We start from the raw sequence: 144,179 nt of genomic DNA, 5'->3' as shown, positions 1-144,179 counted from the left end.
AGAGCCTTAGACAGTCAGCCTGATTGCCCTGGGATTTATCCATCCTGCCAAAAGGAGAATGAGAAAGACAACTCTGTCCTTACAAAAATGAGGGTTTACATAAGGAGGAAGAAAAAGATACCAGCAGAGCTCACAAAGACTACTAATTTCAAAAACAGCTGAAGCTGAAAGGTGGATGTGAAATTTACAATGATGCCACTAGCAGATGTGGTCATCTGCTTAGTCTAGGACTTCTCTAAATATTTAGTCATGTACTTGTGTGGCTATATTTCACTTGTTCTGTTTTATTTTTTGTAGTATTTTTGGTTTTTGTTTTGTTTTGGTGGTGAGGGTAGAAAGGAAGAGGAGATCAAAGGTTCATCCATGACAGTGAAAATAGAATGAAACAGAGATAAAATTACACCTCTTTACCCTCAAATTGTTCTTCATCTCAAAAGAAGGATTTTGCAAGTATGGAAAGTTTCCATAGATAGCTGGAGTTCTGACTTCAAAAAATCTAATTTTTGCTGTCACCAGGTAGGATGACTAACCAGAAGCTGAACTCCAGTTAATCTGCTTCATGCCCCAGGTTTGCCCTTTTCCAAAGGAAACTCAAGGATTCAAAGGACTTTGAATAATATATCCTTGGTAAAAAGAGAATGATTAAGATAAGAAGAAGAAAGTGAAGATGACTGAGGAGAGATGGAAGTAGAAGCACACATACACTCTAAAGAGATGATAATAGCTTGTTCTCAAAACTGCTAAAGCCAATGGGTTAGGGCAGTCACTATGAAGTTCACAGCCAATGCAGCAGTGAAAGTCTGAAGCCAGGTAGCTGGTCCTGGGACTTCTAAGAATCTCCAGGGTTAACCTGCAGCTATAAGTTTGCTGTATTGTTGTTATTTTAAATTTTTTTAAGTTATTTTGCTTCTTTGGGGTGGAACTATGAGAGAGAGAGGAGGAATGAGCAATAGCTAAAATGCTGTAGAATAGAAAAGATTAAAAAAAAAAAAGCATGAATGGCTAGAGAAGAAAACTTCCTGCTGGGCACAATTCCTCCAAAGTAAACTAGGTCATGTTCTTCAGTGCCACTGAATGGTACTCACTTCCCAATAGACACAGTGGCTATGGCCTAAGTCTGGACCATTTCCTCTATAAACCTACAGTGAGCCATCCTATTCCCCAGGAAGGCACAATGGGCAGCCACCTTCTGATAGTTCAAATTAAATGAGAAAGAAATATAAAAGAGAAAAATGTAATCACAGATCACCATTCACTCTGACTAGTACACATCCCACACAAACACCTATGGAGCAGGGCAGAGACCGCAAAGTTTAAATCCAGAGGCTGCATCTTCCCAGATCCCCAGGTTTCCACTAAGGGTGAGAGAAGTCTTAATTCTGAAGAGAAGATAAAAGAGAAATATGGGAGGGAATTGAGGAATAATAGCTAAAATTCAATGAGAAAGCAGTAATTTAAACTATGCATCAGAGTTCAAAGAAGTGAAGGATAAACAGATAGATAATGGAGGAGAAATGAAGAAAGAAGAAAGAATTAGAGGAGTGTTGCTGAAGAAGGAAGAGACTCAGGAGGAATGAGGAAGCTGGAGAAAGAAGAGGAGGGGTAATGAACAAGGAGAGGAGAAAAGGAAAGAAAGGAAGGGAAAAGGAATGAAGAAGAAAGGAGAAGACAAGATGCGTAGAAGTAGAGGAAGGAGGGATGGAGGGGAACAAAGGAGATATTGAAAGAGGGTGGGAGGAAGGAAGGAATTTGTGGGAGGAGGAAGAAGAGAAAGGTGGAACAGAGAAAGCTGAGGAGGAGAAGGTGCCTGGGAAAGGCGATAGGGGGAAGGAGAGGATAAATGAAGATAAAAAGGGTGAAGACAAGGGTATGAGGAAGGAAATCAAGAGGAGAAAAGAAAACTCACCCTCATCTTGGCATCTTCCTGACACACACAAGCTATACCCTTCAAAGAGCCTTAATAATATTGTCTCCACGTGAAAGGCAATGGCAGATAGTTACTTCCTCTTCATCTCTCTTGAGTTGAAATCCTCATAGGCTAGAGAGATGGAAACGAATCAACAGTGAACATATTACAAACTTTTTCTTTCTCCAGAAAAAAAAGGCAAGACTAGACAGCACAAGTTTACATGAGACAAGGTATGATGTTAAATGTAGGGTCAAGAAACTGGGAAAACTGGCCCTGGCTTGTCTGGCTCAGTGGATTGAGTGCCAGCCTGTGAACCAAAGGATCACCGGTTCGATTCCCAGTCAGGGCACGTGCCCGGGTTGCAGGTCAGGTCCCCAGTTGGGGGCATGCGAGAGGCAACCACACATTGATGCCTCTCTCCTTCCCTTTCTCCCTCCCTTCCCATCTCTGTAAAAATAAATAAATAAATGCATCTTTAAAAAAGAAACTGGGAGAATTGTTTAGATTTTGCAGTACTAACTTGAGCACTTAAATTGTCACTGCATTTACAAGAAAGCTAATATCGAATTATTGTATTTGCAATCTGGAGAAATAACCCAGGTAATGTGGAGTGAGCCATTTAACTGCCTTGTCTTTTTCTTTAAGATTTCTCATTCTCATTCTGCCATAAGGAGATAAGACTACTTGCATTTCTAGGGAGCTCTAAGTTCCCAAAGAACCCCATTAAATTTCAGGAACTCTACATTTCTCTTCTGTCATTTCTCTGGGAATATTTTGGACACAATATAGACATTGACCTCTTATCCATCTAAATAAAATATAAATAAGATTCTCTGGGGACTCTTGCAGCTCCTGAGATAATGTCTAAGATGTCAGAAGACAAGTGCCATGGCCAGGTGGGCACACAAAGAATGGAGAAGGGAACACTCCAGAATCAGAGATGAAATTCAGGAGATCCCAAGTCAGAGTGTAACTTCCATTTGAGTTATGTAAAAACATCTCTGATGAGCCTGGATGTTGAATATTTACTCACTGTTAGGAGAAGGAAGACTTAGGAAGGAAACAGGAGAAAAGACAGAAGAAAATGAAACAGCAAGTGAGACACATGGTTCTTCACATGGCCCCCACCCCTCAAGTTCCAACCCCTTCCTCCACTCCCCCTGCCATGAAAAATGAATGAAACTTAGTTATTTTGGTACCACCCTATCTGAGTTTTTGAGGATGGATAATCTATCGCGGTCTGGGCAGCTTAAACTCTAGGCACTGGTGGGTAGAGAAAGGAGGTTTCCACCTCTGGGGATGGAGGGGGACTGGGTAGCTCATCGAAATCTTTGAATCGTGGGAATTTGGGCACTCCAGGATTGGGATCCACCCAAGCAGGGCAGTGAGTGGGTGGGAGAGATCTCAGTTGGCGATGCTCCCCTCTCAGGCGGCTGATTCCATCTAGCAGCATCTTCTGGATTTCCATGATGACCTTCTGAACTTCAATATGGAAGCTATCGCTGAGCCAGCAATAGATGTAAGGATTGTAGCATGAACTGCTAATTGCTAGCCAGTGGAGGAAGTAGTAGAGACCATTGTGGCTTGAAATGGATTCACTGGAAAGCAGCACCAGATAGAGGTTGAGGGGAAGCCAGCAGATAGTGTAGACAAGCACCACTATCATCAGCATCTTCAGACTCTGCTTCTTCTTCCCACGCTGGCAGATGTAGGTGTGGATGTTGATGTCATCAACAGCATTATGGATCCACAGCTTCTTGGCCACATGACCGTAGACGACCGTCAGCACCATCAATGGTAAAATGAAGAAGAGCAAAAAGGTGCTTAGGTCAAGGTATTTCCACGTGGATTTTGAAGTATATGAGAAACTGGGAAGGCAGACATTTTCTTCAGTTATGTTTCTAGGTTATATGAGAGACAGAGAAAGAAAAACATTAAATTAATTTTCCTTTTCCCTATGCCTCACAACCAGGTGTTCTATGGCAGACAGGCCATAAGGAAGAGAATATTTGCTATTTAAACCTGTGCTAGGACTAAAGATTAGAGTTATAAATCAGGGAGCTTTAGGGTTCATTGACCCCCAAACAGAAAGTGATATACCTAACAACCCATTGCCATGAGACCTCTTGGGTACTCTTAATAAATTCCAGTTAAGAGAAATGTATTTGTGTATCCATGTTTTCAAATGTGCTATTCCAAACCCTATTCCATTCCCCTTATTCCATGAGGATTCCAAGGTTATGGGTTACTGGAATCCAGAAACTGGCCATCCTGTGTTCCTCTTACCCATTCTCCACTTGATAACGCTTTTGGTAAATAGCATGTGGCAAAGCAGCACAGGTGCTCACAATCCAGATGAGAATGATGCAAACATTGCCTTGCATTGGAGTAATTCGGGACTTCAGGGGATATAGCATCACCTGAAAGAAAAGACCCCAGCCCAATTCAAAAATTTAAATTAAGATTACTTATTAGTCATTCCTCAACTGAGATTCTTTTTCAAAAGTGCAAACACTTGGTAGGTGAGTGAGCAATGTGCTTTGGGTACTAGTTCTCTTGATAGATTAGTGATATTTTCTTTTATGAAAGAGCAAAATTACTTAGTGTAGAGAGGAACATTTCAATTGGAAGATAGGAATCCAAGTGGACTGATTTCAAAGTTTCTGTCTCCAAGTTGGGAGTTCAGTGGAGAAGAGGGATGGATGTCCAAGTGTAACTTATTTTTTCTTTATCATATACTGATGGTGAGCTCTCTACATCCATCCATCTTTTCTCCTACTTGGTTTCCTTCATAGCCCTTTCCCTTATTCCTCCATCCATTCCCATCTTGATCTCTCCATGGTCAATCTTTCCTCTGTCACTTCCTCTCCCTTCCTTCCTTCCTTCCTTTCCACTAGGCCCTCTCCCATCTTCCTTCATCTCTTATCACCTAGATTTCTCCATGCCCCCCCTCCATCTGGTTCCAGCCACAACTCCTTCCATCTCCCTCTATGTTCCTCCCACCTCACTTGTTTCCTGGCTCCCTCCCAACTAATTAACAATGTAGTCCCTCCCAGCTACTCACCCTGGCACCACCTCCTTCCTTTTAAGTCACTTCTATCCCTCCTCCCAACTCCTTCTTCCTCAATCTTCAGTTTCTTTCTACTTCATTTGCTCAGCTCTCACAGACTGCAAGCCCACCTCCCAGACTCAACCCACCACCAGCCCTGAAGCCACACCCTCCTCTGACTCATCTTTTTTCTGTTTTTTTTCCCCTTAGCTTGTTCTGCAATGCAGCAAATAAAAAATGTTTTTGAAAAGAGGACACTTTTTTTTATCTTTTGCTTATTGTCGCATCTCTGTTTCCATAGCAACATATCAAAGATGATGGTATTTTTATTACATAAGATGTGATATGGTTAAAATCTGTAACTCACATTTTGCAATCCTCCTAAATTAGGCAAAATTTTATTCACATAGATTGTCTCAAGGAACTCAAAGAACATTTTAAATTATTTGTGTTGTCACCTGCTTCCATCTATCGAGAAGAGAAACCTCCCCCTTTATAAGACCTGGAGAGCCCTGGGAAACACATACCCGATGTCGATCCAGGGAAATAGCAGCCATGGTCAACACAGTTACATAGGCACAAGAGTACTGAGCAAAACGACTGAGGTGGCATGTCATCTTCCCAAACACCAAGGAATTACACAGATAGCGCACCTGTGGGAGAAAGGACATAGTGAGGCACAAGAACTCAGCCCTGGGTACTCCTCTCTCATAAGCTCAAAAACACAGGAAGAGAAACCTCACTGCCTCATCAAGCTTCTGGCATTATTATCTCAGGAAGCAAATATTTTCACACTGCAGCTTTCATGCCCTTTCCATTTTTCCTCCCACAGAAACAGTCCAGATATAAGACGCAGATCCCAAATCACAAAAATTGCTAACCACCTTCTGTTCCAAGCACTGCATTTGAAAGATGAGGAAACTGAGACTAGGTGTCTGTGACAAAGCCCACCAGAAACAGGTCCCCCACCCACCCTGGCTGCTTCCTTGAACCACCTAAATCTCTCAGCCTCTGCTAAGGCAGGGGATTAATTCAGCAACGCAATCGCAATCATGCCTGTAGCTCCCCCCCCACCACCACCAAGTTCCAAACCGTTTACAACGTCTGTCAGCCATTCCTGTATCTACGCACTTTCCGAATCAACCCTACCAGCTTTAGCACTCCTTCCCACCACGCAGCTCTCTCTGTTGCAAGTGCAAAGTTGTGTTTCTGCTCTCACAGCCCGAGCCCCGGGTTGCCCTCCTCAGCATCCAGCTTACCATGGTGAATGGAGAGCTGAGAAAAGCCAGCATCATGTTGGTCACGGAGATGTTGACGACAAAGAGGCCGGTGGCAGTGTGCATCTTCTTGTACTTCATAATCACATGGTTTAAGACCCAATTGCCTAGTATGGCAGCAAATACCACTATGGTGTACCCTATTACTAGCCAGAACTGTACCGGCTCATCCTGGGACACCATCTCTGAAGCCATGGGACCTGACGTGTCAGCCAGGTTGCCCATGTTTGGGATATGGTCAGGTAGCTTATGGATCATGGAAAGCACGTTATCACGGCCTGAGCTACCAACAGCAGCTGCGGCATTAGAAATAGCCTGCAGCACCTGGGAGGTGGTGGAGGTGATCAGATCATCAAACCCACTTGGCACACTCAGAGCTTCAGGGGTCAGCTCGTCCCCATAGCTCATGGTGCTGGGGTTCGGGAAAGCCCCTTGGGGCGATTCGGTGGTTGGGGCCTCCAGCTTGACGCCCCTGGAAAACCTCAAAATCCTTAAGCTACTGGATGAGGGAGAGCAGGGGAAGAGGAGGGGGAGGTCTCCACAGAGCGCTGGGCTAATGCTGCTCAGCGTCCTGCAGCTGTGGGTGGGGGTGGGTGGGAGGACAGCGCAGAGGGGACAGGCAAGAAGGAAAGCAAAAAGATAACCGCTGGACCGGCTCCAAGTGGGCAAGTGCGCAGAGCTGAGCTGAGCTGGGCAGTCGAGCGCAGGGCTGGCGAATGCGGCTGGCTCCAAACGTTCAGCAGCTTGGGGTGCGCAGGCAGTACAGGTTCCGAATTCCGGACAGCAGCTCCAGGCGCCCCACCCCCCACCCCCCGCCCAACACCGTTCCTCCTTCTCTCAGTTGGTAGTCGTTCCACTAAATTTCTGTAGCTTTGAAGCAGTCGGTGAATCGGTCTAAGGCCGGCAGGCGCTATGCTCTGAGCCAGTGAGGGCAGTGCCTTCTGCAACCGCCCTTTATAGAAAGTCTAGGGGCTCACGAGAGAGCCAATGGAGAGCTGCGGCTGAACCCCCGCCCTGTCCATCCAGGCTGGGGAGCCCAAGGGGTTGCCAAAGTCTTTGATGCTACAGTCTCAGGCCCCCTCCTATTGCTGCTCTTTCCTGGCTCCCCCTCCTCCCTCTTGCTTCAGCTGGAAGCCCAGACTTAGAGGGTCTTTTTTTCAGTAGTTCCCATGATCTGCCTTCCCCTCTCTTTTCTCTATTCTCCTTTTCAAATTCTGCACCAGTGCCCAAAATACCACCTAGAAGCTGTGACACAGGGAACTGAGAGGGGGCTGTGGCGACTGCGGTGGAGACTGGACACACAACCCTGTGATCTGACTGACAACCTGGACACCTCATTCGGTACCAGCGACCTGGGTGGCCGTCGAGGGACAGTGGTTGCCAGGAAGGGCCTGCAAAAATTTGGGGGTTATGCAAGTACAATGAGGCAGGGGACAGTTGGAGAATCAAGAGGAGACACTGTAGAGTCTCTGATAACCCAGTTGAGGGTGTCTGGATTGGGGTGAACCCAGCATGATGCTGATGCTCTGCTTTCTCCAACGCCCAGCCATCAGCCTCAAAAACACATGCAATGACCTCGGGGTTCTGCATCCAGCCTCTTAGGGGACACTGTACTTTTGTCTAACACCCAGGGAGTACCAGTTTTGGAACTGGATGTGGCAGGTTAGTGGGGAAACTGACCATGGTGGCCAAAGTGGGTTTAGGATGAGGAAGCTTTTGTTAATTGATTAATTATCCCAGAGTCTGCTGCTGAAGGAATAAGGAGATGGAATTCAGTCTTTGGAGTTGCAGTGGAAAAGAGGCTGGAGAGCTGAGGGTTTCCAGACTGCCTTTTATCTTGGGAGTTTTAAGTTGCTTCTTGGAGAAGATATCTGGAGACATCTGAATCACAGCTACAGCAACTGAGCTGCTTCCCTAGAGATGCTTGAAGGAACACAACAGTGCCCTGAGACTTTCAGAGTTCCAGAGCATTTTTTATCTTACCATGTCCCACTCCTCACCCACTAATTTACAGGTAGAAAAGTGGACTCTTGGGATGGAAAGAATTTAAGGAAGGTCACAAAGATAATTATCTAAAGTACCAGGACTAGAAATGAGAAGTGTAGAGCCTGGCATTCCAGTGCATTTTACTCTGCAGTAAGCTGTCACTGAGAAATCCTGTTTTTTGTTTTAACCACAGTGTTAAGATTTCTTATCCAACCCCCCCACCTTGTGAAGGGGCTGTAGAGAGAGCCAGCAGCTGTATCCCTTTTGTCCTGGAGGAGTCAGTAAGGGAGCCACCCAATATCAATAACTATTTATTAAGGCATAAGCAGAAATTCATTATTACTATCATCATCATCATCAACATCATCCAGGCATCAAAGATCATCAATCAGCCACGAAGGAGGCAAGCAAACTTATGCTGTCTGTGTGTGTGTTTGTACGTCAGTCTGCCCTGGCCACATCTTGTTTATGGGTTAAAGAATGGTTAAGGAAGAGATCGGAGATTCTTTTAACCTTTCTGGGGTTATCCTCACTTGTGGAGAGAGGGTGGCTGACAGGTTAACATGGAATTGTTAATCAGAAAATCTAACTAAAGTTAGGTTTTGTGAATGGGAGCTAAGCCTTGTGATGATAGACCTAGGTTTAGACAAATTATATGGTTAACAGGCAACTTCTTAAAAAAGAAAGAAAGAAAAAAAGACAAAAAAAGAAAATGAAAAAAAAACTTTGTTTTATTTTGTGGTTCACAGAACAGAGACACACAAATAAACACATTGAAAGGAGTTTATAAATGTTGATTCTACCACATAGATCCATCCCAGAGTTGGGACTCATTGATCTCTAGTTTGATCCCTCTGTAGCAATTTCTAAAGTAAGACCACCAAGAAACATCAGCTGAGCATTCAGGAGGCATTTTCTCTATACCTGGCCCTCGGTTGGTTTCCCAAGGGTCTCAAAGGGCTCCAGATTTGGTGAGGAATGAAGTGCATGTTGACATGTAGTCAAATATAAGACTTTTCTGAAATCTAACTGGAGAAGTGCAGAGGTTCTGTGGCAGGGGCCAGAGTGGGAGGATCAAATGGGCAGAGACAGAACCCAAGGGCTGTGATACTGAGACATGTCTTGGTCTCCACTAGCCTCTTAACTATGGCCCATGCCACCTTTGGCTTCTCTGAGCCAGAATTCCTGCATCTCTCAAAAGGGGGTTACCTAACTTCCAGAGAAGTGAGGGTTCCATGCATCAGTATTGCTAGATTGGATGCAGCAAAGAGAAAAATGATACAGAATATGTCATACATCAAACTTTGACACAACTGCTGTCTTTCTTTCTGCATCCCAAGCATTAATGTGCATGTGAACTTCTTGACCTGAAGGTTCTCAACACCCATTAGCTACCCAAAACCTTGTATGGTATCTTTAGTTACTTGGGGGACAGATGGACAATGGAGCTAGTGAGTCCATCCATGAGCCCACTTCATCAGTGGGGGAGGGAGCTGCCTGGCCATCTTTCAGTGAGACACTGTGGAAAATTGGAAGAAGAGAATTCAGTACTGTCTCTCTTCTTGAGCAGCTTACAACTGCACAAAGGAAAAGAATCCACACCTGGGAAATAGTTAATTCCAGGCAGGCACAAACTATGGAGACAGTAATGTTAGAGGAGCAAACAGTGTACGTGTGGAGGGGAGTTAAAGAGGTTTTGCAGAAGAATTAGCATTTGAGCTGGGGTTTGAACCATTGGATGGACAGAAATGATTAGGGAGGAGGGAGACAGGGTGGTGAAACTTGAGCCCCTAAAAAGCAGGATCAAAGCCACAAAGAGGGGAAATTGCTGCCGTCTCATTCCAGAGACAGAGAGGAAAGACATTTTGAATGGAGAGTTTACTAGCTGCAGTTCCTATGCATTTCTCTAGTGTTACAGGCTTTTCTAGGTATTTTCCTTGAAGATGGAGTGGCTGAAAGCTGAGGAAACTAGTGTTACTGTGACCAATGGGAAGAGGAAGTCTCCTTGGCATAGTAAGAGCCAGAATATGCATATTAGTTCATATGCTCTTTTCATGTTATCTGTCCATCTAGCTTCTGATTTTGCCCAGGCGAAACAATTTCAGTTCTTACAACTGTGCCACTCTGGATATGTTTAGTCTTAGCCACTGCAGACCATTCATTTTCTGTACACCTACAGCTCACATTGAGTTTCCTCTTTTCTCTAAAATCACCACTACTTTCCTCCTCTAACTTCCAAGCTATAAAAATATGAAAACGTGCATTTAACCACATAAAAACCAAACACACACAAAGCAAAAATAATCTATGTCTTTCACCAGACCCCCAGTAACAGCTCCAACCTTGGTTTCCTGGCTTTCAGTCATCAGTTCTTCCCAGTGAACCTCTGAATATCCAGTTCCTGCTCAAATCCTGACAAAGATACACAAATGACATAGCTGCTTCAGTCAGCCTCACCATTCAGTGGAGATTGAGTAAAGTTTTCCTTCCAAATCTAGTGTCTGGGGAGCCAGGAAGAACTGCAATGGTCCTCATTAGTCCCAACACCTGCTTAACCTTACTCAGAAAAGAAATCCTGTGACATTAGGTTAAACCCTCTTGCAAACATAATCTCTAAGAGTCACCTTGCCCCTTACCATGTTTTTGCTGTCTTAATCTAACTGTGGTTTCAACTCCTTATCTTCTGTTGGCCACCCTATTATTGTCTCAGAATTGGTGCTTGCTTGGAGCCCTTACTTAATATCTAAGTTCTTCCCTGGCAATAGGGTTGCTTGTGATGGTCAGCCCCTTCTTACTTCTGCCAAGAACTCTGAACACTGGATTGTCCACCAGATTGGCCCCTAGGGTGCTGACAGATTGTGATGAACTCATGACAAAAAAGCATCTATGCCTTTGGGTATTGTGCCAGGCTCACCAGGCTGTGCTACCATAGCTAGCAACTGCTATTGGAGATAGTACTCTCAGCTGCTTGATCCATTCCCAGGCAGGAATCCCAAGCCAGATACTAATTTCATCCCAGTATCACATCCTTCCTGTTGTAGCCACAAGCAATCCATGATGCTTCACATTCAGTTTCACACATTTCAAAATCCAAAGGCTATCTTTGCAATACAATTACCTAACTGAAAAAAATAGCAAAATGTTCTCCTGTCCAGGAGGTCAGCGATGACTATGCCAAGTTGTAGTCAATGTTGTTATGGTCACAAGCAGCTCTTGAAGGTTATCCCTGCTGGAGGCTATGGATTAATGTACCAGAACCAGCTGCAAAACCTCTCTAGATAGAAGCATCCAGCTCCAGGAGAGGAACAGAAGCCTCACTACCAGGCAGAGGCAAACAATACAAGGAAAAGTCTATGGTGACATCATTCCAAATGAGGACAGAGATTACTCTGTTGTTGCCAACTGCTGGGGACTGAGCATAGCAGGACTCAATGGGACAATCAAAGGTGAATTCCTGAATTTAGGAGTTCTTTGGCTTTCAATTATACCATCTCCCAACCCAGTGAAGGTGTTCCATTTCCAAGAGGTTTCTCAGCCTCGGCTAGCAGCTCTCCAGGGAGAGGAGTTGGCATAACAAGGCTGCCTATTCTACTGCATATTTGAGATAGTTCAGCTCTGCACTGAGCCAAAACTTGCTTTCCAGTGACTTCATTCCTGTGGCCTAACTTCACCTCTTCAGGACCACACACAATTTGTGTAATCACTCTTCCTTATGCCAACTTTCCAGATACTTGAAGAGAGAGTTCATGTTTCCCCAGAGTCTCCTTTTGTTGTGGTTATGAGGTAGATGGAGCCTTGTAACTTAGAAAAAAAAAAAACAGTTCCTGAGAATTAAGAGAGGAAAGACTAAGGTAGGAAGAAAGCAAGGTAAGCAATACCACAGTGCCTGTTTGGAAAAGAAATGTATTTTGGAGGCCTTCTAGATGGCCTTTTCCTAGTGGCATATTGCACTATAATGAAGGCAGCAAGAAAGGCTGGAAGGAGAAAGAGAAGAGACCTACTCATTTCTTTTCTTTTTTCTTTTAAAATTGAAGTCGATGCGCAATATTATATTAATTTCAGGAGTATAACCCAGTAATTAGACATTTATATAACTTACAATGTGATCACACTGATAAATCCAGTACTCATGTGATACAATACAGTTATTACAATACTATTAACTATATTTCCAATGCTGTACTTTGCATCCCCATGACATTCTATAACTATTGGTTTGTACTTCTGAATCTCTTCACCTTTTTACCCATCCCCTTAATGCTCATTTATTTTGCTCCAGAGACCTGAGGCTCTCAAGCTCTGTCTTTTTATAGCTGCAATTTGGAACAGTAAATTCTGAATCCTGTTACACCTACAACTTGCCATTTAATGTTGCATAAGCATTTCTACTTTCTGGGCCTCAGTTTCTCTATCTGTATAATAAGGGGTTATAAAAACAACAAGAATAGGGTAAGGATCCTCTGAGACAACATCAAACATGCCAACATTTGCATCATAGGGGTGCCAGAAGAAGAGAAAGAGCAAGAAATTGAAGCTTATTTGAAAAAAATAATGATGGAGAACTTCCCTAATTTGGTGAAGGAAATAGACATACAAGTCCAGGAAGTACATAGAGTCCCAAACAAGATGGACACAAAGAGGACCACACCAAGGCACATCATAATTAAAATGCCAAAGGTTAAAGATAAACAGAGGATCTTAAAAGCAGCAAGAGAAAAGCAGAGAGTTACCTACAAAGGAGTTCCCATAACACTATCAGCTGATTTCTCAAAAGAAAGTTTGCAGGCTAGAAGGGACTGGCAAGAACTATTCAAAGTGATGGTAAGCAAGCACCTGCAACCTACATTACTCTATCCAACAAAGCTATCATTTAGAATGGAAGGGCAGATAAAGTGCTTCTCAGCCAAGATAAAGCTAAAGGAGTTCATCATCACCAAGCCATTATTATATGAAATGTTCAAGGGACTTATTTAAGAAAAAGATCAAAACTATGAACACCAAAATGGCAATAAATTCACAGCTATCAACAATTGAATATAAAAAACAAACAAAGCAAACCAGCAGAACAGAGACAGAATCATAGATATGGATTCATTTGGATGGTTACCACTTGGGAGGGGAAAATGGGGGCAAAGGTACAGGGAATAAGCAGCACAAATTGGTAGGTACAAAATAGACAGTGAGATGTTAAGAACAGTATAGAAAATGGAGAAGCCAAAGAATTTACATGTATGACCCATGGGCATGAACTAAGTGGGGGTTGCTGGAGGGAATGGGGGTTACCAGGTGGAGTAGGGAAAGGGAAAAAATTGGAACATCTGTAATAGCATAATCAATAAAATATATTTTTAAAAAGTGCCCGTAGATTGGAGAGCAGGTTCTTAGAGGCACCTTGTATTTAATAATACTCATAATAGTAACTGAAACAATAATCATAGCAGCTGGAAGTAGCACCCCCCATTCTTCTCTCTAATTAATCCCGAAACAAAGTTTCTGTGTAGGAGGCACTTTTTGGAGGGTGTATAGAAGGGCAGAAATATTAAAAAATGAAGGTGAGATCCAGGAACTTTGCAAACACATTATCTCCCTTTTGTCCTGAATGTGAGGGCCACATTATTTGCCAAATTTTCCATTAAACATGTATCCACTATGTTTCAGGCACAATTGAAGTTTCTTAGACCTAGCAATGAATAAGAGAGACAAAGGTCCTGTCTTTATGGAACTTATATTCCAGTGGGGGAAGACTGACAATAGATAAAAAGTAGATAAATATGATAATCATGACTAGTTTATTATGATGTGCCATCGTGGCAACTGCTATGAAGATAATACAATAGATTGAAGTGATAAAGAAAAAGAGGCCCTGGCTGGTGTGGCTCAATGGATTGGGCACTGGCTTGCGAAGCAAAAGGTCTCTGGTTCAAATCCCAGTCAGGGCACTTACCTCATTTCAGGCCAGGTCCCCAGTTACAGACTTACAAGAGGCAACTGATTGATGTCTTTCTCACACATCAATGTTTCTCTCCCTCTCTTTCTCCCTCCCTTCCTCTCTCTAAAAAAATAAATTTAAAAAATCATTTTAAAATTTTAAAAAGTATACTTTTAAAAAAGTAACAAGAGAAAGAGACAGGTGTGTGTAGCTCTTTAGATTAGATAAGCTAGGCTCTTCTTGGGAAGGTGATATTTAGGTTGAGACCTAAGGAAACAATCACATAAAAATCAGAGTTGAGGAGAGGTATACCAGGCCAAGGGAAGAGCAAGTGTAAATGCCATGAGAAACAAGTTTGGAGTGTTCAAGAAACAGAAACAGGATTAATATATAATATACTAGTATAGAATATAATAAGCAAGGAGAAAAGTGGTTTGAGATAGTACTTATTTTCAAAGAGAAAATATAATTGCAAAAATGGGCCCTTACCAGTGTAAAGAACCTTACCATCCTCTAAGTACCTTCTTTTCTTTTTTAAAAAACATTTTATTTATTTATTTATTAGAGGGGAAGGGAAGGAGAGAGGGGAAGAAAAACATCAATGTGTGGTTGCCTCTCATGCACCCCCTGCTGGGGACCTGGCCTGCAACCCAGGCATGTGCCTCGACTGGGAATCGAACGAGGAACCCCTTGTTTTGCAGGCTCTGCTTTCTTCTAAAAAAATATTTTTAAAGGTTTTATTTATTTATTTTTAGAGAGAGGGGAAGGGAGGGAGAAATAGAGGGAGAGATATGTCAATCTTTGGTTACCTCTTGCGCATCCCCTGCTGGAGACCTGGTCCGCAACCCAGGCATATGCCCTGACTGGGAATCAAACCAGCAACCCTTCGGTTCACAGGTCAGCACTCAATCCACTGAGCCACACTAGCCATGGCTCCAAGTGCTTTCTTAATCATTACTTCAAATTTTCATAGCAACCTTCCCAGGTACGTAGTTATTCTCATTTTACAGACAAAGTGAGGCTTAAAAATGACATGCTTTTGTTCAAACAGTCAGGATTTACCAAAATACAGAATTTTGTTTCATTTTGTTTCGCTTTGCCTTGTGGTTCCATATTCATTTTCACTATAGACTGCTCCGTGCCTCTACTCAGCTGCCTGTAATGTTGTATCATTTTTTCCCTAAGTCTGGCAAAGTAATAGGCAGATGGGGCTAGAGGTTTGAGGGGATCAGCATGGCATAAAGCATAGATATAATTTCTCCATTGGCTGAGTGGTCGTTTGTGTATACTAGGGTATCTAACCACTGTCGGTCTCAGTGGTTCTTAAAATTGCAAGTGGAACACTGGCTACCAAAACAGGTGAGGGAAATTGGCTGAAATATGTGCTTACAGATTCAGGCAGCATCCAGTTATGCTATCTGGAGAAGGCAGTGTGCTTGGCAGAAAGCCTCTCATCCAAAGCATGTAATTTCAAGTACCTTTAAAGACATAATTCATATTCTTTGCACAAGAAATCACCAAACAGCTATCTGCCCATCATCTTCCCTTAGCTGGTAAATGAAGATTTAAACAAGTTATTATTTTTTTATGTTTCTGTATTTTAAAAGGTAACATTTACAAAAATTATACTAGGAACATTCTCCCTCTCTGTCTCACACCACTGATCCATCTTTGTTTAATGAAAAGACATTAGTTTCTGCTGTCAGGAAACCAAGGATTTTGATTCCCTCTCTGCTCCTAATCGCTGTATAAGCTCAGACAGGTCACTGAGCTTTAAAATGAGCATAATAATTTCTGTCTGGCTTTTCCTCATTGGACAGATGTTAAGGCTCAAATATTTTTATACATAGGGAAACACTGTTTGATAATAAAGTATAGTTATTGTGCATTCACACCATTGCTTAGCATCTAATATTTGCACCCTCTCTCTCAGTTGCTTATCTTCTTGCCATAAACATTCCAATTTTGAATTCAGAAATTACTTCCTAAGTAATCATTAGGAGATGAGCAATGCTGATCATGAAGATGGTTCATCCATAAAATTAACTCAACTCTTTGCTCCTGATATCCAAATGAGGGACAGTAAAAGATAGATGACTGACCATGGCAAACAAATGTAGTGAATAATTCCTTCTTCCCACTCCCATTTTACCTCAGGGACCAGCGTTGCATATGATTACCAGACTTTTGCAACTTAGTGTGGTCCCTGGAGCAGTGGGATCCACATTACCTGGGGTCTCATTACAAATGCAGAATCTCAGGCCCCACAACAAACTTCTGAATCAGAATCTGCATTTTAACAAGATCTGGAGGTGATTGATATGCACATAAAGTTTGAGAAGCAACAATACTCTACAAGTCCGAATGTGGCACCCATGACTTTTATTTTTTTTTTAAGATTTTATTTATTTATCTTTAGAGAGAGGGCAAGGGAGAGAGAAAGAGAAGGGGACAAACATCGATGTGTGAGAGATCAGTTGCTTCTTGCATGCGTCCAACTGGGTACCTGGACCACAACCCAGGCATGTGCCCTGACTGGGAATCAAACCAGTGACCCTTTGGTTCTCAGACCAGTGCTCAGTCTACCGAACCACACCAGCCAGGGCCCAGGGATATTTTTAAAGCAAACACAAAACTATGTTACTTCCCTCTTCAGAATTCCCATTCTGTTTTTCTCATATTGTTTATTTATTTATTCATAGTTTGTAAAATCCCACTAGAATAGGAGCCCTACGAGAGCAGACACCTAGTGTATACTGTTGGAAGTTTGTCCCCTTCTCTTGGCACTATGCCAGGCACAAGGCATTCAATAAATATTTGGTAAATAAGTGAATGAAGAGACCTAGGGTAACCAAAGCAAAGGAAGAAGCTGGCACCCCCACTATAGATCAGTCTCAGTATTTTCAAATCCAGATAAGGGCCAGAAAGATAATTATCATCTCCTAAATGCTTAATATGTGTCAGATTCTATAATAGTAACGGGTACATATATACAATATGGTAACTCCTCTGAACAACCATTTTAAGTAGGTAAGCTTACATTTTACAGATGAAGAAACTGGGATGGCCATGAGAGTTTAAATCACTTGTCCAGAGTCATCCAGCTATATATGTGGTTAAGCCTGAATTTAAAACTTTATCTGTGTTATCACAAGATTAGTTTTCTTTTCCGTTCCCATCTGCTACCATCTACATGGTTCCTATTCCCCAGTCTCCAACACAAGAAGGTGCTTGCAAGCGCAGAGCTCAACATGACTGCCCCCATCTGATGTACCTGTGGGACTGTTTTGTTATGCAATTCGTGTTGGAAACCATCAGGCATCATTCTCTAGGGAAGGTACAGAAACCTGGCAGTCTGATTGGAGCTGCTTGTTCTCAAATTGTGCCAAGTGGAAACCCATGATTCTAAGTGATTACCAGTAAGTCATTATCTGCGAAGTCATCCTGGAACATTTTTATCTTGCTGCCTTGTAACATGGTAAGCCTTCTGTTGACACTCAGCACCATCTCATGACAGCATGAACATCACAATTATGGAGGTCATCATTTAACAAATATTAATTGAGCATCCACTCTTTACCAGGCATGATGCTAAAATATAAGGATGCAGACAGGTAAATTTCTTACTTGCATGGAGCTTATTGTCTTATGGTGCTTAACAGACAGTAAAGGAAGTCTATAAATAATAAAACTTTAGATAGTTATAATTGCTATGAATAAGATAAAGAGGGTAAGGGAGTAGAGAATAAGATAGGGCAATTTTAGATAGGATGGATGGTCTAGCAAGATCTCTGTGAAAAGGTATCATCACAGATTAAATCTGAATGATGAGAAAAAACTGGTAACAAGTGAACATGGCAGAACAATTTAGGCAAAAACATAGGAAGTGTAAAGACCCTGAACTAAAAATAAGCTTGATATATTTGTTGAACAGAAAAAAAAAATGTGGCTGGATGGAAAAAGAAACTGTTATGAGAGGAATATGGAGAATTGTCAGATGTGGGGTCAATGGATATGGCCCTTCCCCATCCTGTGACTGAGGGCTGTCAGACAGCCACTGGCCAGAAGGAATGTGTATTGTTTTGGGAATGGACTGTAACTCCCTCCTTATCTCATTTTGGGAGCACTTCTTGTCCTGTGACTGCTTCTTGACCCTTTTACACACTGAGGTAATATAGTTTAGAGTCACACGTAAGACATGTACCTCCTTTGTCAGGGATCCCTTATAACAAGCCTCAGACTAGAGGACGTGCGGTCTCTCTCCTACCCTGAACCATAAGTAATAAACAGCACGTCCATACATGCTAGTTCCCCTGGTGGCTCTTTTGGAATATCATGAACACTTGAGCAGCTTCCCAGTTTGAGTTTGGAGCTCCTGTGCTACAACAGGGTCCAAATGAATTTGATTCAAAGTCAAATGGAAAGTCATTAGAGGATTTTAGATCAGGGAATGACATAATTTAATTTACATTTTAGCAGAGTATAAAAAACTTATATTTGGATAATGGATTGTAAGGGGCAAGAATGGAAGCACAAAGACCAGTTATGAAACTACTACTATAATCCAGGTGACATATAATAGTGGCATAGATAACAATGGTACAGTGGAGGTTGACTGGATTCAGAATACGTGTTGGAGGTAGAGAGGACAGCAGCATAGTGGTTTGGGAGTATGCAGAGACCCAGGAGTTTTGGTTTAGCTCAGCCATTATCCAGTTGTGTGAATTGGGCCAAGTCTCCTCTCCTCCTTTGGTTTTAGTTTTCCCATGCCTACTTTATCTGATACAGTGAAATCTATATAAAAACAACACACATTTTGGATACTAATTTACAGAATATCCTTAAATTAATTTCCTAATTTTTTATTTTGAGCTTCATAACCTTATGAAATTGTAATGGCAGGGACAATTAGCCCCAATTCACTGGTGAGGGAATTGAGATTAAAAAAAAAAAAAAGGGTAGAATTCAGAAAGTAAAAGCCTCAAGGAAGCCATACAGACCTGTTGATTTGATGAAAACACCTGAGGCTTAGAGTCAGAATGCCTAAGTTTTAGTCATAGCATGGTCAAATTACTTTCTGATTTTAGCATTTTCACATGTCAAATATACCTCCCAACTATGGCTAGCAGCCTTATGTTAACACAAAGCTACCCTCACATCCAAGGACATTGTTATAAAGGTGTATGTCCCAAAACATTGAATTAATCTTAACAGATGAATTTGTTATAGCTCTGGAGTTTAAGGTCTCAAATTTGTCACTTATTCAATTGTGGTCTCTTGTTCTAGAGAATAAGGCCAAAAAGTCAAGCTTTACCTGATTTGTATACATGAGAATAAATGATACAGTCATATATTGGCTATCCACTCTGTGCCTTATCCTTTGTACACTTTCACTCATTTTTTCTCTATGGGAACTTTGTGAAGTAGTTTTTATTATTTCTACTTGCTACAAGTCACACAGTTAATCAATAATAGAGCCAAGCTGTCTGATTCCAAATTCCATGTTCTTTTCAGTCTGCCATATCCTTGCTAGCCAGTTGTTGCTTGGGTCTTTCTTTTTTTTTTTTTTTTTTTTATTATTGTTATTCAATTACAGTTGTATGCCTTTTCTCCCCATCCCTCCACCCCACCCCAGGTGAACCCACCTCCCTCCCCCCTCTCCACCCTCCCCCTTGGTTTTGTCCATGTGTCCTTTATAGTAGTTCCTGTAATCCCCTCTACCCACTGTCCCCACCCCCACCCCCCACCCCCGCCCTGGCTATTGTTAGATTGTTCTTAACTTCAATGTCTCTGGTTATATTTTGTTTGCTTTTTTCTTCTATTGCTTATGTTCCAGTTAAAGGTGAGATCATATGGTATTTGTCCCTCACTTCCTGGCTTATTTCACTTAGCATAATGCTCTCCAGTTTCATCCATGCTGTTGCAAAGGGTATAAGCTCCTTCTTTCTCTCTGCTGTGTAGAATTCCATTGTGTAAATATACCATAGTTTTTGGATCCACTCGTTTGCTGATGGGCACTTCGGTTGCTTCCAGTACTTGGCTATTGTAAATTGTGCTGCTATGAACATTGGGGTGCACAGATTCTTTTGGATTGGTATTTCAGGGTTCTTAGGGTATAATCCCAGCAGCGGAATTACTGGGTCAAAGGGCAGTTCCATTTTTAGTTTTCTGAGGAAATTCCATATTGTTTTCCACAGTGGCCTCACCAGTCTGCATTCCCACCAACAGTGCACGAGGGTTCCCTTTTCTCCACATCCTCTCCAACATTTGTTTGTGGATTTGTTTATGTTGGCCATTCTGACTGGTGTGAGATGATACCTCATTGTGGTTTTAATTTGCATCTCTCTGATGGCTAGTGATGCTGAGCATCTTTTCCTATGTCTCTGGGCCCTCTGTATGTCTTCCTTGGAGAAGTGTCTGTTCAAGTCCTTTGCCCCTTTTTTAATTGGGTTGTTTGTCTTCCTGGAGTGGAGTCGTGTGAGTTCTTTATATATTTTGGAGATCAGGCCCTTGTCTGAGGTATCATTGGCAAATATGTTTTCCCATATTGTTGGTTCTCTTTGTAATTTGGTGCTGTTTTCTTTAGCCATGCAGAAGCTTTTTATTTTGATGAGGTCGCTTGGGTCTTTCTTATTTCAGCCAGATCCATCACAGCTGACCTTTCCAACTCCAGGAAATCCCAGGGATCCTACAGAGCTGCTGGGTCAGTAATTAAATCTTGTTCACCTTGGCACGCCATAACTGGACTTGTGCCTGATATATAACAAATGTTCAGTAAAAGTTTATTGAATTAATCCATCTAATCATTTATACATTCACACTCATATACTTACCAAGCAAAATTTCAGAGTGTAGTGGTTAATAGCATGGCCTATTAAGTCGGATTATCTGAATTTGAATCTTGTTTATTAAATTTACTATTGAGGTGACCCAGAGTAAGTTTTTTTAACATCTCTGTATCTTGAATTTTTTTTCATATGTTAAATGCAGATAAGTTCTTAGCACAGTGCCAGGCATGTAGTAAATACTCAATGAATATCAGTTCATATTAATGATATGTGCCAGGGATTGTGCTAGACACACTGGTTGTACATTGATAAGTAAAGCAAACAAGACCCCCGCCTTCTTGGAGTTTAAAGTTTACTGAGAAAAAACATTAAAAATTAAACAAATAAATACCCAATTATAAGTTTTCATAAGTTGTAAGAACTATATAAACAGAACACAGTCCTATAGAGTAATGGGTGGATTATAGCATATGGGGGGAGTATAGAGGCTACAAGAGCAGGCATGAAAGGCCTCTTTGAGGAAATGACACCTAAGCCTAAAGGAGGAGAAGGACAAAACCATACAATGAGCTGGTGGTATAAGAGAGTTTGAGGCACAAGTAGATTTATCATATTTTCTGTTTTATTTTTGAGGCAGTCTCTGTTTATACCTGTTGACCCAACATACTTATTATAGCATCTAGTTTGGATAACAAACTATATAGTCCCTTTAGGTATAAGGAAGAGTGGATGTGTAAACACTGAAACAGGAAACAATTTTGTATGTTGAAAGACTGTAAAGAGACTAGTATAGCTAAGTGAATTTGAAGAGGTAGACAGAAACCAGAATTACGAGGGAGTGAAGGAAGGAAGGAAGGAAGGAAGGAAGGAAGGAAGGAAGGAAGGAAGGAAGAAGGGAGGTAGGGAAGGAAGGAAGGAAGGAAGGAAGGAAGGAAGGAAGGAAGGAAGGAAGGAAGGAAAGAAGGAAAGGAAAGGAAGAGGAAAGGGGACTAGCCACCCTTAGCAATGGGTCAGAGAGATGGAAACCAGGAGCAAGTAGATGATAACAGTGGAGTAAAAGCAAGGGGAGCTGCCATTTTTAAGATTAAACCTATAGATAGCCAAGCACAGCAGAAATTTAAGTGTCATTACAAAACGTTTGTTTTCCAGATTCACCAGACCTCAGCTGTGTTCATTGTGCTAGTTCAGAAAAATATCTGGTTTGGGTTTTTTTTCCTGTCATGTATTGAAACAAGCAAATGAGACAGAGACAGACTCCAAGTGAAGAATGACTCAGCCAATTAACTGCAAAAGGGCTCAGGCCTCAGTATTTATTAACAAGCACTGACTTTGTTTTCTGAGTGGGTGAAGATAGCAATGTATGCCCGGAGACCTCCTGGGCTGTTCTTTGCAAAAAGAACAGTGGCTCAGATGTATTATTTTGCCCACATATTGATGTGTTTACATGTCCTTGCACTGATCTACCTGGGAGAGGGTAGAGTTGAAAAGCAGAAACTGCTTTAAGGCAGCATGTGAGGTTCAAGGAAACCAACCAAGTACGTGCATCCTGTCTTCAGGTTAGGGTGACAAGTTCCAGCACTGACTTCCTGCTAGGCTATGTAATTTTAGAAATATCTCTCTACACATCTCTGATCCTCATTTTCCTCATCTGCAAAATGAAAAGAAGTCAGGTCCACCACCTTGCGAAAGTTCAAATGAAAATGACCTATGTGAAATATCTAGCATGGTTTTATATACATAGAAAATAATCAATTGTGGTCATTATTGGTGATAATAATGATGAGTTGCACTACCAAAAGCTACATGATACAGTTCCAGTATTGTGCTGTCAGTTTATAGCCTACTTGTATACTTCAGCCACAACATTGTGTAGCCTTTAACTATTTCTGCTGAGGTGGCCATCCCTTCTCTCTTGAATATCAACCCTCACCCTACCTTTCCAAAGTTTTATTTCTCTTTAGAGTCTGGCTAAAACCTCCTCTTTTCCAGGAAGCCCTTGTTACTACCCCAGCTAATACAATGCACACCCTCTCCAGAGTTCCCACAGGTTACAAAGTCTGTCAGCATCATTCACTTTGGTGTCTAATCCCATGTTTCCTAATATGATTTTATTATCATATATATTTTTTTCATCTTCTTAACTCACTGTAGATCCTTTGTACTTAATTTGAAAACAAGGACATACCCCTTTTGCCTCCTCTTAACTCTCACTGCAAAGCAACACTATCCTGAATTTCTGGCAAGACAGAGTAAGTAGACATCACCTGGCCTGCCTTCCGGCATCATTAAAAAAAATATTATAGATAAGTGACATATTTCCACACTGATTGTCTCAGCCCCCTCCATTCCCTTCATGCCTCTCACTATCTTTCTGTGCCACAAGAAACCCAGCAAGAAGTTATGCTGTGGTACATTTAATTTCAAAAATAAATATGACTATATAAAGCAGACATGTTTGACTGAGATGAGAGCAATATGAGGAAAAACAAGAAATGAAAGCTTACAGGAAAATAGTCCTCACTGGAAATGAGGAAGAAAAGGGATAAGGGAACATAACTCAGCAACACCCCACCATTTTACCCTAAACTCTTCTCCTGACATCTTCCAGCCTTCCATACCCCACCATCAACTGCATACATCTTTGCAAGCAGAGTCAGGTGGTTGGAGAAACACAGGGAAAGAAAGAAGGAAAACATAAATTAGAGACGAAACAGTACAAGAGAAACAGTTACCTACAATAAAAGTTTTCCAGTGCAGCCTGACTAACATTGTCATGGGAACATTTGCATGGCAAGTCCCGTAGCTGGGGTTGAGAACAATGAATGGAATGAAGAAAGAGTCAGAATCTAAAAATCGTTTTCAAAGTAACACCATCTTATTGGTCTGAGGTGCGAAACTTAGTCTAATGTCATTTATGAGAGATAAGCAATGTGTGAAATGAGCTAAGTTAGAAAACTTACAATTCACAAGAGGCTTTCAGCATACAATAATTTATATAAAAAGATACAAATAGTTTACAACAGAGAACATAATTGCTGAAGGAAGCAATTGAAGACATGTGTAATACATAAAGTTCCTCCATAGACTTCTCAGGATGTTGTGGTTAATCCTGTGATTTGCAAGCAAAATAAATAATAAAGTCTTTTAAAAAATAAAAAATGTTCTGATTCACATTTATGTCTGTTCTATTCATGAGTGAGATCATGAGACTTCACTTCTATACCATTATCTTCAGATGCTTGCCAATAGTAGCATCTCTCAGCAAGAAGTTCCCAGCCTTTAGGCAGTAAAATCTCAGACATTGTTTGTAGCAATATTTTACCTGATATATCCCTTAAGTCAAGGGAAACAAAAGGAAAAATAAACAAATGGAACTACCTCAAACTAGAAAGTGTTTGCACAGCAAAGGAGACCATCAACAAAATAAAAAGACAACCCCACAGACTGGGACAACATATTCCCTGATGCACCTGATAAGGGGTAATTATCCAAAATTTATCAAGAACTTATAAAATTCAACACAAAAAATCCCCAATCCAATTAAAAAAAGAGCAAAGTACCTGAGTAGACACTTGTCCAAAGAGGACATACAGATGGCCAATAGACATGTGAAAAGACGATCAACTAATCATCAGAGAAATGCAAATTAAAACTGTGGTGATATATCACCTTACATAGGCCAGAATGGTTATCATCAGTAAATCAACAAACAACAAATGCTGGTGAGGATGTGGGGCATGGGAAACCCTTTTGCACTGTTGGTGGGAATGCAGGTTGGTGCAGTCACTGTGGAAAGCAGTATGAGCAATGTGGAGATTCCTCAAAAAATTAAAAGTAGATCTACCTTTTGACCTAGTGACCCCACTTCTGGGAATGTATCCAAAGAAACTGAAACTACTAATTCAAAAAAACATAAGCACTCCCATGTTCATTGCAACGTTATTTACAATCACCAAGATTGGGAAGCAGCCCAAGTGTCTGTCAGTAGATGAGTGGATAAAACAGCTATGGGACGTTTACACAATGGAATACTACTCGGCCTTAAAAAAAGAAAATTTTACCCTTTGCAACAGCATGGGCGGACCTAGAGAACATTATGTTAAGTGAAATAAGTCAGCCAGAGAAAGACAGATGATTGCATTTATATGTGGAATCTAATTAAAAAACTGAACTAACAAGCAAAATAGAGAGAAACTCATAGAGAGGAGGCTGACAGCTATGGGTGAGGAGGTGGAGGGGTCAAGCAAAAAGGAAAAAGGACTCATGGATAAGGGCAATAGTGTGGAGATTTCAGGGCGGGGAGGGGGATATAAAAGGGGACTAAATGGTAATGGAAAAAATACAATGAAAAAGAAGCTCCTAGCCTCTTTCCTCTGTGGAAAAGTACAGAATTCTGAACAGATCACACAGTTCTGGGGTTTTTGTAAAATTGTGCCTTCCAGAAATAAAGAAAGGAAGATGGACTAGAAGAAAGATGAGAGAAGGACACTTCAGGTACCTGTCGTTGTTCTGAGACTTTAACAATCACATAATCCTGAGACAAATTATTTTCATTTTACTGATGGAGAACTGAGGTTCAGAGAGTTTAAGTAACTTGTCCATAATTACACTGATGGTAATCTAATTTAAAGTGAATTGTTTGAGTATGCACACACATTCTTCCATATCAATGTCTATATTGCTGGGGAAAAACTAGATGAAGAGAAAGGTATCTTTCTGGAAATCAACCAAGATGGAGAAATTGACAAGGATGGGTGGTGGTAAAGAACAATGTCTTGGCACCATAAGTTTACTTTTTGAGGGGCTGTGGAGAAAATAAAACTTTAAGCTTCTAAGCAAAAAAGACATCTTTCAAAGGCTTCCATTTACTTACATCAGCTTCAGGATGGCTCCAGGGACCCTAGACTTACTATTCTTCTGACAGGAAACCCAGCTTTCTCTCCTGCCCTTCCAAGCAGTGGAACATGAAGCCCTGAGTTCAATATCAGCATTCACTTCTGTATGACAGCTGTTGGCTTAAAGGGTGATTATGAGGGTTGAAATTAGGTAGGGCTGGGGAGAGGAGCAATCTGACCTTCTTTGTAACTTCACCTGCAGCTATCGTAGATGGTGATAATCCATGTAGCTTCGAGCTGTGGAGTATTATTAAGCTGCTAAGAAAATGTTCCGTAAAACTTCAGTATTAATATTGTATAAGGCACCTGCAGAGTTGAATCCATCAGTTATCCCTGCTGGTTGAGGAGGCTGGAATCACAGTAGTGTAATAATGATGACAACTGAGGTGATTAATAGGATCAATATCCAGTAAAAGAGGCTCCAGGATAATCCCCAGAGAAACAGGGCCACATAATTTATGCCACAGTCTCAGTGTTTCTGTAGAATTTCATGCCAAAAGTCATAGATGCTGAAAAAGAGCAGACAAGAACCCCAGGAAGCCACTACTTCCCCTCAGATTTAATGTTTTGGGGGTGGTAATAAATAATGAATTTACATCAGAACCATGCTCCTCTGACTGGTGAGGCTGTCCAGGCTAAGATCTGGTAATGCAGGTTTAGCAGTGGATTAAACATCTTGTCTTCCATAACTTCTATTTATTTCATTGAGAAGTTTTGAGGCTGAGTTTTTGGACATTTTTCCAGGAGGTCTTGCTGACGCAATGGTTTTATTCAAAGTTAGGACATTGTCTCAAGGCATTGTGGAAGCAGATTCTACCAATACATCCCCAAACAAGAATTGAGAGGGAAGGCCATTAAGAGGATTTTATGTTCACTCCTAAGGCCTTCAGCATTGGCTGAAGGCTGAATTCTTCAAGAGGTCTTTGGGAGCTATTTTTTGGCTCCATCAGAAAAATATAGGTGCAACCCCACTGTATGGAGGTGCTTTGGTAAAGAAGGCTTTGGGAGACATCAGTTGATCAATTTTGTTCCCTCAAAGACCACTGAGATTGGGCAGAACTCACAAAATAGCTCAAGTATCAAAATGCAATAAAAATATAAGGGGTTTGATTTCAAATCCTATCTATGCCATGTTATATTTAGGCCAACTCCAAGAATCAATTTCTTTACATGAAACATGAAGAACATGGGTCCTGTTTCACAAAGCCTTTGTGAAAATCAAATTTAATAATTTATATAAACTACCAGCACTGTGCCTGGCATACAGTAGGTTCTCAATAAACACATTTGCAAACTTCCCTCAAACACATACCCTTAGTAAACTCTGTCCTCATTTCCATTCTATATTAATTTTCTCTTTGTATATTCTAATTCTGATTATGTTATAATTCACCAAAGCAATACAACTTCAGGGAGGCCAAGAGATATACTCAAGGACATATAGTTAATAAATATTAGAGATGAACATGGGTTAAAGCGCAAGTCTGGCTATTGGCAGTTCTAGACTCTTTCCATTATGTTTGCTTTCTCTTTGTCAGCTGTAGCTGTTTCTCATAGAGATATGTAATTGCTGTTAATTCTGTCAGAAAATAGCAGGGTGCTCACCACACCGAGCAATTCCATTGACTGGACGGTATTCTCCAACCCACCTGCCTCTAAGAGCCAGGCAAAGAGGAGAAGCATTTCCAGAAGGCATTAATACTCAGTTCCATGATGAGTTGGGTACGGAAAGCTTTAGATCTCATCTTTTCCAAGCCAGGGACTGTGTTGCCAACAGCTATCTTCAGGAACACAATGGAGATTCATTTAGCTTATGTCCCTCCATACAGCCATGAGCAAACAGGTGCTGAATTGTGTAATTGCCTTCCACTTGTATAATGTGGGGAATTACAGAGAAACATCATGCCCCTTTAAAACTATTGATTTTTCAAAAGGATTTTGGGAGGTTGTTGCTAAGAGCTACCTGAAAATACCAATAAATGAGTTAATAGAACCTGTCTCAACTAACAAAATGAAAGAAAAGTTTTTAAAAGTTCCTTAAAAACAACTAAAAAAGAACAGAACTATATAGGAAAAAGAAAATAACTAGCTAGAAAAGCATGCTTAAATTATTTGGATGGCTAAGTAATGGGCAAACAGCTTCCCTTCTCCACCCCCAAAACCGCCAAGTACACACTTACATAATTCATATACATAAATATACATACAAAGACACATTTGTAGTCCTCTAAAAACCCACAACCCTTTTGCAAGCAAGAGAAAGCCTCTGTTAAAAGCAATGTTGCAGCCCTGGCTGGTGTAGCTCAGTGGACTGAGCAGGGGTCTGTGAACCAAAGGGTCGTTGGGTCAATTTCCAGTCAGGGCACATGCCTAGGTTGTGGGCCAGTTCCCCAAGAAGGGGTGTGTGCAAGGAACATCACGCACATTGATGTTTCTCTCCCCCTCTTTCTCTCTCCCTTCCCTTCTCTCTAAAAATAAATAAATAAAATCTTTAAAAGAAAGCAATGTTGCCATAGCAACTATGATTTGGGCCCCAGCTGCATCTCAGGCTGCCAATTTCCCCTGGAAATTCTAAGAAAACAGAAAAAAAAAGAAAAGCAATTCAAATATTAGCCTGGAAACAGAATCACTAATCTTTCAGCCCATAAAATAGTTCATTTGATTGTTTCATTAATTTAAAATGTATTAACTATCTACTCTGTATTAGGTACTATATGAGAAATAAGGAACACACCAAAATACAGCTTCTGTCCTTTAGGAGTACATAGGAGTACACAGTTTTAAAAGACAGACCCAGACCTGTAAATCCATTTAACAAGAAAGATTTAAAAAATGCTGATTAGAATTATGAGGAACATGTTGAGAGAACAAAAATATGAATCAATTTTACTTAGAAATCCTGAACAGCTTTTCTGTAGAGGTGACATGAACATGGACTTTAAAATGTAAGTTTTATAGACAGAGAAGACCATGGTAAAAATGCATTCTATGAAGAAGTAATAGCATAAGCAAGGTTGAGAGATGAAAGAGTAGTGGCATATTTCAGATATAGTTCATTATGGCTAGAAAAGAAGGTACACATGGACAGAAAAGTGGTTTAAGATCAAATTATAGAGGCCTGATATTCCACATTATAAAATACTCAAAATGCCCAAGTGACATGACCTGGTAAGTTTTGAAACATGACAGGTAATTTTGGGTAAGAGAGGTGAGAGACTGGAGATAGGAAAACAAGTTAGTATGCTATTGCTATTGTTCAAGGAAGAGATAAAAAACATTGGATAGAAATTTTTAAAAGGGTGACATAGAAAAAAATCCAGTACTAACATAGGGAAAAGATGCAATCAGGTGACTTTTGGAATGGCAGCATAAAGAGTTCCATGACCCCAGTTAAGCAAACATACTGGTGATAATTATTCAATAAAAAAATCACTTATGGTTTTCAGAAAGTTTCTCAAGGATATATCACCAATAAAGAAGCCTTTATTTAAGAAAATCCACTAAATCTTTGTAACAGTGAACTCTATAGCACTTAGAAGCCATGACCCATTCACTCCCATCTACCTCCCTACCAACTCAGGATGACAGAAGCTCCATTCTGAGGGGATGTGGCCAACAAGACATGGCTCCAGCTCCTGCCTAGCTCTCAGACAAGTATCATAGTATCTCCTTAGGAGTGGCAGGTCATAGGCATTTCTCTTTATCCTAATTGCTGTCTTGCAGTCTAAATATCAGGCAAGAGTTACTGGCATATCAAAGGCTGTCTTCCTCCACCCAGCCTCAACCTACGTGATGTATGTAGTCTTTACCTCAGGTATGGCAGGTTGAGAAAAACAAGGCTCAAATTGTATGAGTCCCAGCCCCCATGTAGGGCAGAGACTTCATGGTGTAAGGCAAGTAGAAAAGACCAGAGGCAACTACTACGCCATCCAGGACACTGTTCATAAATCAGAGATGTAACTCCAAGAGAAGTGGGTTAGTACCCCTGCCTCCAGTTCCAGAGCACTTGCTTTGAGATTTTTCAGGCTATTAGAATGGCCTAATAGCAGCAGTGAAATTCTTCTGAAAGAAAATGACTTTATTTGAAAAGGGATATAGAGAAGTTCAAATCTAAGTGTACATTAAAAATTAGGCAGAATTTGGTAGTAAGCAAGTAAGAGGAGGCTGGTAGCACTATGAAAGCAATGAGCTAAACCAAAGATCAGGTAGTTCACCAGAAAGAAAAAATTAGAAAAAGAGCCAACTAATAAGAGCTCTTGTGGGGCCAGAACAAAACTTAAAGGCTATACTCAATAGCCACCACTGCAATGGGGCCTGAATTAATTTTTGGACATGGGGACAAGCTGTAGTCTACTTTCATTCTTTTGCATGTGGCTTTACAATTTTCCCAGAAAAATTACTGAAGAGGCTTTGTTTTCCCCACTGAATGTATTTGGTTCCTTTGTCAAAAATTATTTGTCCATAAATATGAGGATTTAATTTTGGACTCTGACTTCTGTTCCATTGGTACGTGTGTCTCTTTTTCTGCCAATACCAATGCTGATTTTTTATCTTTATAAATGTCTTCAGCTCACTTTTTAATAATAGGGATATCCATTTCTAAGTCCTTGAATTTTACAGACATATTCAGTATAATATTTTTTATTTTTTAAATTTTGTTAATGTTCAAATACAGTTGTTTCCATAAGCCCTTGAATTTTACAGAAAAAAAATTAAATTAAATTTATTTGGGTGACATTGGTTAATAAAATTATGTAGCCTTTGAGTATACAATTCTATGATACATCGTCTGCATATTGCATTGTGCGCCCACCACCCAAAGTCAAGTCTTCATTGTTAGTATATAGAATGCACAGGATTTTTGTACATTGATTTTGTATTCTGCTACTTTACTGTATTTGTTTATTGTTTCTATGGTTTTTGGTGGAGTCTTTAAGGTTTTCTCTATTTAAAAAATTACGTCACCTGCAAAAAATGGCACTTTTACTTCTTCATTGTAGTTTTTAGATATATACTTAAATATTTGATGTTATTGAAAATGTTAATATTTAAAATTTTTATTTCCAATTGTTCCTTGTCAGTATGTAAAATGGAATAGATTTTTATATGGTGATCTTGTATTATGTAAACTACACTTATTTTTTAATTCTAAAAACTTTATGTGCATTTTTTAGGTGTTTATGTAAGAAATCATAATGTCTACATGTAGAGGCAATATATATATTTTTATTTCCTGGTTTTTTTAATTTAATTTTCTTGTCTTATGGCACTGGATAGGACCTCCTGCATGATGTTGAAAAGGATTGGTAAGATCAGACATCTTTGCTTTGTCCTGATTTGAGGGGAAAAGCATTCCATCTTTCATCATGAAGTATGGTCTTAATTATAGTAATTTTAGATGTTTTCTTATCAGATTATGGAAATTCACTTCTATTCTTACTTTGCTTAAAGTTTTATTACAAATGGATGTAGAATTTGGTCAAATGCTTTTCCTGCATCCTTTTGAAATAATATATTTCAATCAGTTTGTTGATATGGTAGAATACATTGATTTTATAATGAGTTTTGGACTTCTGGGATAAACTCTACTTGGGGGTGATCTATTCTTTTTGCAAATGGCTGTATTAGTTCTTAATATTTTGTTGTTAATTTTTAAATCTATGTTCATGATGTATATTGACTTGTGGTTTTATTTCCTTGTAATGTTTTTGGATGTTTTAAACATTAGAGTAATGCTGATCTCTTTAAGTGAGTTGTGAAATGTTATTTGATTTTCTAGAATACATAGTGTAAGTCAGTATTGTTTTTTCCTTAATTTTTGGTGGAATTCACCATGTAAGCTAACTGGACCTAGAATTTTCTTCCTTGGAAGACTTTACTCCAAATTTACTTTCTTTAATAAATATTGGACTATTGTGGTTACCTAATTATTGTCAAGTGTATTTTGGTAACTTATGTTTTACAATGGATCAGTCCATTCTGTCTAAGGTGTTAATTTAATGGTTATAAAGTTCTTTGTACTATTTCCTTATTAGGGTTTATAGTGATGCCCTTATTTCCATTTATGATATTTGTAATTTATATGTTCTTTCTTTATTTTAAGCTAGAGTTCTATCAATTTTATAGATCTCTGCAAAGACCCAGTTTTTTTCAGTTTTATTGAAATATAACGATAAATAATATTGTGTAAGCTTCAGGTGTACAACATAATGATTTGATATACATATATATTGCTATTTCATTGGTCCTGTTCTCCACACTAATCCCTTAACTATGAGCCTTCTTAATCCCTGGTTCTTTTAGGTACCTCCTTTTCTTTTCTTCTTACTCACAACCATTTGCAACTGCATAATCAGAATGACTTTTTCTGTCAGCATCTCAATCCCTTGAAGCCATATCATTACCTATTATCTAATTCTGCTTTACTCTTTTAACTTAATGAAGAAACACTAACTACTATTAACACCACTAACCTAAGACTATTTATTAAACAAAGAATGTTTTTGATTTATCTCTGTAGTCCTTGTCCCTGACACACTATGTGACACAAAGAAGTCAGGAAACAAAATGAGAAATTAAGGGATGAAATATTTACCGAGTATGAACTAGAGATAACTAATGTTATTCCTAAATTTTACCTTTCATTATATGCCTTAGGGCAGAACTCTTTCTACACAGTCATAATCACATTCAACAGAAAATTTTGCATTCTCCTTTTTTACTTAAATTTATCATAAACATTTTTATATTTGTACATATTTCATACTTATATTTAATGGCTGCATAATATTTAACCAAGTGACTATGGCATAATTTACTTAACTATTCTCCAATCCTGATTATTTAGAATAGAGCCAGATTTTCTCATTTACAATGATTCCATGAAAATTTTATTGTTCATACCTTTTCATTTTCATTTTAGTTATTAATTCATGATGAATTCCTAGGAGTGGAATTTTTGTGTCAAGAAGTTTGAATATTTTTATGAGTTTTGATATATATTTTTGTACCTGTTTGTATATATTTTTGTACCTGTTTGTATTTTCTTTGACCTCAAAAAAGGAATCATTCCTAAAGACTCTAGAAGATCCCCTGGCTGGTGTGATCAGTGGATTGAGTGCCGGCCTGCAAACCAAAGGGTTGCCCGTTCAATTCCCAGTCTAGGGCACATGCCTGGGTAATGGGCCAGGTCCCCAGTAGGGGGTGTGAGAGAGGTAACCACACATTGATGTTTCTCTCCCTCTCTTTCTCGCTCCCTTCTCCTTTCTAAAAAATAAATAAGTAAAATCTTTTTTAAAAACTGTAGAAGATGTCTCATTTTACTTAAAAATCTCATTGAGGCTATAAGCAGTGGTATGATGGTTTATAAACCAGTTCTCTGAAAAAACACTTAAAGCCCTGGTTTATAGTATTTGTCCTTGTTCATGGTGTAAATACTTCCATAAAAATTGAAATAGGCCATTTCAAGTACCAATGTCAAGTTATTGAACACAGTGTCAAAAATCAATGTATACAATTAGCTCTCACAAGTCACCACAAGCCAGCTCCAGTACAGCCATTGGTATAAGGCACCCTAACAGAGTATGGTTCTTTTCCTCTCAACAGAGGTACTTATTGGATACTAGAATGATCTTGAGATGACTGTTCAGGGAGCTCGGTGTCAGCTTTCAGTGACCAATCTTAACAAAAGCATCCCCTGGCACTTCTTAGGTCCCTATACCCAGGGGAAAGTAAGACTTAAAGGGCAGAGACCTTGTCATCAGTTCCAAAACCTCTCTGGCCTCTGAAAGTTAGACTGTCCACTCTGACTTCCTCTTCAAAGCTTAAAGTATTTCTGAGTTTCTCTTTATTTAAATTTTTATTGAATATATTGTGGTTATATTGGTTAATAAAATTATTTTTTATTCAATTATACATTCTATAATATATCATCTGTATATTGTATTTTGTGTTAACCATCCGAAGTCAACTCTCCTTCCATCACTATTTAACCTCCCTCTTGTACCTGTCACTACTCCCTTTCCCTCTGGTCATCACCATATTATTCTCTGTGTCTATGAGTTTCTTTTTGCTTAATCCCTTTAACTTTTTCACCCAGCTCCCCAATCCCCTGTCCCTCTAACAGCTGTCACTCTACTTTCTGTATGTATCAGTCTATTTCTATTTTATTTGTTTCTTTATGTTGTTCATTAGATTCTACCTATAGGTGAAATCATGTGGTATTTGTCTTTCTTTGACTAACTTATTTCACTTAGCACAATAATCTCCAAGTCCATCCAAGCTGTCAGAAAAGGCAAGATTTCCTTCTTTTTTAAGGCCAAGTTATATCCCATTATATCCCATTATGTGTAACAGAACTTTTGTATCTACTCATCTACTGATGGACACATGGGATGCTTCCAAGAACACAGGGGATGCATATATTCTTTTGAATCAGTGTCTTTAATTTCTTTGGATATATTCACAGAAGTAAAATTGTTGATCCAAAAGGCAGTTCCATCTTTAATTTTTTGAGGAAATTCCATACTGTTTTCCACAGTGGCTGCACCAATCTGCATTCCCACCAACTGTGCACAAGTGTTCCCTTTTCTCCACATCCTCAGCAACATATTTTTGATTTTTTGACAGCTGTGAAGTGATATCTCACTGTGGTTTCAATTTGCATTTCTCTGATGATTAGTGACATTGAGCATTTTTCTTTTTTTATTGTATTTTTCCATTACCATTTATCCCCTTTATGTCCCCTCTCCCTGCAATCACCACACTGTTGTCCATGTCCATTAGTCCTTTTACCTTTTCTTCTATCCTTCTACTCTGTAACCCCCACCTAGAGCTGTTAGTCTGCCCTCTTCTATCTATGAGTCTGTCTCTATTTTGCTAATTAGCACAGTTTGTTCATTAGATTCCACATATGAATGGAATCATATTGTCCTTGTCTTTGTCTGACTGGCTTATTTCACTTAGCATAATGTTCTCTAGGTCCATCCATGCTGTCAGAAAGGGTAAAATTTTCTTTTATTTTTTAAATATATTTATTGATTATGCTATTACAGTTGTCCCATTCCCCCCCCCACTCCACTCCATCCTGCCCATCCCCTCCCTCCCGCATTCCCCCCCTATAGTACATGTCCATGGGTCATACTTATAAGTTCTTTGGCTTCTACAGTTCCTACACTATTCTTACCCTCCCCCTGTCTATTTTCCACCTATCATCTATGCTACTTATTCTCTGTACCTGTCCTCCCCTCTCCCCCTCCCAATCCCCTATTGACAACCCTCCATGTGATCTCCATCTCTATGGTTCTGTTCCTGTTCTAGTTGTTTGCCTAGTTTGCTCTTGTTTTTGTTTTAGTTGTGGTCGTTAATAACTGTGAGTTTGCCGTCATTTTTACTGTTCCTATTTTTGATCTTCTTTTTCTTAGGTAACTCCCTTTAACATTTCATATAATAAGGGCTTGGTGATGATGAACTTCTTTAACTTCACCTTATCTGAAAAGCACTTTATCTTCCCTTCCATTCTAAGTGATAGCTTTGCTGGATACCATAATCTTGGATGTAGGTCCTTGCGTTTAATCTTGGCTAATGTAATTATGATGTGCCTTGCTGTGTTCCTCCTTGGGTCCAACTTCTTTGGGACTCTCTGAGCTTCCTGGACTTCCCAGAAGTCTATTTCCTTTGCCAGATTAGGGAAGTTCTCCTTCATTACCTGTTCAAATAAGTTTTCAATTTTTTGTTCTTCCTCTTCTCCTTCTGGCACCCCTATAATTCGGATGTTGGAACGTTTCAAGATGTCCTGGAGGTTCCTAAGCCTCTCCTCATTTTTCCGAATTCTTGTTTCTTCATTCTTTTCTGGTTGGATGTTCCTTTCTTCCTTCTGGTCCACACCATTGGTTTGAGTCCCAGTTTCCTTCGCATCACTATTGGTTCCCTGTACATTTTCCTTTGTTTCTCTTAGCATAGGCTTCATTTTTTCATCTGGTTTTCAAACAGATTCAATCAATTCTGTGAGCATCTTGATAACCAGTGTTTTGAACTGTGCATCCAATAGGTTGGCTATCTCTTCCTCGCTTACTTGTATTTTTTCTGGAGCTTTGAAGTGTTCTGTCATTTGGGCCATTTTTTTTTTTTTTTGTCTTGGAGCATCTGTTACTTAAAGGGGAGGAGCCTTAGGTGTTCCCGGGGCAGGGCGGGGTAACGCTGGTCACTGTGCTGTGATGCTGTACGTGGGGGAGGGGCGCAGAGGGAGCAATGGCACTCACTCCACTCTCCACCGGATTTCAATCTTTCACTCTGCTACCCACAATCAAACTGGGCCCCTCTGGTGCTGGTTCCCGAGTGGGTGGGCTTGTGCACACTCTAGGCCCCTGTGGGTCTCTCCAACAACCTCTCCTGTGAGTCTGGGAGTCTCTCCTTCTGCTGCCCCAACCCCCACGGGCGTTTTCAATCAGAGGTCTGAGGCTTTATTTCCCCGAGCTGGAGCCCTGGGTTGCGCAGTCTGCTTCGCTCCCCACAGTTTGTCCCATTTATCTGTGTGCGAATGTGGGGCCGCAGGGTGCTACCCACCGCTCTGCCTGCCCTGTTCTCCACCACTCTGAGTCCGGCCCTCTCGGTTTATCTGTGCGTGAATGTGGGGCCACAGGGTCTGCTAGTGGTCGGACTGCCTGCCCCATTTGTCCCACACTCCACCAGTCTCGGTCCCGCCACAGCCACTCAAGTCCTCTCCGCCCCGGTGCCCGTCTCTGCCCCTCCTACCGGTCTGGATGAATGTTTATTTTTTATTTCCTTGGTGTCGGACTTCCTTGCTGTTCAATTTTCTGTCAGTTCTGGTTGTGTGAGGAGGCGCGGTGTGTCTACCTATGCCGCCATCTTGGTTCTCCAAATTTTCTTTTTTTTTTTTTTTAAGACCATGTAGTATTCTATTGTGTGTATGTGCCATGGTTGTTTCATCCACTCATCTACTGATGGACACTTGGGCTGCTTCCATATCTTGGTGATTGTAAATAAAGCTGCAAAGAACAAAGGGATGCATATATTCTTTCGAATTAGTGTTTTGGATTTCTTCAGCTACATTCCCAGAAATGGGATTGCTGGGTCATAGGGCAGTTCCATTTTTAATTTTTTGAGGTGTCTCCATACTGCTTTTTAAGTCCCTATTTTCTATCCATTTTCATTCTCTTGACACACCCTATTTCAGCCTTCCTCTTTTCAGACAGATGAGAATTCATCTCTCATGTTAAAGCAGAGATAAACTCCAGCATCATCTAAGATCCTTTGTACCATTCTGCCTCAGCCCTACCAGGCTGCTTTGCTTACATGGCAAGCAATTGGGATCTGGATTGGAAAAATGGAGCAGTTTTCTAAAATTAATGTAAGATTGGTTAATAATATTATATAAGTTTCAGGTTTACAATATTGTAATTCAATATGTGTATAACACAATAGTGTGCTTGCCACCAAAAGTTTAGTTTTCATCCATCACCATACATTTGACCCTTTTCACCCATTTCTCCCTCCCTTTACCCCTTTTCCCCTCAGGTAAATACTCATCTGACACCCGTATCTATGAGTTTGTTTCTGTTTTTTGTTTGATTGTTTCTTTTTTGTTTCTATTACAAATGAGCAAAATCCTTTGTTTTTTCTTTTCCATTTGACTTATTTTACTTAGCATAATACTCTCAAGGTCCATGCATGTTGTTGCAAATGGCAATATTTGAACTTTTTAAGGCTGAGTAGTATTCTGTTCTGTGTGTGTCTGTATATTCACATATTCTTTATCTAGTCATCTGTTGGAAACAGTCATATACTGTTCATAGGATTGTAAATTGGTGCAACCACTATGTAAAACAGTATGGAAATTCCTCAAAAAATTAAAAATAGAACTACTACATGATCCAGCAGTTCCTCTTCCGTGTATTTATCCAAAGAGTATGAAAACACAAATTCTAAAAGATGTATGTACCTCTGCTTATTGCAGTATTATTTATAATAATGAACACATGAAAACAACTTAGGTGTTTATTGAAATGGAACAGTTTTTAATGAGAGAATAAAACCCTTCCTTTGGTTTGCCTCTCCTTCTTAAGAAGGCCTAGATTCATATTTGCCTTTATGAATTTAGCAGCATATTAGTCTAGGGATCCATTTTTCATTTGTTTATTTATTCATTAATTTATTTATTCAGTAGTCATTTTTTGAGCACCTATGCTCTTAGTTTACCTCTTCCAAGCATTCTCAGTCTAGTCAATAAGCCAAGCAAGTATGTGAACAGCCAAATTATAATGCTTCCAGATAATTGGTACAATCAATACATAAACAGAGCATGGAGGCAAACCATTTCAGTCTGGGAAATTTTGGAAGTTTTCATACAGAGGAAATAATGGAGTTGAGTCTTTGGAATTTTCCATTATTTCATGGAATACAAGCACATTTCTGGTAGAGAAAAAGAGCATGTACAGAGATAAAAAAGGGAGGGAGCTGGTGTGAGAAATCATTAAATGATGTTAAGAATGGGCTCTGGAATCAGACAAACCTAAATCTGGTTTATATATTCACTCTGTTCCCTCATTTATAAAATAAAAGTAATAAATAGCACCTTCTTCATAAGTTGTTGTGAAATTAAATAAAATAATGCAGGGCAAGTGCTTAGTGCAATATTGAGTGTGTAAGGAACATTCAGAATGTTAGCTTTTATTATAATAGTGCATCCATGGAACACCAAGAAGTTTATGAGGTACAGTGGCCGAGTCTCTGTGGGGAGAGGAGTAGCAGATGTAGATATAGAAGCAAGTTGGGACCTTCCCCCCAAGAGCATTCAAAAACCTAGAACTCAGCATTCCCTTTTGGTGTTGAAGGGATTTTTATATAGCGCACTGCCTGATGTGTTTAAACCTCTAGCTCAATGAAAATATCTGGCAAATAAAGCTACACGCTCCAGTTTGCTTTCAGAACAGCTGAATGAATTATGCAGATGCTGTTTTGCTTTTAAATAAAAGAAAAGTAATTTATCCCATGGAGATTATTTTGTTTTTCCTTTCTAATAGGGCCTCCATCTGTGCCTTTACACAACATCACTAAGGAAAGCAGGGATGGAAATCACTTCTCAAGCTACAGAGTCACTCATTATTGATGTTTCCTGAATTTTAAAAAATGTAAGATTTGCCTCCAAGGCATTTGGACATTTTCTAGGTAGCCTTCCGTCTTCTAGTTGTGGAGGTAAGGAAGGGATAAGATGGTCGTGGTATCACAACTCCAAGTTTGAGTTTGTACTCACTGCTTACTGCACAATACTGAGAACCTGGAAAGAGATGCCACTGCCTATGACTCTTAGACGCCACTGCCAAAGAGTCGCCACTGCCAAAGAGTCGCCACTACTCTAGTTGCACAGGGATCATTGAATGAATAAATGTCACTCTCTTGCTCAGAACCTGCCAGTGGTTCTTAATCTCAATCCCAGTTAAATCCAAAACTCTTGCCATGACATACAATGACTCCTGATCTTTCTTTCATATCGTCTTCCACCAATAATCTTCCTCACTCACTTAATTTTAGCCACAATGGGTTCTTTTCTATTCTCCAGACAGCAATAATGCTCCCAATTATTACCCCAGATAGCTGCATGGTTTTCTCTTCATCGATTCAAGCCTCTACACAAATATAACCTAATGAGAGGAATTCCCTTATTAGTGCATGCCACCAATTTCATTCCATTCCCATTTATTCTCTTTTATTTTTTAAATCATATCTTTAAAGAGAACACAGAAATTGATTTACTGGTTCATAGTTTGACTCTCCTCACCACATTAAATTGGGAGTTTTTTGATGGCAGAAACTAAGCTTGATTCTGGATTACTTTCAAGCATAGAGTGGGTGATCAGTTGACTTTATGTCCTTTTTCTTCTCTTGACATTTTCTACAGTAAAGTGACTGGGGGCTTGGATGTTGCCTGATGTCAATTTAGGCAATTCTATTCTCAGCATCTCCTGATCAGTTTTATTCCCTTCATTACCTAAAAAGTTTCTTCCCTTCTACTATTTTATGTCCTAAACCCAACTATTTTATTAACCAGAGTAACAGTTCTCTTTCTAGCTGTCCCTAGACAACCTCTAAACCCAATTCCAGGTCTGACTTTGTTTTTTCAACACAAAATGAGCCATCAGCATCAAGGCCTCTGGCAAAGAAGGCAAAAGAGACAGATTGTGTTTTCCAAGTCACAGTACCTGATCAACATATGGCACCAAAACCCATTCCCAAGTTCAATCATAACTGGAGTCCCAGGATAATTACATGGGTAAATGAATGTAAAATTACTCCAGAAACGGTGAATTATTATTCATAGGGAAGGAATTTGGGATATTAAAAAAGCCAAACTTCACTTACTTCCATGATTGGCATTAATCCTCTCTGTATGCTGTTTTTCTAGCTCCCTCCTCTGGGGCACTAATTGTGGCCTTGGTTAGCGTTCATACTGACCAATAATTAACCCAGGAATTACCTATCAAGGTAGTTGGCTCAGTAAAAAAAAAGTCAGAAAGATTTTAATGGTATGCTACAACCTGCCCAAAATGTTTCTGGTCATAACCTAGGGAACTTTGTAATCTTGTTGTATATATCTACCATACACCTGGGGAGGCTCACCAACATGAATCCAGGTTCTGAGGCAAAAACTTCTGAAACTGAAACCAGATCCTTCCTACTCAGCTAATAAAAGGCTTAAATTTGGAAAACATTTTATGGTCTCTTAGGCACACTTGTTACTGCCCTTGAAACAAGTCCAGCAAACCTTGGAATGTCATACAATAAACCAGAACCTTTCCCACTATTAAATATGGGTGAATGTCATTGATATAAAAACGGAATTTAGGAAGAGTGAGGTAACTTTCTTACTTGTCTTTGTCCTGTTCAGGCCCTATCTTTGCTACATATCCAGTTCTGCACCTTAGATGTTAAGGCAACAAGTACCCTGGGGAATGTTCAGAAGTGAATGAAAAGGTCGGGAAGCGGGCGATAAATTATATAAGAAATTATGTTAAGGGACGTGGGGTTGTTCTTCTTGGAGAAAAAAGAAACTGACAATTTTTTAAATTATTGTTCAAGTACAGATGTCTCCATTTCCCTCTCACCACTCCCTCCACTCTACTGATCCCCACCTCCCGCCTGGATCCTACCCCCCTTTGGCTTTGTCCATGTGTCCTTTATATATGTTCCTTGATGACCCTTTCCCTTTTTTCCTTTGTTATCTGCCCCCTTGCCCCTCTGGTTACTGTAAGTTTTTATTTCAATGACTCTGGTTATATTTTGCTTGCTTGTTTGTGTTGCTGGTTACGTTCCCCTTAAAGGTGAGATCACATGGTATTTGATTCATATATTTTGTTCAATTTTTCCTGAGGTGTTTTCCTTTTATTATTTGTTATTTATTTATTATTATTTATTATTTTCTTTTTATTAGTTTTATTATTTTCCCATACTGTTGGTTCTCTTTTCATTTTGCTGATGTTTTCTTTAGCCATGCAAAAGTTTTTTTATTTTGGTGAATTCCAATTTGTTTATTCTTTCCTTTATGTCCCTTGCTCTAGGGGACATATTAATGAAAATAGTGCTGCGTGGAATATCTGAGATTGTCCTGTCTATGTTCTCCTCTAGGACTTTTATGGTGTCATGACTTATATTTAAGTATTTTATCCATCTTGAGTTCATTTTTGTGTGTGGTGTAAGTTGGTGGTCGAGTTTCATTTTTTGGCATGTAGCTGTTCAGATCTCCCAACACCATTTGTTGAAGAGGCTGTTTTTACTGCTCGCTTTGTCAAATATTAGTTGACCATAGAGACATGGGTTTATTTCTGGGCTCTCTATTCTATTCCATTGACCTATGTGTCTGGTCTTATGCCAGTACCAGACTGTTTGGATTACCATGGACTTGTAATATTGTTTGATGTCAAGTATTGCGTTCCCTCCTACTTTGTTCTCAAAATTTCTGTGGCTATTCAGGGTTGTTTATGGTTCCATATAAATTTTTGAAATGTTTGTTCTATATCTGTGAAATATATCATTGGTATTTTAATAGAGATTGCATTGAATCTACAAATTGCTTTGGGTAGGATGGACATTTTGATGATGTTAATTCTTCCAGTCCTTGAACACAGTGTATGCCTCCATTTATTTTTTGTCTTCCTTAATTTCTTTCTTCAGTTGTGTAGTTTTCTGAGTACATATCTATTACCACCTTGGTTAGGATTATTCCTAGGTACTTTATTTTTCTTGTTGCTATATCAAATGGGATTTTTTTTCTGATTTCTGTTTCTGATATTACATTGTTGGTGTACAAAAATGCCTTCAAATTTTGACTATTGACTTTGTATCCTGCTGCTTTGCCAAATTCATTTATTAGGTTGAGTAGTTTTTTGGTGGTCTATAGGGTTTTCTATGTACACTATCCTGTCATCTGCAAACAATAACAGTTTTCCTTTTTTCCTTCCTCTTTTCCAATTTGGATGCTTTTTTATCTATTTTTCTTGTCTAATCACTGTGGCTAGGACTTTCAATACTATGTTGAATAGAAGTGGTAAAAATGTACACCTTTGTCTCGTTCCTGATCTTAGTGGGAAATGTTTTAGTTTTTGCCCATTGAGTATGGCATTGCTGTAGGTTTCTCATACATGACCTTTATTAGGTTGAGGAATGCTCCCTCTACTGTCACTTTGCTGAGTGTCTTTATCATAAATGGGTGCGTACCTTATCAAATGCTTTTTCTGCATCTATTGATATGATCATGTGATTTTTGTCTTTCTTTTTGTTTATGTGATGTATTATGTTTATTGATTTGCAAATATTGTATCATTCTTGCATCCCTGGGATGAATCCCACTCGATCATGGTGTATGATCTTTTTAATGTATTGCTGTACGCAGTTTATCAATATTTTTAAAGGATTTTAGCATCTATGTTCATCAGCCATATTAGTCAGTAATTTTCTTTGTTGTGTCTTTATCTAGTTTTGGGAGTAGGATGATACTGGCTTCATAAAGAGTTTGGAAGTCTTCCCTCCTCTTAGATTTTTTGGAATGGTCTGAGTAGGATAGGGGTAATGAAAAACAAAAGCCTGTAACCAAGACTACTCTACCCAGCAAGGCTCTCAACAATGTTTGTCTTTAGACTACTAAGGGACTTATAACAAGACAAAGGGAACTGACATGTTTTGGGGAGTAGAGGTAGAGCCTCTGAGTGGTAAAAGCTATAGAGATACAGATTTCACTTCAATTAAATTAAGAATTATCAAAAACTCAAAGCTGTCAGTGTATGGAACAAGCTGCTTTGGGAGGAAGCATGTTCTCTGACTCTGGAAATATGCAAGAAGAAGCTACCAGCCAGAGATAGTAGAGAAAGGAATGACAGATTAGCTCTAAGGTTATGCTATGACCTTCTAGGCTCTTTCTAAATATTAGGATTCTGCCACGATGTACTCACTCCATCTTTTTAAAATTGATGTGAAATTTACATAACATTATATTAGTTTCAGGTATACAACATAATGATTCAATATTTGTATATATTATGAAATGATCACCACAATAAGTCTAGTTAATATCTGTCACTAGCCTCTTCATGTTTGACATTTCTTCTGGCCTATGGAGAAAGGCCTTAAATATGAGCAGGACTGCACAGATTAGAGAGGGGAGAGAGAGGAATTGTCAATACATGGCATATGAATGGAGAATAACTTAATATTTCCAAAGCTTCCCCATGGCCAGAGAAATGCTCAGGTCTTTGACATGTATCTATGATGCAATTAATACTATCATGCTAAAAAAAGCTTTCTGAAGCTTTGAAATGTAGCCCATGATAGGGATGATTCACACACTTCGGACTTAAACCAAGTATTTCTTATATGCCCCGAGGCATTCTTTCTAGAGGTTTAGAGCCAGAAGAAAACATCTTGCCCATTTCTTGGAGTAATCAGCCACCAGATGCCATGGGGATCACTGTCTGCTTCTGAACTATGTGTTGTTAAAGAAGATACAAGTCAAAAGGTGGCTCAGAGATTGTGTAGTCCAGTCCCTTTCACCACATGACATATTTGAGAAGGTTAGAGTGCACAGGGGTATATGTTGTCATCCTAATGCCACACAGAAAGTTTGAAACAAGTCCATATCTAGAATCCAGGACTCCTGATTCCATAATTACTTAACCACATAGCTTTTCCTCAGGTTTTTGAGGGATCAATAAATTATCCCATTCCTAAATCTCCAGCTAACTTTTTCTGATACCTTCCCTCTCATCTGAGCTCATTCAGGTGGAAAGCAGTACAGCTTAAAAATTAAAAGCATGGGCTCCAAAATTTGCTTGTGTTCAAAGTCTGAATTTGTCATTTATTTATAACCCTGGGTAAGGTACCTAACTTCTCTGAACCTCAATTTCCTCATTTCTAAAGTAGGAATAATAATAGCTCACCAGCCTTATGTCCTAGGATACTTGTGGATTTTAAGTTTGTTAATTTATGTCAAGAGCTTAGTAAAAAGCCTAATAGTATGTACTCAATAAACGGTGGATATTATTGTTTATGCAACTGCTATCCACTCTATGCCTTTTATACCAAGGACTGGGAAACTGATGAATAATTAGAAAATTATACTACAGTGTGGTAGTAACTGCTACCATAAACTATGTCAGAGGCTATGAGGACATAAAGAAGTGGAAGAAAGTAGTATAGGGCTTGTGTGGAGGTGATTCATCAGAATAGCTTGAAGTGAGGAGGAATGTTCTTTCAAGTAGAGCAACCACCAATTCAGAGCCTAAGGGTTAAAGAGTACCACCTTGTTTCCCTTTAACTATAGCCATGTGGTCCTCACCTCTAATCTAGTTCTGAGCTATGTCTACCTCAGGTTTGCTCAAAGGTTGATCTCAATATTTGCAGATGAGTGTTGAAGAGCTGTAGTTCTTCACATATTCTGAGCTTGGGACAAAATAGCGACAGGATAGTCTAGATATAAGAGCCATGTGGTCAAAGTCATGTGAGGGCTGAAACGTTTCTCTCCCTAGTACACATCAACACAATTGCAGTAAACTATAAATCAACACAAAATCTAGAAATTTTACCTTAGTCAAGTGCATAGGGCTAGTTTGCAGATAGACTTTGTATTTATAAATGGACAGAGCAGCCATAATTAAAATGCAAAAAAAATATCTTAAGACATCTTAAAAGTGTCAAACACGTGCCAAACATTTACTTTATGGTGGACATTGTTCTAAGTACTTTATACATATTAACATTTAATCTTCACAAAAAATCCTATGAAGTTGTAACTAATATTTTCATTTTACAGATAGGAAAACTAAGGCATAAAGTGGTTAGGCAATTCTCCCAAGATCTCACAACTAGGAAGTTCCTCAGATGAGATCTGAACCTGGCCATTTGGAAACTCTCTAGTTTCCAAATAGAGTCCAAGCTTCTAACCAGGGCACTATTTTATTTTTATTTATTTTTAAAAATATTGTATTTATTTATTTTTAGAGAGGGGAAGGGATGGAGAAAGAGAAGGAGAGAGAAACATCAATCTGAGTTGCCTCTCACACGCCCCCCTACTAGGGACCTGGCCCACAACCCAGCCATGTGCCCTGACTGGGAATCAAACCGGCGACCCTTTGGTTCACATTCTGGGGCTCAATCTATTGAGCTACAATAGCCAGGGCTATTTATTGTATTTTCAAATAAAGTTAATAACTCATGAGAATAACAACTAATGATTTATATTATGACACACCACTTCAAATTTGTTATTTAATTGAATTCTCACTGCCATTTGTAAGAGTGACTTTAATATTTCTTTGTATATGCAAGAGGGACCCAGGAAGGACTGAGGAGATAATTTTCCACAGGTAATACACCTAGAAAGTAGCAAATTGTAGACCCAAACCAGGTCTTTCAATGTTGCTTGTAGATCATTGATGAATTTGAGAAAAACATAGCAAAACACTTGAAATGTGTGTCAATCATGGCTCTTAGTTACAAACAGGAGAAGAAACATATTAAAAAATATTAGGCAGCTCGCAGGATCTCTTGGAGTATGTGTGGGTAGGGAGAGTATGGAGAGCCAGGTTGGGAGGCGACCCTGCCATAAATAAGGCTGAGGCCAAACCACAAGACTACTGAGAAAAAATACACTGGGAACAGAAACTGCAAGTCACAACATTGATGTCAGGTTTTCCCCAACCACATGCTACTATTGCTACCTCCCAAGAAGGAGGTTCTTGCTCAGCACCTGTGTTCTCACAATGACCTTTTCCAAATCACATTTTCAACTGTATACAGCTGATTAATGAATTTTAAATTTTATGTTTCTCCCCTAACTAAAACAGAGGATAGGAAAGCAAGTTTCTGGCATATAGATTGGAGAGTTAAGACTTATTGTGTAAAATTCTCCACATACATAGGAAGATCTTGAATGTGTTGGAAAACCACAAAGCATGACAAATATTTGTCCCAGGAAAAACATGGAATAGGACATGTGAGTATCAGATATATGGCTGAGGACAGAAGTAAGCAGTAGATGAATTGTTCAAACCAAAGACTGTGTGTGTGTGTGTGTGTGTGTGTGTGTGTGTGGTTTCTGCAGCTTCTCTCTGGCCCCTATGAATTCAAATCTACAAACCCCTTAACTCTGAGAGCAAGTGCCTTATCCAGCACCTCCTGTATCCAGGAAACCAACATTACAGAAAAAAGCTACAGTTAAGTAAAGAAATAAAGTGTCTGTGAGAATCTTCTTTCTTGTCTCCAGGCAACGAATCTCTAACTTGCTCAGAAGGGTTGAATAAACATGTGTTCATGGAAAGACATGGAAGTACAATATTAACTGTCTTTAGGATGCAAATAAGGTATCACTCAATCCTCAAAAGACAGTTCTCCATATTATCTAGCTTGTACCTCTCATACAAAAATTAAACCTCATCCATTTCTATATTGTCTAAGAAAAGAAATGATAGCCAATGCTATCCATTCTTCTTCATACAATAACTCACTGTGAAAAACTCACAGATGACCATGAAGTTACTGAAGCTTATTACTTTCCTCATCTAAATGAGCGAGTTCTTATTCTATTGAAATAGTAAAGTGCAAGCCTGAAGATTTAGGAAGGAAATTTATTGCAGTATTATTTATATAAGGAACAAGGTGAAAATAACCTAAATGCCCCCAAATTGGGGAAATCTTGAATAAAGCATGAAAGACTACTAGGATGTGGCAAAGAAATAGAAATTTAAGTTAGGATGGTAAGTCCTAACTTACCTCAGTGATAAGATAGTATTTGAGTGAAAATTTGAAGGAGGCAAGAAAGTGCACTATGCAACTAGCCTGAAAAGAGCATTCTGCATAAAAGGAATAGCAAATTCAAAACAAGAACAGCAAGTTCAATCCTTGGGAAAGAAGGCGCCTGGAATCTTAAAGGAACTGCATGGAAGCCAGGGTGGCTAGAGCAGAATTATTAAAGAGGTGAGTAACAGATGGTGTCAGAAAGGTAATGATACACTGAAGGAAACCAAAAACAAAAGGAAAAGACAACCTGCTGCATGGGAGAAGATAATCAGCCAGTGATACATTTGATAAGGGGTTAACATCAAAAGTATTTAAGGAACTCATATAACTTAACACCAAAAAACCTAACAATCCAATTTTAAGATGTTCATGTTACAGAATAGACCTGCAGGGCGGGGGGCAGTGGACTATATGCTATTACCAAAAGGATCCCCCCTTTCTCTCTCGGGGTCTCCCCCCACACCTACTAGGTTCGCCTTGCCCGCCGCCACAGGAAAGATGTCTCTCAATGCCAGATACTGGTGAAAAGAAAAGGAATTAGTTATTTAAAAGTTATACAGATTTAGAGTAATGACTTAATGTCTTCATTAAAATACTAAAGTCCTTTAGAATACCCACAGACGCACACAGTCCTTCCTTCTCCCTCTGCCCAGTCTGGGGTACCATATCTCAGGAAAGAAGTAGAAGTCTGTGATTCAGGCTCCCGGCACCATCAGCTATGTCACCGCCATGGGTTCCCCACTCTGCCAAAGCCGTGTGGTCCTCTCTCTCTTCTCCGCCAAAACCACATGATCCTCTCTCAGGTATGGCTGCCGGGCCTGGGTTTAAATCCCTGTGCCAGTCTTCCTCTGCAGCCCCATTTCCAACTCCTCCTACAATCAGTTACACCTGCCAGCATTCCCATATTCTTCCAGCTTTACTGGGCTGCCATAGTAAGTCTGGGCAGGTGTGGCCCCATGGCATGGAGCCAATCATCTCCAAGCTCTCATGCAGGTGCTGTAACCAGGGGGAGTTGCTTCCCAGTTACATCTTGGGTGGAAGTCACTCCCTTCTCCCTGGCTCAAAGCAGGGCCACAGCTACTTAACATATCTATGAAACCAGTTAAAGGTTATAGATATGTTAAATGACCATGCCAGAGGTTAGCTGCACAGCTGTTACTGTACAAAATAGCTCTGAATGGCCCTGCTCCATGTGTCCCTTCCCCCAGCTCAGGCTTGTAGGGGTGAGGGCATCCTATATATATTTTTCTAATATTTCCTGGACACCTTGAGTTCTGGACCCCATTACAAATTCCTATTTGGGGCCCTCCACTTGGCTGTACCCTGTTACATTCAAAGGACCTGAATAGACATTTATCCAAAGAGGACATATAGATGGTCAATAGACATACAAAAAAATGCTCAATGTCACTAATCATCAGAGAAGTGCCAATTAAAACCACAATAAGATATCACCTCGCACCTGTCAGAATGGCTACCTTCAATAAATCAACAAAGTGCTAGAGAGGTTGTGGAGAAAAGGGAACCCAAGTACACTGTTGGTTGGAACGCAGACTGGTGCAGCCACTGTGAAAAACAGTATGGAGATACTTCAAAAAATTAAAAATAAAACTATCATATGACCCAGCAATTCTACATATGGATATTTATTAAAAGATCTCAAAATAGTAATATGAAAATATATATGCCCTGGCTAGTGTGGCTCAGTGGACTGAGTGCCAGCCTGAGAACCAAAGGGTCACCAGTTCAATTCCTCATCAGGGCACATACTTGGGTTGCAGGCCAGGTCTCCAGTAGGGGGCACGGGAGAGGCAACCACACATTGATGTTTCTTTCCTTCCCTTTCTCCCTCTCTTCCCCTCTGTCTAAAAATAAACAAAATCTTTTTAAAAAAAGAAAAAGTATATGCATCTCTGATCTGTTATGGTACCCATTTTATAGCCATACCCACCTCCCTCCCACAAAACTCACTCCCCCTGCTCTGCCCCATCCTAACCATAGACAATCAACAATCTATTCTTCATTTCTATAATTCCCTGGAGGTTTTTCCAAGTAGTTTCATGAATTCCTTTTGTACTGCTGAATCCAATAACCATGGTAGGGATGTACCAGTTTAATTAACCATTCACACATAAAAAGGTATCTGAATTATTTTCACTTTTGGGCTACAACAAAACCATTATGAACATTTCTGTGTAGGTTTTTGTGTGAACATATTCTCATTTATTTGGAATTAATACCCAAGAATGTAAATAAATTTTATAGTACTTGCATGCTCCGTTTCTTAAGAAATTGCCAAACTGTTCTCCAGAGTGATTGTACAATTTACATTCTCACCAGTAATGTATGAAGATCCAGAGAAATCTGTGTCCTCAGCAGCATTTGGTGTTTTCACTATTTTGTAAAAGATTTTATTTATTTATTTTTTAACAGAGGGGAAGGGAGAGAAACTCCCCTTTTATTTAGCTCTTGCACACCCCCAACTGGGGACCCCTGGCCCGCAATCCAGGCATGTGCCCTGCCTAGGAATCGAACCAGTGACCTTTCTGTTCACAGGCCAGCACTTAATCTACTGAGCCACACCAGCCAAGGCTGTTTTCACTATTTTTTACTTTAGCCATTCTGATACTCGTATAGTTGTATAACATTATAATTTTAATTTTAATTTTAATTTCCAGATGCTGCTGATGTTGAACATCTGTTTATATACTTATTTCTGATTTGTATATCTTGTTCAGAAAATGTCTGCTTATGTCTTTTGCTCATTTTCTAATTAGATTTTTAATTTTCTATTTGTTGTTTATTGTTTCCTTTTCTTTTATAAACTGAGGTAAAATTAACCATATTAAAGTGAGCAGTTCAGTGATACTAAGTTTTTTCTTTAGAATACTTTTTAAAATATCTATTAGTTTTTAGAGAGAGGGGAAAGGAAGGAGAAAGAGGGAGAAAAACATCAATGTGTGCTTGCCTCTTGCACGCCCCCTACTGGGGGCCTGACTTGGCTCAAAACCCAGGCATGTGCCTTAACTGGGAATCGAACTGGTGACCCTTTGGTTCACAGGCTGGTGCTCAATCCAGTGAGCCACACCAATCAGGGCTCTTTAGAACATTTTAATGTTTATTGAAAAGTAGGAGCATAGTGTATGGCAACCTAAACATTCTTAACAGTCTTTAAAGTAACCAAATTATTCAGTCAGGGTTTTTTTTTTAATTGTTCAAGTATAGCTGTCTCCATTTTCTCCGTACCACTCCCCACACCCCACCTAACCCCACCTCCCACGATATTAAGTTTTTATTGAATTAATTTTATTGAATTTATTAGATGATGTTAGTTAATAAAATTATATAGATTTCAGGTGTACAATTCTATAATACATCATCTGTATATTGTTTTGTGTATTTACCACCCAAAGTCAAGTCTCCTTTGGCCACCATTTATCCCCCACCCTTTACCTTATTCTATCTCTCCCCAGTCCCCTTTCCCTCTGGTAATCAAGATACAGTTCTCTGGGTCTAAGAGTTTCTTTCCTTAATCCCTTCACCTTTTTCACCCAGCCATTCAAACCCCTTTCTTCCATACTGTTTTCCACAGTGGCCTCACCAGTCTGCATTCCCACCAACAGTGCACTAGGGTTCCCTTTGAAGTTAAGAACAATCTAACAATGGTCAGGGGGGAGTGGGGAGGGGACAGTGAGGAGAGGGGATTACAGGAACTACTATAAAGGACACATGGACAAAATCAAGGAGGAGGGTGGAGGTGGGGGAGGGAGGGGCGTTCAGTTGGGGTGGGGTGGTGGTATGGGAAGAAAAGGCACACAACTGTAATTGAATAACAATAAAAAAATAAAATTAAAAAAAATTTTAAAAAAGCAACAAGGGAGGGAGATGGGTTTGGCTGAGGTGGGGGGGGAGTTTTGGTGGGTAAATACAGACAACTGTAATTGAACAATAAAATAATTTTAAAACAATTTAAAAAACCCCTTTCTTCTAATAGCTGTCACTATATTTTCTGTACCTGTAAGTCTGTTTCTATTTTGTTTATTTTGTTTATTAGATTCCATAAATAAGTGAAATGGTATTTGTCTTTCTCTGACAGGCTTATTATTTTTTTGAGATTTTATTTATTTTTAGAGAGAGAGAGAAAGAGACGCAGAGAAACATTGATGTGTGAGAGAAACATGGATCAGTTGCCTCTTGCACATGTCCCAAACAGGGAATAGATCCGCAACTCAGGCATGTGCCCTGACCAGGAATCAAACCAGCAACCTTTTCCTTTGTGGGATGATGCTCAGCCAACTGAGCCACTCCTGTCAGGGCTCTGATCAGCTTATTTTACTAAGCATAATACTCTCCAGGTCTATCCATGCTGTCACAAAAGGTAAGTTTTCCTTCTTTTATATGGCCAAGTAGTATTCCATTGTGTAAATGTACCACAGCTTTTTTATCCACTCATGTACAGATGGGTACTAGGGCTGTTTTAAATCTTAACTATTGTAAATAATGCTGCAATTAATATAGGAGTACATGTATTCTTTCAAATTAGAGTTTCTGGTTTCTTTGGATAAATTCTTGTTTTTCTATTTCAAGCTATATCTATGTACTCAATATAAATATTCAGTCAACTAAAAAGAGCCAAATTATTTTCTCCCAGTCTTTTTAACAATTCATTTCAACATAATACACTGAATAGTTCAAACTACTGATTTATTTATTAAGATGACTGAAAATTCCACATCAATGCCTACCAAGTAAATATTTTTTGTTTATACAGCATAATATAGTATTGCTTCCAACAGTGCCTTAGGAAAAGATAACACATTTTCAAATGGAAAGTTTTATTATGTTGATTGACAGATAAGGAAAAAGGAGCAAGATATCATTTGATTTCTGTATCATATGTATTGAGTTATCTTAAATTGGTGTAAGTCACTTCATTAACATAAAATTGAAACAATTTCCACCATATATATTATATTAATTTAATATTCTTATATATAATAATATATATTTAAAGGACCACACAAATTGATGGTTAAAAGAGTATATCTTATTTTCATCCTCAATATAGTCAGCTCAGTTAAACATGCTCACTGTCCTATTGAAAGTGGTACCATTCCCATGTAGTGAGTTATTAAACAAGGAAGTGATGCTTATTTTTTAATCTTTTTTTATTGTTATTCTATTTTAGTTGTACCAATTTTTCCCCTTTGCCCTCCTCCACCCATCCTATCCCCCACTCCCACAGTCAATCCCCACACTGTTGTTCATGTCCATGGGTCATTCATACATGTTCTTTGTCTAGTCCCTTCCCCTTCTTTCCACCATTGTCCTTCTCCCCCCTCCCCTCTGGTCACTTGCAGTCTGTTCCCTGTTTCTATGCCTGTGGTTCCGTTTTGTTCATTATTTTGTTCATTAGATTCCTCTTATAGATGGGATCATATGGTATTTTTCTTTCACCAACTGGCTTGTAACACTTAGCATAATATTCTCTGGTTTCATCCATGCTTTCTCATAAGGTAGGAGTTCTTTCTTTCTGCTGCATAGTATTCCATTGAGTAAATGTACCACAAAAACTAAAAATGGAACTGCCTGTTGACCTAGTGATTCCACTGCTGGGATTATACCCTAAGAGCTCTGAAACACCAATCCAAAAGAACCAATGCACCCCAATGTTCATAGCAGCACAATTTACAATAGTCAAGAGCTGGAAACAGCCTAAGTGTCCATCAGTAAATGAGTGGATAAAAAAACTGTGGTACATTTACACAATGGAATACTATGCAGCAGTGATCCTTATTTTAAAGGAATAATTATGTGGGGGACATTGAAAACATTTATTCCACAGGTTTCCCATAAACAGTTACATAGTTGAACACATTCAGACAGAACATAGTATCATTACAACGGAGAGCTCCTTCACTGACTGGATCAAGGCTCACACAATGGTCTTGAGGCCTGCATAAAATCAGAAGGAGTGACTTAAATACACTATTCAATAGCTACTTTACAAACAAAAACATAATGAGCTTTTCATGGAAAATAAATGTCAAACAGGAAGATGTCAGCGAGATAGAAGGGAGCGGAGTCCACTTCCACTCGGCACCAGTGAAACACCTAGCTGATTTGAGGAACAGAGCGAACAGCCAATGGTATTCCAGCATATATGAAGATCGGAGACCAAAGGTAGAGGACCTTGAAAGATCTGACGGTAAGAAGAGTGCTTAAGGACAATAAGGTCCCTGGGACCAGTGCGGGGACCAGTGCGGGGACCAGGGCGGCTGAAGCCCCAGCCCGGGCGCAGGGTCTGCTGCAGGATTCTTGGGAGAGAGCCAGGCTGGGCTGTGTGAGAGGCCAGGTGCTTGTTTGGACCAGGGGGGGCTTGAATAGGAAGAATTTCTCGAAAAGAAAAAGAGAAAATAGAGGCACCCAGTGGCTAGTTAGAGAACTCTCCACAGCAGCCGCGGTCTCTGGCGCCCCTCCCCCCTCAGCCCCTGGACTGGGAATGCGGGATAAGCAGCCCCAGCTCTCACCTGAAGCCCAGCTGGCGCGCACCCAGATTAGCGGACTGGGCACCCACACCTGAAACCTTGGGTGGGAGCGCACCCGGATCAGTGGCTGGTTGCCCCATGCACAGGCCCAAAGCCGCGGATCAGGGCCGCGCAACCCAGGCCCAAAGCCATGAACCTTCCACGCAATCTAGGCCCAAAGCTGCGGATCAGCCAAGCAACCCGATCAACCGCCTGGCTGCCTGCGGGCAACCACACCTAAAAGCACCAGTTCTGAACAACTCCTACCTAGCCCCTGCGCACAGAGCCCTGCAGGGACTACTGGCTCTCTAGGACGAAGGCAGAACGCCCAGCAGAGGGGAGCTGCAGGGCAAGGGGAGACTGCATTCCCCAGAAAGACTTGACCAAGTAGGGGGCTGAACTAACCCATAGGAGCACCGAGAGCCCCTAGCATCTAAGACAGCAAAAAGCAAGAAGGTGGAGTGTGAGTTGCCCCTAACTGGTGCAAATCAAGGACAGCACAACTGGTGAATTAAAGGCCTAGTGGGGAGCAGAAGGACCCTGAGGAACTGGAGTGGAGGCTGAACAACAGCGAAGAGTGTGGCTCAGGAAGGGAGAAAAGTGAAACCGATCCTTCCAACCACCCCCTCCCGTTTCACAGACAGGAAGACCAGCAGAACTAACCTGACCGATTTAAAGCCACCAAAAGACTTTTTTTCCCCTCCTTTCCCCCCAAATTCCTTCTTCCTTTCTGTCCTTCTTTATTTTTGTATTCCTTCTTCCTTCCAAACTTTACCTTTTTTATTCCTTCTTTCTGCCTTCTTTTATTTATTTTTTTAAATTTTTGTTAAAATTCCTTCTTCTTATCTTTCTTCCCAACTTTTTTTATTCTTTCTTCCTTCCTTCCTTCCATTCCTTTTCTATTCCCTTTCCCCCTCCTTCCCTTCTCCTTTTTTTCCCCCCTCTTTCTCTTTTTCCCACGGGTGACATAATACAACCTGGAGCGCTGAAAAGACCAGAGTTAGACCGTGTTACACCCATAAATGTCAGCTCAAGACCAGAGAGCACAGGAGATTAAGGAGACGGCACCACTGAATCCCATTGGCATTCTACCATAGAAGTTCATACCATAAACCCAGGGAGTCAGAACAGATCAATTTAAGAAGCAAAGGCTAACAAGAAGAGTCTCACAAACAATGGGAAGACAAAGAAACAATCCCCAAGTGAAAGGAAAGGAGGAAGCCTCAGAAAGAATGCTAACTGAAAAAGAGGCAAGTCAACTATCAGATACTGAGTTCAAAGCAATGGTTATCAGGAAGCTCACTGACCTCTCTGAGCTCACAGAGAACTACCAGAAACTACAGGGAAACTACAATGAACTCACTGCAAACTATATCAACATGAAAAAGGAAATAGAAACTATCAACAAGGGCCAAGAGGAAATGAAGAATACAATTTCTGAATTGAAGAACACAGTAGAAGGAATGAAAAGCAGACTTGATGAAGCAGAGGATCGGATCAGCGAGCTGGAGGACAAAGTAGAAAAAAACACCCAGAAAGAGCAAGAAAAGGAAAAGAGGCTCAGAAAGAATGAAGAGGGATTAAGGGAAATGCAGGACAACACGAAATGTAACAATATCCGTATAATAGGAATACCAGAAGGAGAAGAAGAAGAGCAAGGGATAGAAAACGTGTTTGAAAAAGTAATGATGGAAAATTTCCCTAATCTGAGGAGAGAAAAAGTCACCCATATCCAGGAAACACAGAGAGTCCCAAACAAGAGGAACACAAAGAGGCCCACTGCAAGACACATCATAATTAAAATGGCAAAATTCCAAGACAAACAGAGGATCTTAAAGGCAGCAAGGGAGAAAAAGGAAGTAACATACAAGGGAGCCCCAATAAGGTTAGCAACTGACTTCTCGAATGAAAACGCTTCAAGCCAGAAGAGAATGGCAAAAAACATTCCAAGTAATGAGAACCAGAGGCCTACAACCAAGACTACTTTACCCAGCAAGGCTCTCAATCAAGATAGAAGGCCAAATAAAGAGTTTCCCAGACAAAAGAAGTCCAAAGGAATACACTTCCACCAAACCAGCTCTGCAAGACATGCTAAAGGGACTGCTTTAAGGAAAGGAAGGAAAAGAGAGAGAGAGAGGAACACAGGTAGGAAAAAATGGCAATGAATAGCTACCTATCGATAATAACCTTAAACGGAAATGGATTGAATGCTCCAATCAAAAGACATAGAATAGCTGAATGGATAAGAAAACATGACCCACACATATGCTGCCTACAAGAGACCCATCTCAGGACAAAAGACCTACACAGACTGAAAATGAAGGGCTGGAAACAAATTTTCCAAGCAAACAGACAGGAAAAAAAAAGCAGGGATAGCAATACTCATATCAGACAAAATAGACTTCGAAAGAAGGGCCATAAAGAGAGACCCAGAAGGTCACTTCATAATACTCAAAGGAAGAATCCACCAAGAACACATAAACATTGTCAATATATGTGCACCCAACATAGGAGCACCCAAATATATTAAGAAAATCTTGGAGGACTGCAAGAAAGATATTGACAGCAACACAATTATAGTAGAGGACTTTAACAACCCACTGTCAAAAATTAATAGATCTTCCAAACAAAATATCAACAAGGATATTGTGTCACTTAACAACACCCTAGAGGAAATGGACTTAACTGATATATAGAGAGCTTTCATCCCTAAGAAGCAAAAATACACATTCTTTTCAAGTGTCCATGGAACTTTTTCAAAGATAGACCACATGATAGGACACAAAGCAAGCCTCAACAAATTCAAGAAAAATGAAATCATATCAAGCATTTTCTCTGACCACAAGGGTCTGAAACTAGAAACCAACCCCAAAGAAGAAAACCTAAAACACTCAAGATCATGGAGACTGAATGGCATGCTATTAAACAATGAATGGGTCAAGAACGAGATTAGGGAAGAAATCAAAAACTTCCTGGAAACAAATGAAAACGAACTCACAACAACCCAAAACCTATGGGACACAGCAAAGGCAGTCCTGAGAGGGAAGTTCATAGCAATACAGGCCTACCTTAAAAAGATAGAAACAGTTCAAACAAACAACCTAACCCTACACCTACAAGAAGTCGAGGAACAACAACAAAGACAGCCCAGAGCAAGCAGAAGGAAGGAAATAACCAAGATCAGAGCAGAGATAACTGACATAGAGAATAAAAGCACAATTGTAAGGATCAATGAATCCAGGAGCTGGTTCTTTGAAAAGATGAACAAAATTGACAAGCCTTTAAGTAGGCTCATCAAGAATAAAAGAGAGAGGATCCAAATAAACACAATTAGAAATGAAAGAGGAGAGATTACAACTGATACTACAGCAATACAAAGGATTGTAAGAAATTACTATGAAGAACTGTATGCCAAGAAATTGGAAAACCTAGGTGAAATGGACACATTTCTAGAAAAATATAATCTTCCAAAACTGAATGAAGAGGAAGCAGAAAACCTGAACAGACCAATAACAGCAGACGAAATTGAATCAGTCATCAAAAAACTCCCAACACACAAAAGCACTGGACCAGATGGTTTCACAGGAGAATTCTACAAAGCATTTAAGGAAGAGCTAACCCCTATCCTTCACAGACTATTCGAAAAACTCCAAACTGATGGAAGACTCCCAAACTCGTTTTATGAAGCCAGCATCATCCTAATCCCAAAACCAGATAAAGACACAACGAGGAAAGAAAACTTCAGGCCAATATTGCTGATGAACATAGACGCTAAAATTCTCAACAAAATATTGGCAAACCACATCCAGCAATACATCAAAAAGATCATACACCATGACCAAGTGGGATTCATCCCAGGGGCTCAAGGATGGTACAATATCCACAAATCAAATAAACATAATACATCACATCAACAACAGCAAAGACAAAAATCACATGATCATATCAATAAATTCAGAAAAAGCATTTGATAAGATACAGCACCCATTTCTGATAAAAACACCCAGCAAAGTGGGAATACAGGGAGCATTCCTCAACATAATAAAGGCCATATATGAGAGACCTACAGCCAACATCATACTTAATGGACAAAAACTTAGAGCTTTCCCACTAAGATCAGGAACAAGCCAAGGATGCCCTCTCTCACCACTCCTATTCAACATAGTACTGGAAGTCCTAGACACAGCAATCAGACAAGAAAAAGCAATAAAAGGCATCCAAATTGGAAAGGAGGAAATGAAACTGTCACTGTTTGCAGATGACATGATAGTGTACATGGAAAATCCTATGGACTCCACCAAAAAACTACTCAATCTAATAAATGAATTTGGCAAAACAGCTGGATACAAGGTGAATACTCAGAAATAAAAGGCATTCCTGTATACCAACAACGAAACTGCAGAAACAGAAATCAGGGAAAATATCCTATTTGATATAGCAAAAAGAAAAATAAAGTACTTAGGAATAAACCTAACCAAGGAGGTAAAAGGCCTGTATTCAGAAAACTACACAACAGGAGAGAACCAAGATGGCAGCGTAGGTAGACACACTGATAGTGTACATGGAAAATCCTATAGACTTCACCAAAACACTACTTGAGCTACTGAATGAATTTGGCAAATCAGCTGGATACAAAGTCAACACTAAGAAATCAAAGGCAAGAGAACCAAGATGGCGTCGTAGGTAGACACACTGCGCCTCCTCGCACAGCCAGAACTGACAGAAAGTCGAACGGCAAGGAAGTCCGACACCAAGGAAATAAAAAATAAATATTCATCCAGACTGGTAGGAGGGGCAGGAGATGGGCACTAGGGTGGAGAGAACTCGTGTGACGGTGGCGGGACCGAGACTGGAGGAGTGTGGGACAAATGGGGCAGGCAGTCTGACCACTAGCAGACCCTGCGGCCCCACATTTGCGCACAGACAAACCGAGAGGGCCGGACTCAGAGTGGCAGAGAACGGGGCAGGCAGAGTGGCAGATAGCACCCCGCGGCCCCACATTCATGCACAGATAAACCGGACAAACGGTGAGTAGCAAAGTAGACCGAACAACCCAGGGCTCCAGCTCGGGGAAATAAAGCCTCAAGCCTCTGATTAAAAACGCCCGTGGGGGTTGGGGCAGCAGCAGGAGAGACTCCCAGCCTCACGGGAGAGGTCATTGGAGAGACCCACAGGATCCTAGAGTGTGCACAAGCCCACCCACTCGGGAACCAGCACCAGAGGGGCCCAGTTTGATTGTGGGTAGCGGAGGGAGTGACTGAAATCCGGTGGAGAGGGGAACGGGTGCCATTGCTCCCTCTCCACCCCTCCCCCACATACAGCATCAAAGGGGAGCGTCACAGCACAGCAACCAGCGTTACCCTGCCCCAGAGAACACCTAACGCTCCGCCCCTTAAAGTAGCAGATGCGCGAAGACAAAAAAAAAAAAAAAAAATGGCTCAAATGACAGAACACTTCAAAGATCCAGAAAAAATACAAGTAGCGAGGAAGAGATAGCCAACCTATCGGATGCACAGTTCAAAACACTGGTTATTAAGACGCTCACAGAATTGGTTGAATCTGTTCAAAAACCAGATGAAAAAATGAAGCCTATGCTAAGAGAAACAAAGGAAAATGTACAGGGAACCAATAGTGATGCAAAGGAAACGGGGACTCAAATCAACACTGTGGACCAGAAGGAAGAAAGAAACATCCAACCAGAAAAGAATGAAGAAACAAGAATTCAAAAAAATGAGGAGAGTCTTAGGAACCTCCAGGACATCTTGAAACATTCCAACATCTGAATTATAGGGGAACCAGAAGGAGAAGAGGAAGAACAAAAAATTGAAAACTTATTGGAACAAATAATGAAGGAGAACTTCCCTAATCTGGCAAAGGAAATAGACTTCCAGGAAGTCCAGGAAGCTCAGAGAGTCCCAAAGAAGCTGAACCCAAGGAGGAACACACCAAGGCACATCATAATTACATTACCCAACATTAAGCACAAGGAGAGAATCTTAGAAGCAGCAAGAGAAAAGGACACAGTTACCTACAAAGGAGTTCTCATAAGACTGTCAGCTGATTTCTCCAAAGAGACCTTACAGGCAAGAAGGGGCAGGCAAGAAGTATTCCAAGTCATGAAAGGCAAGGACCTACCTCCAAGATTGCTCTATCCAGCAAAGCTATCATTTAGAATGGAAGGGAAGATAAAGTGCTTCTCAGATAAGGTCAAGTTAAAGAAGTTCATCATCACCAAGCCCTTATTATATGAAATGTTAAAGGGAGTTACCTAAGAAAAAGAAGATCAAAAATAGGAACAGTAAAAATGACAGCAAACTCACAGTTATTAACGACCACACCTAAAACAAAAACAAGAGCAAACTTGGCAAACAACTAGAACAGGAACAGGACCATAGATGGAGATCACATGAAGGGTTGTCAATAGGGGAGTGGGAGGGGGAGGGGGGGGAAAAGGTACAGAGAATAAGTAGCATAGATGATAGGTGGAAAATAGACAGGGGGACGGTAAGAATAGTGTAGGAAATGTAGAAGCCAAAGGAGTTATAAGTATGACCCATGGACATGAACTATAGGGGGGTAATGTGGGAGGCAGGGGGTGGGCAGGATGGAGTGGAGTGGGGAGGGAAATGGGACAACTATAATAGCATAATCAATAAATATATTAAGAAAAAAATAAAAAAATAAACCTGGGGAAAAAAAGGAAAAGAAAAACTACACAACACTGAAGAGAGAAATTAAGAAAGACACAAACAAATGGAAGCATGTACCATGCTCATGGATTGGAAGAATTAACATTATCAAAATGGCCATACTACCCAAAGCAATCTATAGATTCAATGCAATCCCTATTAGAGTACCCATGAAATATTTCACAGATATAGAACAAACATTTCAGAAATTCATATGGAACCATAAATGACCCCGAATAGCTGCAGCAATTTTGAGAAAGAAGAACAAAGCAGGAGGGATCACAATACCTGATATCAAACTGTATTACAAGGCCACTGTCATCAAAACAGCCTCGTACTGGCATAAAAACAGGCACATAGACCAATGGAACAGAACAGAGAGCCTAGCAATAAACTCAAGTCTTTACGGTCAATTAATATTTGACAAAGGAGGCAGGAGCATAAAATGGAGCAAAAACAGCCTCTTCAACAGGAGGTGTTGGGAGATCTGGACAGCTACGTGCAAAAAAATGAAACTCGATCACCAACTTACGCCATACACAAAAATAAATTCAAGATGGATAAAAGACTTAAATATAATTCGTAACACCATAGAAGTCCTAGAGGAAAACATTGGCAGGAAATTCTCAGACATTCCATGCAGCAACATCCTCACAGACATGTCCCCTAAAGCAAGGGACATAAAGGAAAGAATGAACAAATGGGACCTCATCAAAATAAAAAGCTTCTGCATGGCTAAAGAAAACAGCACCAAATTACAAAGAGAACCAACAGTATGGGAAAACCTATTTGCCAATGATACCTCGGACAAGGACCTGATCTCCAAAATACATGAAGAACTCACATGACTCCACTTTAGGAAGACAAACAACCCAATTAAAAAATGGGCAAAGGACTTGAACAGACCCTTCTCCAAAGTAGACATACAGAGGGCTCAGAGACATATGAAAAGATGCTCAGCATCACTAGCTATCAGAGAGATGCAAATTAAAACCACAATGAGGTACCATCTCACACCAGTCAGAGTGGCCAACATAAACAAATCCACAAACAAATGTTGGAGAGGATGCGGAGAAAAGGGAACCCTAGTGCACTGTTGGTGGGAATGCAGACTGGTGAGGCCACTGTGGAAAACAGTATGGAATTTCCTCAGAAAACGAAACATGGAACTGCCCTTTGACCCAGCAATTCCGCTGCTGGGATTATACCCTAAGAATCCTGAAATACCAATCCAAAAGAACCTATGCACCCCGATGTTCATAGCAGCACAATTTACAATAGCCAAGTACTGGAAGCATCCGAAGTGCCCATCAGCAAACGAGTGGATCCAAAAACTATGGTATATTTACACAATGGAATTCGACGCAGCAGAGAGAAAGAAGGAGCCTATACCCTTTGCAACAGCAGGAATGGAACTGGAGAGCATTATGCTAAGTGAAATAAACCAGACAGTGAGGAACAAATACCATATGATCTCACCTTTAACTGGAACATAATCAACAGAAGAAAAAAGCAAACAAAATATAACCAGAGACATTGAAGTTAAGAACAATGTAACAATAGTCAGGGGGGAGTAGGGAGGGGACAGTGAGGAGAGGGGATTACAGGAAGTACTATAAAGGACACATGGACAAAATCAAGGGGACGGGGGAGGGGGGGAAGGAGGTGGGTTCAGCTGGGGTGGGGTAGAGGGATGGGTAGAAAAGGCGTACAACTGTAATTGAATAACAATAAAAATTAAAAATATATATTTAAAAAATGTCAAACAGAATGCTAATAATATTAGTTTAATGTCTATGATTGAGGAACATTTTCACTAAAGGCCTGTTATCTACTGAACATAAATGAAAGCAGAACTTGTATATGAAGTCTGTCCAGAAATTATCCAGCCATGTGCTATGAAAAATAGAGACATTTATTGAAGAAGACACAAGATACAAGAAACACTGTCCATAGGACAATGATGCCTCAGCCCTCTTCAAAGTAGGCACACTAGGACCTTACACCATTCTCCCAATGGCCATCAGCTGCCTGATCATATTTTCCTGAATCTCCTCAGTGGTCTGAAATTTCTTCCCTTTCAAAGGTGATTTTAATTCTAGGAAAAGCCAGAAGTGTCAGGGCACCAAATCTGGGCTGTAGGGGGCTGAGTCACCTGGATGATTTGATGTTTTGCCAAAAACTCTGCACGAGACGTGATGCATAAGCAGGCGCATTGTCATGATGAAGTTGCTAATCACCAGTTGCCCATAGCCAAGGCCTTCTGAGTTATCTGAATAGTTTCCAGAGGAAGATTGAAAAGTTACACAAAATTTGATGCAGATTTGTTGCTCTACTCGCTCAGTCATTTTGAATGTGACAATTACACAGTACACATGCTTACTCAATGGCCTCTACTGCCCCCCACTGACTAGTACAGTGAAGTTGTCATTGTTCATGCATGTGCATTCCAGTCCACTCTCCTTGGCTGCCAGGTTATATCCATGTCGTGCAAACCATTGTCATTATAACAATAGCTGGACTTTTTCTGGACAGACCTTGTACTATAGGTTTTTTTCCTTTGTGATCGCCATGAGGCTTACATAAAATATCTCATTGTTATAACGACCTATTTTAAGTAAAAGGCAAAAGATTTATACGATCTGAAGAGAAACCAGAGTATAATAACGACCTACTTTAAACTGAGAACAACTTAACTTCGATAGCTGACAGACACCTTACTTTTACTTCTTCCACCACACATTTTAGTTATTTGATATCAACATATATATCTCCTTAAATATTTTGTATCCAATAACTAATTATTGTAGTTATAGTTATTTTTCATGTTTGTTTTTTAACCTTTTTTTTAGAGCTAGGGGAAGGGAGGGACAAAGAGAGGGAAAGAAACACCAGTGCATGACACCTATCAGTCGCCTACCACACGCCCCTAACCGAGGACCCGGCCCACAACCCAGGCATATGCCATGACTGGGAATCAAACTGGTGACCCTTCACTTCATGGGATGACACCCAAACTATTGAGCCACACCAGTCAGGGCTGAGTTTTAAATTAGAGTTGCAAATGACTTATGTGCCATATAATATTAGAGGTTCTGACTTTGACTATATATTTATTATTACCAGTTTTACGCATTACACATTTATATGTTTTTACAATATTAATGATCATACTTTTATTTCAGTTTGAAAAATGCCCTTCAGTATTTATTCTAAGGCAACTCTAGTGTGATGAATTCTCTCGGCTTCTGTTGTTTTTTGAAGAGTCTTTGTCTTACCTTAATTTATGAAGGAAAGATTTGCCAAGTGTATTATATCCCTGGTTGAAAGTTTTTCTTTCAATATTTTGAATATAGCATCCCACTCTCTCAGGCTGCAACGTTTCTGCTAAGAAATCCACTAATAGTCTTATGGGGTTCCTTTGCATGTGACAAGTCATTTTTCTCTCGCTGCTTTAAAGTTCTCTCTTTATCTTTTACCTTTGACAATTTATAATGTGTCTTGGTGTAACACTTTTCTAGTCCAGCCAATTTGGGGTCATTTGTGCCTTATGAATCTGGATGTTCATTTGTGTCTCCATGTTTGGAAAGTTTTCAGACACTATTTCTTTAAATTGACTTTCTGTCCTATTTTTCTCCTCTCCTTTGGGATTTCAGCGATGTATATTTTGTCTTCCTGGTATCCCACCAGACCTATAGGCTTTCTTCACACTCTATTTTTTATTATTTCCTTCTCTAACTGCACAATATCAAATGATCTATACAAGTTCATGAATTATATTTTAAGCTTTGTTATGTTTGCTCTTAAAGCCTTCTATTGAATACTTTAGTGCATGCATTGTACTTTTCAGCTCTATGATCTCTATGGTTTCTATTTCTTTGTTGATTTTCTCATTTTGTTTATGCATTTTTTTTAGATCTCCATTTCTTTAGGCTCCATTATGAGAGCTTTATTAATTTCCATTGGTGGCATCTTTTTACTTGATTCTTTGTGATCCTTGTATCTTTGTATTTTCACATTTAAGGAAGTAGTCTCCTATTCCAGAATTTATAGGTTTACTTTGGCAGGGAAAGAGCTGCACCAGTCAGCTCTGCTTCATTGATGCCTGTGTCAGCTGGTAGCATCTACAAGTAGATGTGCCTTGCGACTAGTGTACCTATTATGATGAGGCCACTGCCTGTTTTCTGAGGAGGGATACCACTGGCTGAGCTCTATGGTTGTGTGGGCCTGCTGGGCTCTGTAGTCAAGTGTGGCCATTAGCTGGGCTCTGTAATCACCTTTTTTTGGGCCCTGTTTCAGGCTGTGTTTAGAAACTGGACAGGATTGTAGGTGAGGCTCTGTGGCTGGACAAGACTATAAAGAGGGCTTGAAGGATGCACAGGGTCTCTATTTAGGTTCCATGGTTATTCAGGCTAAGAGGCTGTGCTCAATAGTTGAGAAAAGCTGTTGGCTTGCTTCCCAATATGAGTGGGGCTAAAAGATGGTCTCCTTGACTACTCAGGTTCTTTGGCCAGGCAGAATTGGAGGCTATGCTGTGAGTTTGCTTTCTTGCCCAGAAGAGTCTGTAGGATAGGCTTCATGGCCAGTATTCCAGGTACCCAATTCAGGGAGAACTGCCAATCAAGCTCACTGGCCAGATAGGGCCACCCCTTAGCCCTATGGGGTTCTGCAGATGGGCAGAACTTCTGGCTGGGGTCTTGTTAGAGTGTTGCTGCAAGCATGAATATGATATACCAAAATCTAACAGCTAGTTGCTGTAAACCCCACCCTTTCTTTATTTCTACCTGATCTCTGGTGGTTGAGCACCACAGATTCCCCAGTGATCTCCATGAGGCCAGAGATGAGTGGGCCTTCTGGGAAGAATCTCCAAACTCTGGGGTAGCTGGATGTTTACCTTGGGCTTTCTTTTCCCACTACAAAAAGTGTAGACCTCTCTAGGTCTATTCTGCTCAGTGTGGTGGTGTTCCAATTCAGGGAGAGGGATGTGGTCAAAGTGAAAGTACTCCTTTTACCCTTCCAATACAATCCTTCTCCATCTCTTTGGTCCATTGTAGTGTTTCTGCCTCACCTCCATGTTCTGGGATTTTCCAATGGTATCCTGTCAATGGGATCGAGGTTGGAATCACTTATGTTTCCATCTTAATAATGTCACCTTCCATAATGCAAGGAAGCAGGATTTGCAATGGTAACCCATTTCAATTCTGATAATGGTGTTTTGTATCTTGTCTATTTTTATCTTTGTCACTTTTGTTAGTTTTATCAATTTCATTTTATTTTTATTGATTTTTTTAAAAGCATTTTTTTGCTTCATTTGTTTATTTTCCTGCTTTGAGTTTCACTGATTTCTGTTCTTATCTGTATGCTGTCCTTCCTTCTGCTTACTCTGGATTTATTATATCTTTTGCTTACAGTTTCTTTATGTAGAAACTGTTTTTATTAACTTAACACATTTTCTATATTCTAATGCATTTTAGTTCTATAAATTTTCCTCCTCATACTGCTATAGATGCTTCTCACAAATTTTGAAGTGTTTTGTTTTCATTTTCAATCAATTTTATTTATTTTTTAAAGACTTCATAGTGGTTGATTGTTGTGTTAAATCTTTTTTTTTTTTTTTTTGAAACTATGGCTCTTTATTTTCACTTGGACAAATCAAAGGAAGTCACCAGTAGCTTTTGTTTAATGTAAAAAAAAAAAAAACCATACACACAAAAAAACACAAAACCTTGGGCTTAAAGGAAACCCATGTTGCTACAGAGGATTCATATTTTTAGAAAGGAAATACAGTGCAGAATTCTCTAGAGAGCAAAGACATTTTAAAGCTAGTTTAGGGGGCTCAAAATGATTTGGGGAAGGTGTCACAGTGCTAGGTATAAGGTGACGGGACAGTAGTCACTGCTCAGGGCCTTGGAATGGATCTTGCTGTCAGACAGTGCAGGTAACAGAGAATGAGACACCAAGAAGTAATCAAGGTGTCAACCAACGTTTTTGGATGGAGCATTCATCATGTAGGTCCAAAAGGTGTAGGCATAAGCTGTGTTGGGGTAGAAGTGCCAGAAACTGTCAACTAGTGGCACAGCCTGCAGCAATTCCCCAAAACCTTATCGCTCTTGTGGAGTGAAGCCAGCATTCTTTTTGTTTCCCTTGGGGTTGCAAAGGTCAATTTCTTCATGAGTTCCATTGAGGTCCCCACATAGCACAAAGGGCTTGTGGGAAGCCAAGCCCTTTAGGAATTTGCGGAAGGCTTCATCCCAACACTGTCTGTACTCCAGGTGCACCAGACCTTAACCTGTATTAGGTACATAGGCTGTTACCAGCACAAATGCATCATATTCAGCCACAATCACTCGGCCTTCCTGATCATGTTCCTCTTCGCCAATGCCATAGGAGACTTTGAGTGGGCACTGGCAAGAAAGTAGGCCCACCACTGTACTCTTACTTGTCTGAAAGAGCGGACCACTACTGATGGCATAGTCCAGGTGGCTCTTGAAGTTCATCTGGTAGTTTATTCTCTGAACATTTGGTCTCTTGCAAGTACAGGGTATCTGGGGTTTCTTCGTTTATCCAATCTAAACTTTTCTTCTTAATCCAGGCTCAAAGCCCATCCACATTCCAGGAGCAGATCTTGAGGGTGGCTGATTTGTCACTGGGTGAGGTTTTCTCATCTGTGGAGAGTCCTCATACAGGACTGACCCTTCTCCTGCTGCCTTTTTCATTTTTCTTTGCTCCTTTTCCCGCCTTACTCTTCTTGGCCTCTGGCTCAGTCTTGGGCACTTCTCTGTCTTCTGCCACTGCTCCCTTTTTCCCAGCTTCTGCATCACTGTAACGAATGCCCTCCTGCACCACATCACACAGCGAAGCAGTATTTTTACCGCGTTGCCTACTAAAGTTGAAGCAGGGATCCTTCTTAACCGAGCACAAAGAATGCAGCACGCTGTGTTAAAATTTTTATATTATCATTTACCCTTGGTTTTGCTTTTTCTATATTTATTCATTTCTGATGTTCCAGGATTTTTTCCTTCATCATGTTATTTATGTTTGATCAACTTTATCTGAGCCACCCTTTAAGGGTGGGTCTGCTAGTAACAAATTCCCTTAGTTTTCCTTAGTCTGAGATTGTCTTTATTTTCCCTTCATTCCTGAAGGGTAGATTGACTCGATATAGATTTGAGATTGACCGTCCTTTACTTTCAGAAATTGAAAAATGTCATGTTACTTTTTTCTGACTTCCAGAGCTTTAGCTAGAAAACTCATTCAAATTTATATTTCTCTATAAATAACATGTTGTTTTCCTTGGAGATTTTAAGGTTTTTTTTTCCTTATTTTTAGTATTTAGAAGTTAAATATACTATGTTTTGGCATAGATTTCTTTGGCTTTTCCTATTTTGGGTTTATTCAGCTTTTGCATCTATAGATATATCATTTGCCAAATTTTCAACCATTGTTTCTTTGAATACTAGAGAACCAGTCCCTCCTTCTATTATATGAATCCTATGATATAAATGCTGGATATGGTTTTTTTGTTGTATAAGCTGCTGGGATTCTGTTAACTCAGTCAATTTTATTTGCATTGAACAAATTCTATTAATTTATCAATTTCATTAATTATATCCTTTGTCATCTCTACTGGTGAGCTCAGCCAGCAGGTTTTTTAAATCAGTTATTCTCTTTTCCTGTTCTATAATTTTCATGTATTTTCCTTTTATAACTTTTCTTTGCTAAAATTTTCTATTTCTCAAGGACATTTGTTATTACTTGTTGCAGCATTTATATAATGACTTTTTAAAGTCCTTTTCAGATTATTTAAACATCTGATTCATCCTAGTGTTTGTTTCTATTGATTGTCTTTTCCCATTAAAGTTGTGATTTTCCTTGTTCTTGGTATAATGGAACTCTGGGCCACATTCAAACCATCTATTTTAGGAGGTAGTCACATTATTTAAGTTTAGCACAGGGTTCTGGTGTAATTTTGTATGACAATGTAATTGTCATTGATTTTGTTGAATTTTTTTGTTTTGTTTTGCTTGGTTTCTTGGGTGTCACTGAGGCTCCTATTGATCCCTGCCAGAGCCACTTAGTTCTGGGTAGGAAAAGGAATATTCTAGATTGCAAGCATGAAGAGTGTTTCTGGGCTTAATATGTCAAAATTTCCTTTGGGGTAGAAGAGTCTCTGGCCTGCAGAGGTAAAAAGCATCTTCTGTGGTCTTGGTGTCAGAAGGGCTTGTCCTCAGTCCCTTTTTCCAGTGTCTCCAGGTCCCCATGGGGTTGTCACTAGGACTTCTCTTTCATCATTGGATGAATTCTCCTTGGTTGAGTGTTGGCAAGATGCCCAATTGCCTTGTTGCTTTGTTTTTCTCCAGGATGCCTATCTCTCTCTATATTTTTTAGTCCTTCTTGTTTCTTCTTTCATTATCTCTAGGGTTTGTTTATCTCCAGGGAGAGATGAGTCTATTGCATCTCATATGAATTGGAAGCCTAATTTATATTTTTAAAACATCACTTTTCTGCATAGAGTGCTAGAGTGAATGTGAGGAAGGAGGCTACCATACTAGTCCAGATAACAGATGGTTGTGTTTTAGACTGAAGTGGTAGCAATGAAGATAGAAGCAAATGAATTTGTTAAAGATATTTTTGAGGTAAAACAAACAAGAATCATTGATGTGTTGACTTTGGGGATTTCTGGTTTGAGCAATTAAATGGATGAAAGTGTCACTTAATTGTCAAAAAACTTCTCCTACATCTTTTAGAAATATATCTTTCTAAAATGTGTGGGATTGAGCTTACATTCCTCAATCTGGAGCAGTATTACATACTCAGAAAAAATATATCTTTATCCCACTTACCTTTCCTTGTCTTAGATTCATGACCAAGCTAACAGCCCCCCAGTTGAATGCCAGTTATAAATATTGTTGACTGGAGTTCCCAGAGTGCACTGGGTTTTCACTTGATCTAAGCCACAAGGCTGAGAAGCAATGCACTGGGTTTTCAAAAAACCTCCAAATTAATAATAGACCAAAGTAGTTCTGCTGTTATGTGCATTGATTATGCAATGGCTTAAAAAGTTTAACAGTTGATTTTATAACTAGCAATCCAAACCTTCCCCTACCTCCACCACCTGCTATATTTCTGAGATTTGCAGTAAAGCTCCTCAGGAAACCACTGGCCCACTGTAAACTACGATGAATGATAGGCTATGGCCTGCATTTTTCCCTTAAAACTTCAACATTATATGGCAACTGAACACCAGACTTGTGGGTTTCTACATTTGACATGCAAGGGGTTTGCTAACTATGCAGACAGGTTGGCTCACAAGATAGGAAAGTTAGAGTCAATATGGGTACAAAGGTTGGAGATTAGTGGAGGTCTCCATGTTATAGAATGATGGAACAGGTATTTGGAGTCAAATAGATGAAGGCTTGAATCCCTGCTGAACTTATAGCTGAATGTCCTTAGGTAAAATCACTAACTCTCTCTGACTCCATTCATTCAAATGTAAAACAAAATAGCACCCTTACAGAATGCAAGGTCAAATGCAATCAGGTATTAGATGCTTTATAAAGTATAAAGCACTGTGTATTTCAGGGTATCATCTTCGCTGTTTCTGGTACCTTCTGTTCTCCACTTACCATGCAAAATGTTAGTATGTATATTGTAGTGAGGGTAGACCATCTTATACAATCCCTACTTTCTTGTCTTTGCTCTTACCAAGGTTTCAAATAGGCTTGAACTTGCCTATTTGGTAACAAAGGTAACAAAGAAATAGTGCTTTAACGTGCTAGATGGAAGGACTCTGTGTTTTAAAGAGGCCTCCAAAATTTCAAGTAGACCTCTTGTACTCCCAACTACCAAAAGATTCCATGAAATCTGTATTCACCTTTCCTTGCCCAGGGGACAGGTTTGAGCCTGGTCTCAGCTCTCTATTTTCCTCTTGCAACTTTTCTTGGCATTCAGAAGACTTTTGGCACCTATGGGCCAAAAGACAGCAACCACCATTCTGACTTTGAGGCTTCCTCTGGGACAGCCTTTTCATTTCTAAAACACAAGCTTGCAGGCTCCACAAAGGATCCACCCATTCTATACCTACTCCTCACCCCACCATTGAGTGGCCTTTGTTTCAATCATAGTCACAACCTTCCTGAGGCCAGAGGAGCCATCAAAATAATCAAATTCACCCTTACAGTATTCTAACAAGTACTTTAATGTACAGGAATTTCTGCTTATTATATGGAGAAGACACTCAACATTCTCTTCAGTGTGATTGTGCCAGGAATTTTGAGGACTGGCTTCCTCAGGAGCAGAGCTCTGGGTTCAGAAGTTAAAGTTGCTCATGGCAACCACCATCCACCCACTTTTCCAAAATAGTTTCCTTCCAAGGAGAATCAAAATACATTTTGGATCTTCAAATCTCACCCCACCCATTTCCTCATTGTGCCCATGTTCTTATTCCTTAGTTTAAGTATGGATTATCCTCACAGCTCACTTAGCCTTGGTTCGGAGTGAATTTCCTTACATCCTGGAAACCAGTAGAAACCTATTCAATGTGTTTTACTCTTGGTATGTGCTTTGTGAGAAGGATAAGTTTTTAGAAATTTCCACATCTTTCAAGTGTCAGTGAGTGATATAATCTAGCCGTTGAAATTTGTGATATATAATACTAGGGGACTCATCTAGCCACAGGTTCTCAAGTAGAGCAATGAAAGTTAAAGGAAAAGAGAATGTGTAGCATTTCTATGTAAATAAATAAGTGAAAAAATACCCAGACAAGTTTGATTCCCTCTTCTGTCTGCCTACCACCCATGCCCCTTTTACAGTGAAGTCAGCTGCTGGTCCATGGCCTGCTGAGAAAGCATTCCAGATGTGCAGTTCCAAGATCCAGCTGCTAGTTCTTGAGGGACAGAAGCTTAAAGCTGTCATCCAGGATTGACCTCCTGTTGCGCCGTAGCTTTTTTTGACGACGTTGGTACCAGACCACACCACCAAGAGCCAGAACAATGAGCAAGAGAATGACACCTGTGGCAATTAAGACAGAAGCCAGCATCTCAATATCCTTTACAGGAATCTGCATGCCCAGCATCCTCACATTGTCTTCTCTAAAGTCTCTGGAGATTGCTGTTGAAACGGAACAAGAGGGAAATGATCACCCTGGGCTGGAGCATACTCCAAAAAGGCACTTGCAGTCTTCTCCTGAAAGAGGAGAAACAACTCTATCCAAATACAACAAAGGAACTGTCCCTATCCTTCAAAATACCTGCTGATAAAAACAGATTCAGAGGTCTCAGTGACTTGGAATAACAAGATGTCACAGCTGAGAAAGTCCTTATTAATCATTGAAGTCCTTATTAATCATTGAGGTCACAATCCCCCTATGGAGAGAGCTAAGACTAAGAGTAGAAAGAACCTTGATATATTTGAAGAAATATATCAAGGATCTCCCATTAACCTAGGGACTAAAGCTCAGACTCAAGCTCGACATTTCAGCTCTCACAATCAGGTTCTAGCAACTCATTCTTTGTTCCCCAGAATATATTTGAAGAAATATATCAAGGACTATAATATTTTTAAAAATCTGGATTCACTTTGCATGGTTCCAGAGGGTAGAATTAAGAACAAAAAGTAGAAATTTCAGGGAAGAAGTTAGACTCAATGATCTAGCTTATCAATGCTCTCTTTGACCATTGGACCATGACAACAACCTGCCACTGTGCTGTCTGGTCCTGAGCTCTTTGAGTGTTGATAATTCTGATGTCACATTGATCTTTCAGGTGAAATAATTAATTGTCTGAGTTCCTGGCATGCAAACTTTTAATGATCTCCAATTAACCTAGGAACTAAAGCTCAGACTCAAGCTCGGCATTTCAGCTCTCACAATCAGGTTCTAGCAACTCATTCTTTGTTCCCCAGAATAGGCAATCCTCTTTCAGGCCTCCAAGATTTTCTCATGCTGCTCCTTTTGCCCGAATACCCTTTCTTCCTCCTCACCTTTCTAACCCTAGTTTAAATGTTACATGTCTTTGTAAAGCTTTCATCAATTCAGCTTGACAGTTAATGCCCTTCTTCTGTGTTTTCAAAGTATCTGTACCATTTGTACTCCCACAATTTACTTGTTTGGGCCACATTACCTAATCTCCCCTCATTTCTTGCACTTCAGTCACCTCTTTTTTAAAAGGGAGATAATAACCATACTTAACTCAGAGGTTTATTGTGAGGTTTAAATGAGTTAGTATTTATAAATATTTAGCATAGCACCTGGAAAATAGCAAATGCACAGTAACTGATAGCTGTTATTTCTGTTTGCCTTTTTTTCAACATCTAACATCTAACAACACAGTTGCTTCTCTGTCTAATTCCATTCTTAGACACAAATCTCTTGGAAGGTAGTATCTATGTCTTGTTTCTTTGGTGTCCCTGACACTCAGAAACTGTTCAATGAATGTTTAACTGGATGAACATATGTCCTTACAGAAGTGAGAAAAGATGAAATACATACATATGTCTGTATGGTGCTCAACTCTCTCAGTCGCACCCTACCTCTTCACAACCCCTTCAGGATATACCCTAATTCCCTGGTTGTCAGTTTATAAGATACATAGGCAGATCATTAGGAATTTTCCAAACATAATTGAAAAACTTCCAGACTAAACCAATTATCTCTAATGTCCTTCTAGTGCTCATAACTGTTTTAATCTTTCTGAGTCTTAGTTCAGGCACAAATGGGGTGAAGATTGAAAGCACTATTTGGATCTAGGATACATAGAACAAGAATTTGTAATTTCTTGAAGAGAAGAAATGGCTGTTTCTAAAGAGCCAACTATTTGATATTTCATAGATGCAAGAATAAAAATACCTGGTGCAGACTCCATGGTATTTGTTGTAGTTTCATACTGTCCCTACAGGAATTTATGTTTGTGCTACAGCTTCTTCATGCCGGAACCACCAATACCTTGAATTTTCTTGCCACCCACACATTAGGTGGGAGGCTAAGATATCAGCCTTCAACTCAGGAAGTTGGGGATGAGACCAGAGCAAATAAACCTATTGAGGGAACTTGAACCTGGGATACTTTTGAAGTCTCTCAGAAATCTCAGAATGCTTTCTGCTAGTATTTTGGTCTATCTTTCAGCCATGTGAATCCCATATTTTAAAAACACCACATCTTCCCACAAACGCATGTTGTGTACAACTACCTAGTCTGTGCATCACTCTTCCTACCTTTTCCAATCTCGTTGGTGATGGTGGTGATAATGCTTAAGTGTTCTAGAGAGAGAAAAAAAAAGACAAGAGGTTAGTCCTGTTTTCTTACTATAAATCCACAGGCTCACAATGGGAGGTTGGCAATGGTTGGAGGAATCTGTGATATAGTAACGAAAAATGAAGATACCTGGAATTAACTAACTTATCGTCAAAGTCAATATTGGTATGTAAATTTGATTTTGGGTAGTGACACAAAATTTGAGTGAGAGCATAGGTTTAGGAGTCCAAAAAGGTAAGCCATCCCTCTGCATTACTTATGTATTTATTGTCACTTCTTCAATCCCCATTATTGCTCTTTTTTTTATTGTTGTTCAAGTACAGTTTGTCTCCATTTCTCCCCCACCACTCCTACCCACCCCAGCCACCCCCACCTCCCACCCTTGATCCTACCCCCCTTTGGCTTTGTCCATGTGTCCTTTATATATGTTCTTTGATGACCTTCCCCTTTTCCCTCACATTGTACCCCTCCCTCTGCTCCTCTGGTTACTGTCAGTTTGTTCTTTATTTCAATGTCTCTGGTTACATTTTGCTTGTTTGGTTTTTTTTGTTGATTAGGTTCCACTTATAGGTGAGATCATATGGTATTTGTCTTTCACCGCCTGGCTTATTTCACTTAGCATAATTGCTCTCTTTGCCACCCTTTCCATTCTCACTTCAGGAAGTCCCTACATACTCAGACTATACCCATACATACTCAACCTGTTCTCAGAATATTTCTTCCTCTGCTTGCTTTAATGAGGCTGAGTTCTTCTCTAAGGACTATAGTTCCTTTATATAACCTCAATAGTGCTTTGAGATTATTGCTCCTCTCCTTTTTAAAGAACTACCTCTTTTGTGTAAATATACCATAGTTTTTGGATCCACTCGTTTGCTGATGGGCACTTCGGTTGCTTCCAGTACTTGGCTATTGTAAATTGTGCTGCTATGAACATTGGGGTGCACAGGTTCTTTTGGATTGGTGTTTCAGGGTTCATAGGGTATAATCCCAGCAGCGCAATTGCTGGGTCAAAGGGCAGTTCCATGTTTAGTTTTCTGAGGAAATTCCATACTGTTTTCCACAGTGGCCTCACCACTCTGCATTCCCACCAACAGTGCACTAGGGTTCCCTTTTCTCTGCATCCTCTCCAACACTTGTTTGTGGATTTGTTTATGTTGGCCACTCTGACTGGTGTGATTCTACGCAGCAGAGAGAAAGAAGGAGCTTATACCCTTTGCAACAGCATGGATGGAACTGGAGAGCATTATGCTAAGTGAAATAAGCCAGGCGGTGAGGGGCAAATACCGTATGATCTCACCTTTAACTGGAACATAAGCAATAGAAGAAAAAAGCAAACAAAATATAACCAGAGACATTGAAGTTAAGAACAATCTAACAATAGCCAGGGGGGAGTGGGGTGGGGACAGTGGGAAGAGGGGATTACAGGAACTACTATAAAGGACACATGGACAAAATCGAGGGGACGGGAGGTGGGTTCAGCTGGGGTGGGGTGGAGGGATGGGGAGAAAAGGCATACAACTGTAATTGAATAACAATAAAAATTAAAAAAAAGAACTATCTCTTTTGAGGTTCATATTATTTAGCTAGAAAAAACACACTTGTCACTGTTACATAGCAGTTATTTTCATTCATGGAAGTCTTTGATACCTGGTGCAGTCTTCCTCTTCCTCAGTTCTCACCATGTGTATTGACCTATCATCCAACATTCAAGCCTCACTGTTTCTGGAGCTCTTAACTCCAACAAATTTTTCACATCTACTCCAATTCTATTACCTACTCCCATGGTCACACTGGACTTTTTATGCAGAACTGCTCCATCTCAGAAATCTAAAATTTAACAACAGCCTTCTACCTTTTTTGTACTCTAATGCTATTTATTCATTTCACTTGTTGTTTCTTTCTCATGAAGACCTCTAGCTCCTGGACTCTTGCATTTTTTTCCAGAACCTCTCAGCTTTATCCTATCTTTTCTTCCATTCTTGGTCAGGCTAGACTCCACGTTCTGTCACTTCAACTATAAACTTACCAGGAGTGTTATAATTATCTACAAAAACCCCAGTAATTATAATTTGCCTGTATTTTGTCTGGTATGCTAAATGCTGGTGGAGAAAAAAATCACACAAGTATAAAGATCAGTATTCTTTGTGTCCAATTTTAAGCCCTCACTGATGTCTGGCAATAATTAATTAATTTCTCATTACTCAGAGTAAACTTTTGTTTCCCATTTCCCAGAGTTGTTATTTCAAACATTTGTCCACTCTTGTCAAGCCCCTTAACCAACCACCTATCGTTCACTCCAAGCAGATGACTCTGTTTCCTCTATCAAAGATGGAAAAGAGACCATAAGAGAGAAATATTCTAACTTTCTGTAAAGCACCTCACCCAAACCTACCCATTGATCTTTTTATTTTTTATATTCTCTTTTCTTTTAGGTAAAACAATGACCTTACTCCAGTCTAATCTTTCATTTTAGCTCTGGTTTTCATCTCATGTTTCCTCATCAGGAGCCTTCTTCCAACAATCAAGTCTTTCTTCCCTGTCTTCAACACATATGTAGTTGGAGCAATATTGAATTTGGCCATAGTAGGTCATAAAAAAACCCAAAAAGGCAAATAGGTAAGATTTATGGGCTGGCTTATTTTCATAGAGAGATATGAACTATCCTTGTTCATGGAAGTTCCCGGATCATATGAATTGAGATGGTCTCTTATTTGAGATGACCCATCATTATACATGAATACCTGTTATCTTAGATCTATGGCATCTTGGTGACACATTAGTTCGTCATTTGACTTTGGTTCTAAGGACTGACTGAACACAACAAAGAATTGTGTACTTATATTGGTGGTGGAAAATAGTACTAGAATAGTACATGGAAGCCACATTTTAGCTCTATGGGTTACCAGAGAACAAAGATTTTCCAACATACAGAAAATCATAATGTGCAATTATTTGTCCACCCCTGCCCCCAGAGGGTAAATAGCAGAATTGTAATCCCTACAATTTTGCTAAGTCTGTTTGTATGCCTGAAGACTTTCTTCCACTTTCTATTCCTGCTGACAAGAGTACCGCCATGGCTGGCAACTCCAGAATATGTACCTGAATACCAACACTTTTCAAAACCATATGACACTTAAAAAAAAAGCACAGGGGAAAAAATTCCTGGATTCCTGTGGGCTCCACGAGATTTTATATGGCCTCTTGAAAGGGAGATAATGCTGAGAGCTGGACTCAGGTCAAAAGGCTTAAAAAGTGAGAGACTTAGCCCTGACTGGTGTGGCTCAGTGGGTTGGGCACCCTCCCACTAACCAAATGGTCACTGGTTCCATTCCCAGTTGGGATACACTCCTAGGTTTCAGGCCAGGTCCTCAGTCGAGGGTGTGCAAGAGGCAACCCATTGGTTTTCACATCAATGGTTCTCTCCTTCTCTTCCTCCCTCCCTTTCCTTCTCTCTAAAAATAAATAAAATCTCAAAAGAAAAAAGATGTGAGGGACTTAACCTTTTAATAACCCAAAGGCATAAAATCCAACACAGCCTACCTTTCTGCATTCTTGGTGACTAGCAAAAATTTATTGGTAAAGAAACTACCACAGGTATTCTCTTTCCATATTAAAAAATGATAAGAAAAAACCTCTTTTTTACTCTTGGTAGCAACTCTGTCTGTGATAAGCTATATCAAAGGCCAATATTTCTTTTTTTTTTTTTTAATTTTTTTTTTTATTGTTATTCAATTACAGTTGTATGCCTTTTCTCCCCGTCCCTCCACCCCACCCCAACTGAACCCATCTCCCTCCCCCCTCTCCACCCTCCCCCTTGGTTTTGTCCATGTGTCCTTTATAGTAGTTCCTGTAATCCCCTCTACCCACTGTCCCCGCCCCCACCCCCCACCCCCGCCCTGGCTATTGTTAGATTGTTCTTAACTTCAATGACTCTGGTTATATTTTGTTTGCTTTTTCCTTCTATTGCTTATGTTCCAGTTAAAGGTGAGATCATATGGTATTTGTCCCTCACTTTCTGGCTTATTTCACTTAGCATAATGCTCTCCAGTTTCATCCATGCTGTTGCAAAGGGTATAAGCTCCTTCTTTCTCTCTGCTGCGTAGAATTCCATTGTGTAAATATACCATAGTTTTTGGATCCACTCGTTTGCTGATGGGCACTTCGGTTGCTTCCAGTACTTGGCTATTGTAAATTGTGCTGCTATGAACATTGGGGTGCACAGATTCTTTTGGATTGGTGTTTCAGTGTTCTTAGGGTATAATCCCAGCAGCGGAATTACTGGGTCAAAGGGCAGTTCCATTTTTAGTTTTCTGAGGAAATTCCATACTGTTTTCCACAGTGGAAAGGCCAATATTTCTTTCCAGCCTTAGCCAGAGTTGTGCCAGGTCAGAAAGAATTGCCTTTCACAATCCCCACAAACAAAATCAACTAAAGGGTGATTATTAGAATTATATTTCTTCTTATTTTTATAGACTGGATTCATTAGCAAAATTCCTTGAAATAGTCTGTGACTCTAGTTAATTCTAAATAATAAATTTATACAGAAAATAAAAATATTTCGAAGGAAGAAAATCTGTACTAGGCATCAATGACAGAGCCCAAGCAGTTACAGACTGTTTTAATTGATTTGAGCTCAACAGGTGTCAAAGAAATTACAAGGAGGCAATAGCAAGGGGGCAATGGAGAATAGGAAATATTAAATGGGAGAGCACCTAGGAGATATGCTCTGTATTAAGTTATGGTTCTTCTAGGATCAGAAGGACAGGATTATGTGGTTTTTAGGATTATGTGGTTTCAATAAGCTAGACAAATGCTAGAAGATGGTACAACTTGGGTAGTTAGTCCTCACCTCTTTGAGACAAGACAGTAAAGAGGGTCTCCATGCCAGCATGGACATGGTCAGCAACATGGCAGTGCAATAACCATGTTCCAGGGTTGCTGGCCACCATCTCCACAACCTCAAAGGTCCCTGGGAACAGATCCACCACATCTGCCCGGTAACTCTCTCCATTCTGCAAGAGATTTGGGTGAAGAGGAAGTGAATGGTATAGAAATCACATAACAGTGTTTAAAAACCAAAAGTCTTGGAAATACACATCAGGGACATGGGACTTCAATTCAGACCAGAGAGCAGTTTAAAAATTCCATCTAATCGATCTTTCCAATGAACCTGCCCACACAGACTAAATCAATAGAGGGTACCCTCTCTCTCTCCTCCTACTTATTCTTAAAGTATCCCAAAATAAAAGACAGCACAGTTACTTCTAAGAGGCTAAAAAGTAATGTCTCCACACTTTTCAGCAGACTGATATCTGGGGAATTTGGCTTAAGCCTTGACCTATGGGAAAGAGCCACATACTTTCTTTAGCAATGAAACTCAAATTATTTTATCCTTCATATCATCACCTTTGTCAGTACTTCCAGATCTTTATGTCTATATATCAATGACTCTAACTTTGCCCCTTCTCCTAAAACTAAATCTTCTTCAAAATCTACATGTTTTTCCATGTAGCTCCTGAACTGAAATTCTTATAATGGATTAAGTGTTTTCAGAGACTTAGACAACACTCCGAAATTCCTAGATCTTGGAATAACTGCTCTTTGTGTCTCAACTCCTTACTGAGATCCAATTATATTGATTTCTTCAATCTCCTTACCCCATTAATAAGCCACTTATTTCTTCTATATCAGAGTGTAAAGCTAAAGCCTAGAGAGAAGTGACACTGGGATACATAAAGCAGAATTTCCAGCTCAATTCTCCATATACAAGACCTCTGCTCTTTAAACTGATTCTTATCTTATTCTCTGCTATTCCATTCTTCCTCAGTGGGTGTTAAAGTACTCCTCTAATCACCGCTGAGGGACTCAGCCCTGTTTCCAGCTCACCCGATAGAGGAAGCTCTCTGCATGGAAGTGGACAGTATGCAGGTCAATATCTTGGCCCATGGCTAGCATGTACCATGCCACCCGTTCTCCTTGGTACATGGTAAGACCTTTGAGGTTGGCATAGAGCTTTCCATTAATGGCTGCAAGAGAATACAAAGTCTTATCCCTCTTATTTTGACTTCCCATTGACACTGTCCTAGGGTTAGCCCCGAGCATCTCTGATAATAGCAATAACCTCCTAAATGTTCTTATATATGCTCCATCCGTCTTCCAGTCTATCTTCCACATTGGTGTTATAAGAGTGGTCTTCTAAATAACTAACATGACCATGCCATTCTGTTGTTTAAAATACCTCTCTCCTGCCCAAAAGATAAAGCCCATGGCTCCTCAGCTCAGAAAACATGGTCTTTAAAAGTATAGCCCCAAAACATTTTCCAAGACTCTTTTTCCATTATCCAACACACTTGTTCCAATTACAGTAATTTATTCACCATCCCCCACATGGCTCAATAGGCATGTTCTTTGTGTCCTTTCTCATGCTTTTGATCTTCCCTCCCCAAAACCCTACCTCTTTTTATCCATCTGTTCAAAGCCTAGTCAAACCTTCACCTCCTCCAAGAACACTTCTTAGATTAGCTCCTCTCAAGCACTTCCCATTTCCTGCACCCATATTCCCAACTAGACTCTAGGTTCCTAGTAAGTGGGAAATGATTGTACTATAGTACTCTCATTTCCTTGCATTCCTCAGAACACCCAGCAGACACCTGAGTTTATAATAAATGTTTAAAAAGACTTGTCACATTTTTGGAATTAATAATGATATTAATGCATGGGCCTCAGTTGCCTCTTCCTAGGCTACATCCTATATTCTAAAAACAATAAACTACTCATTGCCATGTTAATCAATGCTTCCAGGACTATGCCCAGGACATATTCCTCCACTTCTCATTTTCTCAGAGAAGAAAGGTAATTTCCACTCTACACCTGAAGAAGAAAAATAATGAAAGGAGTATTCATAGTCATCTCTGTTTTACCCCTTCCAAACTATGAATTTGAGAAAAGGAACAGGCTCAACTTAGCCTTTTCTGAATCTTCCCTCTCTCGAATCTGTCTGACCATAGAAAGGGGTGCAAATAGATTTACTATTTCATTGTGGGAAATATTCTGCCCTTGAAAAGAAGGATGGCTAATGTTGGCCACCTATGTCAATGACAGGGTAGAAAACCTATCCATTACCAGAGGAATATTAGCAACGCCATTTAATTAAAGAACTAAATTCAGTTTTACAATTAGTCCTCTCAATAAGCCCACATTTGATCTCAAGCATCTCTTTGTCTTTCCCAATAAGTTCATAAATCTGAAAGAGAAGGGAAACATATTGTCCATTTGCCCTCAGACCCCAACATTAATTAATTTTGATCTCTAATGTCAGCACTAAAAAAGCGCTCAACCAATACCTGATAGACTGATAAGGTAGAGCAACTGATGCGTGAAGACTTTGCAATTGCCCAACCCCTGAACTAGTATAATCTAACTGTGCTTACTTCCTTTTTGTCCTGGGCAATTTCTCTGATTTGACAGGACATAAAGTTCACTTTGTCGTTTGTAAAACACCTGTTCTAATGTGAAATGTTTCTATATCCATCAAGGAGAAATAACTAGAATCCATGTGGCAATAAAATATTACATTTGAATTTCATCAGAGTCACTATCAGTGCTATACCTTATGCTCAAAAGAAATATTACATTAGGAGGGATAGTGAGAAATCACTTCATCCATATCATTGCACTTAAGTTCTTCATCTTATTTGAAATTTTGTCTTGTTTTTGTAGAGATACACATATTTCTAGTACAAAGGAAGGCTTGCAGGCACAATTTCTTTCCAAAATTCACTCAAGCATCAAAAAATTTTCCTTGTATGAAATATAACCAAGTATGTTTCTCTTTGAGGCTTTCTCCTCCAATTCTTTTATCTGTAAATTGAAATTTATTTTAAAAAATAGACTAAAAGACAAGCTGTCCATTTGTCTATATAGAAAAAGCAGATATCAGATTCAGAGTGGTAAATAAATAAGATGATATTGAGGGGCTGAATCCAGGATTTTCAAGCAGAGGACTCCTCAGCAGCCAGTTCACCAAATACATTGAAGGTCATAAATGTCCATCTTGCCTTTTGTAATATGTTCAAATGTGCTGGTGTCACCACAGAAACTTCACAGAGTTAGCTTCCTGCTTTCTGGGCACCTGGTCTACTATAGACCACATATTTGCTTGTGTATATAAATGTGAAATAATATGAGATATTTCTTCCAATTTGTCCTTATTCCACCTTCCTGCCTTCATATCTTTTGGGGAATGATGTCCCCTTAGTAATGGGTCTATCAGATACCCCTATATAATTAGTGCATAGTTCTATAGAAGAGAGTTAGGTTATTTTCTACAGACCATGCATTTTATTACTCTCCAAAAAAGTTTCATCCTGTAGGTTGATATGGCCTGTCTCCTGGGGCCCGTGGGTTGCCACATTCTCATCCAGATACCAAGACTGGTTCTCATCAAAGATTAAGAATAACAAGGCAAATTCTCGGTCCATGTCATTCCGTCCTCCATGGGGCTCCAGGATGTCCTTTCTGCAGATGACCAAGGGCCCCACCAAGCCACTATACATGTCCTGAAAATGAGAGGAAGTGAGAGACAGTGAAGGATATGAGGTTGTTCCTGGGTGGCAGTGCTGCACAGGAAGACCAACTGACATCCAAGCCCCCTCTGCCCTCAGAACTTCATCATAATGTATTACATTTATAAGCATCTTTACTATGTTATCTGAATTTATCCTCACAACCATCTTGGGATACAGGTAAGATGTGCTATATAACCTATGTTTTACCTAGGCTAGCCTATTCATTGATCTCCAAACCCACCAAGAACTTTCAAAAGTTCTTTTTTGAAAGAACTTTCCTTTTTCTCATGCTGTCTCTTCTTCCTGTAAAGTCCTCCCCTCTGCCATATCTCTTATCTTATGGCATATTGTTATTCATCTTCCAAGACTCAAAGTACACACAACTTCCATTCATTGTGAGGCCTTGTTCAGCTTCCCTCTCATTCATCCCCTTCTCCAAGCTTTAGAAATCCCTGTCTTATGGACTCACGTAAAACTATTATGTGATTTTAAAGAACTGATAATATATATAGCTAGCATTATAGTTTATATTCATCTGTCTCCCCAACTAGATCATACTCTTTGAATATGGGAACTCTATCTTACATTTGTATCATCCAAACACCAAGTAAAATGTTAAAAATGCAGTAGGCTCTCAATAAATGATTGCTCAGATCTGGCTGTACAGAGGCAGCTAGATAGATAAACCCATTTTCTAGATGAGGACACAGAAACAGAATGACTGATTTAAAGTCACTCCAAAGGCAAGATACAACCAAATTTGAGACTATAACCCCAATCTCTTGACAAGCAAACTTAGGCTTTTTAAATGAGGGCTTATAGGATCCAAGAAGAAGAAACAAAGAAGAAAATGCTCAGGTCAAACATGTGGTGCTACCTATTCCCTTAATTTCTCTTCCTGTCTCTTAAAATAAATTATACATTTAAGAAATTTTCCCCCAAACCCTTGGCTTCAGTATTTCAGGGTGGGCTTCCTACTATACCTACTTAATAGCTTCCTTTTGCCAGTTAGCTTGCCAATTTGTGAGACTCACCTTCAGGAAACCAATATTGTATTTACCTTGATGGGATCTACTGCAGAGTAATAAATCCAGGAAACACAAGCGGAATCATTGGGTCCAGGGCCAGATCTTTCTGGGATGTTCCATTTGTAAGTAAGAACTTCACCTAGGAAGAGTAATATGGATCTCTAATTGGACCAGGTAAGAAATTTCTTCCAACTCCCTAGTCTTCCTAAGAGCTATGGTGGGTGAGTCCCAAGACCTTTAAGATCATTCTCCATCATTTTCATAACAGTTTTTATTTTATTTTGTGTGATTTTGCTCTTCTCCCTCCTAGAACATCTTCAGCCTCTCTTCTATGAACCTTGTTGTTCAAGGCCGAGGCCTAATCATTTGTTACTATACTCTCTGCTTATAGTGTCCTCCCTTCTTTGAATCTGTTTTGTTCTTTTCCTGCTGCTTCCTTCTATATGGGCCTGTCTCCCCAAATCTCTGCCTCTAGTCCTCTTCTAATCTTTTTCCATAGTCTCTCCATAGAAATTCTCATCTGCCTTTCTGATGTCAATTACTATCCATGTATTGATGACTTTTAATACTAGTCCCACCCTCCCACTTCAAGAAAGAACTAAAAGAAATGAAGGCAAGCAATCTACAAGATACAGAGTTTTTAAACAATGGTTATAAGGATGATTCAAAAACTGAGGAGCAGGATAAACACAGGGATAAACAAAGAGATAGTAAAAATAAAAATGAAATTAGAAAACATAAGAAAGAAACAATCAGAAATTAAGTATACAAGGAGAGGATCCAAGATGGCAGCAGAGAAGGGGGAAGTTACACTTACCTCCTCCTGGGATGAACTGGAATTACAAGTAAAGTATAGAACAATCAACATGCATAACCATCTGAAGACTAACTAAACAGAAGTCTTGCAATGGATTTACAAAAGAAGCCACATCAAAACTGGTAGAAAGGGATGGCCCCACTGGCACAGGCAGCAGCTGAGATTCAAGAAAGATATCTCAGCTGCAAATGTTTCCCCTGAGGAACATGGGGTCACAACCCCATGCCAGGATTCCCAGTCCAGAGCCCTGAAGAGGCACCCACATAACATCTTGTGAAAATCATCACAGATTCTGTCCAACAGGGACAAAGCGAGTCAGCTAACGGCCCAGAATACCTCTTAAAGGGCCAGTGCACAAAATCTCATTCACAGCCACTCACCCTAGGATCCAATAGAGGGAGTGCAGAGCATATTAGAGTCCTGTGAGGAGAGACTAGAGTTTGTGGCTCTGGGAAGAAAGCTAAAGGGATAGCTGCCATGGTCCCTGTGCAGAGTCCCTCTCTCATACAGCAGATGCCATGTTTCCTAGATGGAGCACTCCCCTCCTTATATCATCAAAATGAGGGGAATGCAATAGCCCCACTTTCTGGACTCTCTGTTGCATCACCCTGCAGAGCTAATGCCCTGTGGAGAAATCATGTGTGTGGGCCTGGGATGTAAAGTTTGCAAAGACTCAAGAGGTGTCTGTGATTGAATTGTCTAGTTCTGGAGCAGGGGCCATTCTCCCCACTTTTCTACAAGCCTGATCAGTGCATGCCCCTTACAAAAGATCAACTAGCCCCTCCATCCATATTCCCAGCCACACCCTAGCGCTGAGCTTGAGCTCTTCAAGAGGTACAGGCTGAATCGAGGACAGACTGAGTTACATGGTCCAAGGATGAGAAACACTTTTCCCTTGCACATATGATCAATGCATAGTTCTCCCTTCACATGGCCAAACTTGGTTGGTTTGAGCCTAATGAACTCTGCTAGTCTAACCATGATGACACTCTGAGACCCAGCCCCACCACAAAGATCTGTTAGCCCCTGGTAGGTGGCATCTAGCCTTTGCATACCTGGGACTTTTGCTGACTGGCCTCAGATCCAGAACTGGTAATGAGATGGAACCTATATTTTTTTTTTTTTTACTTTTAAAACATTTTCTTATGTTTATTGTAAAACATTTAGAAAATAAAGGTAAACAAAAGGTTGGGGGAACCTCTTTTCCAAAGATAAATATTGTTCACATTTTGGTGTGTATCATTTGGTGTGACCATGAATATATGCATATAGCAAGTTTACAAAACTGGGTTTACATGATATATGTTTTTACCTATTATACTGTGAACATATTTTTCCATGTTTTTTATTAGCTACATTGTACTCTATTGTTTAGTTGTCCCATAATTTATTTAATCCAGGGGTTCTCAAACTCGACCAGGCATTGAATCAATCCCAGGGAAGACTTATTTCAATGTGGATTGCTGGTCCACACTGGGAGCCTAAGAATTTACATTTCTTTTTTTTTTTTTTTAATTTTTATTGTTGTTCAATTACAGTTGTATGCCTTTTCTCCCCATCCCTCCACCCCACCCCAGCTGAACCCACCTCCCTCCCCCACCTCCACCCTCCCCCTTGGTTTTGTCCATGTGTCCTTTATAGTAGGAAATGGAACCTATATTAATCTGGTGAACACCACTTGCCCCTACCTGGTGAATCACTGAGAATCTACTTCATGAAACTCAGGTATTGCCAGAGGTTCTTTCAGAGATGGGGCCTAACAGGCAGCTGAAAGGCAGATTCCTTGGGCCTTTTGCTGACCCACCCACCAGGCTCGGGGCTGGTGAAAGCTGACCTTGGTGCACAGTTTGGTCCTTCCCACACACAGGCAACAAGCCCTCCCAAGAGGCCCCAGAACCAACACACCCAGTGGTGAGCTGCAGACAATATAAGAGCAGGATTCAATTAGCTTCACAAGCAGCACATGCAAAGGAAGATAACGGCTGGCACCAGACCCTGCTGAGGCAAATTCTGTTTTGTGTGGTCAGCACCTTCAGAGCAGATCATACACTGTGGTCTGGGTCAGTCTTCACAGCTAGCCAGCCTGAGGGTTGACCCCACACATGAACAAGATGATAGCAATTGAGATGCAATTACACAAGAGATCTCACATAACCCACACAAGGGACAGTCCTAGAGCACCCATCTTAGGTGATCAAGGAGACTGCACCAATGGGTCCTACAGTACACCTATTAAATAAGACCACCCTATCAACACCAGGAGACATAGCAGATCTACCTAACACAGTGAAACAGTCACAAAAAGGCAGTAAAAAATGGGGAAACAAAGAAATATGCCCAAATGAAAGAAATCTCCAGGAAAAGAGCTAAATGAAATAGAGGCAAGCAATCTACAAGATATAGAGTTTCAAAAAAATGGTTATAAAGATTCTCAAGGAACTTAGTGAAAATTTCAACAGTATGACAAAGGACATAGAAATCATAAAACCATCAGAAATAAACAACACAATATCTGAAATGAAGAATACAATAGAAGGAATAATCAGTAGGCTGGATGAAGCAGCAGTGATTTGGAAAACAAGATAGGAGAAGACACACCCAATCAGAGAAGCAAAAAAAGAGAAGAACTTAAAAATTAAAAACAGTTTAAGCAAATTTTAGGATAACATGATGTGTGAAAATATCCACATCATAGAGGTACCAGAATCAGAATAGAAAAAGCAAAGAATGAAGAACCTATTCAAAGAAATAATGACTGAAAACTTCCCTAACCTGGGGAAAGACAAAGCACAGAGTCCCAATCAAGTTGAGCCCAAAAAGGCCCACACCAAGCCACATCATAATTAAAATAGCAAAGGTTAAAGACAAAGAGGCAATCTTAAAAGCAGCAACAGAAAGACAGTTACCTACAAGGGAGCTCCCATAAGACTGTCAGCTGATTTGTCAACAGAAGCAGTTCAAGCCAGATGGCATCAACATAAAATATTTGAAGTCATATAAAGCAAGGACCTACAACTAAGAGTACTCTACCCAGCAAGGCAATTGAAGGCAACATAAAGAGCTTCCCTCACAACAAAAAGCTAAAGGAGTTCATTACCACTAAACCAATATTAAAAGAAATGTTAAATTGGGCTCTTTAGGAAGAAGAAAGAAAATAAACAGTGACATAATTATAAAGAATAAAATGGCAATAACTATGTACCTATCAATAATCACTTTATTTTTTTAAAGATTTTATTTATTTACTTTTAGAGAGACGGGAATAAAAGGAGAAAGAGGGAGAGAAACATCAATGTGCAAGAGATACATGGATCTGTTGCCTCTCACACACTCCCAAAGGTGGACCTGGCCCAAACCCAGGCATATGCCCTGACTGGGAAATGAACCAGCAACGTCTCAGTTCACAGGCCAGCACTCAATCCACTGAGCCACACCAGCCAGGGCTATCACTAATCACTTTAAGTGTAAATGAATTAAATGCTCCACCAAAAACAGAGGGTAGTTGAATGGAGAAAAATAGAGGACCCATGTATATGCTGCCTACCAAAATCAGTTAGAAAGACATACAGAGACTGAAAGTAAAGAGATGGAAAAAATATTTTATTCAGCCCTGGAAATTATGAGAGTGGGAAGAAATATATTTAAATATACATACAAGGTAGATGCTTTTCACTGCCCACTCAGAAGACATTTTCCTAGCCTTTTGCCTGCCAACTGAACCTCAAGACTATTCAGCCATAAGATGAAATACTGCCATTTGTGACAACATGGATGGACCCTGATAATATCATGCTAAGTGAAATCAGTCAGAAAAAGCTAAGAACCATATGATTTCATTCATATGTGGGATATAAAACTGAAAGCAACAAATGAACAAATAAGAAAAACAAATACTCATAGATACAGACAATAGTATGGTGGTTACTAGAAAGAACAGGGTATGGGAGTAGTAAAGGGTAAAGGTGGTCAAATACATGGTGATGGAAGAAGATTTGACTTCGGGTGGTGGGCACACAGTGCAATATACAGATCATGTGTCATAGAAATGTGTACCAGCTGAAACCTATACAATCTTATTAACCAATGTCACCCCAATGAATTTGTTTTAAAAATAAGTAGATATATAAATCATTATATTCCTACTGAACTGAAATTTTCCTCTTTTATATAACAAGCAAAATAAACATTTTAAAGAAAACATTTAGATATCTTACACTCTTGGTTTTATTTCTAACATCTTGCTTACTTTTTCTCAGGCTTACTTTTTGGGGTTTCTTTTTTAAGATTCTTATTTGTTTACTTTTTTTTGATGTATTTATTGATTATGCTATTACAGTTGTCCCATTTCCACCCCTTCACTCAACTCCATCCTGCCCACCCCCTCCCTCCCACATTCCCCCCCTATAGTTCATGTCCATGGGTCATACTTATAAGTTCTTTGGCTTCTACATTTCCTACACTATTCTTACCCTCCCCCTGTCTATTTTCCACCTATCATCTATGCTACTTAATCTCTGTACCTTTCCCCCCCTCTCCCCCTCCCACTCCCCTATTGACAACCCTCCATGTGATCTCCATCTCTATGGTTCTGTTCCTGTTCTAGTTGTTTGCCTAGTTTGCTCTTGTTTTTGTTTTAGGTGTGGTCATTAATAACTGTGACTTTGCTGTCATTTTTACTGTTCCTATTTTTGATCTTCTTTTTCTTAGGTAACTCCCTTTAACATTTCATATAATAAGGGCTTGGTGATGATGAACTTCTTTAACTTGTCCTTATCTGAGAAGGACTTTATCTTCCCTTCCATTCTAAATGATAGCTTTGTTGGATACAGTAATCTTGGATGTAGGTCCTTGTGTTTATTCTTGGGTAATGTAATTATGATGTGCCTTGGTGTGTTCCTCCTTGGGTCCAGCTTCTTTGGGACTCTCTGAGCTTCCTGGACTTCCTGGAAGTCTATTTCCTTTGCCAGATTAGGGAAGTTCTCCTTCATTATTTGTTCAAATAAGTTTTCAATATTTTGTTCCTCCTCTTCTCCTTCTGGCACCCCTATAATTCGGATGTTGGAACGTTTCAAGATGTCCTGGAGGTTCCTATGCCATTCTTTTCTGGTTGGATGTTCCTTTCTTCCTTCTGGTCCACACCATTGATTTGAGTCCCAGTTTCCTTCGCATCACTATTGGTTCCCTGTACATTTTCCTTTGTTTCTCTTGGCATAGCCTTCATTTTTTCATCTAGTTTTTGAACAAATTCAACCAATTCTGTGAGCGTCTTAATAACCAGTGTTTTGAACTGTGCATCCGATAGGTTGGCTATCTCTTCCTCGCTTAGTTGTATTTTTTCTGAAGCTTTGAAGTGTTCTGTCATTTGGGCCATTTTTTTTTTTTGTCTTGGAGCATCTGTTACTTAAAGGGGCGGAGCCTTAGGTGTTCCCAGGGCAGGGCGGGGTAACGCTGGTCGCTGTGCTCTGATGCTGTACATGGGGGAGGGGCTGAGAGGGAGCAATGGCGCCTGCTCCACTCTCCACCGGGTTTCAGCCACTCCCTTCGCTTCCCACAATCAAATTGGGCCCCTCTGGTGCTGGTTCCCGAGTGGGTGGGCCTGTGCACACTCTAGGCCCCTGTGGGTCTCTCCAACGACCTCTCCTGTGAGGCTGAGAGTCTCTCCTGCTGCCACCCCAACCCCCACGGGCGCTTTCAATCAGAGGTTTGATGCTTTATTTCCCTGAGCTGGAGCCCTGGGTTATGCAGTCTGCTTCACTCCCCGCCGTTCATCCGGTTTATCTGTGCTCAAGTGTGGGGCCGTGGGGTGCTACCCACCGCTCTGCCTGCCCTGTTCTCTGCCACTCTGAGTCCGGCCCTCTCAGTTTATCTGTACATGAATGTGGGGCTGCAGGGTCTGCTAGTGGTCAGACTGCCTGCCCTGTTCGTCCCACACTCCACCAGTCTCAGTCCCACCACGGCCATGCGAGTCCTCTCCACCCAGGCTGCCCGTCTCCGCCCCTCCTACCGGTCTGGATGAATGTTTCTTTTTTATCTACTTGGTGTCGGACTTCCCTGCCATTCGATCCTCTGTGAGTTCTGGTTGTGCGAGGAGGCGCAGTGTGTCTACCTACGCCGCCATCTTGGTTCTCTATTTGTTTACATTTAGAGAGAATGGAAGGGAGGGAGAAGGAGAGAAACATCAATGTGTGGTTGCCTCTCAAGTGCCCCCTGCTGGAGACCTGGCCCACAACCCAGGCATGTGCCCTGACTAGGAATCAAACTGGGAATGGAACTGGCAACCCTTTGATTCTCAGGACAGCACTCAATCCACTGAGCCACACCAGCCAGAGCTCTGGCTTACTTTTTAATTTGTGCACTCCCTTAAAAATTAGTCTTCCTCAGGGTCTTTTCCTAGAATTTTTACTGTCTCATTTAATATACTCTTTTGGGGTAACTGTGTTCATTTCTTTGCCTTAAATTACTACAAAAATATTGATGCCTGTTACATAATTCCTTCACATCATACCTTTCTCCTGATCTCCTGAGCTTTATGCCTTTTAGATATCTATATGTAGTTGTGTTGCAGACATCCCAAATTCAACTAATGCAAAAGTGAACACATCATCATACAGTCTCCTCCACCTCAATTCATGTTCCCTGTCTCCTTCCATGTGCCTTATCTTGGTGAATGGCATCAGTATTTACCGGGTTGTGCAAGCCAAAAACCTGGGTATCATTTCAGAATTTTTTCTAAAAACACAGATTTTTTTTAAAGAATCCTTCTCTTTCTCACCTTCAATATCCAGTTAATCACCAAATCCTGCTTATTCTACCTCATTGGTCTTTTTAGAACCTATCCCCTTTCCTCAGCTTAAACTTTCATCTTTCTTATTTACTGGATCATTACACACTTCATTCCCTACATCTTGAACTTCCTTTTACTTGCTTTTGTCCCACACTATCCCTTTAACTGTATACTTCTTCCTCAACCTTTAGATCAGTGGTTCTCAAAGTGTAAGTTCCTGGAAGAGCAACATCAAAACCACCTGGAACTTTGTTTAAAATAGCAAATTCTGAGCTCCATCCCACACCTACTGAATCAGAGCCTCTGGGGGTTGATCCCAGAAATCTATTATTTCACAAGACTTCCAGGTGATTCTGATACAAGATAAAATTTGAGAACTAATAATTTAGATCTCAGCTGAGGTATCACCTCATCTGGGAAGCCAGCCATGACCACGACCACCCAAACATATATTAGGTACCCTCTTTTACACCTATCTACCACACTTTAAAAACTCCTATTTAACACTTAAAACATGATGTTACAATTACCAGTTTACTTGTGTCTCTGTCATAATAGCCCAAGTTTTAAAGAGTAGGAACAAGTATTATTTCCCACCATATTAATACCTTCTTATTTTGTTCCTGCATCCAGTAGGCTTCCAGTAAGTATTTATTCAATAAATGAATGACTGCAAGAGAATGTGGTCAAGATTATGAGCACCCTACATTTAGTATCAGGAGTTTAGTGTGTTACTGGGGTTAGGGTTCAGTCTGTACTAAGGGGACAAGAACTTTACTGGGGTCAGGGACCAGTTCGCGGTCTGAGACAGGTAACTACCCATGATTAGGAGCTCATACTATAGCCAAGGTTTAGTTCAGTTCTAGAGAGGGCTAGAAGCTAAATCTGAATTCAGAGTTAAGGCCAGTATAAAGATAAGGCTCCAGTGTAAGCAACATTAAGGGAAACTTTGAAAAGAAAAAACTAAGGTAGCCTGTTTTAAGACTGAGAAAAATGAGTATTTCATAGGGACAACCTCAGGCTGTGACTTAGTCTTGGCTAATACTCCTGCTTCAGTTCTCTAAGAGCATATTTTTTAAAGATCAAGGCAGAGGGCTGAAGAAGTGCTGCACATCCTTTTTCCCTTCACTAAGTATTTCCACTCACCAGGCTCAGCAGCCAGTGGCCAGCCAGCACTAGATTCTAGCACTCCATGGGCATGCACAGAGTAGGGGCGGCTTGCATTATTCTTGAACACCACAGTTATGATATCACCAACCTCTCCTCTAAGAAGTGGACCTAATATATGCAAAAGAAGGAAAAGTCTCATTAGTGGAGTAGTGGAACAGGGACATTAAAGGCATTTAAAGAAGGGGACATACATAGGAGCTCCATGGAATTAGGGGTTTGCCATAAGAAAGAATCCTTCTGGGCTGAAAGTCATGACTGGCTTCATTTTTAAATTCAGAAGCCCTTAAAATGATACTTCTACCCACATAAGAGTACTTCATCAACAGAATTGTATCTCAAATTACCCCCACTTTTCCCATCCCAACTCTCTCTAAATAATACCCAAAATTTCTAGAGAATCGGAGCTCTGTGTAATAATTGTTAATTAGGAGTGAGACCTTGACATAGAGTACAGAATTGCTGGGCTCTCTAAAGGGCTAGTGGATCCCTTCTGTACAAGGGCAAAATGAGGAAACTCACTGGCCCCCACAAAAGTGAAGAAACTGAAGCAATACTTAAACTGGGTACAAGGCTAATACTGGTTTCCTGTACCATTTTTCTACTTTTTGATGTTTCTACATTCCCTTGCCTTTAGCATTAAAAAAAAAATCTATCATCCTCAGAAATCCATAGATATAGAGACCTGGAAAAACCTAGTTCAGATTGCAACAGAATTCATGAATTCCTCCCTTTGATTGCTTATTTTCATGGCTGATTTATAAAATATGACTATAGTTCCAGTACATCATAAAGAAAAACTGATAATGGGAAATGGGAGGCCTTCCAGATGTGGCATAGCCCCTTTGGGAGCATCACAGGCCACAGAGGAGTGGGAAGGGGATAGTGGGGAGAGAGGTCTATAGGAGCTACTATAAAGGACACAAGGACAAAATCAAGGGGGAGGGTAGAGGTGGGGGAGGGAGGTGAGACTGGCTGGGGTGGGGTGGAGGGAAGGGGAGAAAATGCAGACAATTGTAACTGAATAAAAATAAATTAATTAATTTAAAAAAAGAAAGTGGAATTCCCTTACCCAAGATTCCTAAGTGCTCCTCTGGTCCAGTCCTTGGCTGAGGGATCCTGAATGTACCATCAGTGTATTCCCTGAATACAGCTTTCTTGTATCTGGAACCCAGTAGCCCATCCTTGTTGCTCAGAAAGACGTGACCATAACTAGAGGAATCCAAAGACTGGTATCAGCACCTGGCCCTCAGTGCCTTAAGCCCACAGGGAAGCGAGGTCAGACCCAAGTTCATGTCACAGATAGAAGAAGGAGGGGGCCTACCTCTTCTAATATAATATTCCTGAACATATTGGCTGCATACATGCAATTATAGATGGTAGATTTCAATGTCTATTTATGTTATCTTGTTTGCCATCATCCAAATAGGAATTTGTATTAAAATTTATATGGCAAGAACACTAGGATAACAATCAGAAGGCCTGGTCTCTAGCTCTAGCCTTGATGATGTCTTAGATGGAATTCATTTGATGAGAGGACAAGGTACATATGGCAGGAAAGTAGTAACTGCTTCTGCTGCTGGAGGGTAAGGGATGGGGGACAAATAGAAATCTTATAGATTTCTCCTTATAGGATGCTTTCCTGTTTACAAAGATCTTTGTTATTTATTTTATCATTTGACATTACCAATAGGCTAGTAAGGTAGGTATGTCCCAGAGGTGGATTCAGAGGTTCAGAGGTGACAGGACATATCTTCATTGATACGCCGGCCAGAAAGAGAGCCAGAACTTGAATTCAAGCCTGATGTTCCTTCTCTACCTCCTTCCAGTCAAGTTATTTCAAGTATATCACATCATTTTAAAGATGAGTAAACCAAGGCTCAGAAAAGCATAGTCACTTTTTCTAGGTAGGTTGCATAACAAGTTAGAAAATAGGCTTCAACATTTAATGACCAACATAAAGAGCAAGAGTTGGCAAAGGATAGTGAGAGTACCAAAAATAAACTCTATTGGAAATTGTTAAACCGTACCTCAGTTTCTATTCTTCCCTTTTTCTTTTATAGTAGTGGAATCACCTAGGTTTTAGTTGAGCGCATGGCTGCCAAACAAGAGACTATACTTCCCAAACTTTCTTGTACGTAGGTATGGCCATATGAACAAGTTCAGGATAACGGGGTATGAGAGAGTGATGTACACAATTTCCAGGTCATTGACACAAGTGCTGCTTTCCTTGGACTTGTTTCCCCTTTCTTGATATGTGAGAATGATTACAACTGGAACAGGCATCTCAATTCCAGAGATGAAAGCAAGTGTTATATGTGACTAGTTCATCTACTGGCCCTGGACTGCTCATGTTTATTCTACTATGCAACCAAGAAATAAAATTCTAATTTATCTAAGCCACTCTATTTTTTCCTGCTATACAGATTCACATGTACCTTAATGACATTTTTTCAAGGAATAGTTGACTTTGGCATTTTCAGTTCCTTGAATAAGTGCTCTATAAAATTTAAGTCCCAGTAGAGGTGCTTCTGGCTAACCAGAGAAAAGAAGGTGAAGATTAAGAACAGAAATGAGGTTATGGGTAAAGTCTTCTATTTCAACCTCACAGTACAGCAATATAGAAGAAGCAATGAATTCCACTTTACCTGCATTCTACTCCCTGCACCAGAGACTAGATGTTGGTATCTGATCTCTGCTGGTATTTTATTAAGTGACTTAAATAAGTCCTTCCTTCTTTCAGAATTTCACTATCCTCCTTATTTGTAAAATGATCCAGAGTCTCTGAAAGTGTGACTTCTTTTCTGAAGCCTTACCTGTCCTTGTCAGATTGGTTATGCCATTCCAGTTCCCAACTTCTGTCAGGGCAATAGTCCCATTCCACCTCTTCTGCCATGATATAGTAGATTCTTGCAGCCTGGTAGCGTTGGCGAGGGGCGGCTTGGTGGGCAAGACACTGGGAGACATTATAGATAGCCTTCATCCCTGCTTCTCTATGGCTGCCTTCCTGGCAGTAAATCTCAAATGTCCCTGAGAAAGGAAGAAAGAACAAAACCTGAACCAGAAAGCTCCTGTGGAAACCTGGGGGATTCCATGCTTCTCTCTAGGCATACTGCAGAGAATGGGTAGTTTCAGATAAGATTAATCTATGTATTACATAAAAATTATTACAAGTGTATTGAGAGCAATGAGCACAAAGGTTAAGAGTTCTAGTTCCAAATATGCACTGTCTGGGTTTAAAACTAAACTCTGCCACTATGATGACTAGTTCTTCCCTGTTTATCCAGGGCTTTCTAAGTTTTAGCCCTAAAAGTCTCATATCCCTGGAAACTCCTCAGTTATGAACAAAGTAGGATGTTTGGTAACCTTATCTGACACATTAGCTATATAATTTTGAGGCAATTTTTAAATCTCTGTGCATTTCAGTCCCCTTATGGTAAAATGGACATAATTTCAGTTATTTCATTGGGTTGTTATAGAATTAAACAGAATAATATACTCACTTTGTTTAGCATAGTATATAGTAAACATTCAATAAGTGAAACTATAAATAATTAACTAAAACTGTAATAATAATTATTCCAAGAAAGATCTTGACAAGCTATCTTTTCAACCATGTAGCAAAGAAATAAAGGTGGGCTTAAATAGATATATAAAAAATGAACCTCTTGCTAAGTGAAATAAAGTAGATGGAAAAGGACAAGAACCATACAATTCACTCATATGTGGAATATAAAACAAAAAAGCAATAAAAAAAACCAAACTCATAGACATAGACAACATTATGGTTGTTACCAGATGGGAAAGGAGATGGGACGAAGCTGAAGAGAGTAAAGGGAGTCAAATATATGCTGACGGAGGGAGACTAGACTATGGTTGGGGAACATACAATGGAGTATACAGATGCTCTATTCTAAAGTTGTATTCCTGAAGGGAGATCCAAGAAAGCGGAGGAGTGAGTGGGCATTATACCAACCACCTCCCAGGACTAATCTAGAATTATAACTAAATTGGTGGAGAAATCGTCCAGAACAAACAACTGAAAAATAGTGAGAGAGAAGCCTTGTAACCACAGACAGACAGAAGAAACAGCTTCAGTACAATGTGACTGGTAAGGAGTACACAAGAGATGCAAGAGAGCTGGCTGGGCATCCACAGTTGGCAGCTGGAGGGATATTTAAGCAGCTGGTTGGATTCCCCTGAGAAGTGTGGGGTCTAAACCCTAAGCCGGGATCCCTAGCCTAGAGCACCAGACCCCTAAAAGTACACAGAAAACATCCAGCTGTGAAAAGCAGCAGGGGTTTCTCTATGCCAGAGATGGACAGCAGGAGATGCAAAGAGTTGTTTAAAGGGCCAATGCATAAATTTTCATTTGCAGCCACTTACCCTGTGCTCTGGTGAAGGCAGGGGAACAGAATGGACTAGAGATGCTTCAGGAGAGACTGGGGATGGAGGTTTTGGGGAGAGAACTGAAGGGGTAGCTGCAAGGATCCATGCACTGAGCCATCACCCATATGGCAGGAGCCATCGTGCTAGGTCAGTCCACTCCCCTCCGAGTGACAGCAGCCTGAGGGGAGGGAATAGGCCCAACTCCAGGGGGCATTCTGCCCCACCTATGGTGCTTAAGCTTGACAGCTGAGTGCAGAGTGACTAGGTTAACAACTGAAGTAGTCAGCCACAGATTGGGGGTCCCTTACACTCTTGAACAGGCTGTCTAAGGCCAGACTGGGACATGATCTGACATCAGCACAGGTGGATCCAGAAAGAAAAAACAGTGGTAAAAACTACATGCTACCAAGATGAAATCCACAGTGGTCTTCTCCATGATTTGCAATATTTTTGCTCCTGCACATTTTTTTTTAAGATTTTATTTATTTACTTTTAGAGAAAGGGAAAGGGAGGGAGAAAGAGAGACAGAGAAACATCAGTGTGTGAGAGATACAGTGATCCATTGCCTCTCACATGCCCCCAACTGGGGGCGTGACCAGCAATCCAGGCATGTGCCCTGACTGCGAATTGAACCGGCGAACTTTCAGTTCACAGGCCAGCGCTCAATCCACTGAGCCACACCTTCCAGGGTATACTGCAGAGCTTTTAAACATTCATTTATTGTCCTTCAAGTTTGTGCATATTTTTTAAAATATATTTATTGATTATGCTATTACAGTTGTCCCATTCCCCTCCCACTCCACTCCATCCTGCCCACCCCCTCCCTCCCACATTCCCCCCTATAGTTCATGTCCATGGGTCATACTTATAAGTTCTTCGGCTTCTACTTTTCCTACACTATTCTTACCCTCCCCCTGTCTATTTTCCACCTATCATCTATGCTACTTATTCTCTGTACCTTTCCCCCCCTCTCCCCCTCCCACTCCCCTATTGACAACTCTCCATGTGACCTCCTTCTCTATGGTTCTGTTCCTGTTCTAGTTGTTTGCCTAGTTTGCTCTTGTTTTTGTTTTAGTTGTGGTCGTTAATAACTGTGAGTTTGCTGTCATTTTTACTGTTCCTATTTTTGATCTTCTTTTTCTTAGATAAGTCCCTTTAACATTTCATATAATAAGGGCTTGGTGATGAACTTCTTTAACTTGCCCTTATCTGAGAAGCACTTTATCTTCCCTTCCATTCTAAATGATAGCTTTGCTGGATACAGTAATCTTGGATGTAGGTCCTTGCGTTTAATCTTGGGTAATGTAATTATGATGTGCCTTGGTGTGTTCCTCCTTGGGTCCAGCTTCTTTGGGACTCTCTGAGCTTCCTGGACTTCCTGGAAGTCTATTTCCTTTGCCAGACTGGGGAAGTCCTCCTTCATTATTTGTTCAAATAAGTTTTCAATTTTTTGTTCTTCCTCTTCTCCTTCTGGCACCCCTATAATTCGGATGTTGGAACGTTTCGAGATGTCCTGGAGGTTCCTAAGCCTCTCCTCATTTTTTCGAGTTCTTGTTTCTTCATTCTTTTCTGGTTGGATGTTTTTTTCTTCCTTCTGGTCCACACCGTTGATTTGAGTCCCAGTTTCCTTCGCATCACTATTGGTTCCCTGTACATTTTCCTTTGTTTCTCTTAGCATAGGCTTCATTTTTTTCATCTGGTTTTCAAACAGATTCAACCAATTCTGTGAGCATATTGATAACCAGTGCTTTGAACTGTGCATCCGAAAGGTTGGCTATCTCTTCGTCGCTTAGTTGTATTTTTTCTGGAGCTTTGAAGTGTTCTGTCATTTGGGCCATTTTTTTTTTTTTTGTCTTGGCGTGTCTGTTACTTTAAGGGGCGGAGCCTTAGGTGTTCACCAGGGCGGGGTAACGCTTGTCCCTGTGCTGTGACGCTGTATGTGGGGGAGGGGCTGAGAGGGAGCAATGGCGCCCGCCTCACTCTCCTCCGGATTTCAATCTTTCACTCCGCTACCCACAATCAAATTGGGCCCCTCTGGTGCTGGTTCCCGAGTGGGTGGGCCTGTGCACACTCTAGGCCCCTGTGGGTCTCTCCAATGACCTCTCCTGTGAGGCTGGGAGTCTCTCCTGCTGCCACCCCAACCCCCAGGGGCGCTTTCAATCAGAGGTTTGAGGCTTTATTTCCCCGAGCTGGAGCCCTGGGTTACGCAGTCTGCTTCGCTGCCCACCGTTCATCCGGTTTATCTGTGGGCGAATGTGGTGCCGCAGGGTGCTACCCGCCACTCTGCCTGCCCTGCTCTCCGCCACTCTGAGTCCGGCCCTCTCGGTTTATCTGTGCACCAATGTGGGGCCGCAGGGTCCGCTAGTGGTCAGACTGCCTGCGCCGTTCATCCCACACTCCGCCAGTCTCTGTCCCGCCATAGCCACGAGACTCCTCTCCACCCCGGTGCCCATCTCCGCCCCTCCTACCGGTCTGGATGAACGTTTATTTTGTGTTTCCTTGGTGTTGGACCCCCTTGCTGTTCGATTTTCTGTCAGTTCTTGTTGTGCGAGGAGGCGTAGTGTGTCTACCTACGCCACCATCTTGGTTCTCCACCGGGAATATCACCAAGTTTGTGCATATTAAGTCACTAAATATTTATTTCAATACATATATTTTGCTCCTCCCTTCTCTTGTCCCATTTTACCTTCTTGTTTCCTCTTATTATTTTTGTTTTAAATTTTGTTCTCTCTCTTGCTACAACTTGTTTCCATTCCACATTCTTAGTATTTCTCCCCCATCCAGCCTCTCAAAACCAATTTTCTTGTCAAAGGTCATCTCACATTCTTTTTCCCACTCTTAAAATACCTGTGTTCTCTCTCCATCTTTAGCAATTTTTGTTTGTTGGTTGTGGATAGGGTAGTTGTTGTTGCATTTTTTCAATTTTATCTTTAAATCTTCACTATTTTTGTATTTCAAATCTCAAATTTTACCATTCCCCTCTCCTACTCTTTTTTCATCTCAAATTTTAATTTTTTCTGTCTTAGCCTGTTTTTTTCTTTTTATCTCTTTCATGCTGCCCTTTTTTCCTTTTCCTTTTGTCTCAAATTTTAACTTTTCCCTGTCTTCGCCTGGTTTTTGTTTCTCACTCTTAGTATTTCTTCTCCCTCTATCATCTCAAAATCACTTCCCTTTCCTCTAGATATCACTTAAGCTTTTCTTTTTTTTTTTACCTCTTATTCCCATTCCACCTATATTAATTTTAGCTCATTTATTGTTCATAGTGCTGTGATGGATTTTTTCCTCCAATTTGGTTCTTATTTTTTATTTGTCATTCACTTTTTCTCTCTTAATTAATAATAAAAACGTCATAATTAAAATGGCAAAATTCAATGACAGAGAGAGTCTTAAAGGCAGCAAGGGAGAAACAAGAAGTAACATACAAGGGAGCCCCAATAAGACTGGCAACTGACTTCTCAACAGAATCACTATAAGCCAGAAGAGGATGGCCAGAAATATTCCAAGTAATGAAAAATGAAGTCCTGCAAACAAGACTACTCTGCACAGCAAGACTCTCATTTAAAATGGAAGGGGAAATAAGGAGCTTCCCAGACAAAAGAAGGCTAAGAGAATATACCTCCACCAAACCAGCATTGCAAGATATGCTAAAGGAACTGCTATTAGAAGATGAAGAAAAATGAGAGAGAAACACAGATACAGAGGGGGAAAATGACAATGATTAAGTATCAATAATAACTTTAAATGTAAATGGATTAAATGCTCTAATCAAAAGACACAGCGTGGCTGAATGGATAGGAAAACATGACTAGCTTATATGATGACTACAAGAGACCCACCTCAGAACAAAAGACCCACACAGACTGAAAGTGAAGAGTTGGAAAAAATATTCCAAGCAAATAGACAGGAAAAAAATGCTCAGGTAGCAATACTTATACCAGACGATATAGACTTCAAAACAAAGGCCATGAAAAGAGACCTACAAGGACACTTCATAATACTCAAGGGAAGAATCCATCAAGAAGACATAAACATTAAAAACATATATGTACCTAACACAGGAGAACCCAAATATAACTTCAACCATTCTCCATATAAGATCCAACATTATCTTTAACAAATATAATCCAGAGCACATTGCTCCCTTGCTTTAAATGTTCCATTCATACTCAGAATACAATCCAAACTACTGACTATGGTCAACAAAGCCTTACAACACTTTGGCAAGTCTCTGGCCAACCTATATGACCTCATGTCATTTCACTCTTCTCCTAGCTCACTGCATTCAAACCTACTGGCCTTCTTTCTGACCCTAAAACAAGCCATGCTTTTTCCCACTTTTGGGCATTTGTACTCACTAGTCTCTCTGTTTGAAATGTTCTGCTCAGATATCTTCATATAGCTCCTTTCTGTTCACGATTTCAGTCTCTGAGTAAATGTTACATTCTCAAAAAGGCCTTCCCTAAATACCTTCTCTAAAGGAATCACTTTATCATATCATTGTATTTTATTTCCTTCATAATATAGATCATGATCTGAAATTATCTCATTTTATGTATGTGTTTCATGTGTTTATTGCAGATATCCCTTCAGAGTAATGATAATGTCTATCTTTTTACCCCCCTTCCCTAGACTTAGCACATGAATGGTGTGAAATAAATGTGTTGAGTGAATAAATATTTTTGCAAATGAGTGACTGGATAACACTATCAAAAAGTCATACCTCAAGGCATGGTGTGGAGAATAAAGTGTGATTAACTGGAGGGGATGGAAACAAATAGAAGACATTTGGGGAAAGGCATGTGACCTTGGACTAACACATTATCTGAGTTTTCTCATAGGGACATTGTTGCCTAGGCCACTTCTTTTTTTAACACTCTTCTGCCTTGGTGTTTGAATCTACTCCTGCCACTTTGACTAATTATTTTCTGCCTCCTCATTCTGGCTTCTCTTTTCCCCTCTACCTCCTAAATGTGTATTTTTGCCTTAGGTTTTCCTTCCTATCACTTTACATGTGCATATACTTGAACTATGAGGATATCTAAATCATTCTAGTTCTGTAAGCTAGTTCAAAAATGAGAACTTTTGACCCAAATCTTACTGCCCCACCCATGCTTCTCTATTTGCTCACTTGATTAAAGACACCACACCTAGTGCACAAGCTAGAAACCTCAGACATCCTTTTTTCTTGTGCAGCACCTCAACAAAGTCCAGTCGTTCCTCTAAAATATCCCTTGAACTCTTCACCTGCTCACCATTCCTACTGCTCCCACTCATCAGCAGGGCTCTCATCTTCTCTTGCAAGAGCCTGCTATTCAACCTCCCCTTAAACCTTACTTCTTGGTATTCCTCAACAGAGCAGCTATTAGAATTTTGCATGAGACTATTCTTCATTGCTTAATAAGATCCTAAATATTGCAGAAAGTTTTAGCATCTCTCACTCTCACCCTCTAAACGACAGTATGACCATCACCATAATCCTAGTCATGTAACTAAAAGTACCTCCATGCATTTCCAAATACCTTTTAGCATACTACCTTGAGTTAACAAACATTGAATCAAATCAGTCTATGCAACATTCTCTAGGTAGACGCTGTTTCCAAGCTACTACCTAAATGGTTTATACTGCCTAAAATGCCTCCCTCACAGCCATCCCCTTTCTTTGCCTGGTGACAATTTATTTATCCTTAAAAGGTCAATTTGAATGTCTGCTTTCAGGAAAACTTCACTCTACAAGTCAGGCAGAAATTGTTATAGCTTCCTATGTATTACCATAGCCCTTGGCAGACAGCATCATCATAGCCTTATGAGTTTTGTTTACATACCTATCGCCCTTTCACACTAAATGTTAGCTACTTTATTCATCCTCACATCCCTAGCATTCATACCAACAAGTGAAAGAAAACAGATGTTTACTACGCTATAGGGGAAATGTAATTGTAATAGAAAAGGAAAATAGAAGGAAGAAAAAAAGAAGGAAAAACACAAAGACAAGGAGAGAATAAAGAAAAGATACAGATGAAGAAAAATAGGAGGAAAGAAGAAAAAAGAGAAAGGAAAACAAAAAATAAAGAAAGGGACAAAGAAGAAAAGATGAAGGATAAGAAAAAGAAGGAAAGAAGAAAGTATAGAGAGGAAAAAGAAAGAGGTATATAAAGGAGAGAAGAGAAAACAAAAAGAAAGGATAAAATAGGAAGAGGGAAAATGAGAGATGAGAGGAAAAATGAGAAAACACATTGCTCTACCCTTTTTATCTGCCACTTTTCCTGGCCATTAAAGCTCTAATATCAGTAGTTCTGTTGAACAGTTGATGTATATTATATAGTATATTTTAAGTATAACATGTCATTTCTATTCAATGACATATAGACTTATTAAAATTTAAAACACAGCAAAAAGAGGATAAAAATTACCAACAAACCTGTACAACTGAAACACTTTGAACACTTTGCTGAGTTTTTTCTGAGCATTTGTTTCTCTATTTTGTTAAACATAATTGTGAGCTTCCAGCACACAGCATCTTGAATCTCTCTGGTGATGTATTTAAATAATCTGAAAAGCTGTTCGATTACATATGTATATTTAGCAATCCTCATCACTATTCCTTTTTCTAGAATCCCAAAGCCATATTCCGATCCTGGCTTTTCCATTAACTGGGTACTTTTGACCTGTCTTTGGAGAGCTACTCACAATGGTCTCTCTCAGTCTCAATCAGAGAGCAAGCCCCCAGGGGAAGAATGAAGGAAACTTCAGATTGAATATATCATCTAAGAGGAAGAATCAATAGGAGTTGATGGAGAATGGGCAAGAGGAAAATGAAGAAAAATAGAGCCAACATGTCTAATCTGAACAAAGCATTTTCCTTTTTCAGGTCTCTGTCTCTTCCTCCCATTAATAAAATAAGTGATTTAAGATTATCTTAAAGGGGTTCTACCATTTCCAACATTCTATGACTTGAGAACTATTCAAAAAGCAGAAAGAGTTTGAAAGGTCTGGAAAATGCAATGGTAAGATAAATTTTGACATTTGCTGGTAAGATAATTCAGGAATCTTGACAAAGAGTAACCTTTCAAGCCTTTACTCTTAAAAACCCATTCACACCTTCTCCTTCCCATACCAGATGAGAATGTTTTTAAGCAATATAAAGCTACTCAGGTCTCAGCGTGGCAAAAAATAATTTCATTCATCCAAAGTAAGAGCAAGCCCTGGGGAGGCACGTAGACATGGCTGCAGAGACTGCCTAATTTTATAGGAAGGAGATTAAGCTTAAGATTTGGTTTGGGGACCAAGGCTAAAGAGAAAGGTCTTTATTCAGAAGTTCCCCACCACAGGCCTCACTAAAAGCACTTGTTTCTGTTGTTCCTTTCAGCTCTATTAACTATTGTTTCTAATTTGCTAAATTCTCTCCCAGACCAAAAAATATATCTGAGGTAGATGGGCAAAAATGAGGACCCAGATGTCTGTGGAGGCCAGCTTTATGTCAAATGCTTATTAAACCCAGTGCCAGGATGAAATTAATAAATTGCCGAGGACACTTGTTTTGCTTAGGGATTTTTTCCAAATATATTGGAATCTATAGAACTAAAATAAAGTTTAGTGGGAAATGCATGGAACTGACAGATTTTCCTTACAAACACTATTGCCATCTACTGCCTAGAAAAAGTATACACCTTAGGAACTGCAAAGTGAAATTACTACTGCATTATTAAATGTTAAATATGGATGGAATCTGAAGAAACATTCAAGTCAAATTCCTTAATGAAAGAAAGACAGAGAGAAGGAGATGGAGAGACAGAGGGAGAGAGAGAGGGAGAAAGCAGAGAGGGAGCAAAAGAAGAAAGAAAGGGGAAGGAGGGAGAGGGATGGACAGAGAAAGAAAGAAATCTAGCCACAGAGAGAGGAGTGATTAGACCAAAGTTAAACAGCAAGTTACTGAAAGAGCCTGGAGTAGAAGTTTCTGTGTTCTGATTCTTGGTCTAAAATGGTTACAGCTAACCCCCACCTAATTCCCAACCAGAGTTTGCAGAAATCCTCACAGAATATCAGAGTTGGAAGTGCTTATAGGTACATCTCATGGACCTCCACACACCAAAGCAAGGACTGTATCTATGGAATCTCTTGATGAACAAGGGCCTACATGGCCTAGCCCACCCTCTGCATGTATAAAAATTGCCCTTTTTATTGTTGACACCATTACAGATGTCTCCCAATTCCCCCCTTTGTCCTCCTGCATGCAGTCCCCACCTTTCCCCCTGGCCTTCACCACATTGTCTGTGCCCACAGGCCATGCATATATGCACATGTTCTTTGGCTAATCTCTCCCAGTGCCCCCTACCACCCTCCTGACCCTGAGCAGCATCCCTATTTCTCAAATGTTGTTCCAGAAAGAGCTTCATTAGTATTTCACTCTAATTTGCCTGCAGCCAAGATCATAATCCAAATAACCATGACATGGACTGCATATTGAGGAGGGAGAAGGCAACTGTGCTTTAAAAATTTCCTAAGTACCTTCCACGAGAGTCTTCTTTTCTCTTCACCAGCCCCTCTTACCCAGCCCCATGCCCAACAAAGCCTCTCAGCATAGGGCCAACTGCTAAGGTACTTACCAGGGTTGTCAGGCTGCATGATGGCCATAGCAAAGGTGTGAGGAAAGAGCATGGCAGCACTCTTTCTCATGCCCTGAAGCTGCACAGTGTTGCCCTGGAACATGACCCCATGCACATCACTCTCTGTGCCCAGGCCGAGCAGGTGCCAGGCCACTGTGTCACCTTTGCACATGTCCAGCCTGGGCAGGTTAGAGAATAGAAACCCGTTAATAGCTGGAAAACAAAAACACAAGACAGGATAGGGAGATGAAACCAGACCGCTTGGACACTGGCCAGCAGCATGGAATCAGCTCTGTACTATAAAAAAAACTTTAAAATTTCTGAGTCATCCACAACTCCTCTGCCCTCTCCCCTAAGCCACTTTAGTTCTACTCATGAAGATCTGCCCGTTTGGGATGAGGGCCCAACCACCCTTTCTGGCCTCATCTACTGCCCCTCCTCCACACTTCACATCCTTAAAAAACTGAACTACTCTCCACTACTACAACCCCTTCACACATATACAAAAGTACTAACCTCTCTTATTCCCTCTCTCTTGAAACTCCTCCCTTGGCTTCTGTAGCACCACATTTTCCTGGTTCTCTTACAACCTCTTTGATTGTTCCTTCATCTTTTTCTCATTTTCTATCTCTCTGTAAAGTGTTGGAGTTCTCCAAGTTTCCATATTCCGTTTTCAAACTATGTCCTCTTTTCTTCTATGCTACCACTTCTCTGGCTCTAGCCCTCATCATCTCTGGCCTGAACTCCTGCAAAAGCCTCATTCCTGGTATCCCTACCTGCAGTCCATCCTCCAACCTTTTCTCACACACATACACACACAATTATCCTGTGAGCTCTGCTTGCCTCTTCATGTCCAAAGGCTTATTGGCTGCACATTCTCTCCCCTGCACTGCAATACACTGTACTTTCCCTCTGGTCTCTCTCTACAACAAACTGCTATTCATCCATGCATCATGCTCCAACTAAACTGTTACCTCCCCGTTAAAACAGAGTTATTATTCTGTCTCTGGTTTCCATAAAACTTTTCCTCAACAAAATTCTGCCATATGACTTACCACAGGGGCTAGTGATTTACTTACAGATCTATCTTCCCCACTAGATTGACCTAAGAAGAACATTTTTTTTCTGTATATGTGTAGCTAAGTACTTAACATGTTACCCAATACTAATCAAGTGTTCCATAAATTCAAACTGGAATGAATTTGGTTTGCAGGACGGTCTTAGTTTTTCCAGCTCATGTAACTGACTGGTAAGGAGAACCAAGAGATGCAGCCAAAAGACAAAACACTTGTTCCTGATTCCCTCACACCTTCTATACTCCCCTCAAAAATATAAAGAGGCCTGCTTGAAGCTGACTTCTTTTCAATGTTCTCACATCCACTGGAACTAGTTTTAATGAGTAACCCTATTTGGTAATACCCTGAGATGCTGATGAGAACATTGCTAACCTTCTGATTCTGCTTCACCTACCTATAATGTCTGATTGCAAACCTATTCAGCCTTCAAGACCTAGTTCAAGCACTCCCTTCTTCCATAAATCCTTCAATTGCACTGTTTCTCATCAATGTTCTCCTCCTTTGAACTCTTAAAATGTCACTTAAAATCTGTTCCACACAGTTTAGCACTTAATTATAGTATGTCTTGGATTGTTCTATATTGTTTTATGGGTGTTATTGGTTTCATCTCATTGCAAAATGATGGGAGCTCCTTGAAAACTGAGACAATGTCTTTCCATTCATTCACTCATCTGCCTACCTACTCATTGATTAGTAGTTCATTTGTTCATAATCATTTACTGTGATAGACAGTGTAGAGGATACAAAGATAAGCAACAAACCATATTCACCTTTAAGGACATTACACTTTAGCAGAAGTCAAAAACGATATAACAATTAACTGTAATATTGGGGGGGGGTATGGAACTTGCTATTAAAATAGTCTGATAATGTGGGTAAAGGATACCCATGTTATCCACTAGAACTGCAGATTACCTAAAATAGTCTGATAAATATGCAATTGTGTAATAGTTCAGAAGAAGGTGTCATCATCCTGGGCTCGAGTGATAAAAAATTGGAGTTACCTTTTGAGTATGGCTTTAGAGACTGAAAAAAATTTCCCCAGGCTGTGGGCAAAGATGTAAGCAGGGGGATTTCAACTTGAGGGCAAAGCATTGCAAAAGCATGAAGTTAGAAATGTACAAAGTACATTCATATAGAGAAAAATAGGCCCATTTTGCTGAAGTATGAGGTTGTGGAGCAAGCACAATGGAAGGGTATAAGCCTGTAAAATTGTCATCCCAGATTACTCTTCTCAGTCTACAGTGGATTCCTTCTGTGGAATCCTCACTTCATAGTACCTCTATCCAATGCCCCTGATACTGCATAACACAGGAAACAGCCCAAGAAAGTGCTCAGTATAAGATCTGTTGTCAGGTTTAATCCCTCAATCTAGCTCACCTCTTGGGTATAGCTTACCAGTAGAATCAATATTTTCAGAGATGGGTCGCAATTAAGTTAAGGTTCAAGTTTACTTATAACCTCTCAGTTGTAGCTCAGAACAAAAGCACTCACTCCCCATACCATGCATCCGATTGGAGTCTTGGAAACCCGTGACATCCTCTGAGAGTAGTCGGGAATCCAACATAGCAGCTTCTTGATTGGCATTGATGTACCAGCTCTTGTTCTCATCCAACACAGTAAAAAGGAGAAAGAATTCTTTATCCACCCCTTTCTGTAGGCCCAATGTGGGAGAAGAGAGGGAGAAATGACAACATTTTCAGCAGTTGTAGACTCAGATGCTCCATACCCAAAGATCCTTGATTCTTTCCCATTTCCTGTTCCAGACACAGAGCCAAGCTCATATCTCCTGTCTAGAACTGCAGTTGTTACTAGGCAGTTTTTCCTCAGGTAACCTCAAATAACAGGTTGGTGAAGGAGATCAGAATAAAGTGAAAAGACTGGAAGTGAGGAGTGTACAAAAGGGAGCAGGGAAATAGCACAAGATGTAGGTTATGGAAAAAAAATACAGAGTATGATAAAAGAGAGCCTATATTCACCTGGGGAGAAGTAGTAAAAGGTAGCTAGGAGATCAGGGGAGGGCTCTGGGGGGCTTTGAAAATAAGAGACAAAATAATTATAATTATTAATATGCTATTAATAATTATTACTACTACTAACATTTACTGAGTTATTACTATGTGCCAGACACTGTGGTAAGCATTTTATATGGATTATTATAATTAATCCTTACAGATACCCAAGATATCTTCTTCCACTGTTAACCCTTTACTATAGAAGAAGAAACTAAAGAAAAGAGAGGTATAGTAACTTGTAATCTAGCAAGATTACACGGCTAGAAATGGTGGGGTGTATATAAAAGAAGACTAGCAAATACTAAAGAAGATTTAGGAATTTGGAGCAAGGACTAGGGGCTACTGAGGCTAAAAAATATAAAGGATCAAAGACTAAGTATGATGTGTGTTTGTGAGTGAAAGAATAACATGCAAGATAACTTGAAGTCACCAACTATTAAAGTCTGATTCAATAGCTTGGTTATTTTTTTCTATTCTCTCACCTCTAGAATCTAGTTCCATGCTTAACTCCTATCTGGCAATCCAGACTCATCTTCCTCCCAACAGACTTTCCAGCCAGAAACCTTGGCAATACCTGTTTGCTATCTGCACCCAAAGCACCAGCCTTGCACACTAGTAGAGGGCCCACCAGACCAGAATTTGTATCTCTTATGGGATCTACAGCAGAAAAGTACATCCAGGTGAGACAGGCAGGATCCTGAGCACTGGGGCCTGCATGGGGGGGTACTGTCCAGCGATATGTTACTTTCTCAAAGGGCTTGGCCACCAAACCAGGATGGGGTGAGCCTGCAGGGAAAACATGGAACTCATTACTCACATGGGTTAGAATAAAGATAATCAACTCCAAACAGTGGGGTAAAGATCATAAACTACAAAGGCATTTTGGAGTAGCAGCAGGAACAAAAGTAACATGGAATATCGAATATTTAAAGGAATCCTATGTAAGAGTCAAGACACTAGAGTTTGGTTCCTAGTTCTATCAAACCTTGTTATATGAATAGGAGAAATTTAAACTTCCCCAAACTTTTCCAAACTCATAAGACCTAAGGAATAAAATGGTGTTTTATACCTATTTGGAATACCCCTCACTTGAAAACACACATTTATCTGCTTTTATATCCCTACCTCTGCTTTAAAATTTCCAGAGTTGGGAGATTCACTACCTGCCATCATAGCCCATTTCATCTTTGAGTAGTTCAGAAGGTATCATCATCCTGGGCTCGGGTGATTAAAAAAAATTATACATGAAGGAGTTAGCTTTTGAGTATGGCTTTCGAGAATGAAAAAATTTTTCCTCAGGCTGGAGGTATGGTATTAATTTATCTATTCACTCATTGTTCCTAACTCTTTAAATTTTCAAACATACAGAAAAAATATAAAAGTTAGTATAATAATCACCCTACCACCTAGAGTTGATTGTTAACATTTTGCATTTTTTAATTCATCTACATTTATATGTATGTTTATCTACACATATATAAACACAGTTTTGGTTTGTTTGCTTTTGCTAAATCATTTGGAAGTAAAATGCAAGCATCATGACATTTTATTTCTAAATAATCAGTAAGCTTCTCCTGTATTACCACAATAACATTACCACACCTAAAAAATACCCTAATATCACTAATATCATCTAATATCCAGTCTATAACAAAATATTTTTAATTATCTCCAAAATGTCCCTTAAGACTACTTTTTAATAAACAGGATCAGACAAGGTTTGCATGTTGCCCTTGGTGTTGTCTCTTTAATTTTTTTCCCTATGACATTGACTTCTTAATGGACTAGACCAGTTGCCTTGTACGATGTTCTTTCAGTGTAGATTTGCCTGTAACTTTGCCCTTTATGGTTTTATTATTTTTGATATTTTGGCTTGGGATTAGCATCTGTTAATATTATTTTCAGAGAAAACAAGAAACTAATTACTCAATAATCTCATTTCTATTTCCCTGCTGAAATAGTAATCCAAACCATATGTATGTATTCATTTCATACATTGAATGATTTATAATATTCTAAAATAATAAAAAAATTTACATGTACAAACAAGAGGATAAGGTAAATATATTATGGAAAATCCATGGATGGAGTATTACATAGGCATTAAAGTTTTATAATATCATTATGGGGGATGGAAAAATGGACAAAATATAATGGTAACTGAAAATATGATACAAAAGTGTACAAACCATATGATCTCAAATCTATAAATATACAGATTTTTATAAGCACAGAAAAATATTTAAAGGTATATCAAAATATAATGGCAATTTATGATTTTAGTTATCTTATAATTTTTCACATATTCAAAATTCATAACACATATTTGTTATTTTCATAATCAGAAAATATTTAAAACATATCTCTTATTGAGTCCAGCTCTGCCTTGCTATAATATCATACATTTATTCAACAATATCCACACATGCCTATTAAATTCTGCCTCCTTCTCCCTCCTTCACTCCGTATTTATTTTTCCTCTGGACCTACCTTCTATTACCTGCAGCCCACATTAGTTGGAGACCCTGCCTGCTCACCGTCATTGTACATAGTTCCCTCGTAGTCTTTCTCATAAAACACCCCATGAGGCTGTATACTGAATGGCTGGGAGGCACGATTGTAGAACATCACCTGGATGGTGTCACCCACCTCAGCCCTGATTACGGGTCCTGTTAAATGGGAAAGAGAAACAATGAAGATAAAAACAGGCACAACAAAGGATGATGGAAACAGAAAAAAGGAAGGGAAAGAAAAGGGATGTGAAAAAGATAGAGAACTCCTCTCTTTGCAATAAGAATAATCCCTTCCAAGTATATTGAAATTTATAGCCATAAAAAACACATTAAAATTCATTATCTCATTTTGATCCTCAAATATCATTCCAAGGCATACAGGGCAGGGGATATTTTCATTTTACGAATGAGGACACCACAGCTCAGAGAGGTGGAATTGATCTCAAATTCAAATGATCAGGAACACAGACAGGACCTAAAGCTACAGCTTTCTCCCACACCACTGTCAAGGCCAATTATACTTCTCCTGCTTTTATTGCCCCAGTTTCCACAGTTGCATTTCCTTGAAGGACCCATCTAAATATCCAAGCTTGCCTCAATTCTAAGTAGATTTTGAGCATATAAAATTATTATATCTTCTATCAAGACCCTGGACTAACTGGCCTAGCCATGACCACTGCATTTTCCTTTGCTCCTCTACCTACTATCTTTAACCTAGCATAGGTCACTTTTGAGACCAACCAGAAATAGCAAGACAACCTGAGGACTTATGCTGACTGTAACCCCAGTTCAGAGCTTCTGGCATGGTTTCTACTCAATGTCCACACCTAATGCTTCACCTCTAATCAAGACTGCAGACCAATAAGCCACTTATAATAATGGATAAAACAACCAGACAGAAGATGAGTACATAAATAGGAGACTTAAATAACACAATAGACCAACTAGATCTAACATATACAGAACAGTGTACCATACAACAACAGAATACATATTCCTCTCAAGTGCACATGGGACAAATGTGCATATGAGGCTTACCTCAATAGATTTTAAAAGATATCATCTAAATTATCTTCTTCAACCACAATGGAGTAAAGTTTGAAATCAATAAAAGAATAAAAAATGGACAATTTATTAATAAAAATTGTGGAAATTAAACAACACAATTTTTAAAGAACCAATGGATCAAAGAAAAAATCACACAGAAAATTAGAAAATACTTAGAGGCAGATGAAAATGAAAACATAAGAGAACCAAGATGGCGGCGTAGGTAGACACACTGCGCCTCCTCGCACAACCAGAACTGACAGAAAATCGAAGGGCAAGGAAGTCCGACACCAAGTAGATAAAAAAGAAACATTCATCCAGACCGGTAGGAGGGGCGGAGACTGGCAGCCCGGGTGGAGAGGACTCACGTGGCCGTGGCGGGACTGAGACTGGCGGAGTGTGGGACAAATGGGGCAGGCAGTCTGACCAGTAGCAGAACCTGCGGCCCTACATTTGCACACAGATAAACCGAGAGGGCCGGACTCAGACTGGCGGAGAATGGGACAGGCTAAGCAGCGGGTAGCACCCCACGGCCCCACATTCACGCATAGATAAACCTGGACAAACGGCGGGGAGTGAAGCAGACGCGCAACCCAGGGCTCCAGCTCGGGGAAATAAAGCCTCAAACCTCTGATTGAAAACACCCGTGGGGGTTGGGGCGGCAGCAGGAGAAACTCCCAGCCTCACAGGAGAGGTGGTTGGAGAGACCCACAGGGGCCTAGAGTGTGCACAGGCCCACCCACTCAGGAACCGGCACCAGAGGGGCCCAATTTGATTGTGGGTAGCCGAGGGAGTGACTGAAACCCGGTGGAGAGTGCAGTGGGCGCCATTGCTCCCTCTCGGCCCCTTCCCCATGTACAGCGTCACAGCACAGCGACCAGCGTTACCCTGCCTCAGGGAACACCTAAGGCTCCACCCCTTAAAGTAACAGCCGTGCCAAGACAAAAAAAAAAAAAAAAAGCCCAAATGACAGAACACTTCAAAGCTCCAGAAAAAATACAACTAAGCGAGGAAGAGATAGCCAACCTATCGGATGCACAGTTCAAAACACTGGTTATCAAGGTGCTCACAGAATTGGTTGAATTGGTTCAAAAACCAGATGAAAAAATGAAGCCTATGCTAAGAGAAACAAAGGAAAATGTACAGGGAACCAATAGTGATAGGAAGGAAACTGGGACACAGATCAATGGTGTGGACCAGAAGGAAGAAAGAAACATCCAACCAGAAAAGAATGAAGAAACAATTCGGAAAAATGAGGAGAGGCTTAGGAACCTCCAGGACATCTTGAAACGTTCCAACATCCGAATTATAGGGGTGCCAGAAGGAGAAGAGGAAGAACAAAAAATTGAAAACTTATTGGAACAAATAATGAAGGAGAACTTCCCTAATCTGGCAAAGGAAATAGACTTCCAGGAAGTCCAGGAAGCTCAGAGAGTCCCAAAGAAGCTGGACCCAAGGAGGAACACACCAAGACACATCATAATTACATTCCCCAAGATGAAACAGAAGGAGAGAATCTTAGAAGCAGCAAGAGAAAAGGACACAGTTACCTACAAAGGAGTTCCCATAAGACCGTCAGCTGATTTCTCAAAAGAGACCTTACAGGCAAGAAGGGACTGGCAAGAAGTATTCCAAGTCATGAAAGGCAAGGGCCTACATCCAAGATTACTGTATCCAGCAAAGCTATCATTTAGAATGAAAGGGCAGATAAAGTGCTTCTCAGATAAGGTCAAGTTAAAGGAGTTCATCATCACCAAGCCATTATTATATGAAATGTTAAAGGGATTTATCTAAGAAAAAGAAGATAAAAAATATGAACAGTAAAGATGACAGCAAACTCAAGTTATTAACAACCACACCTAAAACAAAACAAAAGCAAACTAAGCAAACAACTAGAACAGAAACAGAACCACAGAAATGGAGATCACATGGAGGGTTATCAATAGGGGATTGGGAGGGGGAGAGAGGGGGGAAAGGTACAGAGAATAAGTAGCATAGATTATAGGTGGAAAATAGACAGGGAGGGTAAAAATAGTGTAGGAAATGTAGAAGCCAAAGAACTTATAAGTATGACCCATGGACATAAACCATAGGGGGGGAATGTGGGAGGGAGGGGGTGGGCAGGATGGAGTTGAGTGAAGGGGTGGAAATGGGACAACTGTAATAGCATAATCAATAAATATATCAAAAAAAAGAAAATGAAAACATAACATACCAAAATATGAGATGCAGTGAAAGTGCTGCTAATGGGAAAATTTATAGCTATGAACACTTACATTAAAAAGAAAGAAATATCTCAAATCTACAACCTAACTTTACAAGTGAAGAAAACAGGAAAAGAAAAACAAACTAAACCCAAAGCTAATAGAAAGAAGAAAATACATTAATAATAAATGAAATAGAGAATAAGAAAACAATAAAGAAAATCAGTAAACCCAAAATTTGGTTCTTCAAAAAGATCAACAAAAACTGACAAATTTTTTCTTAAAAGGTTTTATTCATTTATTTTTAGAGAGAGGAGAAGGGAGACAGAAAGAGAGGGAGAGAAACATCAATGTGTGGTTGCTTCTTGCGTGCCCCCTGCTGGGGACCTGGCCTGCAACCCAGGCATGTGCCCTGACTGGGAATCGAACCAGCAACCCTTGGTTCGCAGGCTGGCACTCAATCCACTGAGCCATACCAGCCAGGGTAAATTGACAAATCTTTAGCTAGATGGACTTAGAAAAGAGGGATAATACTCAAATTAATAAAATCGGAAATGAAAGTGGGGACATTACTACCAATCCTACAGAAAGAAAAGATTATAAGAGAGTACTATGAGCCATTGTATACCAACAAATTGAATAACCCAAATGTAACAGATATATTTCAAAAACATAACTGTTTTGCATAAAACACTCATGTATTGGTACTCACTTTGGGAGATGCAGGTTTAAACTGTGCCTCTGAGCTGCCCCAGGCTTCAGTTTCTAAGTCCTCCCCAGTACTCATGGCACTAGTCAATTAATTTCATAAGTTAAGGATTCCTCACCCAGGATTCCAAGATGCTCATCTTCCTCCAGCTGTACCTTTTCCTGGAATGTTTCATCTTGGAAGGCTTCATATCGGACTTTCCAGTAAGTGCCTCCAATTCGGCTGGAGCACTTCTGGAAGAATTTATCTGGGCCACTGCCATATAAGGAGGCAAATGTCACATGATTTGATTGTGTATCAAATGACTCTAACATGACACTTGGTCTCATCAAGTTATGGATATTTATGATTAGGAAAGACCTCAGAGGTCATCTAATTTAGCTTCCACCTATTGGAGGTGACGCCACTAACAAAGAATATACAGCTTCTGCTTCAGCCTTTCCAAGATTAGGGAACTCGTTTCCAGAGAGAACAATCCCTCTTACTGTTGGATATTTTTAATGATTATAGTTATTTTTTATGGTAGGATGAAATCTTCTTGCTTGTAATTTCCAGACATTAACACCAGTCCTGCCCTTCTGAGTTGCATAGACTTACATTTATCCTTAATCATCTTCAGGTACTCAAGATTCTTTCTCCCCTTCATTAAGAATATCCTTAATTCCAAAATGAAAACCCACTAACTCAGCAAACCTGGTTAGATATTCTAGAAGTCATGCTGAGGCCCAAGTGCCTACTTTCCTATGTTCTCTGCAGATTCATCGCATTACTTTTTTGCCGGAAGAGTAAACATGATGGGTGCCTTAGGATATTCCCCCAAACTCTCATAGTCATCTACCAACTGCCTCTTCTGTGAAAAACCTAGAATCACTGATATGTCAGTGCGCAGGTATAACATAACACCTAGCAACTGAATAGGGAACTAACCTGCTCTATGAGAAGCAGGAGAATTTGGATAAATTCCTCCAAAATGATGGTTATGGAATGGCCACAAGATAGGTTGCTTCTCCTTTCTACATTTCTCAGGGTCCTTTTTACACTCCTGCTTAAATGCATCCTTCAGACTATGAAAAATAAAGGAAGGTGCAAGGAGGTAAATAATGGGTAAAATAAAGAAGAGTTGGAAAAATGGCATTTCAACTGATCTGGTCCCACAAGAAAAGGTCTCCTTTTCTGAATGTGGCTTGGGATTATAGCAGGAACAATGTCAAACACTGCTAGGACCTTTTGCTGTGGATATGCCATAACCCTATAAAAAGCTTTGTAGCTCCCCAAAAGCAAGCTGTCCAGGGGGCCAAAAGAATTTAGTTAACAGTTGTGTCATGTAACTCCAGTCAGACAATGATTGTGACCCCCAAGTGAAAGTGAGAGGTTTCTGAGAGGGAGTAATAGTGTTTAGGGCTGAAACCAGGAGTAGGGAGAGGAAGCCTACTGCATCTTACCTGCCTGGCTCCCTCAAATCTTTCCCAGTACTCCCATCGTGTCCTGTTGGGCCGTAGTCCCACCGAATCTCATGGGCCTCAATGAAGTACTGCCGGACTTTTCCTGTTAGTTGGTTCACTTGGGGGGCCACGGAGCAAGACTTGATCTTGTAGAGTGCTTGCATGCCATCTGGAGAAAGAACATCACGGCTGGCCCCATTTCAACCAGCAGGTCTTTGACCCAGACAACCCACCTTCCTCTTCCTAAAGTCTTGGCCTCCCACCCTCCACTAGGCTCTTTACCCCTACCTCCAAATGAGCCATCTTTTCTCAGTCCTTAAGAACCTGGATGAAAGAAAGGGAGCCCTGGTGGAAATTAAAGTACCTCTACCTGCTAAACACCACTGATGCATTTACCAGATGTTCATTCCTTTGCAAAAGGCTTACACTGTACAAATATCACAGAGCATGAAGTCTGAATACCTGTGTACAAGTACAAACTTTATCACTGTCTGTAGGACCTTAGGCAAGTCATTCCTAGATGTAAAATTTAACCCTTGTTTTGTAAATGGGGACAATAAGATATGCCACACTGGGTTTGTGGGAGCATCAAATTAAAAAAAAAAAAAAGAGGAATAAGTAATTTTAAAGAGGGAATCTCCCCAAATAATGAAACATCTCCTATACATGGAGATGAAGCTTCAGGTTTAGGACTGTCTTGAAAATGCACATTCTAAGTAGTATCTCCAAAATGTGAAAAATGTTACATTGAGTTATAGTAGTAATGATGATATTGTCTTATATTTGCTTGGCATCTTATAGAGCTCATTCAGATCATTATCTTATTTGAGTTTCATAAAATCTCAAAGAGATTTGAAATTGTAAATTAGAAATCTGAGATACAAAAAAAAATGAGGAAAAGATATTGATTTTTATTGAGTACGTATACAGGCCAAGCCCTGTGTCAGGTGCTTTATACATGTTATCTGTTTCAATCCTTATAACCACCCTGTGAAACAGACTTTTTTGGAAACAGACTTTTAATATCCCCTTTTGCAGTTGAAAAAACTAAGGTTCAGAGAGGTTAAGTAACTTGCCCAAGATAACACAGCTATTCAGTGGAGCAGTTTAGACTTAAGCTCCTATCTTTTAACTGCAAACTTGAGTGCTCATTTTCTTCTCATATCCACTAGTTTGGTCTAAACATTCTCCTGGTCTTTAAGACTCAAATCATGTTATCTTTCTAAAACCTTATTATAACTTTATGAGGTAGGAATCATTTTTCTAATCATTAGTTGAGGAAACAGAGGCTCATAGAAGTGGTATGAATTACCAAAGCTAACTAAGCAACTGGTGAAACAGGCTTATCTGGATCTAAGCCCCTGCTTGTTCTACTATTGTACTGCATTCCTAACCTCCGTCTGGATTCATACTCACCCAAGCACCTTTGGAACAGAGGGCAGATCCTGGATGATGGAGCATGGGTAACAGGCCCCTACTGGGGAAAACCTACCACCCTAGACTCATGATCTACCAGTCGATAACTCCTTGCCTACTCAAATCTATTTTCACATATTCACAAATCAGTTTCCTGACATCCATCTAATTTACCATATATTAAGTAATTCTAGAAAGTGACAGATGAGGGATCTTAGAGACTATTTAGACCAAATCTCCCATTTTATAAATGTGGCAGATGAGTCCTAGAAATGGAAAGGGACTTTCCCAAAGTTATTACAGTGAGTTTTTCACAGAGCTGAGACAACTGAAACCATCTAATTACTTATCTAGTGCTCTTTCCATTGCCTCATATGTTCCTCCACTCCTTTGATGTTCTTCAATGCACTGTGCCATTACTTCAACCATTCTCCCTATGAAAATCATCTTCTACCCATATTTCTGTTGTGTACCAGCTAGAGTGTCGGCACTTGCCCACAATACTTCATTATCTCCTGCAGAAAACTTATACTTTTTAAACTAATCTCTCATTTACTCCCTGTTCAATAAGCTGCAAATAACTTCAGGTCTTAATTCCTTAGGACTCTGAGCAAATTATATATATATCAGCTTAAAAGTCCTCATATTAATCATCAATCCCTATACCATCTTACATTACAGATGAAGATAAAATCCAGAGAGATGTGGCTGAGGTCACCCTTCAAGTTAATGGCTGAGCCAGGAAAGAATGTGGATACCCAGAATATTAGTCTAGTTTTTCATCCTTTTTTCCTCTCTGTCTCACCTGAAAGACCTATCCAGAATCCCAGGTTCCTGATGACCATATTGCCACCACCTTCCCATACCTCAAGGAGTCAGAGGTGTTGGATCTCACCTCGCAAGTGACTATTCACTTGACAGCTAATTAACCAGGTGCCAAGTTTCTGGGGTACCATCTCAGCAGTCACAAAGGTGGCTGGAAAGATGTGAGCCACATCAGTGCGGTGGCCCCGGATGGTCAGCATCTGTCCATGGAAGAAAGCTGTGTGGACATCTACTTCATTGCCCATGCCAAACAAGTGCCAAGCCACACGCTTCTGTGCACACATGTTCAGCTCTGGTAAGTTCCCAAATACAAAGCCATTGATTGCTGAAAAAGGAAATCCAAAGAAAATATCAGAACTAGGAAAGGACAGGCCAATGGGAAAAACCTTACTATCTGACAATAATAATAAGTAACATTTACATGAGATTTTAAAGAGCACACTGTGCTGACAGTATCCATTATATCATTTAAATCACACGGACAATCTTAGGAAACAGGCAGGCATCAATGGTCCTTTGCAAAAAGTGAGAAAATCAAGGCTTAGAGAGGTAAAGTTACTCTCTCCCAAGGCCACAGAGCTATTAACTGGTGGAGCCAAGATTCTAATCCAGCAATGTGAGGAAGCTTTTTAAGGAATGTGGTTTATTTTGTAAGTGATTCTTTCCTTCCAGGCCAATTCCCTTCTAAAAGTTCCACAGGACAATTGTCAAATTAGCTGACTAATTACCATGGTTATTATAAGCAATTGGTATAAAATCCAAAAGAAATTTGAGCTGTTCAAGTCATCCCTTACATCTTCCCTCTGAGTTTTTACTTCCCCTTGGGACAGTCTGGTTTTGAGTCCACCTTTGTCACCAAAGGTAAATAAGTCACTCCCTTAATTAAACAAAAGTAAAAGTAACTTCTTTCTTTTCCTAAAAATTGCTTCTCTGCCCACACCCCAGTGCTTTTGTGCCTTTACTTAGTTTTAAATTTAATTAACATGACGGATTCCCTCATAGGCAACCATTTTTCTTCACAAAGTGGGTAATTCTTCCAGTTTGCATCCTTTTTAGAGGAAAGAAATGTTCATTGATTACATTAGTGGATAACCCTCACCAAAATGACTGAGCATATGGAATCAACACCCTGGGCTATTCCACATTGTGGAGGCAGGGCACCTAATGACAAGAGCACTGTATGCAGTCAGACAGATTAGGATTGGATTTTAGCTGTGCCTTTTATCTGCTGTATAATCTTCAGTTTCCCCATAGGTAAAAACAAGGCAAAATTACCTGCTACTCCTGGTCTTTATAAGGGTTAAAAAGCACCAATATGTGAAAGCACCCACCAAATGCTAGGCCCACTAGAGACCCCTCATCTGTGTTTACTGTCACAATGTGGCCACTGCATCCCAGCTCACCATGCATCCTATTACTCTCTTGAAAGGCCTCATCTTCTTTGTCCACTGAGGCAGGGTCTAAGCAGTAAGTGGCAATATTCTCATCAATATGCCAACTAAGATTCTCATCTACCACACTGAAGAGCAGAAAGAAATAACTGTCCACATCTTGCCGCCGAGGAGGAGAGTTCCCATTCAAGGTTCCTAGTACAAAGAAGAAAGGTGCCCTTAAGAACCTCCTATCCTTAGCAACAGTAAACTGCAAGGGGTATTCATAAGAAATAAATAGGAAGAGAGGTAGCCTAATGAACAAACTGAACTAACAAGGTAAGTTGGGGCAGAGTCATAGATGGAGAATAGGAGGACAGCTATTGGGGGAAGGTTAGGGGATGGAAAGATTGGGCAAAAAGGAAAAAGGACTCATGGACATGGACAACAGGGTTGTGATTGCTGCGGGGAGAGGGATGTAAGGAGTTAAATGGCAATGGAAAAAATACAGTAAGAATGTTTTTAAAACAGTTTGTCAGCAACAGAAAAGCAGATGGAGACTTCGCCAACCAGGGCCTTAAACTGACCATACACTTTAACATCCGGTTCTTCAGGCCTTACTATACCTTAAACATAGACTGTTCCCAACCATGTCCACAATCCTCCCCAAATCCTGATGATTACACTTTCAATCCTGTCCAAACTTAAACTTTTACCACATAATTTACTTTTGTGTGACCTGACTCCCATCATTACTAATTCAAATTTTTAAGTGATTAGAAAAAAAGTTTTAAAAGTAGAAAAGGGTTTTCTGTTAGGAAAAGAAGGTAATAATAGAAAAAGAATAGCAAAAAGGGCCTGAACAGTGTGGCTCAGTTCGTTGAACATCATCCCCATAAACCAAAATGTCGCAGGTTCAATTCCTGGTCAGGGCACTTACCCACATTGCAGGTTTGGTCGCAGTTAGGGCATGTACAAGAGGCAACCAATTGATGTTTCTCCCTCACATCGATGTTTTTCTCCCTCTCTCTTTCCCTCCCTTCCCTTCCCTTTAAAATTAATAAGCATGTTCTTGGGTGAGGATTAAAAAAAATAGTGTAAATGGAGTTTGACATTGTTTATTCCTGCTGATAAACAATGGTTCCAAATTAACACTCCTCAGGTTTCTGTTTAACATGTAGGCAGTTCAACTATATCACTGCTTCCCATAGATATCCCAAACTGCATCTCATAGCTCACCCTTGGAGCCTGTACCTCTTTTACAGGTAATAAGGGGTCCAATGAGGCCAGCTGCAATATCTCGTGGAGCATCTACATGAGAATGGTAGATCCAGGTGAGGCATGCTGGGTCAGCATCAGTGGGTGCATGGCTTTCTGGAATTGTCCAATTGTATATATGGTAGCCTCCTGGGGGAACAGAGTCATCAGCTTTCATCTGACCAGAGGAGCCATCTGGGTAGAGGGAGCCTAGAAAATGAAATTGCACATGCTCAGTCCCAGGGTGAGTGAGAGGGACCCTGGCAGATAAAGAAGTGAAGAGAAGGCTGACATATGAGACACCTAGGTCCAGTCTTGTGGAAAAGGTAAAGTTCTAAGGTCCAGCACATTATTCCTCACAACCTGAGGTGGGCACACATTCAGGTAATATCTAGCTAAAGAACCCCAGACTTCACATCAACAGTGGGTGAAGAGGTGGCAGCCATTGGAGAAGGAGCTGCGACCACAAAAGTTTCTACTAGTAATAACCTAGTGCAAAGCCAGTGGCATGGAGGCACAGGAAAAAACAGAATTCCCTTTCTGCAAGCACTGGCTTTGGAAAACAATCACAGAATTTCATTGTAAAGGCAACTTAATGATCAGTTGGTCCACTTCCCTTTTATGAAAGAGAAACTGAGGAAAAGTAACTTGCCAGAAGTCATACAGAGAAAACTGGTGGCCAAGTCAGGACTTTCTGATTTCCCTCTCTATTCCCCTCAGTCACTGTGGTGTCTGTATTATAGGTCACTGGCCTGGCATAGTGAGAGATACAGATGAGTAAACTGAACTCCCTCTTAAAAAGAAAAATTAAACCTTTTGGAAGACTCTGACCCTAGAATAATGCTCCCTTATACTCAGAGCATACTCTTCTCTTTTCAAAGCACAAATATTTTATGACAATGCAATTTAAGTAATTCTTTATGATAAAAGGCAGATTTGTATTTTTATTTTTCATTTTTCAGTCACAATTGACATTCAATGTTATATTAGTTTCAGGTTTACAGCATAGTGGTTAGACATTGATATAACTTACAAAGTGATCCCCCCCTGATATTTCCAGTAGCCACCTGACACCATATATAGTTATTACAATATTATTGACTATATTCCCTATGCTGTACTTTACATCCTCATGACTACTTTGTAACTACCAATCTGTACTTCTTAATCCCTTAACAGTTTTCATCCAGTCACCCAACCCCCTCCTCTACAGCAACCATCAGTACGTTCTCTGTATCTATGAGCCCTTCTATGAGTCCTTTGTATCTATTTACCTTCTGAGTCCTTCTCATAGAAAACACCATGGGGGTGGATAGTATAGGGACGAGTAGCAAAATTCTTCAGGTGAATAAGGATGACATCTCCCACCTCAGCCTGCAACACTGGCCCCAGGAAGCCCAACCAGGCAGGCCGGGCCATTTCATGCATGTATGATCCATCACTGTATTCTTTGTAGATGGTCTTCTTGTAGTTGCTCCCTATCCGGTTCTTGTCAGACTTTAGGAAACTGGAAGCTACTCTGCGAAGAAAGAAAGAAAGTCACAACTTTGCCACAATCTTCAAACCTCAGGAGGGTTATTTTCCAGAGGAGGTTGACCAAAAAATGTCTATCTTTGTTTAGGGCAGAACAAGAGGAAATGGGACATACTGATCAAAACATGAAAGCTATAAGTTAGAGTCTAATTGTTTCATAATGGGAAATATTAAGTAAAAGCATATAAAATTGGTGATGTTTGACCACTTTTAGCCTACAGGACTACAAAAAAGGCAATTTCACATGCTTCAATTTAATGTATAATAATGAGGAAACAACCAGCTAAGGACTCATTTCTTTCAAGTGAGCAACTCCTTACCCATGTTGCCTGACTTAGTATCACTCTGCTATACATGGGAAGTTTTATAGCAAAACAGTTAAGGTCTCAAGGTCTGGAGCCAGGATAGTTCAATTAAATGCTGATATTATCACTTCCAAATCTGTGGGACTTTGTGCAATTTATGTAACTTCTCTGTGCACAATTTCCCAATCTGTGAAATGGAGATAATCACAATACCAAACTTGGACAGGTGTTGCTAGTGATAAAATAATTTAAATACATAAAGAGCTTAGGACAATGCCTTGAAAATAGTAAAAGCTTAATAAATGTTAACTATTACTTCATAATATTGGGGATGGAGGATAACAAGTTATCCCTCAAGGACAATTTTAAAACAAAGACTCTGTGACTTCAAAACTAGATGGACAGAAAAAATGATTTGTCAAAAAAAAAAAAAGCTGTTTTTCTTACTCTAATTCTTCCTAGAGAGCTCTGAGATGTTACAGTGAACTTTGGAAAACTGAGGCTTTGGAGAAACAAAGTGATTCAAGATCAGAAAAGATTCTTTAATGCATTCATTCATTTTTTAAACAGAGATATTTTTGAAACATCTGCAAGGCTCTAAAATCAAGAAAGGTTAATCCCACCATCAGTTTGATCTTTGTTTCTCTGACTTTGTTTTTTGTTTCCTTTTGTTTGTTCATATGTTTTAATTTTTAAAAATTCAAAATATAAATAAAATCATATAATATTTGTCTTTGTCTAACTCATTTCACTTTGCATAATACCCTCTAGGTCAACTAGTATAACATTGTATGCCAACTATACTTTAATTTGAAAAAGTAGCATTCCTTTGATATCTCCCCCAGATTTTTTCCTTCAAATAATTTAGGACAAAAATAAAGTAAAAGACAACAACAACAAAAAAGATTAATCCTGTGGGGTCTGTGAGAGGTAAAATGGTGAGAGGAGTACCAATTTTGCATCCACATTACCCAGGTTCAAATCCTAACTCTTACATTTATTAGCTGTGGGACTTGAGTTATTTGATGACCCTGACCCTCAACTTTCTCACCGAAAAGACTAGAAGATATTCAGACTAACCTCCTAGAGCTTTTGTAAGAATTAGGCAAGACTAAGTATACAAATGCCTAGTATGGTGCCTGTCACAAGCAGAGTATTACACAAGTGATACCTATCACTGTTATTTATTTGATTCTAAGACTATTTTTACTCATTTTTACATATCTGAAATTAGTATAGTTCCACCACACACATCTTACAAACACTATATATTTTATGTTTCTTTCTTTTTTTAAAGCTAAAGAACTGTTTTTAAAATAACATTTTGGATATCATCTTAGCACCAAAGGAATATGAAATTACCATTAGGACCTTAAAAATGCTGAGACACCTCGGTGTGGAAAAGCAGACTCCACATGGAATTCTGGCTCTTGAGTCAACTAGCCTTATTCTCAGCGAACATGTCCCTAAGTGTATGCTCCAGAGAGATCAGTAACTGGCTGCTAACACACCTTAGGAAAAGGTCTTCAAGAGGCTATCTCATGACCTCAAGGATGCCCCCCAACTCTAGCTCTAATTCCACAAGAGATTAAACCTACGTGTCACTTTCCAGAGGCTGGTTCGTGATGACATTCCGTCCCTTGGGAGCATAGTTCCACTGCACGTCCTGAATGCCCAGGTAGTAGACTCGAGTAGCCCCATCAGTCAGTTGGAGCCACAAGGGTTGTATGAAGAGCAGAGCCCAGAGGAGATGGCCTGGCTCCATGGCCCACATTACTCTGGGAAACAGGCAAATGAATAGCTCCTGGTATGCAAGAAAAAGAACAAAGGGGCTTTGCATGTGTCTGGAAATTAAAGAGGCAAGAGCCAGATGGAATGACTGAGAAAACAAGAATGAATTACCCCAGAATCTATATCTTACCTTATTACTTTCAGTTCAACAAGTGTTCAACGATCTGTACACACTGGACTTTTGAGGGCAAAGTTAAACAGTCACTTATACTGATAATTATGCATTGCTTCCTTCAAAAGAGAAATCTGGATCCAGTTCCTTTACCTTGGCTCAAGAATCAGGAAACAGGAACCAGAAGCCTGATTGGGTCACTGACTCACTTAGTACCTGAATCAAGTCACTAATTCTCCCTGTGTCTCTGTTTTCATTGTTGCCACCTTACGTCCCCTAAGATACGTGTTTAAAAACAAATGAGAGGGTGGAGGCTGGGAGAAAATGCAGACAACTATCACTGAACAACAATAAAAATACAAATAAATTAATTAATTAAATTAAAAGAGAAAAAAATTAGAATTCACCAAAAGACATTTTCTAGAATGTTAACAGACCCAAAATGGAAACAGCCAAAATGTCCATGAACACTAGAATGGATGAGTAAATTGTGTTTCATTTACACAATAGACTTTTATATAACAATGATAGTAAACAAACTACAATTACACATGAAAATACAGAGGCCTCTCATGAACAAAATGTTGCAGAAACAAATCAGATGCAAAACAATACATACTCTATTATTTCATTTATGTAAACAAAATCAGGCAAAAATAATCTATGCTTCTAGAAGCCAAGATAGTGTTTATCCTTGAAGTAGGGATCAGTCACTAGGAAGGGAAGAGGAGAAATGCTTTAGATAATGTTCTGTTTCTTGAGCTACATACTGGTAACATGAGTGTGTTCAGTTTGTTAAAATATATTGAGCTATAAACTTAGCATTTGTGTGCTTTTCTGCATGTGAATAGCAAAAAGTAAAACATGAAACAAAACAAGTAAGAATGTGCCACAGAAATAATAACTTATAAGAAATGTTCTCTGCTGGTCCTCTGCTACGCACGAACTCATTTCATGGGTCCAATCCTGAGTCAGAGTCAGAACTAATTCCCTAGCGTCTCATTTTAGTACATCAGCCAAGAGGTTAGACTTCTTGGGACTGGGATGAAGCACTCAGTCATACAATAAACAGCTACAGTCAAACTTAGAAACAAAGACAACACAACATAAACATATGTATACATATACTTGCATACACATAGGCACAGGAAATCTTTACCTAAAAGAAGATCTGTACACACTTTCATCCACATATAGAACCACGTTGTCACACAGAACCTTTGTCACTTCAGAATAACAATAATAATAAAATCAACGTTTGTCATGTGTGCATAGCTGGCCAGACAGTTTTTTTAAGAGTTTTACGTAGATTAAATCATTTAATCCTCACAACACTGGGGAGAAGATGCCATTATAACCCCCATATTACAGAAAGAAAAACTGCAGAAGAGAAATGTAAAGTAATTTGCCCAAGGTCACATAATTAAAAGCTCGTAGAATTGGGCTGTGAGTCCAGGAAGTATGGTTCCAGTGTCTCTGTTCTTAATCACCATGCCATACTACCTTCCAGGAAACCTACTTGCACAATCACATGAGTATATACAAAGAACACATATATATCCATAATTATAACCATATCTGGGAAAAACCCACATACTATGAAACATGCAATCATATATTGTTTTGATCACTTCTAGAAACACACATATACTCATATATATAGGCAAAAATATATCTAATCAATATCATTCATAATGATAATAATGATAATAGTTACCATTTAGTGAGAGATTACGACATACTAAACACCATGTTCAATAGTTTATATAAATTATTTAACTAAATCCTCATCCTAAGCATATGAGATAGGGACAATTAATCAAAAATAAAACATCAAAGATACGCACAGACTTACATATGGATAGAAAATCCCCAGATATTTACCTTGGCAAGGCCTAGATATTGACCCTGATTAACAAACAGACCCATAGACTTCCCTGCAAAACCTCAGGTCACTCTACACAAAGCACTAGTACAAGTGTTGATCTCCAATCTTCATATTGCATTTGGCAGAAAGCCCTTGATATAGGGGAGAACATGTTTTGGGGTTTCTCTTTCCAAAACCTGGATCTCGTACTGACCATTTGTGTAGACTTGGGTAATACCTAATTACTCTGAACCTGTTTTCTTACCTCTAAAATATATATAACAATATCAGTTTTGAAGAAATAAATTTGAAAACTTACACAAAAGGGACAGAATATAATTAATGCTCAGAACAAAATAGACAGTAACTGCTGGTGTCTTTCTTTGTCCTTCTCCCTCCTGGCTACTGTCTCCCCCATATCCTACATTCTACATTTCTACTCTAAGAGCTAACTTAAATCTTGACTGCCCCTGAAGGTTCCCTCTAGCCTTTTCATACCACTGTGTTCTTAAAGGACTACTTACTCCCTATACCACCCAATTTCATTAAGTCAAACTTTGTACTATTGTTACGTTTCTAGCTATGAGCTGCCTCATGAACTGTGTTTATTTTCCAGATTGGACTATAAACTCCTTGAGGGTGAAAGTCATGTTTTAGAAGTCTTTATGCATCTATTGCCAGACACAATGATATAGGTGTGCCATGAACAACTACTGCTAAAGTGACATAAAGTGACACAAACATATATTTTCCCACCAGTTGGTTCTAGTTCAAGTTTGCCACTGGTATACAGAGTGACTTCAAAAAAGTCACTGTACCTTAGTGAGCCTCAGTTTCCCATATATAAAATAATAGAGCTGGACTGTATAGTTCTTCTTTAAAAAATTTTTATTGTTATTCAATTACAGTTGTCTGCATTTTCTCCCCATGCCTCCACCCCACCCCATCCAAACTCACTTCCCTCCCCCGCCTCCACCCTCCCCCTTGATTTTGTCCATGTGTCCTTTATAGTAGTTCTTGGAAACCCCTCTTCCCACTGTCCCCTCCCCCCTTCCCTCTGGCTATTGTTAGATTGTTCTTAACTTCAATGTCTCTGGTTGTATTTTGTTTGTTTTTTTCTTTTGTTGATTATGTTCCAGTTAAAGGTGAGATCATATGGTATTTGTCCCTCACTGCCTGGCTTATTTCACTTAGCATAATGCTCTCCAGTTCCATCCATGCCATTGCAAAGGGTATAAGCTCCTTCTTTCTCTCTGCTGCGTAGAATTCCATTCTGTAAATGTACCATAGTTTTTGATCCACTCATTTGCTGATGGGCACTTAGGTTGCTTCCAGTACTTGGCTATTGTAAATTATGTTGCTATGAACATTGAGGTGCATAGGTTCTTTTGGATGGGTGTTTCAGGGTTCTTAGGGTATAATCCCAGCAGCAGAATTGCTGGGTCAAAGGGCAGTTCCATGTTTAGTTTTCTGAGGAAATTCCATACTGTTTTCCACAGTGGCCTCACCAGTCTGCATTCCCACCAACAATTGGACTGTATAGTTCTTACCTTTTTGGTGTCATAGATGTTTGAGAACATAATGAAATGCAAGAAAGTAGAACTACAAAATGTTTTATATAGAGTTCTCAAAGAAACTTTCTAGTTCTCATACTTTGCAGTATCACATATGGTCAAACAAACTGCCATACCCTAGAACCTTCAATATGGAGAGTGTGTCCTTGGTTCAATGGAAGACTGAATGCAACATGGACCTCCGTCAAGCTTTTTTTTCAGGAACTTGCCAGCAAGGCTGTTGTAGCTCAAACTCACTTACCTAGGGAGAAAACTGTCCCAGATAAGAGTTTCACAATTGGAAAAGCACACAGTAACCCTGAAGATATTCCTAGAACACAATGGTGCAGATCTTCAGTATACAATGAATAAGGACTGAAAGGTGACTAATGACCAAAAGAGCTAGATAATAAAACCTGGGGGAAAACAGTGCTAGCTAGTGTTTGCCTATCATGTTCCACTTTATCATGTTCCACTTTACAGTATGTTTTTCATATCTGCCTTCTCATTTAATTATCAAAGTCTTATGAGATAAGGATTGCCTTCCCCTTTTTGTATCTAGAGTATAGCCTTTGGAATCAGACTACCTAAACTAATCCTGACTCGACTTTTCCTAGCTGTATGACTTGATAAATTGCTTCATTTCTATAGCCATTGAGTTTTATCTTTGAAATGAAATTAATACTTAGATTGTCTGAGAACCTCTAAAATCATCTATGAAAATATATATGTGTCTACATGTATTTTCTGGGAAAGGGTCCATGGTATTCATTTAGATTTCCCAAGAACTTTGTGACCTAAAAAGTTCTAGGATCCTTCCCTATACATTCTTGGGATTTTTGTTATTACTAAATAAGATGCTCCTAACATTCTAACATCTTGAAAAGCATACCTTCAAATACACTGAAAAACAATTTGAGCCCCAAAAGAATGGTTCCTATTCATTCTCTTTCTGCTATACCTCCTTGTTCCATTAACTCACCCCTTCCTTAGAGACTGAAAGCCCTCCAAATTCTCTACTGTTTCCATAAATAAAGTCTAGTTAAAAACTGTGAAAAAAATACTTAGTTACACCTCAAGTAGTGTGAGGATTAAATGAATTAATATCTGTAAGTGCATAGGATACAAATCTGTGGTCAAGTGTACAAGTGATCAAAAAGTATTAGTGGGTATTATTAGGATAAGTGAGGAAATACTTTTGAAATAAAACTTGCCAGGATCTCTAACATTAACATTTTAACTTTAACATTTTATGTATAGCCACAACACATACATGTTCAAAAGTTCCTATATTACAATAGCACATACAAAGCATACAGGTACATGTATATGGCTAAGATTAGTCTCTTTGTGATATAATGAAAAGAACCAAAAATTTTGACTGAAACAAACTTAAATTTGAGTACTGTTTTCAGTTTTGTTTGAAAGGACTGGAATTGGAGACTTAGCAAGGCATCTGATAAATATTAGCAGTTTTCTTTCTTTCTAATCACTGGCTTTTTTTCTTTCCAAAGCTGCATTTGTCATTGTTATTGTTTCATCTTTTTATTTGATTTTTTCATAAACTATTAAAACAGAAAAAAAGAGCCCTGGTCGGGTTGCTCAGTTGGTTGGAGCATCATCCCACTCACCAAAAGGTTGTGGGTTCAATTCCTGGTCAGGGAACATACCTAGGTTGCGGGTTCGATCCCTGGTTGGGAAGCAACTGATCAAGGTTTCTCTCTCATCTCTCATCTCCCTCTCCCTCTCCCTCTCCCTCTCTCTCTCTCTCTCTCTCTCTCTCTCTCTCTCTCTCAATCTCTCTCTCTCACAAAGAAAAAAAATCAATAGTAACATACCCTGGGGTGAGGATTAAAATTTTTTTAATTATATAGGTTTCAGGTGTACAATTCTCTAAAATCAATAAAAACGTATCCTCGTATAAGAATTAAAAGAAAAAAAACAGAAGAAAGAGAAAACCCATAAAATTTCTTTAAAATCATTTAGATATTCTTTAAAATTATGATAAAATTGAAAGACTCTAAACCCTAGAAAAATAGATTCTAGTTCTGAACTCATCGTTTATTAGTTGTATGACACTGAGTAAGTCACCTAATTTCCTGAACCTCAGTTTCCTCATCTTGTAAATGAAGATAATCTCTGGTTTTGGTTCCTCATTAGTTTACTAAGATGATCAAGTGAGATGAAGGATGTGAAAGCCCTGTGTAAACTTTTCACTTAGGTAAGGGTACTTTCTCTCACCTGAACCCACAGGAAGAAGTCTTACAGAAAGGCCAGACTGAGGGAAAAAAATGAAAGGGAGACATAAAATGACAAATGAAATAGGTAACATGAGCCAGAATCCTGGGACAAAGTAAAAACAGAGAGGGCAGAGAGGGGAGAGGGAGAGAGAGAGAGAGAGAGAGAGAAAATTAATTTCTGCTCTACTTGGACTTAGACATAGTATAGTTAATATACACTGAGACCAGTCTGGGGTGAAAGTCAGCCAACAACAAATCAGGCCTCCCATACCTTTACCCTACCTTCCTGTAATCCCAACATCACCTGGGCTTGGTTACCATGATCCGTGACAATTTGCATCACTGTTTTCCCTCTAATTTGCAAGTTGCTCCTTTAATGTGATAATGCTGTGCTCCCACTCGCACTCGCGCTCACTCGCGCTCTCTCTCTCTCTCTCTCTCTCTCCACCCCCCAATTTCTTTTTCTCAGTTGTGTTAGACTGAGATGGACAGGCTCATACTAAACAAAGGCTCACTCAAATGAACACAGGAATGCTGAGCTATATTTTGGGTCCTGTCTCCAATCTCAACAAAATAAAAGCCTCCATCCATTTTGGTCCTCTGCTTTCTTAATGCTTTTCAGCTCTTTCTTCACCCTGTGTCTCAAAATACATTCCAGATGGGGATTTTCTCACCTCCCTTGGCTATAGGCTTTTCTTTACTAGGAGGGAAACTAGAAAGTTAAAATCTACACAGGGTTCTGGATACTACAAGTAAAATTTATATTATCCTTTAATCAGTATCACTGTACCCTACAATGTCAGAAGTGATGAAATTGAGACTTAGGAAGGGATTTACCTGAAATCCTGATGCTAGAACCTAAGAATCTTGACTCCCCAGGCTGGTAATCATGTCCAGCATATTATCACCATACTATTCCTTCGAAAATACTATTTCACTACATATTTTCCACTTGTACTAATGAAGCTGCTTTATCTACACACACTCCAGTTTTGGTATCATAGAAAGCATACTAATTTGAAATCAGAAGGTCTGAATTCAAATCCTATCTCTTTCCTGTAATAGCTATGCGGCCTCTTAACAAGTCACTTTCAACTATTTGAGCCTCGCTTTTTTTATCCATAAAATGGGGATGAAATTAATCTCACAGGATTGTTTTCAGGCTGAAAAAATGGATATTTGAGATCCAAGCAAAAAGCTTGAATGCAATAGATGTTCAGTAAAAAAATTGAATGCATCATAGATTCATATATCCATAAAGACTTTTAGAAAGTATCTTTTTCAACCTCTTAATGTGACATATAGAAAACTGAGACCAGATGAAGGGATTTACTCAAAGTCAAGCAGCCAGTTACTGGCAAAGCCAGAATTTGAATCCATGTTTGCTAAAATATTTCTGGTCTTTAGACACTGTGACAAATAATTTAGATTTTAAGCTGATAACTTAGTTCGCCCATCGTTTATTTGTTTATTATATGCCAATTTGGATCTCAAAACATAAAACAAGGCAGTTGTTTTTAAGTGTTTGAACTTCTCATTTATGTAGTTCTCAGATCCATCACGTCAACAAACCTGTGAAATGGAAAATCAGCATACTATTTCAAGAGAAAAAATAACTACTCTCTACAACTCCAAGATTGTCCCTGAAGCAGTCAAGCCAGTGTGGTCCTGGCCATTTTGGACACAGGAACAAAAGAAGCCTATTGTTCACTTTAACTTCCCTGAGCACCCAGCCAAGATTCCTTTAACTTTTTAGCAACTTAGTTTCTCTCCATTGGCCCAGGACTCCCCTAAACCCAAATGAATAAAAGTTTTTTACAAAGAAAGGAAGGTAAGGTAGGGTTTGGGAAGAGAGAAAAGAGCTTACCTTTGCTAGAGAAAACCCTTCTATATTCATGTCAGTAGCCTAGTGATGCTGAACTGCAGACCCCAGCGTGAGTCTGCCAGCCCTGCTCAGTCAGTATCCTGGGTTACAGGGCCTTTCTCATAAATTAAGTCCAGGGCTCCAATCTGGCGAGTGTTACTGGGATAGGGTGAATGGAGGAGGGGGTAGTGCTGGGTGCTGTCCTTTCCAGAAACTAATCTACTGGAATGTCTTGTTCCGGTCTGGTTTGGTACAAAACCCGGGACGGTTCTTTGACCATATCCGGGTGTTTTCCAAATCCCGGTTAGGATCTCAGGAGGAATTACAAGGGGGTGGGCTGCATTTCTGTTATCACAGCTTGCTAGTTGGCCTTTACTGAGAGGGGGAGGAGAATGCACTGTCAGTGTGGCCCGTCAAAGCTCACAGAGGGATTCCAATAGCCCCATTTATGAAATGGGGTCCTTCATAAGTATTACTAGATTTAGGAAGAGCACCCCCCCATACCAATTTTTTCCCTTCTTGCTATGAAGCAGTTACCAGCCCTGCTTGTTATCCTGAGGCCATGGTTGCTTGGTAATAAAGGAAAATAAAACTGGTAATACAACAAACAACTTTCTACATGCCAGGCCCTATGTTAACCACTTTACATGCATCCTATCATTTAAGTGTCCTGATACCCTGTGAAATGAAAACTAATTCTCCTTATTTTACAACTGAAGAAAACCAGGCTCTAAGAGAGAAGGTAACTTCTTCAACATCACACAATTAGCAGGTAAAAGAGGGAATTTTACTGGGTCTGTCTAGACTCTTAACCACCACACTACCATACTGTGTTGCTTAGGGGAGAAACAGAGAGCCCTTTTAAGATGAGGGAAGTGATTTCATCATTATTGAGTGCCTGCTGTCCACCACTAACTGCTAGATAATTTTTTTAATGTATGATACCTCTGCTTCTGCCATTTCTAGCAGCTCCTAGTGTGAAATCTGAGGGCTGTATTATCAACAGTTTCCATAGAGGAGACTGGATACAACTAGAAGATAACCTGGATTAATATGTCAGCATCTTAAAAATAAAGAAGATCCAGAAGAATTGGAAATACTACATTTTTGAAAAGTAAACTGAAAAAAGGGGTCCTAAAATTTCTGAGTGAAACTGAAATCTGGGTTTGTTTAAAACCAAAGGCCATCATTTTTCTGCTAGAAAGAGAAGGTAGTGAAAAAAAATCACTGGCATGAGACAAGTGACCTAGGTTCAAGTGCTGGCTTGCTCTAGCAGTAATCAGGTATATAGGCTTGACCCTGGCTCTTCTCTTCTCTGGGCCTCAGTCATTTTATTCTTACGAGGGCCCTGAGCTAGCTACAGACCTTCCCAGCTCTATAAATTTACATGTCTAGCATTCCATGAAGAAGGCACATTCTTGATATTGAGTGGAAGAGAAAGAGATTTCAAAGATGTGAAGTATAAGGAAAGAATGAGTGGAAAAAAAGTTGAACTGCATGCATCTTTGGAAAGGACTGCATCAGCCCACAAGACCGAGGTATAGAAAAGAGACAAGTATAATGGTGGTTCTACCACCTAGTATTCTTACTTTATGATGAGGAGACCTTGGCTTGGAGCAGATGCTGTTCTCTAAGCAGGCTCAACACATTTTTCTTTCCTGAATTTAAAGTGTCTGGGGCAGGGTCCAGGGAGGAGGACTTTCAAAGACTGAGCTTGTGGGGCAAAGTCTCTGTCATAAACTCCTGGAGGTGGTTGAAGGTGCCTAGACACTTAGGAGCTACTGCGTAAACTGCAACCCATGCCAAGTCAAGTAGAAGCATCAGTGGGGAGAATGGAGAAGCCACCAGCCTCAGCTCTCTCAGAAATGCTCAGTGATTGAGTGAAGTTGGATCAGGATACAGCAGTTACTGGGGTTATCTGCCTCTTCTACCACTTGGCAAAGATATGGACCTTTAAGTTAGAAGGGGAAGGAAAGGACCAAACCCATTACGCTGGGATCCAAGTCCAGGCTCTAAAGCATTTATGACAGGGAGGGGAAAGGATAAGGTCTCTGCTCTGACTCATGAAAGACAACAAGAAGCAGTTCATACAGAGACACTTGAGTCAACACAGTAAAAGCTACAGGAAGCCAGCTATGGCAGGTTTCAGAGTTCATATTATTCATTAAGTAATTCACTGAGTGGGCACACAGTGCCTTCCTCTTCTGCAAATCCTGGATATATTTCTGATGACTTTCATTACCTAAAAAGAGTTTAAGTTGATACCAATAGACCAGGGGTTGGTAAACTATTTCAGTAAAGTGCCAGTTAGTAAATATTTTATTTACAGCCTCAGCCATAACTACTAAAATAGACCAATGTAACATATTAGGCATATCTATGTACCAATAAGAGTAAATTTACAAAAACAAGCAGCAGGCCAAATTTGACTTATGAGCTCTAGATTGGAAATAATCACTATAGACTGTTTTGCAATATAGACATTTGCAATATGGCAATATTATTAAGAGTATGCAACTACAATCAGATATTTTAGATTGAAATACCAACTCTGCCATTTTCTGATTCTATGACCTCAGAAAATTTATTCAATCCTTCCAAATCTTAGTTTTACCTCTGTAAAATGAGGATAACAATAGTACCTATTTCATAGGGCTATTATAAGGAATGAAATGTAATTATTTATATAAACTATTTAGCACGGTGACTAGCACATAGTAAGTGCCCTAAAGTGAATTATAATTTTTAAATTTTCAATAAAAAAAATCTAAATTCTTTTTTCCTCATTCTTAAAAAATAAATTGTATTAATCCATGATGAAAAAAAAGGAATATTGGTAGCATCCTGGCTTTAAGTTCTAATTATGCTACTAAAGAAAACACAGTAATCCTGGACAAGTCAGTTTGCCTTTTGGGGACTTTGCTCCCTCTTCTGTAAAATGGACAAAATGCTTTAGATTTTTCATTTTTCAAAATTATTTTTGGCAGCAGAACTATTACCCCAGACAAAATCTTACGGCATATACCCACTATGAATGGAAGATTAAAGTACAGATCTTCTGGTAGGAGAAAGAAAGGAAATGGGCAGGGCTTAGGGGACCGAGGGACCTTCTCCTTTGTATGCCTGTCCACCAAGAAAATGTGGTTAACCCTGGTGCACCAGCAAGAAACTTCGATGGCACTGAAAGCATATTCATTTGAAAAACACAAGAAGACAATGTGCTTAAAAGTTAAGATTTAAATTTTGTCACTAACCCTTCTCTTTACTTATTTATTTACTCAATCAATATTTCCAGGTTACCTGTGTATGGCCAATCACAAGGGTATGGCTTTGGGATGGCTACAAAATGAGAGGATCACAGGGACCTTCATGTTAGAGGGAACACTAGTATGAGAAGCATAGGGTTTGGAGTCAGAAAGACCGGGGTTTGGATCCTTGCTGGCTCTGTCTAAATTGTATGACCTTGGGCAACTCACCTAAGCTTTATGAGGCTCTGGTTTCTCATCTGTATAATAGCAACAATAATACTTCCATGAGTGAAATATTGTGAGAATTAAATAAGCTGCAATTTCCATGAACACTCAGCACAGCATGCAACATCCTGGGGGCCTTCAATTAACTTTCCTTCTCATCTTTCTCACAGTGAAATTTAGTGACAGTATCAGATACCTGGTGAAAACAGAAGGCTGTGGACAGTGCCCTACCATAGCCAGTCTACCTGCTTTATCTCAAGACCCTCTGATGAGCTTCCTTAGTAGTTATTAAAAAGAAGGCCTCTGGGAAAGGGTGGACGGGTGCACAGAACAAGAGATTGTTGCCTATACACTACACCTCTCGAGCTACTGCCTTCCCTTTTCACTTCTGACCAGCAGGCTCCATCATGCTTTGAAAAGATTGATATACACTGCTGCCACTTGTGATTGTCCTGCGCTCCCTTGGGGTACACTGCCTGATTCCTTAACTCAGTTCTTAATTCTACTTGCTGTCTTTTTCAGTTCTCCAAGGCAGTAGATCTCATGCTTGTGCATGCATCAGAATCCCTTTGCCAGTTTATTAAAACACTGAGTTTCTGCTTCAGTAAACTGTGGATGAGGCCTGGTAATTCACATTGATAATACGTTCCCAGGTGATGCTGATGGTGCTGGTCTGAGGATCACACTTTGAGAAGCACTACTCAAGCTTAAGGGACTTTTGTTCTGAAGCTTACCCGCTGCCACCCAACTTCTTTCTGCAGATTGATCCTTGAGCTCTCACCACCCTGGTCTTCAAGTATCCAATCTTTGGCCCCAGGTCAAAAGTATGTTTCTTTCAGTCTCCTGATACCTCATTCATGTAGACTCTCCCTGAGCATCCTTCCAACACCTATTTGCCCACTCCTTTTGCCCCAGACCCTTCTTGCCTTCCTGTGTGAGTCTCCCTTTTTTCTCCATGCTCAGCTGACGTGTCTTGTTTTCTGGCTGCCTTCTTTGAACAACTCTATGAATGGCATCAGCTCCTCCTGCCAACTCTCCTCTAAATTCTCATGTGGCTTCCTCATTGTGGGCTCTGGACACAGACAGTCCTGGTTTGAATCTTGGCTTTGCCTCTCTCTAAAGTCTGTGATCTTGGCAAAATCATTTGAGTTCTCCAAGACTCAGCTTGTCATCTGCAAAATCAGGCTGTGAAAATAAAATGGAAGAATGTCTGTATAAAGGCCTAGTGCATCACCTATTGCATAGTAAGTGATCAGTAAATGCTAGTCTCTTTTTCCCTACTTCCCCTACTTTCTTCGCACCTACCTACATTAACACTTACTACTAAGGAGCTGGCAGCAAATAAGAATGATAACAGAATGCAGGAATAAAGTCGTTCACAAGTATGAAAAGGCAAGGTAAATGAGAGAAAGGAGGGCTACCCATATAAATTGATATGACTTTTAAGAGAAGGGAGAGATCACTTTCAATGCATGGGTGTCAGGATCAGCTTCATGAAAGACTAAATGATATTGTTTTCCCTCACACTCCCATTTCTCAAGCCAGAAACCTGAATGTCCTCCAATATCCCTGCCTTCTTTCTCACTCTCTACATCCATTTCGTCAGCAAATTTTTGTCATATTTGTATTCTAAATATCTTTTAAATCTACCCACTTTTTTCCATCTTCACTGCCATAGCCTTGGTCTGAGTAATGTTTGCCTCTGAAATGGATCAGTGTAATAATCTCCTCACTGTTCTTTTTGCCTTCATTCTTGTCCCCCACAGTCTGCTCTTCAAATAACAGCCAAAGCTATTTTTTCCAAAACCACAAAGGTGATCATATCTTTCCCTTACTTAAAACCCTCCAGCTGTAGAGTTTTATTGACTGAAATTGGGGTAATACAGAGATTAGCAGGGCCCCTAGGTAAGGACAACATTCAAACTGGTAAAATGTTCCATGTGTTTTTGTTTGTGTGTGTTTTTGTATATGAATGCACATTGGAAATAACTCTAAGATACATCATTAAGTTAAAGGCAAAGTACAGAATAGTGACCATCCTGTATTTGCTTCACACACACACACACACACACACACACACACACATCTATGTATATACTTATATGAGAGGATAACTTTTTTTTATTCTGGAAATCATCGCTAAATTTTTTTTTTGTTTTGCTCAACATTTTTAAAATTATTTAATTTTTATATAATTGTTTAATTACAGTTGTCCCCTCCCCCCCCCCATTACTAGTGTTTTCCTTTATGGAGAGTAACCTGGTGGGGAAGAGGGTGACTTTCACTTTTCATTTTGAAATGTTTGAATTTTCAAACTTCATACCTTTTTTTAAAAAGGTTATCTGGAAAGTACATATTAACTCATTTGTGTTTCTTTCTTTGTATTTCTATACGTGAGAAAAAATGCATAAGTGTTATGTTTAAAAATTAATGGCATCTCATTGTTACTAGGATAAAGGTCAAACTCTTTAACATGGCCTATATGGTACTTTGTGATATGGCCCCTCCTAATCTTTCTAGCTCATAGTTTGCCCTTCTTCACCTTATAGTCTATGCTCCACCCATACCACACTTCTGTCAGTTTGTTAGTTTTCCAGGGTACTATGGGCTTTTTTTTTTTTTTAACATCCCGCACTTATATGTTGTTCCATCCAGCTTAAACACTCTTAGTCCTATTTTTTCTTTCACTCATCATTGGATCTCAGTTTAGAATTCCTTTCCTCCAAGAAATTTTCCTTGATTTCCTTTGTTTCTGGGTTAGGTGCTCTTGCCATGTGCTCCCAATGCACACTGTATATTTAACACTTTATTAAAATTGCTTGTTAACTGCCTGTCTTCATAGTTTATAATGGAAGCTCAAGAGTCAGATATCTAATCTTGTTGGCTTCCTATTGTAGCCTCAGAACCTAGCACAGCATTTAATACAGACTTGGTGTCCAATAAATATTTGCTAGATGAATGCATGCATCATGAACAAAAGGAAGAATAGGACAGCCTTTAAGTTGGGCTTCATGGTCATGGAAAATTTACTAGAAAACAGGAGCATTTGTAACCTTCATGTTTGGTATGATAACTTAGGTAAGATTTTTTCAGTTTTAAGGCTGACCTAGTTGTACCTGATAATATTACTGTTTAACCAAAAAGCTTGTTCTCAAAAGACCTATGTGTATGTTACTACCAGCCCCTCTTCTATCCTAATTTTTAATTGAATTTATTGCAGTGACATTGGTTTACAAAACCATACTGGTTTTAAGTATACAACTAAAAAAATCATCTGCACACTGCATTGTGTGCCCATTGCCCCAAACAAAGTCTCTTTCCATCTCCATTTCCATCCCTTTTGCCTAACTCCACCTACCCCCACCCCCTTTTGGTCTGGCTACCATTACACTATTGTCTGTGTCTATGTGTTATGTGTGTGTGTGTGTGTGTGTGTATAAAATAAATATATATAAAATTTGTTCTCATGCTAATACTTTTTTCATTCCCAGGGAACTGTGGTAGAAAATGCCACAGTGGCTGCTCCTTAACCACTGGCTGGAAGAAGTGTTCATTTCTACATGATATGATTTAAGGGACTGAACAAAACTTTTCCCTGCCTCCAAAAATTACACCTTACTTTAGTGAAATTAGACCCAGTACTGAGAACTACACTTCAGTTCTCACTATGCCACAATCCTCTATATGACTTAGGGTGGGCTATCTTACTTCTTTGGCCTCAGTTGTCTCATTTGTAAAATGAGAGCTGTGTATTAGCAGGGCTTTTATGTCCCTTCAAAGTGTCACATCTTATATTTCTATGATTTAGTCTTTTGGATTAGATCCCACAAGCATCCAGAAAGCATGTGCTTGTATCTGAACACAACTACTCTGTGTTTGTTGGAATGACTTTACAGCAAGTTCATCATTTGGGAAAATCCAGTTTCACACCCTGGATCTCTACTGACACGCAGAAAACAAAGGCAATCTCACAATACAACTGCTCTTCCAGGAAATGCTAACATAATCAGAGCTCAAGGCATAACTCAAGCTGTAGCAGATGGGTCTCTTCTCAACCTTACTTTTTAAACTAATTGATCTATTCCTTTAGCTACTTTTTATTCTGTTACAGTGGAAAAGAAAGTAGATTGTGGGGTGAGATAGGCAAAATAATGTTTCCCCCAAAGATGTTCATGTCCTAATCTCTGGAACCTGTTAATATGTTACATTACATGAAAAATAGGAATTAAGGTTGCAGATGGAATTATGGTTGCTAATCAGCTGATTTCAAAATAATTATTCTGCCCTAGCTAGTATGACTCAGTGGATTGAGCAATGGCCTGCGAATTGAGGGATCGGAGGTTTGATTCCCAGTCAGGACACATGCCAGAATTGCAGGCCAGGTCCTCAACTGGGGGTGGGCGAGAAGCAACTGATTGATACATCAATGTTTCTCTCCCCTTCTTTCTCCCTCCCTTCCCTCCTCTCTAAAACATAAATAAGTAAAATCTTTAAACAAAATAATTCTGAATCATCCACTGACCCCAATATTATCATAAGAGTCCTTTGAAGTGGAGGAGTTTGAAAGCAGAGGAGAAGGTCAGAGTGATGAAGTGTCAGAAGGACTCAATTGGATGTTGCTGGCTTTGAAGACGGAGGAAGGGAACTATAAGCCAGAGAATCGAGGTCTCCAGAAGTTGAAAAAGGCAAGTAAATGGATTGTTTTATACAGCCTCCACAATAAATGCAGCCCTGTTGACACCTTAATTTTACCCAATGAAACCCCTTTCTGACTCCTAACCTATTAAAATTGTAAGATAATAAACATGTATAATTTTAAGCAACCAAGTTTTTGCTGATTTGTTGCAGCAGCAATAGAAAACTAATACAATGATCAATAGACTTAACTCTGAGTCTTGCTATTGTCACATACTAGCTATGTGATATTCAGCAGATTTATTTCCCTAAGATTTAGAGTCCTAATCTGTGAAATGAGGAAAAACCACCTTGCTTGCTAACATCACAAGTAGCCCTGAAGATAAAATGTAAGGTGAAATAGTTTTGTACAACAAAAACTTCATAAGAAAAATGAAAAGAGCAGTAGAACGAAAACAAGACCCATATATATGTTGTCTACAAGAGACCCACCTCAGAACAAAAGATAGACACAGACTGAAAGTGAAGGGATGGAAAAAATTCCACACAAAAGGAAATGAAAAAAAAAAAAGTGGAGGTAGCTACTTATATCACACAAAATAGACTTTAAACCAAAGCTACATTAAGAGATAAAGAAGGACACTAAATAATACTAAAGGGATTGATCTAACAAGAGGATATAAACCTGTAAACATACATGTACCCAACATAAAAGTATCTAAATATATAAAGAAAATCTTGATGGACATTAAGGGAGATATAGCAATACAGTCATATTAGGGGATTTAACACACTGCTGACACCAATGGATATATCTCCCAGACAAAAAATCAAGAAGACAACAGCAACCTTAAGAAAACACAATTGATCAAATGTATTTAATTGATATTTACGGAACATTTCATCGCAAAGCAGCAGCATATACATTATTCTCAAACACATGGAAATTCTCAAACATAGACTGACTACATTTTAGTACACAAAATAAATTCAAGAAGATCAAAATCTTATCAAGCATCTTCTCTGACCACAATGGTATGAAAGTAGAAAACAACTACAGTGAAAAAACTAAAAACATTCAAACAACTGGAGGCTAAATTACACGTTTTTTAACCAATGAATACATTTACAATAAGATTAAGAAAAAATCAAATGTTACCTAAAAATAAATGAAAACGAACAAACAACAACCAAAAATCTATGGAAGCCCTGGCTGATTGGCTCGGCAATTGAGCACTGGCCTATGAACCAAAGGGTCCCTGGTTTGATTCCCAGTCAGGGCACATGCCTGGATAGCAGGCCAGGTCCCCAGTGAGGGGCATGTGAGAGGCAACCACACATTGATGTTTCTCTCCCTCTCTTTCTCCCACCATTCCCTTCTCTAAAAATAAATAAATAAATAAAATTTTTAAATGTTTAAAGAAAATCTATTGGACACAGGGAAAGCAGTCCTAAAAGATAAGCTTTCTTTAAGAAAGAAAGATAAGCTTTAAGATAAGATAAGTCCTAAAAGATTATAGAATTATATGCCTAACTCAAGATGCAAGAAAAATCTCAAATAAACAATCTAACCCTACACATGAAAGAACTGGAAAAAGAACAAACAAAGCCCACAGTAAATACAAGGAAGAAAATAAAACAGATCAGAGTGGAAATAGATGACATAGAGACTAAAAAAATAATAATAATACAAAAGATCAGTGAAGCCAAGAACATGTTCTTTGAAAAGATAAACAAGATTGATAAACCTTTAATCAGACTTATCAAGAAAAAAAGAAAACCTAAATAAATGAAGTCAGAAGTAAAAGAGAAGTAACAACTGACACCACAAAAATACAAAGAATTTAAGAAAATTCTTTGTATGAAAAGAATGTAAGAAAATATTGTGAACAGCTATAGGCCATCAATTTGGACAACCTGGGTGAAATAGATAAATTCCTAGAAACATATAATCTTCCAAAACTGAATCAAGAAAATTTAGAGAATATGGACAGATAGATTACAACCAGTAAAATAGAAGCCGTAACTTAAATGAAATCTCAGGAAACAAAAGCTCTGGACTGGATGGCTTCACAGGTGAATTTATCAAACATTCAAGGAAAAGCTAACCCCTACCCTCCTCAAACTGTTTCAAAAAATTCAAGGGGAGGGAAGCCTTCTAAGCTGTTTTTATAAGACCAGTGTTACTCTAATTCCAAAACCAGATAAAGACACTACAAAGAAAGAAAAGTGTAGGCTGATATCCCTGATGAATACAGGATCTAAAATCCTAAACAAAATATTAGCAAACCACATCCAGCAATATATTAAAAAGATGATACACCATGACCAAGTGGGATTTATTCTGGGGTTGCAAGGATGGTACAGTCTTTGCAAATCAATTATTGTGATACATCACATAAACACAATGAAAGATAAAAATCACATGATCATCTCAATAGATGCAGAAAAAGCACTCAATAAAATCCAGCACCAATTTGTGATAAAAACTCTCAGCAAAGTCAGAAGAGAGATCATATCTCACCATAATTAAACCATATATGAAAAACTGACAACCAGCATTATACTCGATGGGCAAAAACTGCTAACATTTCCCTTAAGATCTGGACCAAGGCAGGGATGTCCCCTTTTACCATTCTTATGCAACATAATACTGGAAGTCCTGGCCACAGCAACAAACAAGAAGAAATAAAAGGCATCCAAATTGGAAAGAAGGAAGTAAAACTGTCATTATTTGCACATAACATGATAGTGTACATAGAAAACTCTGAAAATGACACCAAACCGCCCCCCTACTAGATCTAATAAATCAGTTCAACAAAGTAGCAGGATACAAAATTAATATTGAAAATTTGTTGTCATTTTTGTATGCTGATAATGAACTATCAGAAAGAGAAACTAAGAAAACAATCCCATTTACTATTGAAGAAAAAAATAAGGTAACTAAGAATAAATTTAACCAAGGAGGTAAAAGACCTGTACTCGGAAAACTATAGGGCACTGAAGAAAGAAATTGAGTGAAGGTGAAGGGATTAGTCAAAGAACATACATGAAGGACCCATGGACATGACAACAGCGTGGTGATAGCCTATGGAAGTTGGAGGCAGGCTGGGTGGAGGGGGTGAAGGGGGAAAAATGAGACAATTGTAATAGCATAAACAATAAAACATTAAAAATATTTTTAAAAAGAAAGTGAGAAAGGTACAAGTAAGTGGAAGTATATACCATGTTCATGGATTGGAAGAATTAATATCATTAAAATTTCCAGCACTGGACTTCCGCCCAAGATGGAGGCATAGACACACTGTGCCTCCTCACACAACCAAAACAAGGATAACAACAATTTAAAAACAAAAAACAACCAGAACTGACAGAAAATCGAACTATATGGAAGTCCAACAACCAAGGAGTTAAAGAAGATACATTCATCCAGACTGGTAGGAGGGGTGGAGATGCATAGCTGGGTGGAGAGGACTCGCAACAAAATGGTGGCTGCTAGACCCAGCAAGGCGGTGGATTGTGGAGCTGGGCAGTCCAGGCTGCAGCTGCCCAGCAAAGAGCAGCTGGCAGACCCTGCAGTCCCACATTCTCACGCAGATAAATCAGGAGGAACAAAGGGGGAGCGAAACAGACCACACAACCCCACGGTTCCAGCTTGGGGAAAGAAAGCCTCAAACCACTGATTGAAAACCCCTTGGGGGTTGAGGTGGCAGCACAAGAAACTCCGAGCTCCACAGGAGAGTTTGTTGGAGAGACCCACAGGGTCCCAGAACATACACAAACCCACTCATATGGGAATCACCACCAGAAGGGCCCACTTTGCTTGTGGGTAGTGGGGGAAGTGACTGAAAGCCAGCAGAGAGTGGAGCAATCGCCATTGTTCCCTCTGGGACTCCCTCCCCTACATACAACATCACAGCACACCAACGTGGATTGCCCCACCCAGGGTAATACCTAAGGCTCTGCCCCTTTACATAAC

General features: G+C 39.7%; 2 protein-coding genes, 1 non-coding gene and 1 pseudogene across 9 annotated transcripts; 1 reads left to right on the top strand and 3 right to left on the bottom strand.

Annotated features, from left to right (window-relative positions):
- Positions 1–3,100: 3,100 nt before the first annotated feature.
- LOC112299990 (G-protein coupled receptor 83) lies at positions 3,101–7,008 on the bottom strand. The gene is made up of 4 exons (XM_024555192.4): positions 6,218–7,008; positions 5,486–5,611; positions 4,196–4,329; positions 3,101–3,810 (listed from the first exon to the last, which is right to left on the bottom strand). Exons 1-4 carry the CDS (start codon positions 6,641–6,643, stop codon positions 3,159–3,161), a joined length of 1,338 nt encoding a protein of 445 aa, XP_024410960.1. The 5' UTR covers positions 6,644–7,008; the 3' UTR covers positions 3,101–3,158.
- Positions 7,009–66,109: 59,101 nt separating this feature from the next.
- LOC112300037 (DNA repair nuclease/redox regulator APEX1-like) lies at positions 66,110–70,776 on the bottom strand (annotated as a pseudogene).
- On the bottom strand, positions 66,110–133,878 carry HEPH (hephaestin). 7 transcript variants are annotated; one of them, XM_045191274.3, is made up of 22 exons: positions 133,682–133,878; positions 128,251–128,319; positions 124,264–124,469; positions 122,102–122,346; positions 120,810–121,037; positions 119,604–119,786; positions 118,271–118,525; positions 115,960–116,128; positions 114,636–114,772; positions 110,582–110,713; positions 108,619–108,830; positions 107,533–107,683; positions 104,954–105,166; positions 94,778–94,991; positions 93,034–93,173; positions 91,941–92,072; positions 83,226–83,332; positions 81,931–82,156; positions 79,485–79,624; positions 78,448–78,610; positions 73,559–73,603; positions 66,110–71,458 (listed from the first exon to the last, which is right to left on the bottom strand). In XM_045191274.3, the coding sequence occupies exons 3-22, from the start codon at positions 124,437–124,439 to the stop codon at positions 71,229–71,231; spliced, it is 3,498 nt and encodes a 1,165-aa protein (XP_045047209.2). In that variant the 5' UTR covers positions 124,440–124,469; positions 128,251–128,319; positions 133,682–133,878; the 3' UTR covers positions 66,110–71,228. The 7 variants fall into 7 exon arrangements, with proteins under 7 accessions (XP_045047209.2, XP_045047208.2, XP_045047206.2 ...); XM_045191273.3 differs by lacking the exon at positions 128,251–128,319 and having other exon boundaries at positions 133,682–133,877; XM_045191271.3 differs by lacking the exons at positions 128,251–128,319; positions 133,682–133,878 and adding an exon at positions 132,096–132,282.
- Positions 133,879–137,402: 3,524 nt separating this feature from the next.
- LOC112300141 (U6 spliceosomal RNA) lies at positions 137,403–137,511 on the top strand. The gene has a single exon (XR_002974364.1). It is a non-coding gene; the product is annotated as a U6 spliceosomal RNA (small nuclear RNA).
- The last annotated feature ends 6,668 nt before the right edge of the window (positions 137,512–144,179 follow it).

The sequence above is a fragment of the Desmodus rotundus genome, chromosome X, assembly GCF_022682495.2.
Source record: "Desmodus rotundus isolate HL8 chromosome X, HLdesRot8A.1, whole genome shotgun sequence".
Lineage (NCBI taxonomy): Eukaryota > Metazoa > Chordata > Mammalia > Chiroptera > Phyllostomidae > Desmodus > Desmodus rotundus.
Note: the sequence above shows the minus strand (reverse complement) of the source record. Positions and strands in the feature narration are given on the sequence as shown.

Coding starts and splice junctions, on each gene's coding strand:
- LOC112299990 (XM_024555192.4), bottom strand. CDS start 6,643: ATGAGCTATGGGGACGAGCTGACCCCTGAAGCTCTGAGTGTGCCAAGT. Junction 5,612..6,217: donor TCAGCTCTCCATTCACCATG/GTAAGCTGGATG, acceptor TTTCTCCCACAG/GTGCGCTATCTGTGTAATTC. Junction 4,330..5,485: donor TTTCCCTGGATCGACATCGG/GTATGTGTTTCC, acceptor CTTTTCTTTCAG/GTGATGCTATATCCCCTGAA.
- HEPH (XM_045191271.3), bottom strand. CDS start 132,125: ATGAATATAGAAGGGTTTTCTCTAGCAAAG. Junction 83,333..91,940: donor GCCACTGGCTGCTGAGCCTG/GTGAGTGGAAAT, acceptor TACTCTTCCTAG/GTGAAGTTCTTACTTACAAA. Junction 79,625..81,930: donor GGAGAGTAATAAAATGCATG/GTCTGTAGAAAA, acceptor ATTCTCTTGCAG/CCATTAATGGAAAGCTCTAT.